The 117,854-nt window shown below is 39.1% G+C and overlaps 2 protein-coding genes and 1 pseudogene across 2 annotated transcripts; 2 read left to right on the forward strand and 1 right to left on the reverse strand.

Annotated features, from left to right (window-relative positions):
• The first annotated feature begins 16,863 nt into the window (after window positions 1-16,863).
• Window positions 16,864-48,859, forward strand: SLAMF1 (signaling lymphocytic activation molecule family member 1). The gene is made up of 7 exons (XM_054563499.1): window positions 16,864-16,939; window positions 22,850-23,188; window positions 25,058-25,342; window positions 34,616-34,714; window positions 39,321-39,394; window positions 47,093-47,197; window positions 48,566-48,859. Exons 1-7 carry the CDS (start codon window positions 16,864-16,866, stop codon window positions 48,614-48,616), a joined length of 1,029 nt encoding a protein of 342 aa, XP_054419474.1. The 3' UTR covers window positions 48,617-48,859.
• A 602-nt stretch (window positions 48,860-49,461) lies between these two features.
• Window positions 49,462-50,557, reverse strand: LOC129062072 (annexin A2-like; annotated as a pseudogene).
• A 16,679-nt stretch (window positions 50,558-67,236) lies between these two features.
• On the forward strand, window positions 67,237-98,701 carry CD84 (CD84 molecule). The gene is made up of 8 exons (XM_054563044.1): window positions 67,237-67,332; window positions 80,216-80,566; window positions 92,956-93,207; window positions 93,542-93,661; window positions 94,304-94,336; window positions 95,633-95,730; window positions 96,662-96,724; window positions 98,262-98,701. The coding sequence occupies exons 1-8, from the start codon at window positions 67,272-67,274 to the stop codon at window positions 98,325-98,327; spliced, it is 1,044 nt and encodes a 347-aa protein (XP_054419019.1). The 5' UTR covers window positions 67,237-67,271; the 3' UTR covers window positions 98,328-98,701.
• Window positions 98,702-117,854: the final 19,153 nt, after the last annotated feature.

Raw genomic sequence — 117,854 nt, forward strand, 5'->3', positions numbered from 1 at the left:
TAAAAAAGCACCTATAGAAAGCTATTGTCACATTTCTAGATAACAAATAGAGAGGCATCTTGAGTGATGGTTCTTGAAAAATAAAACCAACTCTCAAAGAATCAAATAATAATCATTCTTAGCATAATAATTCTGGGATTTTTATTTCTTAAGATTCAGGATCAGATCAATGAGAAAAATAGGTTTTTTCTAATATGACCGAAGCCTGCTTATTTCTTAGAAAAACTAGTTAGAAATTCAGCTGCAAAATTTCAGTAGTAGGGTGCTTCAATTAGAATAAAGTTGGCCCACTTTCTCTTTCACCCTTTAGGCCAGAGTTTAGCTTTCCTGACTCCAAAATCAACTTGGAGTAAAGGAGAATGTCAATAAGCATCAGGCCAGAGCAAGGACATTTGTATTTTCAAAACATGAGAACGTATTGAAAGGCAGAAACTGTCTCCTGTGTCATCTGATTGTATGCAAGATCACCAAAGAAAAAAATGGGGGGTAGAATTTCACTGAAGGGTTTGAAAGTAACTTGAAGAATCAAGAGAAAAGCTGAACATTGGCATCAATGTGGCAAGATTTAATAGGAAAATTGTTAGGGTGCCCACCCCATCAAGATAAGTCATCTCCAGTTGTTCTCAAGACTTGTGACACTCTACTTCATATGCAAATTCCTGGAACCCCTTTTCCTCCTGAAGTTCCCTGGGCTTTTGAGGTCTACTGGACAATGAAGTAAAGAGCTTTATATATATTCAGAGCAGAGTTGGGGGTTCTTTTTCTGAGAAAAACTGAAAGGTAAGAGTTACTCTAAAATGGACCAGTAACCCCTCTCCAGTCCCTTGAGTGGACTCTGGAGACTCCAGTGAGGCAAGAGGAGAATCATCCCAGCCTCTTACAAATTTCCAAGTAAAGTCAAAGATAGCTTTTGGTACCATTGGACAGATCCCTAGGCCAGCACCTACAGAGCCACTGCCCTAATTTCCACCTCCCACCTCCCCCTGCCTTGTACTAGCACCAACGATAGAAAACTGAGTTCAGGAAACCCTAATTTAGGAAAAGAAGAAAAAAATTGCCACTCTTGAGGTTAAGACTGAGAGACCAGTGGTCTGGGAAAGCTAGAGAAAACACAGCAAGAGGCAAGACCACTGATCACAGGGGCCATGTAATTCAGGATTCTGGGAATTTTATCCTAAGGACACTGGCAAGCCATTGATGGACTTTTAGCAAGGAAGGGGCATGGCTAAGTTTGTGTTGTGAAAGATTGTTCTCACTGAGGTATGAAAATTTCCAAGACCATTTCAAGTGGTTCTATGTGAACATTGTGCAGGGGGAGGTGGTGAGTTAGCAAACTGTGAAATTGGAAACACCTCCTTGAATAAGTCCAGGTATTAAGTTAGTTTTACTTAATGAATTTTTTCTCAATTAACTTAATGTGATTAATTTAATTATTCTCAAATTAATTTAATGTGATATCAGGGCTTAAATACAGACCCATGGACCACAGAAATAATCCTGGTAAATGTATATACTTATATAAATGTTTATTATATGTTTATATATGATAATAAGATAAATATTAACATATTTATATATTAAATAATTACATATTTCTATATAAAGGATGGAAAATAGGTTCAAAGTGTTGTGGCTAAAATGGAAAAAAACTAGGGAAGATTTTGAAACAAAACCTTAAGGGCCAGTATTTTCTAAAGGCAACATTTTATTATTGTCTTTCTTTATTGGAATATTACGTATGTACTGAAAAGTGCATGGTAAATTTCTAAAAGTAAATGTACATGTATAATTAGCACGTAGATCAAGAAACTTCTAATTAACTTTTAATAAATGTGAGGGATAAGGTCTATTGTGACACTGTTCTCAGAGACAAGAAGATGAGTACATACAATGGTAGATGTCCTCTTCATTCTCCTTGGTTGTCAAGCATCTGTGCACACAAGAACACACATATTCACCTTCATCCCATGCGTCTGATTGCAAAGATGTCCTTCTTACATGATTAAACCATTCACTGGGTGGCAAAGACTCCTAACTGTTTATTCCATAAATATTTATCTTCCATTTTTCACAGATTAACACACCCTGATATCTAGTTGAACATGTTGCAATTTATTTAAATGCTGCACTTCCCAACTCCTTTACATGTAGCTAAGTGTTAGCCATTGCTAATAAGCAGAAATTGTGTGGGATTTCTGGCAATGAATAGGAAGATATTTTCCATTTCTCCTTTTACCTTGTTGCCTGAGACAAAAAAAAGAAATGGATGTGTGGAGCTTCAATAGTCATTTTGGACCATGGGTACAAAGACCACAAACTAAGCATGATAGAACCACCATGTCCTAAAGGTATCTGAGAAATCACTATACCAAACTCATTGAGACAATAACGAACATGTATCTTGTTTAAGATGCCCTTTTCCAGTTTTCTTAAACTGATTTTATTTCTAATTCTACATGATTTATCATGCTTAACCTCAAATGGACATACTTACTCCTCAACAGGAACCATTTAGAAGTTATAGTCAACTTATGCACATAGAAGTCATGATAACATGGGTACGTACAGTCCTCTGAGTTCATTTGTCCAAATGATGGCTATCCTCATTTTAGTTCCCTATATTATAGGCCAACCTCATTTGCAAATGGAAATTCTAAATAAAATTTTACCAAATTGAATTCATTAATGTAATAAGATATACCATAGGGTTTATCCCAAGAATGCAAAGGTGATTTAACTTTTAAAATTTATGTAATTAATTACATTGGCCATTAAAAGGGGGGAAATCAAAGGATCACTTCAACAAATGAATAAAAATGTAAAAAATGTATGACAATGATTTTAATCAACCTAGTAGATAAGAATTCACTTAACTTGATGATGAGAATTTCACATGTGTGCGCGCGCGCACACACACACACAGAGTAGATGTTAACAAAAACGGCAGGATAAGGACCTCTAAATATTCTCTAATTCATAAAAGCAATGAGAAAACTGTAAAAACAAATAATCAGAATCAACTTTTCCAAAGTTCTAGGAATTAACTAAATTAACTAAAGGTTTACAGCAACTCAGAAAGTGTTTATTTAAGAAAAATGTCTAACACAGATCAGTGGAACAGAATAGAAAACCCAGAAATAAACCCATGTCTCTATGGCCAATTAATATTTGACAAAGGGGGCAGAAGCATAAACTGGAGGAAAAATAGCCTCTTTAACAAATGGTGTTATTTTTAGAGCTGAACAGCTGAACAGCTACATGCAAAAAATTGAAATTTGATCCCCAACTGATACCATACACAAAAATAAACTCAAGATGGATAAAAGACTTAAATATAAGTCGCAACACCATAAAATTCCTAGAGGAGAACATTGGCAAGAAACTCTCAGATATCCTATGCAGCAATATTTTCTATGATATGTCCCCTAAAGCAAGGGACATAAAGGAAAGAATAAACAAGTGGGACCTTATCAAAATAAGAAGCTTCTGTATGGCTAGAGAAAACATCAGAAAAACGAAAAGAAAGCCAACCATATGGGAAAATGTACTTGCCAAAGATATATCATATGGAGGTTTGATCTCCCAAATATATAAAGAACTCACACAACTCCACTCCAAGAAGACAAACGATCCAATCAAAAAATGGGCAAAGGATCCCGGCAGACGCTTTTCCAAGGAGGAGATACAGAGGGCCCAGAGACATTTGAAAGGATGCTCAGCATCACTAGCCATCAGAGAAATGCAAATTAAAACCACAATGAGATACCACTTCACACCGATTAGAATGGCCATCATAAACAGATCAACAAACAACAGGTGCTGGTGAGGCTGTGGAGAAAAGGGAACCCTAGTACACTGTTGGTGGGAATGCAGACTGGTGCAGCCACTGTGGAAAACAGTTTGGAATTGCCTCAAAAAGCTAAAAATGGAACTGCCTTTTGACCCAGAGATTCAACTGCTGGAATTATACCCTAAGAATCCCAAAACACCAATTCAAAAGAACCTATGCACCCCAATGTTCATAGCAGCACAATTTACAATAGCCAAGTGTTGGAAGCAACCTAAATGCCCATCAGTAGATGAGTGTATCAAAAAGCTATGGTACATTTATAATATGGAATACTATGCAGCAGAAAGAAAAAAAGAACTACTACATTTTGCAACAGCATGGATGAAACTAGAGAGCATTATGTTAAGCGAAATAAGCCAGGGGGTAAAAGACAAATACCATATGATCTCATGCATAAGTGGAACCTAACCAACAAAACAAACAAGCAAGGAAAATATAACCAGCAATATTGAAAGAAAAAAGAAACCAACAGTCAAGAGGGAAGGAGGGAGGGGTGAGCAGGGAAAGGGAAGAGAAGGGTCAAGTCAAGGAACATGTATAAAGGACCCATGGACAAAGCCAAAGTGGGAGGGGTTGAGGGAGGAAGGTGGGGGAGGGGAGCAGGGGAAAGTGGTGGCAGGAAGGTGGAGACAAATGCATTTGAACAAAAAATAAAAATTAAAAGAAAAATGTTTAAATTCCAGTAAGAACAGTTAGCTTTGTGGCATTTTATCTCACCCTAGTCCCATCCCACTCTATATCCTCTCTCTTGCCTTTAAAGCAAACAGTCCACAATTGTGCTGAAAAACAACAGCTGTGCAGCCACTGGAGGAACAGAGGATTTGGAGTTTCTTCAAAACCTTATTCTCAGAGAACTGTCATTTTATTTTTATGGCTATTTTTGAAGAATTCCTCTTGCAAGCCTATCTTTATTTGATCTGACTGGAAATCACACAATGTGAAAGCCTTTTCCCTGGGGGTGCTTGTTAAAAACAATTAGATGCAACTAATTACCTTTGCAGCTTTCTGAGGTGGTGGATTACAGTTCTCTTATTATTTCTCTGTTGAATCAATCAAGAAGAGAAGAAAGCTTCCATTAACAACAGATGAGTAGCAGCTATAGATTGTTTGTGGTTCTGCAGGGTTCTGACTTACAAATGTCTTTCCTTTCTAGTTCCCTGGCAACAAGAGCACACCTTTTTTCTGTTGTGACATTCTCTGACAGAGGGTAGAAATACAGAGCAGGAGGCTCTTTTACAAAGACAAACTTGTGATATTTCTATGCATAGAATCTTTCACTGATAGGCTGTTTAGAAACCTAAAGGTTACTACTGATCCCTACATGAACTTTGCTTCTGTGGATTTCTCCACTCTGGCTCCTCCCTTTCAGCAAATCCTGCAACCTTCCTGAATACTCACAGTTCCCCAAACTCACCCAGAGCTTCTGATGAAGATTTTGTGTCTCCTGGAATTTCCCCTCTCCTCCTAGTTTGCCTGACAAACTCCTACTCATTTGTCAAGATTCAAACCAACTGTTGCTTCTCCAGAGCCTCAAAACCACTTTTTAGTGATGAGACTCTCTCCCTCCCCCATACATCACCTCTTTCCATTCCCTATGTGATAGTGATGATCATTACAGGAAAGATTGGGAAATCATCATCAGAGAAGCCCACAAAATTTGCATTTCCTGATACTTTCTTCAGTGTTGGGACACCAAGAGAGGGAAGTGATGTGCTCAAGGCCACATAACAAATTACCAACATAGTTGAGGCTGGAGTCAAGGTTGCGGTCTCCTTCCTTTAGGATCTGCTGGTAATTACTGGGCTTGACTCATTACCCCCTTATGTTCACATGGGTCTCTTGGATTCTCTCAAACTCCAGGCCACTGAATTTTGTAGGGCCTGCTAAGATGGCAATGTTAAAGAGCTTTTTGGCACATAGAGAAAGCACTGGGATGAACATTTTCAGTCTAAAGCCTTACACCTAACAGCTGGAACCACAATAGAAGCCTTTGGAAGGTTTCATGGTGTAAGAGAAAGAGCATAACCTTTGGAGCCAGGCTTGGGTTTGAGTTTCAAATACACCAATTACCAGTTTTAGAACCTCAGGAAAAGTAAACTTTCTAGACTCAGTTTCCTCATATGAAAAAGTGGATGATTTTTCATCAAGATTAAATGACATAGCATCAGTAAATCATCCAGCACAAAGTCTGGCACACATTAAGTGCTCACTAAGACTTAGTTGCCTTCTTCTGTCACATACTGCTCCCTCCTGTCTCCCAGGCTCAGGACTTTAATTCAACTAAATCAAGACAATATCTCTTACTCTAAGCTTCTCCAAATATAAAATAAGAGGGAATTGAATGCATGTTCTGTGTGCCAAAAACAATACTTTCTTTTTATTCTTTTTGCTTTTATTAATCTTCTCATTCAGGTCTATGGACTCAGTACAAAGCCTGCCCTTGGGTGTAACCTGCACCACAGAGGTTTTGTTCTTAGAGGAAGTAAAGAGGGATTGAAAGATACCTGAGGAAATGCAAATTCGGTGGCTAAATAGGACTTGCCTGGGTCTGATGATTTCCAAGATGCTGCTAAGATACAATTTCAGCAATGATGTAATGAGGAGAGAATAGTTGTGCCTCAAAGAATGGTTGTAGTTAGTATGTTCATTCCAGAAACACTTTTAACACCTACTATTTGTCAAGCATTGTTAGATAGGGGAAACATAAATATAAATAGAACAAAATGAAAATCAGTTAGGGGAAGGTACACTAATCTAGACCCAAGAGACTGATTTTTGGTCATGGTTTCACAAAAATTGGTCATGTGGCCTCTGGCAAGTCCCTCAGAAGTGTTCACCTCTAAGTCTCAGCCTCTGTGGGTAAAATGAGGGAATTAAGAGAGATGGCTTTTAATGACTTTCATTGTTATTTTCTCCAGATTATAATTTTCACCTGAAAATCAGCTTATATATTCAAATACACCTTGGAAATCTCCATCTGGACGTACCATTAAATATGTCAACTGAACATGTCCCAAGCCACCAAACTACACTTGTACCCTTGTTCCCAATTTTGTCTCAAAGTTCCACCTCCTATACTTCGTAGCTCAGAGAAGGGAATTGTTGTATGCTTGGAGACTATACCATAAGTCTAAAGGCCATTGTATATAGGTCCCTCTCCTTCATACTCCACATCAAATCAGTCACCAAACCCTACCAAATCCACCTATGAAATAAGCCACAAATGGACTTCTTTCTCTCCCAACTCATTGACATTTTTTTAGTGGAGACCATTATTTCTTCTAATCATCTCACAGCCTCTAGGGCTGTGTGTTTTTTTGTTTTGTTTTGTTTTTGGTGTTTTTTTTTTTTTTTTTTTTTACCTAAGTCTCTCCCACACTGTGGCCAAAATAATCTTTCTAAAGCAGAAATATGATCAGGTCACTTGTCTGCTTAAAACTTTTGGTGGCTTCCATTAAGAGGATGAGTTAAGTTCCAAGGATTGTTTACCTATTTGTGTATGAAAAATTTTGATCAGGTGTGAAGAGGAACATTGCCTCCTGTCAGAAGCCTATGTTCAGTAGGTGAAGTATTCTTAGGAATGCATGAAAAACAAAACAACAAGGAAGAGAAGGGAACTAGCAAATACTGAGTGCCCATGCTATTATTAAATACTGTATTTTATATATACTATGTTGCTTTAATACTCAAAAAATACATGAGATCTCTTAGATCAGGTTCCCACCAGAATAGATTCTGAAATGGGGATGTGAATGCAGGAAGTTTACTGGGAAGCACTTGTGAATTAATGCCCATGGGAAGTGACGGGCATAGGTTGAGCAGAGAGAGAAGTTGAATTCAATATTGTTACAGCAAAGGCTTCAGCTGATTCCACAAGGAGCTCTGGAGCTGGGATACCCCTTAAGAGCTGCTCCAAATCAAGCCAAGAGAACTGGACCTTTATATTCTTTTTTTTTACCAGTTGATCAGTCGTTAGGTGTGGGTGGCTCTCAGGGAAGGGACTGGCTGAAGGCAGATCCTAAAGAAGAACTCAGCTGAGAGTTGTCAGCTACCAATGCTTCCAGCAACTGGGGAGAGATCTCTTTGCTGCTCTGAGATCTGAGCCTCACATCATAGCATCCACTACATAAGGTAACTTGTAGTACACTATTTTATAAATAAAACTAAGTTTTACCAACACTGACTATCCTAGGTCACACAAATAGTGAGTGAAACTTCTGTGATTCTAATTCATATTTTTCTGATTCTATACACCCTCAACTATATATACTTCTGCAATTAGAAAAAAATTTCATTAGCATAAGGTCAAACTTGAACCCTTAGGTACTTTGAGTGGCAGTATAAGCTTAGAAGAAGAATTAGAGCTGAGGAATAGTGGGGCCAAGTGGGGCCCAGGATGGGTCTTGCAGAAGACTAGCAGCTGAAGAAGCCAAGGCAGCAAACTGACTGGGCCCATGGCCAGAAATGGCCTGGGAGTTAGAGAGCTCAACGGGCTGATGAGAGTAGGACAGAGGGATGGGGAAAGAGAGAGAGAGCCTAAGGTCAGTTCCTAAGAAGTGGACAGGAAACACCAAAGAAGTAAAAAATCATAGATACTTAATGATAAATAGGTTAGGATATGAGACACAGAGCCCAGAAAGAATGGATAGAAAAATTGCATTGGGCCATAGCTATTCACTTATTCTGGTTTCTCCATCTTGCCCCTGGATATGAAGCATTCTGATGATGGGTTTGCTGGGACTATGTATCCCAGTTCAGTGTGGCAGGAAGTGGTAGAGCTTATATTCAAGTGCTGCCCTTGCTACTTATTACTGTGTGACCTCAGTCAAGTTATTTAACTCTTTAAGCCTCAGTTTCCTTGTCTGTGAATTGGGGATAACAATAGTAAGGTCCAGGCCTGATTCAAAGCTCATGGGAAAGATAGATGTTTCTGTTGTAGAATTCTCATATTCTTCCACACTCATAACCAGACACACCTGTGTGGACAAACCAAATTTAGAACCCAGGCTCCTAAAGTCAATTCTTACAGTAGATTTCAAAGAGTTTAGTAAGCAACATAAGAAGTCACATGATTGCCTGTCTTCCTCCTATCCCTCCATTTCAGGGTGAAAGGCTCTCCCATGGGGAAGAGTGGATGTTCTGGGTTGCAGGGGAACATTTGCAGAAGCTCCTGCTGGAGGGAAAGCTGAGGACAGCTGAGAGTCCCATCTGAGCACGTGGGATTTAATAACCCAACCATTTTGGGTCCAGATGAGATTAAGGTTCAGCATTTAAATGGCCTTTATCATGGTTCTGCCATCAGAACGGGGAGCTGGGAGCCATCCTTTTTAAGGACAGTGTAGCAGAAACAGAGGCCTCCTCTTATTCATTTCTAGAAACATTTCTTGGGATGGGACCTACTCTGTTATATTAACAAAGCAAACTTAGAAGTACTTCTTTTACCCTATAAAATACTTCCTAAAACTTAGCATTTTAAACTACCTCATGATCTGTGTTTTCTGTTTTCCAAGCAATTAACACAATATTCTTTAAGAAATCTCTTCTCATAATACTAGGTAATGGCATGTAATAATACATTTTTTTATGCATTATGTCAAATTTAAAAAGAGCACTAACGTATGTGAACACCAGTCATTTTAGTTACAAATGTGCTTATGGAATGAGCAACTTGCTGAAGCAAGAACACACTTCTCTTAGGCTACTGCTCAGTGAGGAGTCTTGCTTCCACAGTCTCCCACTGGGCACTAGCATTGGGACTAATTATTATTAGAATTTGCCCCACTATCAGGTGTGTACTTTTTATGATACCCAGAGGAGTTTTCTGACTTAAAATTTTATAATACAGCAAAAGAATAGGTGACCAAACCTACCATACTAAATGAGAATCTTATAAGTATTTTATATAGTTACAGTTAAAATATAAGATAACTGCAATTGCTTTATTGTGTGATTTCTATATTGACTTCAAATCCTTTTCTCATGTGGAGTTTGTGAATCAGGTGTGGCTAAGGGTTTAGTTCATATTTTCATTCTGTTTCACATTTTCTGTTATGATTTATATTTTATTTTATTGTTTCTGTTCTGTTTTATACATAGATCTTTTTCTTTATGAAGTGTGATCGTCTTTGCTGAGAATTTTCAATTCCTTCATAACACAGATTTAGACGACTTATTGCAGAAAATCCATCTGTCTTCAATTGCTCAAAGTTCTTAATGGCCCATAATGTGCTTTGCCTCTAATTTATGCTGCAAAGCTATATTGTTGCCTATTATGGAGAAGCCCAGGAGTTCCTATCTGGGGTTCTTCAAGCATCCTGGTCTCCTAGGATTGCCCTTAATCTTGAGCACAAGATAGTACTTCCTGTGAGTCACCCAAGGTTTGTTTTATTTATTTAAAAATTGACTTTAGAGAGAGAGGAAGGGGCAAGGGAGGGAGGAAGAAAGAGACATTACTGTAAAAGAGAAACATCAATTGGTTGCCTCCTGTATGCACCTGACCAAGGATCAAACCTGCAACCTAGGTATGTGCCCTGATGGTGAATCAAACCGACTTTTTGGTGTATAGAATGATACTCCAACCAACTGAGACACCCAACCAGAGCAACAAAGTTCATTATTTGATCACTCATGCCCACCTTCAGGTAGTCATGAAAATGATAGACACCAAATGAAAATTACCACATGCCAGGCACTATGCTGAACACCTTGTTTGAATTAATGTCATTTAGTTCTCCCCACAAGCCCTATGAGATGGTTCCTCATCTTAACTATGTCACTGCTGAGAAAAGGCTTAGAGAAATTAAATAACTCTCTGGAGGTTGCATGATTTAGAAATTACATACTTGGGACTTGAACCCAGCTCTCTCCAATCACAGAGCCAGAGTTCTGAACTAGTCTACTAGAATGCCTTAAAAACAGATTTGGAGACTTGCAAACTTGAAAATAGTGTGACAAGGTTAGAAAATGTTATACTACATTTGCAATTTTAAAAACAGGGAACAAAACTTTGGTATTTAAAAATCCTATTTCCTAAGTATCCTGCTCTTAACTAGAAATGATTCTGAATAGTCATTCAAGTAGTTGATAATTAAGTGTGTTAGCCCTTGCATGATTACATCATCAAAAGATGTTTAGAGTCATATTTTAACCCAATGGAATGGTTTCCTTATGGTTAGTGCTAAGGTAGGCAAGTGGGTGGAGAAGAGGAAACTATTGGCCTTCCCCCATGTACTTCATTTGGGGCCACTCCTACAATTCATTGCTCTTTCCAGTGATTCCAGGTAGAATTTTTAACTGAAGCCTTCTAGTCTATAGCTTGGTTTTCCAAACTGCTCAAGTATCTTAGCTTTCCATTTTCCATGGACTTACTTCAGGTCAGCCCAACTCATTGGTGGGACTGCACAGGAATCCTGTTCTTGGCCCCACACATGACTCATAAGCATCTTAGAGAATCATTGAGTGACCTCATGAAGCATGCAGCTCCCACTTCCCCAGCTGTCTCTGCATATCAGGAAAGCAACTGTTGGTTAGGGACTGCACCATTCAGAGAGAAGGGAATAAATCTTGATTCTTGCCAGCGTTTGCAGGAAGAGTGCTCAGTAGACTTGCCAAAGAGCCTTCTAGAACTGCTTAAGAGTAGACCTTCAGCAGCTCTACTCTTGAGTTTTGTTTGGAAAGAAGAACAGGCTGACAGTGGTTATCCAGGATTTCTAGGATTATTGAAAATTACTGTCATATTTATCATTCTGTCTAAGAAGTGCTATGGGAGGCAAAGTTTGGTGCACAGAAAAGGTCAGAGGTGGGTGACTCAACAGGCACTGTAACTTGTTTCTTAACCCCATTTCTTCCTAGAAGGAGTGGAATAATGAGGGCATTTCCCTTTCTCTAGCAGCTTGTGTCAGTAGGAAGCTGGCTACCAAACTACGTGGTTGCCACACAGGGTAATTTTAGGAATACCAGGAAGCACTCTTAACCCTACCAAGAGTGCTTCTCAAAGAGCTGTGGAGACTGCAGGGACATAAGAAGTTCAGGACCAGTCTAGAGAAGAACCCAGAAGGGGAGAAGTACCCACACATTGGCTCTGGGGTCTGGAAGAATGGAAGGAGTATCAGTGGAAATGACAAGAGTTTGGAGAGGAAATCCTCAGATTACAGATGCCATGGACACCTCTTCTCAATCTCCAGACTCCAGTGCTCTAAACTTGATCTGAATTCTGGAGGAGACACTTAGGTGGGAAACTTGGTGGAAACCTTGGAGTGGGCAATCTCAGCACCACAGACCAGGCAAAGGCCAGAAGGGACTGCCAGAGGGCATCTGTCTGCATAGGCCACACTGAGCCCTGTCCCCAGCTCTCCAACCTGGGCCTGGGTTACTCATGGTTAGTGCTCAGGAAGGTAACAGGCTGACAAGAACACTCAGGATACAAATATCAAGTAAAACCTGGGCCTAGGTCTGAACTAGAGCCACCTCATAGCCTAGTTTCCTCTCATCTCCTCAACCCCTAAAATCCCAACCCACAACAGGGTTGTCTGGTCAACAGGTTTGCTCAGCCCCCATATCAGATACCTGTCCCTGTGGGCTTCCTCATCTCACCCAACAGGGCTGAACCCAGGGTGTTTTTCCCAGTGCTTTCCCCAGACCAATTTAAGGCTCTGTGAATAAGTCTCCTAAGAGATGTTTCAGATTTTGGGGGAATTTTGTATTTTCATTTTGTTTTTTGGGTTTTTTTCTTTTTTATACACATAAATGTGCTCATCATGGGCTCTAAGTGGCCAAGTGGTCTTGCTTGCCCCTCAGTGACTCTACCCTGTGGGGCTGTCTCATGTTGTAAGAACTTCTGGTCAGAGACTGTGATGGTGATAATTGTCTGGGAAACCAGGGGCAGCCCAGTGCCAGTCACCTTCAGGCAGGTTACTTTGCCAAATCTTGCCATAAAGTGTCAGGGGAGTAGCAAATCTTAAGGGGATGTTACACCTTCCTATTTAAGAGTAGGATGGGGTCTCATTGTGCGGGTAACCTGCTAGTGTTTGGTGAGGGCTGTTTTCCAAAGGTAAGTGATCTTCCTCAATCCCAGGGTGGGGATCCACATAGCCAAAGGGAGGAAGTACTGTTTGTCACAAATGATGATGGTGAGGGGCAGAAAATTGTGCTTATCCAGGATCCTCCTGTTGCCCTTACCTTTGTCTGTACCTGAAGCAATGTTTCATGGGAAATGGGTTATTAGCCAACATGAACCTGAAGTTTGGTTAAAGTTCTTGCCCATTGTAATGGAAGTGGCATAATGAGTGAATAAAGCATAGACTCTGAAGTAAGGTAATGCAGGATTTGAATCCAATGCTTTTATTTTTTTTTGGCTCTGAGCCATTAGAAAGTGATTTGGCAGCTCTGTGCCTCAATCTGTGAGAGAGTGATAATAATACCTGCTTTTTACTGTTACAAAGACTAATGGAATAAATTTTGATTGGCTTAACTGTAGGTTTCTGTAGATATTCACCATGGTAAGGATAGTTGGCAAGAGTTTTTATCATTAACAAATGGTCAGTTTTGTCAAATGCTTTTTATGCATCTGTTAATATGATCATGTGATTCTTCTTTAGTGTGTTGACAGGATAGACTGATTGATTTTCAAATGTTGAACCAGACTTGCCAATGAGATAAATTCCACTTGGCCATAATGTATAATTATTTTATATGATGTTGGATTTGGTTTGCTAATGTTTTGTTGAGAATTTTTTAATCTAGTTTTATGAGAGAAATTGGTCTGTATTTTTCTTTTCTTGTAATATCTTTATCTGGCTCTGATATTACAGTGAGTTAGAATATGGAATAGAAGGAATTAGGAGGAATTCCTTCTTGTATCTTTTGAAAGAAATTGTAGAGAATTGGTGTAATTTCTTCCTTAAATTATTCGTAGAATTCACCAGTAAGCCCATCTGAAACTGGTACTTTCTGACTTGGAATGATACCAGTTATTGATTCAATTCTTTTAATAATTATATGCCTACTCAGATTATGTATTTCATCTTCTGTGAGTTTCAGCAAAGTATGTCTTTCAAGGAATTGGTCTATTTCATCTAGGTTATGTAATTCGTAGGCATAAAGTTGTTCATACTATTTCTTAGTTATCATTTGAATGTCCATGGACTTTGTGATGCTATCTCCTCATTCATTTCTGGTATTAGTAATTTGTATCCTTTTTAAAAAAAAATAATTTAGCCTGGCTAGAGGTTTATCAATTTTGTTGCTCTCTCAAAGATCACTGGTCTTCTATCTTGATTTCATGTTTTCAATTTCATTCCTTTCTGCTCAAATTTTTATTATTTATTTTTTTCTGTTTACTTTGGATTTAATTTGTTCTTATTGTTCTAGTTTCTTAAAGTGGAAACTTATATTATTGATTTTTAGGTCTTTCTTTTCTAATATATATATTCAGTGTTCTAAATTTCCCCCTAAGTACTACTTTTGTTGCATCACACAAATTTCGATAATGTGGTATTTTTTTTTAATTAATTTATTTACTTTTTAAATACATTTGTCTCTGCCTTCCCCCCCCTCTTTCCCTTGCCCCCTCCCACCTTCCCTCCCTCAGCTCTTCCCCTTTGGTTTTGTCCATGAGTCCTTGCTATATGTTCCTTGACTTTCCCCTTCCCTTCCCTTTCCCTGCCCCCCCTTCCCTCTTGTCTCTGTTGATTTCTTTTCCTTTCAGTGTTGCTGGTCATATTTGCCTTTTTTCATTTTGTTTAAAATATTTTAAAATTTCTGTTGAAATTTATTTCTTTGACTCATGTGTTGTTTAATCTCTCTATATTCTGGGGTTTCCAGTTATTTTTCTGATATTGATTTCTAGATCAATTCCATTGTGGTCTGAGGCCAGAAATTGGATGACTTCTATTCTTTTAAACATGTTGAGGCATATTTTATGACCCAGAAGGTGGTCTCTCTTGGTGAATGTTCCTTGTGAGCTTAAGAAAAAAAATGTGCATTCTGCTATTATTAGATGAAGTAGTCTGTAGATGTCCATTATACCCAGTTGATTGGTAGTGTTGTTGAGCTCCACTGTGTCCTTACTGATTTTCTGTCTGTCGGATCTGTCCATTTCTGATAGAGGGATGTTGAAATCTCAAATTATAATAACAGATTTATCTATTTCTCTTATGGTTCTATCAGATTTTGCCTACATATATGAAGTTCTGTTGTTAGGCACATATATATTAAGAATTATGTCTTCTTGGAGAATTGACCACTTTGTTATTGTGTAATGTCCCTTTTTTCCTGATAATTTCCCTTGCTTTGCTGTCTATTCTGTCTGAAACTAAGGTAGCTACTTTGCTTTCTTTTGATTAGTGTTACCATGTTTTTTCTTTCTTCATCCATTTACCTTTTAATATATATGTGTTTTTACACTTAAAGTGGGTTTCTTGTAGACAACATACAGTTGAGTCTTGTTTTTAATCCACTAGGACAATCTCTGTCTTTTAATTTAGACCATTGACATTCAAAGTGATTATTGATATAGTTAATGTTTATATTTGTAACTATTTTCTATTTGTTACTCTTGCTCTTTGTTGCTGTAATTGCCTTCCCTTCTTTTTCTGCCTTATGTGGTTTTAATTGAGAATTTTATATGATTTCTTTTTATTCTCCTTTCTTAATATATCAGTTATACATCTTTTTTTTTAAAGTGGTTGCCCTAGTTTTTACAATATATAGTTGCAACTAATTCAAACACACTTTCAAATAACACTATACTGTTTCATTGGTAGCATATTTTATAATAAAAGAAAATCCTAATTTCTCCTTCTTGTCCCTTGTATCATTGCTGTCATTCATTTACACACAAGCACATATAAGCATACATGTACATAAGATATTTACATAATTGAGTACATTATTGCTGTTATTTTAAACAATGTGTTTTCAGTTAGATCAATTAAGAGTAAGAAAAATAAAAGTTTTTAGTATATCTTCACTTATACCTTTTTTGATGCTTTTCCTTTATTTATGTAGATCTGAATTTCTGACCTATATTATTTTTTTCTCCCTAAAGAGCCTCTTTTAACATTTCTTGCAAGGCAGAACTACAGACAACAAATTCCCTCCATTTTTATTTTTCTAAGAAAGTCTTTTTTTTTCTTATTATCCTGGTCTTCTTAGGAAGGCCCATTGGGGAGTGACTTTGAATTGTTTAAATGGACTTTAAAAAACACTAGCCTGGTCTTTCAAAGTCTCCGTGTGAGCACTGGTAATACGATCTTTCCAGTGTTTCATTCTTACACCATAACAAGTGGAAAAGTAAATGATCTTTCTTCTGTTAATTCTAGTCCCTTCTCCTCAACAAAAATTTAGACACAAGATCAAAAATAAAAATGGTCCTTCCAAAAATACCATAGGGTTCATTAAATCTTACCACATTGTATCCAGCAGGGAGGTTGGATTTCTGACAACTAATCTGCACTTACCCACCCATCTCTCTGTGACTTTGGCACCAGGACCTGACTGCATGTTGAGGTGGTCTGGAATAATGGAACAAATCAGAAATAAGAGTTCCATTAACTCATTAAATTTTAGTCATCTAAATTCCACTTCGAACTAACTAACCCAAATTTGGGAGTAGTCTGATAAAAACTTCCTCTTTTTCTTGTACTCTAAGATGAATTACCATATGAAAATGTCCAGAGAACTTGGTCCCCCACTCCTGGAGACAGCTAACAAGGGGAGCACATTTCTGCCCACAGCCATGGTTGATCAAGGTGACCGCACAAGTCCCTTCCCAGCTCTAGTGGCCTAAGCACCTGACTCGAACTTCTTGGGAACAACAAAGTGATTTAAGGCCTGAAAGGAGATGAGCAATTTATAAGACAAAAAGTCCCGTAAGACAGGAAGCCTGCTAGTTCCTGATGCATAAACTAGACAGCAGAGGCACAGCTGCCTGGTACAGTTTGCCTCTGCTGTTTCTTCAGTGAGAAGCTGCTGGGCTCCACGCGCAAGGCTCCCTTCCTTCTCCTTACCGGCTGATGGATCCCAAGGGGCTTTTCTCCTTCAACTTTCTGCTGTTTTTCTCTCTGGCTTTTGAACTGAGCTGTGGAACCGGTGAGTGTTTATGTGCTTGAGGTTTTAAGTTCTGTGATTACTTGCCATGGAGTCAGCTAGCCCCATGGCCTGAGCAAAGACACAGGGGCTGGGAGCTGTGGCTCAGCTGCCTCTTCCTTAGGGCCTGGCTGAGTTTTGCCTGTCTCTTTCAAAGAGGAAGGAACATTATGAGTTCCTGGGCCTCTGGGTTCTAAGGCACAGCCCCATTAATCCTCATTTTCAAGGAAACCAGGAGCTCTGAGACAAAGGCACAGGTCACATTCTAGACTAGCCTCTCAGAGTGACAGGATCCAGTCAGTTCTGGTTGAGTGGTTGGGTGTGCATGGGTATCCTGCTGGCAAAGACACAGGCTAAGAGACTGAGATGGGGAGATGGAGCTCTGGTATAAGATGACTCCCACGCCCTTTTCCTGGAAGGGGATCAGAAACGTGGTCCAACTACAAGGAAGGACTATAGTGGAAAGAGAGGGTAGAAGTGAAAATTTCAGACATTCAGTTGAGAACAGACAGTGGCTGTGTGGTTGTGCTGGTGGCTACTTTCCTGGAAGAGAAGGCTCCAAGGCAGCAAGAGGGGAAAGGCCAGTATTCCTGGAGCCCAGGACTTACAGTAAGTGGGAAATGCAAATGGGGAACCCCACAGGTCAGGGCAGCTTCAGCTATGGCCAGTCATACAACAGAGTATTTGGAGTTGGGTTCTGCTCCTATTTTTCTTGTCTTCCTCCAAAGGCAATCTGATGGTCTCTCTTTAGGAATATCAGGGCTGTTAGAAAAGCTATATGAGAAAGAAAAAGCCAACCAAGAAGGGAACTTCGGGTTCAATGGATACTGGGGCAAGAATCTCCTTTCAGCTCAAACACCTTGGGACTTTGGTTAGAGTGTGGGAGGCAGCCTAGAGAAGCAGCAGCATTTGGTGGGGGGAATCCTGAGACTCCAGGTGTTTTGCACTTGAGCTTTTCAAGATTGCAAATCCATTATGGACTTTTCCAGAAAAATCTCAGATATGTTAGGGATATCAGAGAGACTGCACATAAGATCTACCTTTTGCCAGACTCCCAAATGAAAAGGTCCTTCCTGACCTCACTATTCCTCAGAATCAGGCAGACCCAGAGCTCTTGGTGCCCGATGTCTAGAAGAGGAATAATTGAGCTCAAGGTTCAGAAAGTCAAACTGAACTATTTTAAGCCATCACAAGCAGAGCCAGGCCTTCCTAGTTGCACCCTATTTGTGACTTCACCATTTTTGGAATACCTCTTAGTGACTATCAGGAGTGTTAGGATCCAACAGTGTGCTGGACATTTTCATCTCTGTGCTTGCTTACCTCCTGGCCCATGGAACCTCAGGTGCTGCTGACTGACTGCTGTTCCGCTGAAGGTTGTGAAGGTTACCAGTTAGTGAATAACAACCCAGCCCCATAGGGCATGTCTATCCAATGGGCAGCAACTCGTTTCCTTGCATAGCATATTCTCTGAAATATGCAGAAAATTTTTATAGTGTTTTTTTTTATTTTTAAACACACACCTTATTGTGAAACCCCAATAAAATCCAGAGAGAAATGCTTTGCAAGTGGGACAGGTCAGCCATGACAGATCTACCCAACCAAGAAGTCTTATCTCATCTGGGGGACAGAGGCTGAGACCTGACAGATGGAAAGAACTAACCAAGCAAATAAAGGGTGGTAATAGGCTTTCAGGCTGGGAAATTCTATACTCTAAGATAGAAAGACCCAGCAGTATCAAGGAATGGGAACAGGAGGACAGCTGGTGGGAGTACAGTTTAAAGCAGCCTTAGACAAGTTATCTTTTCTTTCTGGCCCTAAATTTGCCATAAGAACTGCGAGGCTTTGTAAGTCCTGGCTCTCCTCTACGTGAAAGTAGTGGTGTAGCAAGATCCTACAAGCACATGTGAATGTATGGGGAAGGAGTGATGGGGTGGTGCTGCTGCTCCAATTAGGTAGAATCCCACCTTGTGAAATGGTTGGCTAAATGCTACTGATTTCAGGAAAATATCCATGGCTCATGTGAATCATTCTACTTTCTAAGTAGAATTACCCTCGAAGGAACATAAGTTTGTGCTAACAGCTATAAATGTTCCCTCCAGACCCTTTTAGTACACAGGTGAGACTGAATCACAGACCCACTGGAAAACACTCATCAGGCAGCAGCATGTTTCAGGAGCAGGGGACTCCACTTGAAGTGTTTTATGAACCTCTTTAAAGTTACCACTCATTTTTCCGCTTGTGCTTAAGTGGTGATGATTTCAAGTCCCCCAGCCACTCACATGCACAGAGTTTTTACCTCATCATTTTTATGTGGTTGTGGGGTGTGAGGGTCTCTTCCTAACCAAGTTTTGATTCCACTTCCCGTTACTGAGTGTGCACAAACCACTCCACCTGTTTTCCTCAACTGCCCCCTCTTTACATTTCCTCTTTCCCCTCCGACCTTCTTTCTTTTATTTTATTTTTTTGATATTATTTTGCTACTCCCTCTCTCATTCTGTATCTCCTCTTCTCCCCACTTTCCACCAATTCTGAGTTCTGAATGCAATCATGGTACCGGGGTGTTATGTTAGGTGGGGGTAGCGTACATGGGATGGAGGAGGGTTATGGTGTGAGAGTGGGAATCTTTCCATTTCTTTTCTTTACATATCAAAATTGATCTAAAAACATAGTATGAGAGTGGTTCTTAATCTTGTTTTGAACCTCACACCTTGTTGAGTGATGTCATTTATGGATGTGTTCTCAGAAAAATGTCCATATGCTTATCTGTACAATTTTTTTTGTACAAAATTTCAGGGGATTCATGGCCCACAGAACATTTCTTCTTGCATATATGGTCCTCATTTTCTGTCATCTCTTTATATGGGGCAGTTAAAGTTCAGCATGCAAGAGGTTACTCTCTTGGGTACTGTACATATACCACATTATCTGGATGGTCATGTATTCATTAGTGTGGTTGAAAGAAATCCCAACATGCTTCCCAAATTCTATTTGTAAAAACACCAGCATTTACACCAGCATTCTTCATCTAATTAATTAAGCAACAAGGAAAGCACTCTGTTTTCAGAGTTGCTATTATTAGCGATATTTTTTTTAATGCTTAACTGCTTTTCTCATTTTTCCTTATGAGTCTCAACCACTCTAATCCTGATATTAGCCCAGATAGATTGCTTTTTCTTTTTTTCCAAGCTTTGAAAATTTAGTCTGATATTTAGCCTGGCCCTTTATAGGACAGCCTTAAGGTTTCAGGGTATTTTGGTATCAAGAATATTTTGGGCAGTTTGCCTAATTTTCCAACAACCCATCTTAATCACAAGTTAACTGTGCCTTTTCTAGGTGGCTGCATTACTTAAGTAGTTTTATTTTTCTATTTTGACTTGTTTATCAACTAGAGCAATCTCTGCTCTCTCTGAGTCATGGACTTATTTTATGAACAGTAGCTTATGATTAAGTTCAGTTATTAAGATCAGTTATATATTGGGCAAAAGTAAGAGAGATTTTAGTCAGGTGATTCAGCTTTTGGCATTTGTAAATTGAACAGATGTTTATTAAAAGCCTACTATGTACCAACCACTGTTGTAGGTCCTAGGGACAAAACAATGAACAAAATAAAATTCTTCCACTTGATGAGTTTGCATTCTAGTGGGGAAGACAAAAATAAAATAAACAAATATACAATATAACAGACAGTGAAAAGTACAAGAAGGAGGATGCTATTTTAGACAGAAAGTTTAAAGCAAGTCTCACAGAGAAGATCATTTCTTTTTTTTTTTTTTAGCAAAAGCTAATATAAGGGAATGAACAACCCAGATATGTAAAAGGAGAGAGAGAGAGAGAGAGAGAGAGAGAGAGAGAAAGAGAGAGAGAGAGAGAAATGCAAAAGCTCCAAACTAAAAATGTCCTTGATAAGTAAAGAAACAGCCAGAGTCAGTATGTCCACAGTGCAGACAGCAGAAAGAGGTGGAAGGAGCTGGAGTTGGAGCAGTACCAGGAGCTGGGTTGTTGAGTCTTTGAAGCCAGAACAAGGACTGTGGATTTTTATTCTATGGGTACTAGAAAGTCCTGGGAGTTTAAAAGCAGTAGAAACAAAATCTGACATAGTTTTAAAAGATTACCCTGTCTGTTATATGGATGCAGGAGATTAGGTGGAAGACAATGGTAGTACCCAGGCCCATGATGACGGTGGCAGAAACAAATGAGGTCTGAAGTGCTGGGATGCTAGACATATTTGGAAGGCAGAGCCAACAGGAATTGCTGCTAAACTGAATGTGTAGTATGAAAAAGAAAGAAGCCAAAGATGGTCCCTGTGTTTTCACCTTAGAATTTGGGGAATTGTGATGTTGTTTGCAGAAGGGGCTCTGGAATCAAAAATTCATTTGCTAAGTTAGAAATGCCCTTTAGACCTCCAAATACTGAGAAGTACAGTGAAAAGCTTGGATGAAAGATATATCTCTGTAAGCATTTCATAAATATGTTGAATTATGCAACTTGATGGGTGTGGCTGGTAAAGAGAAGAGGTCTGAGTATGAGTCCTATGATGCTCCAATACTTAGAGTTCTTTAAGAGCAGAAGGTTCCCTTCAAGGAGACTCAAGGGGAGCACCCAATAAAATAGAAAGAAAATCAAGAGAGTGTGATGTTCTAGGAGCCAAATGAAGACAGTGTTTCAAAGAGGGAGTGAGATACTATGTCAAGTACTCCTGAGAAAGCAAGATTAGGATGGAGAATCGACTTGTTATCATGGAATATACAGTGACCTTTACAAGAGTGATTCCAGTGATCAGTAGGAAAGAATGCCTGTTCAGAGTGAGTGTAAGGAGAAATGGGTCAGGAAATGGAGATGGAAAATATAAGCACACATAAAGGGACTTTGCAATAATGAAAAACAGAGAAATGAGGAGATGGCTGGGGGTAGACCTGGAATCAGGAGAGTGTTTTTTAAGATGAGTAAAATTATATGGTGGTTTGTTGTGTGTTGATGGAAATAAGCCTCAACATATCATACCATGATAAAGCTGATGGTGCAAGGGGTGGGGCAAGTATAGGAGCAAAGCCTTGAAGGAGGTGAGTGTTCCATGAAGGAGGAAGCTAGCCTTAAACAGGAGCATAGACAATCCACTCAAGTAGGTAAGTTGATTTGGTGGTGATAATTAATGGAAGTTCTCTTTTTGTTTTTTCTACTTATTCAGTGAAATGAGAAGCAGGGTTATGGTTTGAGGGGAGAGGAAGTGTTAAATAATCAGCAATGGTTTGAAAGATTTTGGTTTTTTTCTTTCAGTTGTTGTTGGCCCAGCCTTTTTGAAAAAGAAAAATGAAATAATTTCTTATCCTCAACACAATTTACTGTTTTACAGATTTTTGGAGGGCTAGGATACCACAGTTTGAATGTTTGGCTCAAAACCTCCCTGACTCCACATTCCTCCAACTTTTCTCTTTCCTCATCATCAGCAATGATGCTCCTATAACCTTGGTCTCCTGGGCTCATGAGCTCAGAATCACTTTTAGTTCCTCTCCATTCTTCATAGTATACAGTGGTGAGAAGTCTGGTTGAGGAATTAACAGACCTGGGTTCTAGTTCAGTTGCTAGTTATGTGACTTTAAGGAAGTCATTTAACATCTCTATGTCTTAGGTACCTTAACTATAAATCTCAGTTGACAGAATTCCCTCCCAGACCAAAGAAACCCAGTGTCTCAGTCTGTACAGCTATATAATAAGTAATTTCAAGATTTCTATTGGAATATTTCAAATACAATAGGACCCTCATGACAGTCCTTATAGACCACTAAGGCTTGGCAAGCCTAGGGATGGTTCAAGAGGAAGGGAGAGAGACTCTAGTCTGTCATTTCTGACCCACAGACAGGATATGATTCTCAAAGACCCCCATAATAAGGGACTATTTTATTCTTTTTCCCACAGTTGAGGGCTTGATGGACTGCCCAACAATCCGTGAGCAGTTGGGAAGCAGCGTGCTGCTGCCCCTGATACCTAAAGGGATAAGTGAGAGTATGAACCAGAGCATCCGCATCATCGTCACAAAGACAGAATCACCAGGAAACAGCGTCAATAAGAAAATTGTGTCTCTTGGTCTGCCGAAAGGGGGCTCTCCACAATACCTGGAAGATGGCTATAAGTTTCATCTGGAAAACCTGAACCTGGGGATCCTGGAAAGCAAGAAGGAGAATGAGGGCTGGTATTTTATGTCCCTGGAGAGAAACATTTCAGTCCAGAACTTTTGCCTGCAGCTGGAGCTCTATGGTAATAATGATGGCTTCTCCACAGTGGCAGGCCAAGATGGTCCCTAGCTTAAGAGCTTAGGCCTCTCAAAAGCAAAGAGCATTCAGAATTGGGAGCAATTTGGTCATCTAGTCTGGGGACATTTAAACTGCTTTAGGAAGAAGTGTTAAAGGATCACAAATCTTTTTTGTCCAAAATGCACACTGTGATAGCTGATTGGCATTAGTCATCCTTACCCCAATTTCCCAAAGGAAAGGAGTCTAGCCTCCTGTGTGCTAGAGGGACCAGAACCCCAAGAACCTCAATTTGCAAATAAGATTTTGTTTAAAAAAAAAGGTGGGTTTTTTTCCCCTGATTTTTAAAAAGTTTAAATACCACTGATCAAGCTCCACCTCTATTTCATAGATGAGGACACTGAAATCCAGAAAAGTAGTTTTCAGATGATTTCACACATTTGTGTGGGTGGTTCACTGCACTAGGAGTCCTAGGAGAAGGAGTGCTGAAACAGCCCCCACACCACTCTCCAAGTCCTGTGCCATGGCATAGCATTGCATCTTCTTGGGGGAAGAGGCATCCTTTTCTTATTTAAACAAAGCCTCTGGTTATGTCACTTAGTTGCAGAATTATACTACAATTTAGGTTCATCTGAATCCTATGCCAGTGCTGTTTTGAGCCCGTTTAATTCCAGCCCCTCTGGAAGGCACTCAGTTAGTGTCTCTTGAGCCCAGAGGTTCCCTTGAATTCCCAGAGATTCTCATCACCATGTAGGGTGTCCTGCTTCTTCACAGTGGCTTTTTTACCTCTGATGTTGGGGACATGGAGCCCTATGCACTCTCCAGCATGTCTTTGAAATCCTAAGGTACCTACAGGAGAGACAGCAATACTCATTGTACCTTATCCTTGCCCCTAGTGGCTCTTTTCCTCCAAAGAGTGTATGGAGAATTTCTACAGCCCTCCAGCAGGTACCAGGGAGTCCTGATCACTCCCACAGTGGTCCTGGCACAGACTGTCATGAGCATGCATTTTCCAGAACAATTCAGTGCCTTTTTGACCTCTTGTCACATTTTTGGATGAAATTCTTATCTTAGAAAATATGGTCTCTGCAACCATGGCATTCTTCTCAAGTCAAAGGAAGAGGCTGGATTTTTGAGTCAGATAGACATAGGTTCCGATCTCAGCTTGACTGCTTATAAGCTGAGTGACATTACATAAGGTACTCAATTCTCTGGAACTCAGTTTCCTCATCTATGAAATGAGTTTATAACTAGGGTTGAAATTATTGAGAAAGTTTTTGAGACTATTAAAGAATGTATAATAGTTACTAAATAAATAAAACATTTTCCTTTCCTCTGCTTATTTCATGGCATTAGAGTGAGATAGGTCAATGATGCCTGTGGTTATCCCTGCTTCAGACATTCTAAAGCGCTGGACACACACACACACACACACACACACACACACACACACACACACACACACAATGAAATTCAACCACTAAAAAGTTGTTCTTTTAGGTCACAGAGATGATACTTTAGCCAATGACAACCAAACCTATGGAGGATTTGTTGACAGCAAACTCCACAGATAGAATACAGGAGAATAGCCTGGGTCAAAGGCATCAGGGAAGGTATGGGGACTCCTAACAGTGTTGGTAGGAGAGAACTAAAAGGCAATATTTTCTTTATTTAACCCCAAAGTGGTCCTGGAAGGGAGTATGTGGAAAGACAAGGATGGTGCAGAGCAGTAGGTCCCTACTAGAAATAAATCACACTTGCAGACCCGCTGTGAGGGAAAATACCACTAGGCTGCATTTTCTTCTAACAAAAAGATCAAGTCAGAATTCCAGGGGGTTCATTTCAGTGATGGCTCCCTTCCTCCCCCTCCTGACAGAGCGAGTCTCCACTCCAGAAATTAAGGTGTTGAACTTGACCCAGGAGAATGGAAACTGCAGCTTGATGCTGGCCTGCAAAGTGGAGATGGGAGATCATGTGACTTACAGCTGGAGCAAGGAGGCAGGCACCGAACCGCTGATTATAGCCAATGGCTCTCACCTCCTATATCTCACCCTCGGCCCTCAGCATGCTGACAGTACCTACATCTGCACTGCAAGCAACCCAATCAGCAACCGTTCTCAGACCGTCATCCCATGGTCCAGTTGCAGGTCATATCCCCCAGGTGAGTAGTGGCTCGTGTGCCATATTAATAATCTGGGCTCAGTCCCTACCTGGACCAATTGCTCTGCTTCCACAGCCATGGCCTTCACCTTGATAACATTTTACCTTCAGTTCACCATTTAGGAAACCAATAAGAAATGATGGAGGCACACCCAGAGCCTGGGTGTCCAAGTTATGATCCTTCTTCTCTTCTCCTGCCTTTCTCCAGTCAGCAGGGGTGGCTGGGTGAGGGATTGTGGGTAGCAGGTAATGGTGGGACAGTTCTATACCATCAGTGAGTTATTTACTGATCACTTACGCTGTAGGAAATTGGAAATAGGTATGACATGAGATCTACTCTCCAGCAACATCTTGTAAAGATAAGACATAAAACATTTGCTCAATAATGAAAAGCAGGAAGTGATGAAGGGTTGCTTTTACAGAACTGGCAGTGGATCCCACAGCAAGTGAGAGAACCCAGGGAGATTTTTCTCTTAAGACCTGGACCGGGAAGTATAGGAATAAAGATAGATGGTATAGCACTTTATTATTGACAAAGCACTTTCAGTTATACAATCTCTTTTGATCCTCACAATAACCTTACCAGCATCATCCTTATTTTATAGAGGAAGCACTTGAAGCTCACAGCATTTAACTGCCTACCTTTCTCAAGTTTCTTCAACTTGTAAATGGTAGAGTCAGCACCTAAACCTGATCTTCTAATTTTCTTTCTCTAGAAAGAAAAGCTCCATTATTTTGTTATCAAAAGGAAGGGAGGGCTGATTAAGTAAGCCCGTATAACCACTTAAAGTTGGAAACAAGATAAACACTGACTCTTTTTACCAACATATTTTGTGTTCATGTCTCAGGGACAGAGGACCAGGGTATTGGTCTTACAAGGCATTACTTATGCCCTAACATTCCCTCTCTGCATCCACTGGGAGTCTCTAAGGAAACTCTTGCCCACAGTAGGCTTGGTGTTTATATGGAGGGATATCCGGATGACCAGAGATGGGGAGACCAGGAAAGCCAGCCAGTTTATGCCCTTCAGCCAAGCACCTCCAGTCAGAGACTCCCTTGAGATATTCCCAGATGAACTGGGGGGTGGGGTGGGGTGAGGAATGCTGCCTGGCCTCCAATCTGCATCCGCATTCCTTAGTGAACTCAACCTGCCATTCGTGTTGCCTCCTCAGACATTTGTGGCAGTGTCAATCATCTGCCTACCTACTAAATGTGTCTGGCTGCTTGTCCACCTTTTATACAAACTACATTGAAACTCTCCCACAGTTCAGACCTCTCTCCCTGCCCAAAGTCGTTCAGAATGTGCTGGTGAGACCAAGAAAGCAGTGTTGCATAGTTTAGAGTTTGCAGAACATGGCCCCAGAGATTCTAGATCCAATCCTGCCCTTTTTAGTTACACAGATAGATCACTTGACCTAAGATTTAGATTCTGTGTCTAAAATAATAGCTGACAGGTCTTCATTGTAGCATCTCAATTCTCACAGCAACAAAGTATAATAGTATTCGTATCCTTATTTTACAGATGAGGAAATAAAAACATAAAAAGATCAGATAGAGCAAGTGACAGAGCTAAGTTGCCTAACTCTGGAATCCTCATAGGTACTACTCTAAGGTGTTGGCAAAGTTGATTACTTCTTAGGGCCCTTAGGGAAGGATCTGTTGCAGACCTCTCTCCTTGGCTTATAGATGGCTATCTTTTTTATGTCTCTTCATGTAGTCTTCCCTCCATAAATATTTCTGTCCTAATTTTCCCTTCTTATAAAGACATCAGTCATCTTGAATTAAGACCCAGCTATAATTAGTTTTCTAGAACTGCTGTAACAAAATATCACACACTGAGGGGCTTAAATAACAGAAATTTATTTTCTCACAATTCTGGAGGCTAGAAGTCCAAGATCAGGGTGCCAGCAAGGTTGCTTTTTTCCTGAGGCTTCTCTCCTTGGCTTCTAGATGGCCGTTTTCTCCCTGTGTCTTCACATGGTCTTTCCTCTGTGCATAAACATCCCTGGTCTCTGTATGTCCGTATTTACTCTTTTTTTAAGAACTCTAGTAAGATTGGATTCAGGCCCACCCAATGGCCTCACTTGAACTTAATAACCTCTTTTAAGACATTATCTATAAATACAGTCACATTCTGAGGTACTGGGGACTAGGGCTTCAACATATGAATTTTGAGGGAAAAAATTTAGCTTGTAATGACCTTATTTTAACCTGATTACTTATGTAAAGACTTCATCTCCAAATAAGGTCACATTCTAAGGACTTTAACCTATGAACTTTGGAGAAACACAATTCAAGCCATAACACAAGTAGAGATCCTTTCCCTTGCCTTTAGGGATGGAGACCAACAGCATGTCAAAAGCAGCCCCCACAGCTAGTCTGTGGCATGCTAGTCCCAATACACCAGTTTGACTAAATACTGAAAAAAGTTTTTTTTATTAATTCATTGACTTGTGTTTACAAATGAATACTACTAATTCTTAAGATACTGTGCTTAGTTCAACAAAAATTTACTGAGGTTCTACTAATGTTTCAGCGTTATATAAGGTGCTGAGTAAGCAGAGACAAAAAAAAAAGAGGCATTTCTTTGCCATTAAGGAAGGAGTCAATTCTGTAAGTAAATAATTATCCTAGACTGTTTAGTGTGATAGGTGTAAAATAGGTATGTGCAACGTAACAAAGAGGAGAGAATGATTAGTGCTGTCTCAGGGAATCAGAAAGAACATCACAGTGGATATGACAAAGTGGGCTTTGAAAAATAAATAGAAATTACCAAAGCAGATAAAAGAAAGACATTTCAGGCAAAGAGAAAAGCAGGTACAGCTGGGCCTTGTTCTGGATCATCCTGTAAGTGATAGGAAGTAATAAAGAGTTTTAGATAGAGAGGAGTAACATGATCAGTTTTTCATTTCAGAGAGAAAATTCAGTGGTGTGGAGAATAGACTGGGTCAGGGAAGAAGAAGGAGGAATTAGTTATGGGAAGGGGCCATTATTGCAATAATCCATCAAAACGTGATGAGGCTTGAGCCAATGCAGTGCCAGTTTATCAAAGACTTCAGACTTCGGATGAAGTGGTGCAATCTGAGGGTTTATTAGAGGTCACTTCACCATCTTTCATGAGTACAGTAATTTTAAGACATTTTTTTACTTTTATTATTGTAAAATTCAAAGTGGTTAATAGTGTAATGAGATCAAATGTGATGTAGTGTCTGCACTGTGTCTTGTCAGGACTCAAACTAAACTGCACAAAACATATTTGTTCCTCATACTCTTTTTTTCTATGAGGTGCTCAGTAGTATAGTCATCCTTATTCCAATTGCCATTTCAGTGTTTTACAGTAAGAAACTCCTTAATGGCTATCATTATGAAGCATCTTTACTTCAAAGTCCAAATCCTGGGGTGCTACAAAGTACTCTCACTAGGTCACACAAAACATGCTGATGTGGATTATCATTGGACAGTGTGACTTGCTGCTGTCCTTCATGACTGTGTTTTGAAATAATTATGTCTATGTCAACATGAAGAAAAAACTCTAAATAATTCAACCAAAAGAAAACCTTGCAAGCTCATCTTGAAAAGAAGACACTTTTTTCTGTAGATTGGCAAAAAGCTGGCTCAGCAAGTCTAGGTTAGCTCAGTGGAAGAAAAAGCTGACACCTGCCAGTGAGCTCCCGGGGCTCTCCCTTTCTACCACTGCCTTTTGTTCAACAGAGAGCTCCCATTGTTACAGAGTGACTTAGATGTTTCCTGCACAGGGGCATGTCCCTCATGTTACTCCCAATCCAGCAACCATGACAACAATGGTGGTAGGGCACCTTGTCACATGTCCACACCTGCTAGAAGGGAAGCTGAGAAGTGTAGCTGGGCAGCCACTTGTCTAAGACAAGTCTTGCCCATGGAAGAATAGGGGAAATGGCAGTGGAGGCACAACTAGTTGCTTCTACAACACAATGCTGGATGGGATGGGCAGGTATAAGGGATCTTTCTGGAAGCTGTGAATTCTGTAAAAACTTTTTTTAAAAATGTTTTTAAAAAATTTTTAAGATGATCTCAGATCTTAAATTGGTGTATGGTTTGTAAGCACCTTTCCCCCAGCCCCAATTCTGGGTGGAAATTGCCACCAACAAGAAGGTATGTCTTGAATATGGTTGACTTCTTTGAGTAGATGTACATCATACAGGCAGCCTTGCTGACAGAACCACATGAAAGGCAGGAAAGAGATCTGGCATTCTCAGACCGTTACATTAGCATCTCAGTATCTTCTGGGGTGAACTACAAGCTGCATTTGTTTCTCAGATTCGTTTTTGTTTTCTTCTTTATCTCCCTTAAAGATTAAGGTTTGGAGACTTGAGGAGAGAGGTGAGCTTTTGTGTTTCTGTGGCAGCAGACCTTTAGAGATTGAAAAAAAGTTTTCTGGCATTTTCTTGGGGGCACCACTACTGGCCAATTTATCATGTTTAAACAACAGCCAAAAGAGTAGAGGATCAAAAGGTGGAGGCTCGTGCACAGTACTCTTCATAAGGACTTCGCAGAGTTCTCAGCCAGCCTGCTTAGCTTTCTCTAAGAGGCTTTCAGGGGAGGATGTGTGCAGGGAATGTACCAAATTTGCTGTTTAAGAATTTCAAATAGGGTTTCTTTGTGAATGAATGAGGCCCATGGACCCTAGAGCAGCCCAACAACCTTGGTCTGATTTTTGAGCATCAACATTCTGAGAGGCCTCACTCCATATCTGAGCAAAAAGAGGGAGAGTTGGAGTTTCTACCACAGGAAATGGTGGTTTGAGAATGGGAACACAGGTGGTACTGACAGTACAGACCCACTTTCTTCCAGGTTCCATGTGTTATTATAAAGCATATCCCAAGTAGGTCATTGCTCGTTCCCTTCTACTCCTGCCCTGGGCCATTCAGAAGGTGATACTACATTCTTCCTGAGACCTCCTTATATTTAGCACTCTGATAATTCTTAATAAAAAGGTTCAAGACAATCTTCTCCCAGCTTCTTTCTGTGGCATCTAGTTTAATTTAGTTCATCACATGTATATTTAGTGTGGGGGATGTAAATAAAGCATAAGGTACAGGGTTTATTTTCCAGTAACTTACCACCTAGGTGGGGTTTCTATACCTTACAAGGTAGAAAAAATATTATTGTATTAAAGAAAATACTACTAGAATTCTTCTTTGGAAGAGAACAGTGTTTGTTTAGGGTAGTACCTTAATAAATGCTAGAGGGCAGAAGTTGAGACCCCTTTTCACCCCTACAAAATATGGAGGTAGGTTTGATGGTTCGGTATGAGAAAGGGGGAAGACGTTGATGATGTAGATATAGGAAGAGAAAGAAATGGTCTGAGCTTAAGCTGCCTGGTTCACAATGGAGTCTGCTCCCTGTGACCTTTCAGATCTACAGTAGAAGACTCAAACTCATAAAATTCTTAGCTTAGATTTTTGGTTTTGGTTTTGGAGTGTGTGTGTGTGTGTGTGTGTGTGTGTGTAAATTGATTAGACTAGAGTATGTGGGGCTGCAGAAGCAAAGGCTAAGAGAACCACAAGGAAGTTATTGCTAGAATCAACAGAAATTTTGAGCAGCCTGATCACAAGCCATAAAAAGAGCACTTTATCTGTCTTCATCCAAATTCCTGAGGGCATAGAGTCCCTGACATTTAGTTTCCACATAAATATCATAATTAGATAGTATCAAATAGATGAGCACAAAGTGAAAATATACTGAGGCCTGCTAGACAGCTCAGGAAACTAAGTGATAAGCAAAATACAGGATTGGGCTGAAGCATCTCTGGACATCAGTAAAGGGACTCCTCTGAACTTGAAATCAAACCTATCTCCTTGTTCTTCCAATCAACCAGCAAGAATTTCCTGAGGACCTATATGTACCAAGTACTAAGAGAGTTGCAAAAGAAGTGAAGAGATGGTCTCTGGCCTCCAAGAATCTAGCAGCTAGTTGGGGAATTGAGGCTAGTGGAAGGAGTTAACATTTATTCACCACATGCTGAGTCCCAGTCATTGCTCTGGGTGATTTCCATACATTATTTCATTGGTTTATCAGAACAAGTCTCTGAACTGAATATTGTTATATGAATTTTGTAAAAGAGGAGACTGAGGTTCCAGAGGGTGTGGGCAGATTATCTGAGGCCATAGAGCTTTAAAGTGGTAGGCCTAAAATTTGAATTCATCTGTGGTTCCAAATGCCTTCACTGAAAATGGTTTCTACAGCAAAGATAATGTCACAGCTCAGGTTCTAAGATGCATGCCATAAACCAAGGTGCTGCAGAGTCCAAGGTAAAGGGAAAAATGGGGGCTAAAATCATCAAGTAAAATGACACAGAGAAAGTAAAATTTGCCTAAAAGTCAAAGCCTGAGCAGGCCTGGAAGATAGCTGAATGTGCAGCAGGGGAAGAGTAGGGGAGTGGAGCATGAGGGACAGGAATGGGCAGGTGTTGGATGGAAAATGGTGAAGAGATGAGCTGACACCTCAGAGAGCTTTTGGTTCATGAGGTCTCCCAGGCATCCCAGCCTGCTACTGCTAAAACACAAACCACAATGTGTGCAGTTCTCATCTTACCCAGCTCTGCCACCAACTTCTTCTGTGACTCTGGGTACACTTGTCTGTGTCTCAGTCTTCTTGACATGAAATTACTGAGTTGGGTGAGATAAGCACTATAGTTCCCTAGGAAAGTCTATGGTCCTATAACTTAAATCCTCCAATAGATTTGTATTACTTTATATCTAAAGACTAGGAGAAAAATTAAGGATTATGAAATCTCTTTCAGGAATATGGCCAGGTTGCCTCTTATATCTGACTGGACTGGCAGACACTGGTCGTTATGTGATAGGACAAGGGTAGCAGATAATTTTCATCCTCCTGAGACCCTGGAAAAGACAGATAGGAGCAGACTGGTTGTTGCCAGAGGAGAGGGATTTGGGGGACTGGGTGAAAGAGGTGAAGGGATTAAGAAGTACAAATTGGCAGTTGCAAAATAGTCATGGGATAAAAAGTATGGGACAGGAAATATTGTCAATAATATTCTAATAACTACATATAGTGCAGGTGGGTACTGTAAATATTGGGGTAACACTTTGTAAAGTATATGATTGTCTAACCACTATGCTATATACCTGCAACTAATAGAAAATAATAGTGAAAGTAAACTGTAATTGAAATTTTTAAAAAACTTAAAAAGCAAAAATAAATGAAGAAAAAGAAAGACAGGGCTGGAGTCATTATGTCCTCTGAGCCTCAATAAATTGCCTTAGACATTGTCCATTTACTTGAGTAAGGGCTTGACAGAGCTGTCAGCAAAGGCCCCAGGGGGCAGGAGAAAGGCTCAGTTGACAGGTGTTACTGATGCAGTTTTTCCATCTGCTATTTTCTGGCTTTAGAGGTACTGCCTTGTTTGTTTTATTTTATTTTTATCTCAAAAAAATTGAGAGAAATATTACCTTTTAAAATGATTTAAATGGTTGGAGTATTTTCTCTTAAATTAACTGTTGTTTTAGAAGGTCCCCAAATACATGTGGGAAAAAGAAATAGGAAATTGTCTCAAAACAAGAAAAGCTACTATAGTAATTTGCTGGCCAGTTCCATGGGCTGAGGAGACATGGTAGTGCCCAGGCTGCTGCCTCTGCTTCTTATCATAGAATTTTGGAAGTTTCTCCACAGGTCCCTGGTGCTGGCAACATAAGCCCTGAATAATCAGTCTCTCACTCATTCTCTCAGACACACACACCTACACAGAGGGTTCTCAGCAACCAGAAGCCATTCAGAGTGGTCATTCATAGGGAAGCTGCTCACAGAGCAACTCCAACCTCAGCAGGGATTCCATGTTCATATTTAATTTGGGGAAAAGGATCTATAATCAAGATGTTTACAAAGCCAGTTCAGTAAGATTCTTTGGGATGACTTGATGTCTGAAAGGCCTAGGAAGAAAAAGAGAGACTCTTTTAAAAACCAAGAGGCAACTTCTGGTTAGCTATGAGGCTGAAGGCCCACTTGGATCTCAGAGGAATGCCTTTTCTCAATTCAGTCTGTAGACATCTGAGTTGTACCTGCAAGCGCTCTGCTCCTTTGTAATCTACCTATTCCTTCCTTTCAGCTTCTTCCCAACATATTCATCACAGGTTCAACAACAGGCTTATTCCACAACTATTCTGCGAAGTTACCCTTACACATTAATGTTAACACCTGGAAGTATACTATTTAGAACATTAATGCTATTATTTTATGTAGAACTCCAGTGTTCAAGTTGGCCCCCAGTGTTCGTTACATTGACATAACTTACCTCAAGCCCAGAACTCTCTTTGACTCTCCAAAAAGTTTATTTTCAGTATGTTTCTACACCTGGATCAAGCTCTAGTGCTTCAGGATCTCCACAGCTGCTTTTTTACCCACAAAATTGTAGTAATGAGAGTACCTACTTCATGGGATTGTTGTGAGGATTAAATATATCAATACAGATGATACACTAAAAAAAAAATGCCTGGCCCATAGTAAATGCTTCAGAATTGTCTGTTATCTTATTGAGCTAAATGTTTTATTTACAATACATTTGTAGGAACAATAGGTCTCAATAAAAAAAAGTGCTCCTTGGTTCAGAATGATTTGGTAACATGGGTAAAGGAGAGAAAGTTATAAAAATTGGCTCTCTGATTTTGAACCTGAATGATTGGTACTCTAGAGAAAATATTGAACAGGGGAATGATTGAGAGTAAAAATACTTGCTTTTCTTTCAGTTCAGGTCTAGTAGGTTCAATACAGTTATTTGCATGGAAGAACAATAATAGCACTACTATGTTTATTTTTAAAAAACCAAAGTAGAACTTCCTCCTAGTGTATCAGGAGAATGATGTGGGAGTATGGGGACAGCACATGAAACCATCATGTTCTTTTTATCAGAATGGATACAGAACATATTAGAGATTTTAAAATAGAAAACTACGTAGAGGGGATGACTGAGGAGAAATAAAGATAAGTTTGATTTTAGACATGTAATGTGGTAGTTGAATTAAAAATAAAGCATTTGAATAGAAAAATCTTGACAGAAACCAGGAGTATGAAATTCAAACTTAGAGAAATGAGGATAAGAAAACAGATATGAAAATCTTCAGCAGTCTAAAACTGATCTCTAAAACTCAGAAAACAAATGTCTCCCTTCAGAGAGGATGTAGAAAGAGAACACAAGACTCATGTTCATCTTCCTCACCTCTTTGTAGGATGTTTTGACACTCACAGTACATTTGAGATTGCCCTTTGACTTTTTTTTCAGTATCAAGACAATGGGGACTGTATGCTGGGCTGTTCTTAGGGGGCATCATTGGTGTCATCATGATTCTTCAAGTGGTAATACTACTGTTGACAAGAAGAGGTAGGTGTCTGCCAATAAAGAGATACTTATCAGACTCTCTGTGGTAAGCAGGGACCTCTCACCACAAGCACAAACTTGGTCTCTTCACTTTAGCTTTCTTCAGGGAGCATTTTTGCAAAAAACGAACAAACATATCTTGTGACCTTGTTCAATTCAGTCTAATTCAAAATGTTTTGATCCCCTATACTAGGCTTTTGGGATAAAAAGAGAGATGAGCCATAGATATCTAACATGAGAGACATTATACGTAGATAATTTAGATTCAATATCACATACTGGTGAAAGGGTCCAAACAAGAGGCTTAACAGTATTCAGTAGGAGCAGAATTCAGAAGATTCATGAAAAGTAATAATTACTGACTAAGGAAAGGACATTATAAAAAGATTTTTTTTATACATCTTTTTTATACATCTAAAGTGTTGTGATCTTTCCATAATTTCTTTATATCCTTACTATATCCCTCTAGGAGAAGTAGGGTAGTTGTTTTTATGTGACTTAGCAGTGGGCTAACAGAGGCACAGAGGCTAAGACTTGTGCAAGGTCACCCAGATGGTTGGTGAGGGAATGAGAACTGTAACTATGTTTCCCAACTACCAGGATGCATTCCATTGGGAAGGCCCACTGTTCATCAGAAGAAAGCAGGGAGAACACTCTTCACTAGGATTTTAGCACAAATTCTTATTTACCCTGGGAAAGTGTGCAATTTCTGAGGTCATTTAAAGCCAAACTAAATAGTATATAGAAAGCCACCCATGGTAGACTGAAACCATTAAAACCTAATTATTTTGGTGCAGTTTAAGTGCCTGAAAGTAGTTTCTTCTGTCCTCTCCTCCAAATTGTCCTATGATTCAGTATCTCAGAGCAGTGTGTTCCCCTCCACCACACTTTTCTCACCCACCCACACTAGAGTAAGAAGACCCTGAACCAAGACCAGCACAGATCCCCGGGTGGCCTTCTCTTGGTGAGGAGAGAACTTGATCTTCGTGCCATCAAACTGATGGCTGATCTCATTCTCAGGAAGATCCATATTGCCCACATGTAACCTTCTCGGAAAAGCCCTTACATCAGCACTGTGAAGTTGGTTTTGCCTATTTAAGAAAATCTAGATCACAGCACAGCCACCTACTTTTGTCTCATTTCCTTCATCTAAGAGTTAGCTGGAGAGGAGGTGAGAAGTGGGGCAATTCAGATAGAAAGTATAGAGGACAGCCTAAGGGAATGGGGCAGGGCAACCACATTTGGCTTAGATAATAAGGGAACAGTGAGATTCCATGGTTGAGAAAGCAAATTAACACACCTATGTTAACCTAGTTAGTGGAAGGTGCTGGGATCCTCACCCACATTCTGTCCTCAACTACAGTCTACTCATAAGGTGGTTGTGCTCTGAAAGGACTAGTAATTTCCATCCCATTACATTTGCCTGCCACCATCCCAACATACATATCCATCCTCATCTCTAGTCACCCTGTATTCCTTGTCAGCCAGGAACACAAAAGCTGTGCGTCAACCTGTGGAAAAACCTACTTTTAAAAAATATATTTTAAAATATATCATCATTATTATATATGTTTTTTTCCATTACCATTTAGTGCCCTTTTACCCTCTCCCCCAGCAATCACCACACTGTTGTCCATGTCCATGAGTCCTTTTTCCTTTTTGTTCAATCTCTCCACCCTCTCACCACCCTGCTACTAGCTGTCATCTGTTCTCCATCTATGAGTCTGTCTCTGAAAAACTTATTCTTAATTGCTGTACCCTCCAAAAGACTCTGCTCAAGAGGTTCTGTTGGCAGTTTCTAATGGTGCCACCTCCAGAATGCAGCTGGACTCTGAATGTTTTCAAATGGACTCTGGCAATTTCATATCCAGAATACACTAATTAAGAACATAGACTTTGCCATTAGACAAACTTATACTCAATGCAGACTTGGCCACTGACAAGTTGTGAGGGCAAACAAATGATTTAACCTCTCTTCTGCAAAATAAGAACGATGTTGTATATTTCATGGTATTGTTTCAGGGATCCATGAGTTTATACACAGAAGTCACAGGATACAGTGGCTTTCATGGATAGATGGTAGATAGGTAGATACATACATACACACACACATATACATAGACAAGCCTCTTAATATTGGTAAGTTAAAAACATCAATGTTTAAGTTTTATGACAAGCAGAAGACAGAATAGGAAGCATATGGGAACAGTACCTAGTTTTAAAGATTTAAAGTATTTGAAATCATGGTAGCTTTATGCTTGAGGTGAGAGCTGAAAAAAGACATTAGACAGTCTACATTTTCACTTTACAGTTATAGTAAAAGAAGAGACCCATTCAGATGACATGTTTTGTCCAGTGCCACACAGCTAATAGAGGCTAGAATGTAGATGCCTTAATTCTACAGCTCTTTTCATTAGACCTGAAAGCCTTTCGGACTTTAAACTGAGTTGAGCTAGCAACTGAAAAACTGTTCTTTCATGGGGAACTGAATATGAGACTAAATGATCTCGATCCAGTGGTCTTTTTGAGAAGCAATATTCAACCTTACTTTTTCCATCTGACCATTTAGGACTGACCCCACAATTCTAAATTTCAGCCTGAGCTGATCTATAAGACTGAAAGCCCTTAAAAACTAAGGGTTTCTCTCTATTTGTTCTCCTATAGCAACTAGGGCAATGCTGGTGGGTCACTCCTAACTTTGCAAACACTTGTGGATTTGAACTGAAAGGATATTTTTCAGAGAACTAATTTGCACCTTTTCTGTTACCTCCTCTGATCACCTCACTTCCTATCTCCCATTCTACATAGATGGACATGCATGCACACACACACACTCCTCAGCCAGTATCAACCCTGACCAAAAAAGTGAAGCTGGAACCATCAGGCACTCCATGCCCACACTCACACGAGAAAATTATACTTTGACATTCTTTGAATTCTTTGAGTTTCCCCAATGGCTACCCATCATTTTCTCCCAAAGAATCACATATTCTTTCCCTTTGAAAGAAAAATATACCTCTCCTAAATGCTGTTCCCTCAGAGGCATGCTCCTTGGTTTTTAAGAGGATAAATTATTGGTACTAAAATGAGTGTACCCTAAAGTTGTTTTGTAATTTCCTCTGTGTCAGGTCTGTATTGCCTCTGCCTGGACTTTGTAATAGTCCCCAAATAGGCCTCCATGTTTTAGTGTGTTACTTTCCCTCCACCCTTCTCATCGCTACATGGTGCATGCAAACAATACCATGAAACATTAGGAGGAATGAGATACATAGAAAATGTCCTCAACACACTGTAAGTGAAAAGGTCAAGTTACAGAGAAGTTTGTATGGAATGACCCATTTGCATAAAAAAAAGTCAGTATCAGTAAAGCAAGTGTACAGGTCCGCACTGTCTCATATGGTAGTCACTAGGCACATGTGGCTTTTTAAATTTAATTTAATTAGAATCAAATCAAATTTAAAATTCAGTCCCTTGGTGCATTAGCCATAGTTCAAGTGCTCAGTAACCACCTGTGGCTTGTGGCTACCATATTAGACTGCAGAAATGTGAAATTTCCATCATTGCAGAAAGTTCTATTGTCAAAAATGAGTGATCTAGAAGGATATACATTTAACTGTCAAAAGTAATTATTTCTGAGAATGAAATTGCATAGGTTAATGGGGAAGAGGGACATACCTTTTACTCTATAGAATTTTAATTTTTGTAACAAGAATAAATTATTTGTATAATTTAAAAATTTAAAAAATTGGTTAAAAATTAAAATATTTTGCAGCTTATTGCTTTCCAGATACCCTGAGCTCTGAGCAAAATTTCCAGTTGATAAGCAATATAATGGCATTATAGCTTTGTTTTCCAAGTAGTCTCAGGTAGATCCTCCTTCTTATACATTTATTTTTTATTTATTTATTTTAGAGGTAGAAAGGAAGGGAAAGAGAAAAAGAGGAACATCAGTTTGTTGTTCCACTTATTTATGCATTCATTGGTTGCTTCTTGTGTGTGCCTTGGCCAGAGATTGAACTGAGAACCTGGCATATCAGGATGAGGTTCTAACCAGCTGAGCCACCTGGACAGAGCTAGATCATCCTTTTCATACGCCCTCCCCCCTGCACATACACACTAAGTCCCACTGAAACAGGGAAGTGAAACATGTGAGTGAGGCCAACAAGTTATGAGCTGAAGAATACAAAAGAGGTATAAATAACTTGCCCTACTCCTAAAGAACTTAGAATCCTATTAAAATGCCAAATACACACATCAGAAAATTAAGACTAAAGTAATTGATTACACTTAACAGGTATTGGAAATTTACCATGTGCCAGGCACTATTCTAAACACTTTACAATTAATGTCTCATTTAATCATCACAACAGCCTTGTGAGGCAGGTTATTTCAACCTATTTCACAGATATGAAAATAGGCCCAGGGAGTTCAAGTAACAATGTCGTATGACAGATATGTCTGAGGGTTGGGACTCAGTGCTTTGTTCCTGTGATATTCTCTGGGAAGGTCTGTATGCAAAGAGGCAGCAGTGGGGGCAAACCAGACAGGTCAGAGCAGAAAGTTCATGCTGGAAAACAGGGAGATAACTACTGTGGTTTCTTTTCCCCAGGTAAAGCAGACCATCACCAGCCAACAGTGGAAGCGAAAAGCCTTACTATCTATGCCCAAGTCCAGAAATCAGGTGTAAGTTCTATACTTTCTTTTTTGGAGGTGTTTCCCATAGATTCCTGTCAATTCACCATGTATTTCTGACATTCACAGTTCTACGTGAGCTCTGAAGCAGGGGAATTTAGGGGAGCAGAAGTCAAGCACAAGAGTTCTCTAAAATGGTATTAAGCTTCAGTGCCAGATGGGACCATTTGTTAATGAAATAACAGACAGGTAATGTTCTGGTTGGCTGTTTCTTCATAAGAAAAAAAATAAGAGCATTAGAAAGACATGACATAAGACTCCTTCCAGCTCTGGCATTGGAAGAGTCTACAGTTCCATATTATGAAATTTTCCCCTTCTCTAGGGAAAAGGATATAGGCTTGAGGAAAGAGGGAAAGATTTAGAAAAACTGTTGTGTGACAGGTTGGTTTGATCCAAGTTAGGAATTTGTAAAGTGCCAAAGAGACAAGGAAGAGGATCTTGAGGATTCTGGCCAGAGAGTGGTTGAAGAGATGGAAGATGATACATAGGCTGGAAATGAAAGAAAACAAAACTGTAATGGTTGCACTGAGACAATACAGAGAGGGATAAAGAAAACTAAAGTCATGATGAAGTTGAGCAGCTATTAGAAGAGGAAGGCTAAAGAAATTTTGATTAGCTATGATGATAGTTTTTTAGACACGAAGACAATTCTAGGTGATAGTCCAAAATCTGGCTGTTCAGGATGTATGGAGAAGCAAATTCTGGAGTAAAAAATGTAAAGGTAAAAACAGCTTTGATAAGCACCTTGGGAAATTGCATCAGATGACAATAAATGGGTTTCTGATAACCAGAGTTGAACTTTTGGACAAAGTTCTTATTTCTGTTGACCTCTAGTGGTCTGGAGGGTTTATTACACAGGCCATGATCACCACTGAGAACAAAGCTTCATTTAAATACGTAGAGTACCAGCAGCAACCTGCACCCTTGCATTTACACATTTTGGTAACCAGCTTCAACTTTATCACGTTGCCATCCCTATCTACCCTATTCCATGCATTAAGCATTCCTCTTTTTACTGTAAAGTATGACATATATGCCAAAGGTGCATAATGTGTCAGCTCAGTGAATTATCTACCTTGATATCTAGTAAAGCAAATCTTCCTACCTTGTTTTTCTTTAAGACTTTTGATGTTTTTTGACCCTTTGTACTTTCATATGTACTTTAGAATCAGCTTCTCAGTTATCACAAAAAGGGAAAAAAATCCTATTAAGATGACATGGTATCTATGGATCTATTTGAGGAGAAATTACATCTTGTAGTACTGAGTCTCCTAATACCATAAAACTATCATTAGATAAAGGAACAGAACATTGCCAGCAGCTCCCAGACCTCCTCGTGCCCCCTCTCAATCACTACCCTCTCACTCCTCCCCTAAGATATCATTATCCTGACTTCTAAAAATAGTTTAGTTTTCTCTTTTTACCTTTATAAAGATGGAATTGTACCATATTTTTTTCTCTTGTGTCTGATTTTTTTGTTCTATATTATCTTTATGATATTCATTTATGTCTTTGAGCTTAAATATACTACATTCATTTTCCTCGTTTTAGGGATGTCTGTGTATGACTGTATGAGAGTTTATTTATCTAGTTGACTTAATGGACATTTGCATTACTTTGAGTTTGAGGCTATTATAATTTTGCACTACAAACATTCATATATATGTCTCTCTTTTGGTAGACACATGCACATATTTTTGGGAGGTACATACCTGGAAGAAAAATTTCTGAATCGTGGAGAATGCATATCTTCAAATTGACTAGATAAGGCCAAACTGTTTTTCAAAGTGGGTGTAGCAATTTACTTTTCTACCAGCTACATATAAGGGATTCTGTTGCTACACATTCTAATCAAAACTTGATATTATTAGTTTTAAATTTTAGTCATTCTGTTGGATGTGGACTTTAATAGTTTTATTTTGCACTCCCCTAATTATTAAAGAAGCTGAGCTACTTGCCATGTTTATTTCCCATATTAATAATATCCGCCTTGTTAAAGTACCTATTAAATCTCTAGCCCATTTTCCTTTGAGTTTTAGGCTTTTTTATGGATTAGCATAAACTCTTAAATATTTTTAACTTTTTGGCAGTTATATGTTAGCAAAAACTTTCACCTATTCTTTGGCTTGCCTTTGCAGTTTCTCAGAGATATCTTTTGATAAAGAAATTCCTTTTTCTTTCTTTCTTTCTTTCTTTCTCTTTCTTTCTTTCTTTCTTTCTTTCTTTCTTTCTTTCTTTCTTTCTTTCTTTCTCTCTCTCTTTCTTTTTAGTGTAGAAGGATTTAGTAATCTTTTCCTTTATAGATAGCACTTTTTATGTTCTATTTAAGAAATTTTTCTCTACTTCCAGGTGATGAAGTTATTATATTCTGTCATCTTCTTAAAAGCATATGGTTTGTCTTTCTCATTTACATTTGTTACATAACTGAAAATAATTTTTGGAGTATGGTGTGAAATGGGTCAACTTTAATTTCTTCATATGGACAGCTTATTGACTATTTGTTGAAAAGACTGTACTTGCCTACTGAAGTGCTACTTTCATCATAAATCGAGGTCCATATATGTGTGGATCTATTTTGATGTTCTTTATTCTGCTTTATTGGTCTATCTATTTATAATTGCACAAGTAGTATAGCATCTTTACAAATCTGGGATTACAGATTTATTATAAGTTTGATATCTAGTAAAATCAGTTTTCTCACTTGCTCTTGTTTTTCTTCAAAAATTATTGGCCACTTTTGGTCTTTGTATTTTCATACATATTTTCAATTCAGTTTGCAAATTTCACCTAAGAATCCTGCTGGAATTTTAATTAGAACTGCATTGATAGTTATAGTGCTAAGTCTTTCAATTAAAAAAAAGATAATAGACTTTACTTAGATCTTTAATTTTTCTAAGTGATGTTTCATAATTTTTTTCACAAGAGGACTTGTACATCCTTCATAATTTATTACTTGGCATTTAAGCATTTGATATTTGGCAATACTATCAGCAAGGTTATCTTTAAAATTTTTCTCTACTGTCTGTTTATTATTGATGTATAAAAATATAATAAATTTTTATATATTAACATTAAATCTGCAACATTGCTAAATTCATTTATAAACTGCAGACATTTATCTATAGATGATTTTGGATTTTCTCTGTACACAATCATATCACTTCTAAAAAAGTTATACTTTTATTTTTTCATTTTCAATTCATATAACCTCTCCTTCCTTTTTTTTTTTTTTTTTTGGCTCTATTTTATTGGCTGAGATGTTCCACACAATGTTAAATGGAAATGGTACTTGTATTCTTGTACAGTTCAAAACTCAGAAGAAAAACTATCAATATCTTACCATTAAATATATTTTTTGCTGAAGGTTTTTTTGTAGCTGCCTTTTTATCTGATTAAGAATATTCTCTCCAAACTATGTAAAAATGATAAAGTAAGTCAAATATTTTTAAGACCAATTTGTGTACATTTGCTTTTTTAAGTATTAGCGATAAAATTTATAAAAAGTTTGCCCATGAGGAAAATATTATTCTTGTGCTTAAACTTAAAATAGATAATTGAATAAGAGGTTTAGGCTTATGTTTACAAGTACGGGAACATGAGAGACAGGAAGAACTAATCACATTGACATTTCAGATTAAAATTCTAAGAGTTAAGTCCTGACTGATGTGGCTCAGTGGGTTGAGCATCATCCAGCAAACTGAAGCATTGTTAGTTTGATTCCCAGTCAGGGTGCACACCTGCCTAACTTGCAGGTCAGCTTCCTGGTTGGGAGCATGTTAGAGGCAACCCATCTGTTTTTCCTCCACTTTCTCCATCCCTTACCCTTTCTCTAAAAATAAATAAATAAAGTCTTTAAAAGATTAAAAATAAAATTCTAAGAGTTAAGTTGTAGACAATTGAAGTACTCTAAAGAGAATGGAGCAGTGAAAATTTCTGAATGCAGTTTAAAGCCTTCAAAGAGTATAATTTCCCCCCAAATAATTGTTAGAATGTGCTTGGATAGAATAAAATTTATAAGCCTGAACTTTATTTCTTAAGGAGGAATTTGGATTTAACTTAAATATACTTTAAAATTAAGTATTAATAATAAATTAATAATCAATGAGTATTCATGTAAAAAATTAATAAAAATTCAAAAGTAAAAAAGAATGTTCCCTGTCAATTCTGGTTTGCAAGACATTAATGAATTGATGTTAAATTTTATCAACACTCTGCATCTAGTGATATAATCTTATGATTTTAAAATATTTATCTTCTTCCCTTATCTACTGAACTACACTGATATGCAAAGATTAAACCAACTCTGTATTCCTGGAATAGAAGCAATTTTGTCTGGTCCTTTATGCCAGATTTTATTTGCTAATATTTTAAGAATCTTTTCTGTTTATGTTTCTAAATGAATCTGGCTTGTAATATTTTTTTCTTGTAATGATCTTGTGAGGTTTTGATATCAAGAACATGCTAACTTCACAAAATAAGTTGGGATGTGTTAATTTCCTAGTGCTAATGTAATGAATTATTACAAACTTGGTGACTTAAAACAAGAAAACTTTATTCTCTAACAGTTCTGAAGGCCTAAAGTCCACAGTGAAGGTGTCACTAGGGCCATGTTCCTGCTGAAACCCTACTGGAGAATCTACCTTTGTATCTTCCAGCTTCTCCTGGCTGCAGGCACTCTCTGGCATTTACTGGGCTCCATAACTCCAATTTCTGCCTCTATCTTTGCATAACTTTCCTCTTTCTGTGCCTTTGTGCCTTCTCCTTTTTTGTGTTTGACAAAGATACTTGTCTATGAATTTAAGACCCATCTTTATGCAGCATGACCTCATTTTGAAATTATTACCACAATTATATCTACAAAGACCCTATTCCAAATAAGGTCACATGTTGAGATTCTAGGTGAATTTATTTTAGGGGGCCACCATTCAACTCACTACAGGATGGACTCCCTTTTTGTTATTCTCTGGGAATGTTTGGAGAGAATTTATGTTACCTTTCCTCTTAAATATTTGGCAGAATTCATGGGTAAAACTCTCTGAGCCAGGGGTTTCTTTGAGGGAAGATTTAAATTACATGTTTATGATTTCATTTTCCTATTTGATTAGTAATTAAACAAATTTTTCTATTCTTTTATTGGCTACCCTAAAGATAAAGAAATACATCCTTGACTTATCAAAGTCTAATATTTATTATCTTCCTGGACAGTACTTTAACTCCACTGTTTTTTAATTTTTAGTTTTTCAATTTTTTTAACTCCACATTTAATTTCATCTCTCATGTGCCTCTTTGGTCATTATTTTAATTTCGTATATATTTTAAAGATACAAGACATAATTATTATTGTTTTCAATATGCATTTAGACTTTTCCACATCCTTACAATGTTTTTTGTTATATTTAGAATGCCTATATGATTTTATATAAAGACTGTGATAAATGGATAATTATTCATATTTATTAATATTTCACTTGTTTTTATTTTTAATGGCTATTTAATACCCTCATAAAGACTATAATAACACTGAAAATTATCTACCGAATATTTGCTGCCTGCTAGGGACTCTTACAGGTTTTATCAGGGGTAGCACCTTGCTCAATTCTAGGGGATAGTATTCATTAAAAATATGGAGTATAATGCTCCTGGAGTTGTACCCTAACTGAAGACACCAAGCTACAAAAAGTTACTAAGTTATTATAACTATGTTCAAAATAATTTCCTCTGCCTAAATAAAAATGCTAAAGAGAAGTCTAACAACATGCTAACCATATTGTATTAAAGTGATAAAACTACATGATTTCCTCTATACTTTTTTATCCTTCCTAAACATTTTAACAAAATGTGAAAAGCGTAACTTATTTGCTTTCTTCCCCATAGTAAATTCCTTCCAGACAAGAAGACAGGTGGGGGTAGCTTCTGTTGATATAGGTCTCAGATAGTTTCATGTTCTCATTCATCTCATTATTGAAAGCAATTCTTCCTTAAATTCAAAATTTCTCAAAAATATAGTATCCATGAGTTGTATGGGATGTTGAAAGTCATCTATCTGAATCAGGCAATTGTGCTTGAATTGCATTCTACAACATTATTTTCAAAGTGTTGGCTAGTTCCTGTTTACTAAAATATAGTCTCTGACTAAGTATTAGCAGCATCGCCTATGACCTTATTAGAAATGCAGAATACCAGGCTCTACCCCAGATTTTCTCAAATAAAACCAGGAGGCCTTCTAACAAAATCCCAAGGTAATTCATAAGCATATTAAAGTATGAGAAACCCTGACCTACCCCAAGCACTTCTAGTAATGAAGGATTCACTGCCTCCTGAGGCAATCCAATCCACATCTGAACACCTTTTATATTAAAAAAAGAACTTTATTATATTGAACAAAAGATGTCCCTTAAATTCCAACCTTGGTTTAAACCTGAAGGACTCTACAGAACAAATCTAATTTCTCTTCTACATAACAATCCATCAAAATACATGAAGAGAAAGATCATGTTCTACCTGGAATCTTTTTTCCTTTAGTAAGCTTTTCTAATTCCTTACCTCTTTCATCATGTGACAAGATTCTAAGTTATCTCCCATTAAAAACCATGTGCTTCAGTTTCAAATCTTACTCTATATCAGGAAAAGTGGAGAGCAGCATCACCTTGCACCAGTGTGCCCAAAATGTGTTGAAAGGATAATTTCCCTGGCATAAATTATGTCATCTCCATCTTACAGGGATGTGGTCTCAATTTACTCCTACACTGATTCATCCTGTTATTGTAGATTTTAATTCATTCACAGTAACATCAACAAACATCAACTGAAAGTGTTTTTTTTTTTTTTATGTGCCTTGCACTTTTTTTGTGGAGAATGCAAAGAAATACGGGCTATTTCCCAGTGAACTGATAGTCTGGGGAAACAATATTTAAATATGAGTGTGTTAAATTCAGCATACAGTTAAGTGCTATAGTGTGTGAATTAGACTTTAAATATCAAGGAATTTAGGTAAAAGAGAGGTCATTACAAATTGAAGCAACCAAAAAGGGAATGGTATGATGGAAAGAGTATACACTTTAAAAGACCTTGGTGGGAGTCCCGGCTTTAATACTTCTTGTATATATCAGGAAAGTCCTGAATCTTTCTAGGCTTCTATCGCTCACTTGTAAAATGTGAATGACAACAGCATTTAACATATATAGAGTGGCTGTGAGACAAATGAAAAGATATTTGAAAGACTTTGTAAACTTTAATAAACATATATGTGGTTATTACTAAGTTCAATATCCGGACAGGAAAGAGAAGTAACAAAAAACCACGTTAGAGTGTGGGGATGGAATACACTCTGCATGTAGTGGGTGATATGAGCCAGACTCAAATGTTATGAAGATGGCCTTCTCTTAGGTGTCCCAGTGAGAGCCTCACCAATTTTGGTTCATTGTGAGGAAGACCTTTCAAAAATCTGGGAATTAGGCCAACACATGAGGTTGTGAATTCCAAGATGTCCCTTGAGGAGTCCAAGAAAAGCCCAGAGCATTGAACTCCAGGGAATTTGGAGGAGAATTCCTGGGAATGAACCTGTACCAAATTTTTCTAAACAGTTTTCTAACTCAAAGCTTTTTGATTCTGTGCTTCCCCATGGGAAAAGTTGGATGGGAAATAATCCTCTGCTCAGCTAATTTCCTGCTTTATTTGCTTCTCTTGTAGTCTGTTCAGAAGGAACCTGATCCTCTGCCAGCTCAGGACACCTGCACTACCATTTATGTTGCTGCCACAGAGCCTGCCCCAGAGCCTGCCCCAGAGCCTGTTCAGGTGAGGCATCTCTCTGTAGAGAGGAGAGATGAGGGTGGTACCTTTGCAGAGCTGAAATAAAAGAGTTCTGAAATGGAAATAGCAGGCCATTGCAAGAAGGTAGCAAGGAGCATCTGTGGCCTTTGTTGCAGGACTTCTGGAAAAGCCCTCATGGCTGCTCACAGAGGGGTCACAGCATGTTCTGCTCACCAGTGTTTCTGTGAGAGTCATCCAAGGACCACATCAGAATCAGCTGGTATATTTGTTAAAAATAAAGATTCTTGGGGCCTTCCACCTAGGATTCTGTTTAATCAGAATGTCTATGACAAGTAGCCAGGCATCTATACATTAAATAACAACATCCCCCAGTTGATCCTGATACATGTTTAAGTTTAGGGATTACATTTTGAGTGCAGGAGTTCTCAAGTCCAGCTGCATAACAGAATCACCAGAAGCTTTGTAAAAATGCTTGTGTCTAGGCTACATCCAACCCTATTTAATAAAAACATATAGGAGTTGAGCTCTGCATAGGTATGAAACCTAGGAGAAAATGTGACATGCAGCCCAGAATGAGCCTCACCTGTTCTATCCATTGCTAAATCAGCATTGGATCAATTTACTTGCAGAAGTTCTTTACCAAATGGACATAGATAAACTCTGGGCTGAAATCTTGGCTCCAGTTTTGTTCTATTAAATAAAGCAGTTTAGGAGACAATTGAGAATTGAAAGACCACAGAAATGCCTACATTTACCCCTCTTCTTCCAAGCTCTGACTTCAAAATCTTTAAAAAATAATGTAGATTTTTAATGAAGTTTTCTTGGGAAAGAACAATAGTATATTCATATTTTATAGAAAAACCTCCTAAATTTTCCCGTTTCTGTCTTTATTTCTCAGACTCTTGAATGCACTCCCCATAAGAGGTCTTTGCCCAGAATCCTCATCTCCTCTCCTTCACTCTCTGCTGCCTGAACCACTTCTTCCTTCTCCCTTTGGGTCTCATTAATCCTTTTTAAAACTCTGTGACTTGGGATTCTCTTCAGTTCTGCAAACTATGTCCCATACCTAAAAGCAAAACCGGTGGTTTTCCTTCTAAGTCAAGGGAAGGGAAGAAAACAAGGAGGTTGTGGGGCACTGAGCTCTGTCCTCAGATCTCTGGGACAGGTCTCCCAGTGTCCTTGATGGCAGATATATGCTTGGAAGGGATCTGTAGCCCATCTTGTGGACCAGATAATCTGGTATAGCCTCCAGCAATGCCTGACTGTGACCAAGTCTCTATGCTACATGATTTCTGAGACCCTTTCCTTTTCCTAAACAGCACTGTTTCTATTTGTTTCTGTGAGGCTAGTGCCCGTCCCTCTACTCACAGACTTTTTCTGTTTTGTCCCCAGGAATCAAGCTCCATCACAATTTATGCCAGTGTGACACTTCCAGAGAGCTGACACCACAGGCCCAGTGAAGGGACTATCCAAAGGAATGCAGAGGAGCCAAAACAAACACTGAACTTGGCTCCAGGTCTCAAATTCCTATGACACTCTACACATTTGTACTCTTTTCAGATCAACTACTTGGTGATGTTGCATCCACATCTACCTATGAAATGGACAAGGAGGTGAAGCTTCACAATCATTTAATCCACTCCGCAGGGCACAGGCCCAGAGCAGAGTTTTCCATCTCTGTGGTGTGGCAAACAAATGGACAATGCAAATCCAGTGAATCCAGACCTTCAGGTGTCTTGCTGTTTGCTGAGATTGCATAATGAAAGCCAAAGGCAGAAAGCCAGAACATCCAGCACCTATCTCAGACAGCTGACCACCAGCCAGAGTCTGGAACAGTTTACATTCTGGCTGTCTGTACATGGTTCTGGGAGCTGATTCCAATCACTGGGGCTTTGTGCCTCAGTTTCTCTCTCTGGATGGGCAATGGAGAATGAATTCCTTATTATATGTAAAAGACTGTCATAAAAGAAGCTGAAGAGTCAATAAACTGAAAACATGACTTTGAGGTCTCTGGGCTTAAAATAACAGATAGAAATCACTAAGATTTTTTTTTGTTATAAAGTAAAAATTCAGTTTATTCATCTGTTTATGACAGAGTACACAGGAGGTAAAGTGTTTCACATCATAGATTTCACTTCCAACTCCTTGGAATGTTCATTTCTTTGGCTGAAAGGAGAGACTAGATGGGAAAGCCAGGCAATGCTTGGGCAACTGAAATAAGGTCAGGGCAGAAGCAATGCTAACATCATCCACACAGTGATGGGCACAGGAGACTATTAATCACAAGCTTATTTTCTAGAATACTTAGCTGGAAGCACAGGAGCACCACTCCTGGACACTCGAGCCGTCTCAGGCCTCAGTCGTCCCCACCCACACAGCACTTTCTGGTAGTCACCCTTGGTGTCTTGCTGGATGTAACAGTACAGGGACTTGCCATACATTTTCTTGAATTCAGACCTGATTTTCAACATATCCACTTCATCATGGGAGATCATGATTTGGATTAAGACTGTGTTACATGCCCCTTGCCTTTCGTGGAGTCCTACAGTCGGTCAGCAAAATACAGGGGTTTGTTTTGGATGCACTGGACCAGATTCAGGAAAGCATTTTCCAGGTCTCCCTTGACTTCCTTCTTGATCCTCTCCAACATGTCATAATGGTGTAGCTCTTATACCTTTCAAATTCTTTCTGGAGGTGACACACACTCTCTGCTCAGTCATAATGCTGATCCACTTGGGAACATCAGTTCCTTTCCTCTTCACTCCAGCATTATAGACATCACAGGCATCTTGGTCAATCAGTTCATAATCAATGGCAGAGCCATCTTCTGCTCTTCTACCCTTGTGGAAGTCACCAGATGTGTCAGAAATAATGTCCTTCCCCAGGTCAGTCTTGTATATTTCCTTGTAGACTTTGTTAATTTCCTGCAGCTCCTCCTTGATCCTTGAGCAGATGATCTCAATGAGAGGGTCCTCTTCAATCCCCAGCCCCTTCAATGGGGGGCTTCAGCTCAGAAGCATCACACTGAGCAGGTGTTTTCAATAGGCCCAAAATCACTGTCTCCAGGTGGCCAGACAGGGCTGGCTTCAGTGTTAATGCAAGTTCCTTTTTGGTCCTTCTCTGGCAGGCAAAGGCAATATCCTGTCTCTGTTTACTGCTGTGATTGGTCAAAATATTGACGATGGTTACCTCAACCACATCCTAGGTCTTGACAGCCATTTCAATGTTCAAAGCATCCTGGTCAGCATCAAAGTTGGTGTAGGCTTTGACTGATCGGTATGCATTTCGGGGTGTAGAGTGACTGTTCTCCAAGCCGAGCTTGCACATAATTTCATGAACAATAGACATTTTGTAAAAAGCTGGACTGGACACTGAGGGCTGTGATTGTCCTTAGATGCACAGCCAGATTCTTAAAATTATACTTTTAAGACTATGAAAATAGTATTCAGATTTAAAGAAAAGTGGCAAGTATTTGGTGATGTTGTTAACAAAGGAACTTGCAATATTCAGAACTTATTCCAGAGTGATTTTTCACTTCCCCAAATTGTTTTCAAATTCTAGTTCTCTGTCTATTCCATTGAACAACAAACCTGGAGCTTCAGCTAAGACTCTTCAACTTGATTCTGAATCTCATTTTACATCCGTGGCCTCACATTGCCAGGGTCTCTAAAAGGCACTTCCTAATCCCTTACACTAAATCTATCCTGAAGTAGAAAATTAACATATTTTAGCCCAACAGTTTCAAGTAATTTAATGTTTAATAAATTTCAGGTTGCAGACAGAAAGAGCCTCTTTTCATAAAGTCCTAATCTTCTTACTCTCTTGCTTTCAGATAAGCCCTCTTCAATTGAAGCTCTTCTTTCTGATAGGTATTTATACGACCTTAGCAAACACTTTAAGAAATTACCAATTATCTTACAACCAAACAACTTACAAGTTGGTTTGAGCACCAACTTTCCTGCTCAAAACTCTGAGGTCCTTATTACTTTGTACCTCCTCTGTTCAGTCAATTCATATTTTAGTTCTGTTGCTTGGTGTAGCCCATTTCCTGGTACCAATTTTGGTAATAGTGTTCTTAGCTGCAATCAACAAAAACTGGTCTGGATTTTTTAGTTTTAGCATATAAAAGGAATCTACTGAAAAGATATTGGTTGGGTCAAATAACTGCTAGGAGGTTTTGTAAAACCATGCTTTGAAAATAAGCAGGTAAAAGAGAGACATAGGTGTTGGCTAGGACCACAGCTCAAATTGCAAAATCAGCCCAGGGATGACGATGCTGAGCACCAGGTGCACTGCTATTGTCCTCCCAGCACTAGATCTGGACCCCACCACTCTCTCTTCCCTCAGCTGCAGTGGAAAACTGCTGTTGTCACTGTTGTCGTACTGCTGTTGTCACTGCACCAAAGTGACTTCTCCAGGGTCCCTTCTTCATCTTTCCATCTCTAGTTTCTAATTTGGAGTCCAGGATTGAGTAGTCAATCATAGGTTTCACATCCATATTCCACTCCAAGGAGGAGGCTGAGAATCACATATCTGGCATTTTCTACTTTCATAGTGGTAAGCAGGATCTGCCTCATGAGTTAGAAAATTCCCCAAACATAAGCAGTAGAATTCAGTGCTGGGAAATTGCGCACGCATGCGCGCGCGCACACACACACACACAAAATCACAATTTGTCCACTACTCACTACATCAGTTTCATTAGCTGTCTGCTATAAGCACTCTCTCCTTTACTGCAACTCACATTGTGTCAGGACCTCAGTCTCAACACTTGGGTTTTTCCTGTGGCTAAATTCAACTTAATGGAAGGGCAGAAACAAAGGGAAAAGCAGAGGCTATCCCCTAAAAATTCCCTCTCTCAGGCTCAAGACCTCCTTGGAGAGGATGCCTGAGTCTTGGAGTCTTCTGTGCCACCCTTCAAATGACTGGGAAAGCAGAGAACCCTTCAGTTTTCTCCAAAGGCACTGTGACTCAGCTGGAGCATTTCTTTTCCTCAGGTTTAAAAAATTAAAACTGATACTTTAGAGTCTGACTTCCCATGTTTCTTCTCTAATGTTTTCATCTGAATGAGCCTCTCTGAATTCTGGAGAACTTGGGAGGAGCAGACTCATTTTTGATCCTAAGGGACTGCTCTGCAGTACAACTGGGCATACCGTCCAGCCTCCTTAGAACACTTATCTCTGGTCAGACACCAGGATATGATTGGTAAAGGGTGCATATCCGGACTGAAAAACCAATGATTACAATGTTACTTCTCTTCCTGAAGTTTTTGTTTCTGCCTCCTGGAAATAAATAAAATACAGATGGTACCCATGGAAATTTCACTCCCGTCTTGTGTTACCTAGAGAGTTCTACTGTAGCAATATGTCAGGACATGTTTCATGGCCTTGTGTCTCTACAGCTATAATTATGAAATATGAAATGTGGCTGATTTGATTTGGTGAGCTCTGAGGTTGTCCCTTTCCTGAGGCAAGGACAAGGGTTAGCTCTGTGCTTTCTTCACCAAAGTTGGGGGCCACCCTCCACACAGAGAAGATAACTGTGTTTAAAGAATTGTTAAATTTTTGTCACTGTCAGAGTAACTGCCTTTCCCTAATGTCTCCAAGTTCCCCCATGGACCATCTAGATGGGGTTTCTCAACTGTAGCACTAGTGATATTTTGATTCAGATAATTGTTTGTCATGACTGTCCCATGCATTGTATGATGTTTAGCAGATGCCAATAGCACATCCCCTATCCCTGCTTATGACAATAAAAAAATGTCTCCAAACAGTACCAAATGTTCCCTTGTGGAAAAAATCTTCCCACTTACTGAGAACCACAAATCTAGAAACATACTGGCTACCTAGTGACCTTCTGTAGGCTAAACAGACTTCTATATATCAAGAAGTAGAGCTATCAAAAATTACATTCTGAGAGAGAATCAAGATGATGGAGGAGTGAGTGGAAGTCACATGGACCTCCTCCCAGGACAAACCTGGAATTACAACTAAACTGTGGAGAAATCACCTGGAACAAACAATTGAAAAATAGAGAGAGAGAAGCCTTGTAACCTCAGAGACAAAAGAATTGGCTTTAGTGCAATCTAACCAGTAAGGACTGCAGTAGAGACCTGAGAAGGTGGGCAGGATGCCCACGGGCAGCAGCACCAGAAGGATATTGAAATGGCCAGTTGGATCCCCCTGAGAAGAGCAGGGTCTAAACCAAAAGCGGGGATCTCTAGCATAGAGCACCAGAGCCCAAAAAGTACACAGAAAAGAGCCAGCTGTGAAAAGCGGTAGGGTTGCTCTGTCCCAGACACAGGCAGCTGGAGATGCAAAGAACTGTTTAAGGGGCCAATGCAAAATTTTTATTTGCAGCCACTTACTCTGGACTCCAGCAAAGGCCAGGGAGACTGGGCTAGAGATGCCTGAGGAGAGACTGGGAAAGGAGGATTTGGGAGAGAACTGAGAGAGTAGCCAGGGGGATCTCGGTGCTGACTCTTCCCCATGCAGCAGCAGCCATCTTGCTCAGGAAGAGACCACTCCCCCTGAGTGGCACCAGCGTCAAAGGACCCAATAGCCCCGCCCCCAAGTGGGATTCCACACCACCCTGTGCTGTCTATGCTGCCTGCTGAGTGCAGAGTGGCAGCCACAGACAGTAGATCCCTGGCTAAAGGGGACGCAAAGAGGTCCAGTGACACTTAAGGAGAGACGTGGAGAGAGAACAGAGAATAGCCGGTGGGATCCCAGTGCAGACTCCTCCCTCATACAGCAGCAGCATGAAAGGACCCAATAACCCCGCCCCCAGGAGGGACTCTTCAGTGCCCTGAGTTGTCTAAGGTGGCCTGCTGAGTGCAGAGTGAATAGAGTAACAGCTGAAGGAGACAGCCACAGACAGAAGATTCCTGGAAGTCTTGAAGAAACTGCCTAAGGTCAGACAGGGTCAACATCTGACATCATCAGAGGCAGATCCAGAAAGTAAAAACAGCGATCTCCTACCATAGAAGTTCCACCACAAAGACAGGAAATCAAGACATATCAACTTAAGAATCAGAAGCAAAAGAGAAGAGTCTCACAATGAATGGGAAGAAAAAAAAAGTACCCCCCACTCAAAGGGAAAGGAGGAATCCCCAGAAAGAGAACTAAATGAAATAGAGGCAAGTAAACTATCAGATATTGAGTCCCAAACAATGGTTCTAAGGAAGCTCAATGAGCTCAGTGAGCTCAGAGAGAATTACCAAAAACTACAGGGAAACTATGAGGAACTTACTGCAAACTATATCAGCATGAAAAAGGACATAGAAATTATCAATAAGAGACAAGGGGAAATGAAGAATACAATTTCTGAATTGAAGAACACAGTAGAAGGAATCCAAAGCAGGCTAGATGAAGCTGAGGACCGAATCAGTGAGCTGGAGGACAAGGTAGAAAAAAGTTCCCAGAAAGAGCAAGAAAATGAAAAAAGACTCAAAAAGAATTAAGAGACATTTATAGGAATGCAGGACAACCTGAAACTCAATCATATCTGTATAATAGGAATACCAGAAGGAGAAGAGGAGGAGCAAGGGACAGAGAACTTGTTTGAAAAAGTAATGATGGAAAACTTCCCTCATGGGAGGACAGAAAAAAATCACACAAGTCCAGGAAGCACAGAGGGTCCCATTCAAGAGGAACCCAATGAGGCCTGCTCCAAGACACATCATCATTAAAATGGCAAATATCAAAGACAAACAGAGAATCCTAAAGGAAGCAAGGGAGAAAGAGGTAGTAACCTATAAGGGAGCCCCGATACAGCTAGCATCTGACTTCTCAAAGAAACACTGCAAGCCAGAAGTATTCCAAGTCATGAAAACCAAAAGTCTGCAACCAAGACTGCTCTACCCAGCAAGGCTCTCATTTAAAATGGAAGACAAAATAAGAAGTTTCCCCAACAAAAGAAGACTGAACGAATACACCTCCACCAAACCAGCACTGGAAAATATGCTAAAGGGACTGCTTTAAGATGAAGAAAAAGTTTCTATGAATACCCAGTTCCTTTCAGAGTTGCCAATATTTGATATTACCAATATTTTTAATACTCATTAATCTGACTGTGACAATGATATTTTAATTGTTCCTTTACTATTTGTTGAAGCTAAACCTGTTTTTGTATATTTCTTGCCTATTTCTATTATTTTTTTTAAAAAAGCTTTAAATGACTTTTTGGTATTCTTTACCCATTTATTGATTAAAGGTTTGTAGAACTTTTTCCCTAAAAAAAAAAAGAAACAAAAAACCTATTAACCATGTTTCAGATGTGTTGCAAATACTTTTCTATTCTATTCTTTGTCCTTTAACCTTTTTATATGTATATTACTATACAATCTTAAATGTTTAATATAGTCATATTGTCAATATTTACTTTATAGCTTCTGGGGTTGAATATTTTACTTCAGGTCATGATAAATAGTTCCATTTTCTTCTGAAAGTCCTTAGATTCTACATATTGATTTTTAACTCACCTGAATATTTCTTGTATAATGTGTGAAATAGGGCTCTATATTTCTTTTATTTCAAGTAATAGTGGTCCATGCACCTTATTTGTGGAATAAGCCTTATTTTACCCATTTATTTGAAATATCAACTTAATCATATATTACATAATTTGTCTAGAGACAAATTACATTTGTCTCTAGAATGTTCATTATATTTCATTGATCTACTTGATTATTTCTGTGCTGATATCATGTTGGTTTAATTGCTGATATTTTATAGTAGTTTCAAATTTTTAAAATATTTTATAATTAACTTTGACATTTAAAAAATAAATAAAATCAATCTATATTTAAGAAAGAAAGAGAGATGGAGCTCCTACTTTTTGCAACAACATGGATGGAACTGGAGAATACTAAGCTAAGTGGAATAAGCCAGTTGATGAAAGACAATTACCATATGATCTCACCTATAAGTGGACTCTATTCAACAAAATAAACTAATGAACTAAATAAACCACAGGCATGGAAACATGGAGCAGACTGAAAGTGAGCAGAGGGGAGGAGGAAAGAGGACTATGGTGGAAAGAAGGGGAAGGGACTAGAACATATATGAATGACCCATGGACATGGACAACAGAGTGGGAATTGACTATGGGAGTGGGGGATGGGGGTGGGATAGGTGGAGGGGGGTAAAGGGGTAAAAATTGAGACAACTGTAACAGAATTAACATGATTTATAAATAAAAAATAATAATAAAAACAATCACATTTTGAAAGTTGTCATCTGGTCACTTAAGCATGACACAAACCTGCCAAAATTCCCAAGGTTATCTAAATATTAGAGCTACAAGGATAGATTTTGAAAATACTGATGCCCAAGCCCTACATCAAACCCAAATGAAATCTGCATTGAGATCTATGGAACCACCAACATATAATAAACACAGTAGTTAGAACCAAAAGGTTTTTTGTGAAGAGTTCCACATCACAACCACAAGAGGGGGATGTGACAATGCTACAGTCCACCTCGCGGCCTGCATCCAGGACACCACTTCCCTTGTATCTAAAAGCTGTGGACTTAAGTCAGACTTGCTGGAAGTGGCTGGATTCTTATTAGTTCACAACACTTACAGTCTGGAGGGAGAGTTGAACCCTCCCCTTAGACATAAGGAAATCCAGTGTGGATTGATGACAGATTCTAATCAAAGTTAACTGAAATAAGTTTATTTCACAAGAGACTCGATGTTCCTACTCAATATTTCACTCATTCAACAGATACTATGTTCCTCCTAAGTGTTAGGGCTCATCATCCAGTGGGAGGTACAAGGAACACAAGCAATTAAAATATTATGTAATACATAGACAGCTACATGATCAATTGGGGCTTGATCTACTTGATAATAAAAGGAGGCGCTATCAATAATTACAAAGGGCAATAGCTGGGCAAACCAGAATGTGTATTCACCCTAGTAACAGGGAGTAAAGGCACTGCAGTAAGAACTTCAGAGGTGCACCAAACTGAGACCCCAGGAGTGAAGAAAGCAAGCTTATTTTAGGTAAAATTAGAAAGTAACAATAGAAATAAAATAGAAAACTTCTAGGAGGTAGCCAAAGATGAGACACTACAGCTCAGAATTAAGCAAACAAACAAACAAAAAACCCAAGATATTTTGTGAAATGAGAGATTAAATAAAGGCCATTAAGTCAAGTGAAGGGTGGCGCTTTTTTAAACTTGTTGCAATTTCTTGTCCCCCAAAACCCTTTAGGGATATAAGTCAAACATTTTTATTCATAGGATTATGGATAGTCAGGGTTGGAAGAGACCTTTAAAGTCAATCAGTCTAGTCCATTGCTTGGCCAAAGTCCCCACTCTCCTCTACTACATCCTGATATTTTAACCCATACTGCACCATTTCCAGTAGTGAGGATACTTTCACTTTCTCAGTAAGGTAGAAGGCATCCCTGGTTGTTAGAAAGTTGTTGAAGTGACACAAATATCCACCTTCCTGTAATAGCCCCTCTCTATTCACCCTCACCTCTACTAGCTCCATTCTTGTATTTGCAGTGAAGTGAAATCTAATTCATTTTTCTGAAAACCCATCAAACATTTAAAGACATTGATTCTTCTCATTTTCTTCTGCTTTCAACCTTTCTCTATTTATCGTGTTCTTTTAATACTAAACAAATTGCCCCTTCTTGCCTTTAGCATATTTTTTGGCCAGGTATTTGTGTGTGAGTCAGAGTGAAAAGGATATGACAACTGCTCCACAATAAGAACCAGAAGGGATCAAGTGACAATTTTTTAAGGCCTAGTGTTCTGTTTGGTGTGCTCTTCTATCTCTGCACAGTATCTACTAAAAGCCTATCTGAGAATTTTGTTTTATGTCTCCTTGAGTGCTCAGTGGGGTCACTAAGATGGATTGGTGTATTATCATAGCAGCTCTTTACTGCCATCCTTGGGGAAGGAGGAATCACAAATGATTTAGTCTTGGAAAGAGATACTCTTAGTCTAGATAGAATTTAAGTCAACTGGGAAAATGAGCAATCAAGAAGATCAGAATAAAGTGCTAAAGGAAGATGGCGAAACTAAGGAAAATGGCAGTAGCCTAAAACTGAGAATATAAAGAAATATAACTTCAAACATTTAAATAAGTGGTATGAATCTTGGATTCTTTTAATCTAACCCCTGACCCAATGTAAGCATCCCTTTCAGTCTAATCACTTCTGCTAGAGAAACATTCCTGGCAGGTCCCCACACCCCATCCCTCACTCACTCTACCTCAGGAGGAAGAATAGTTGAGCTGTTTTGTGAATTGGGGAAGATGAACTGAACAAGCTCAACTCATCAGCTTCTGAGCTCTCTTTCTTGGAACCAGCCTGTCTGTAGGATGCATACATTTTTGTCTATTCACGCCTGCTCCCAAGGGCAGGATACCCACTTGCTGGGAGGCTTGTGATTGCCTGCTCATTGTGGCCTCCTCCTTCTTCCCCTTCTGTTCTTCTCCCCTGCCCCTCTTCATTATCATTATAATGACAATAATATCTGACATTTATTCACAGCTTGCTAAGTGCCAGGCATGGTCCTGAGTGCTAATCACACATTAACTCACCTAAAGCCATATTCACCAATCAGTTTTAGCAGTAAGAGGGCTAACCCATTTCTTTTCCATCTTTATGACTTCTATCTATGTCAAAATTGTTTGCAAATTCAAAAGGAGAAGAGCGGGTATCATTTATTGCCCCATCCCAGAAATCCCAACACTTTCTCTAACTCCCTGATTAATCTCTTCCACAGTAGTTTCATACATTCCTTTGTTAAAAGCCCCATGTGGAAAGTTAATGCACATTAAAACCCTCCTTCCTGAAACTTGTCTATTTTCATCCTGGTTCATCCCTCTGAATGGTCTAATTCTTCTTCCACATGACAATTTTTCAAATATGTGAAAATAACTATCATTTCTATCTGACCTTTGGTTGCAGACAAGTCACTTGACTTCCCAGATTTCATGCTTTCATTAGTTTAAGTGGTAGGAAAGTGAACAAGATAATTTCTAATGTCTCCTTTTCCTAAAATTCTATTGTTTCTAAATCTCCTTTTCTTCAGTCATCTATTATAAAACATTTGCCTCTACCACTGTCCTAACTGCCTTCCTCTGAACACAAACAGATTTTTCAATGTTATTTTTATTTATTTAAGAATAGTTGTTATACAATATTATTTTAGTTTCAAATGTACAGTATAGCAATCTGACATTTATATACCTTACTATGTAATCGCCACACTAAGTCTAGTAAGCATCTGTCACCATGCCAAGTTATCACAATATTATAACTATAGAATAATATAGAATAATTATATTCCTCTTGACCTTTTTCACCCTTCTCACTCTCACCAGCACATAAATATCTGGCAAAAAAAATGGTAAAAGCAAGAAGGAACAATTTGTTTAGTATAAAATAATAGCATAATTAGAGAAAGGCTGAGAGTAGAAGAAAATGGGAAGAGTCAATGTCTTTAAATGTTTGATGAATTTTCAAAAAGATGAACTAGAGTTTACTTCAACCTCCCTGCCACCCCTCCACAGTCTGGCAACCATCAATTGAGAAAGATAAATACCATATGATTTCATTTATATAAGGAATCTAAAAAGAAACAAAACAAAAAACAGACTCAGAAACAGATCCAACTGTCAATGCCTTTTAAAATTTGCTGCTCAAGACTGAAATATGCTTCAGATGTTGAATATACCAATGCAGACAAAAGTAGAAATTATCTTCCATGATATAAGAAATACACAGTCTTTTTTTTTGTTTCATTTTGTTTTTAAGCTGGACTTCAGGTCCACAAAAATAGATAAATACAATAAATAGTATTCCTCAATTCATGGTTTATGACTGTAACTGGTCCATGGTCTCATTTTTATTTAATTCTTTTGTTTTACCCCTTTATACCACATCCCTGTTCTCTTTCTGCTTCCTACATCCATGTCCCTGAATAGACACATTCTCATCTGTCTCACGTGTGCCTCTTTAGTCCATTATCTATACATTTATTTTTTCATGTAGGTGTGGGTGAGGTGTATGTTTAAAATTATGTAAGTTTAAAGGTGTGTATGGATATATAGAATTGTTCTCAGGTTATATATATAGACATTCTGCTTCTCAGTTTTGCTTTGTGATTGTTGCTCAATATTGTATTTTTCAGATCTTTCCAGGTTGTTATGTGTCGCTATAATTCAATCTTTTTGACTACTCTATAGTATTACATTCTGTAAATATGCTACATTTTATTTATCTATTTCCTTGTTGATAGATACTGAAGTTTTTCTAATTCTCTGTCATTATAAATAATGCTAATATCAACCTCATATCAGTCTTTTTTATATCTCTTTTGCTCACATGTAAGAGATTCGCTTAATAATATTCAGGTTGGAATTGCTGGGTCATAAGTTATGCAAATACTCAACTCTTTAATGTATGAATTTGTTATGAAAAATGTATACTCCCACTGACGGTATGTTAGAGTTCCTTTTTCTCCCTCCCTCAACAGCACTTGATATTATCTGATATTTTTTGCCTTTCAAGTATATGTAACATAGCACAGTTGTTTTAATTTTCATTTCTCTTATCTCTAATGAGGGATTTTGCATCTCTCCAAGTGTTTATTTGCTCTTCCAGCTTCCACTTCCATAAATTGCCTATGCATATTATTGACTCAATTTCCCATGAAATAATCTGTTTTGTTCTTGATAATATGCAGTTTTGTCCCTGTATATTTGGAATATTAAGTCTTAGTTGATTAAGTATACCTCTTCTTTAACACTGGGCATAGTGTCCTTTACTAAGAAGAAAATTTAATTTGATGTGGTCAATTCTTCATTTTATTATCAGTGTTCTTTTTATATCTTGGTTTAAAAAGTTTCCACATTCTAAAGATTATAAAGATATTCTTCTATATCATCTGATAATTTTAGTATATTCAACTTATTTTTGATACATTCAAATTCTCTGTTAAATTCTCTGTCTTTTGATTTATTCTGTATATTCTTGCCTCAATTTTCTTCAAAATATTAATCATAGCTAATTTTATTTAATTTTTTATTGTTGATACTGTTACAGATATCCCCCACTTCTCCCCCTCCACACAGACCGTCCCCTCCCCACTTGCCCTCACTGCATTGTTGTCTGTGTCCATGGGCTATACATATATGCATATATGTTCTTTGGATTATCTCTTCCATTCCCCACTCTGAGATCAGTCAGTTTGTTCCATGTGTCCATGACCTTGGTTTCATTTTGTTTGTCAGTTTGTTTTGTTGATTTGATTCCACATATGAGTGAAATCATATGGGATTTGTCTTTGCCTAACTTATTTAGTTTAGCATAATATTCTCCAGTTCTGCCCATGCTGTTGCAAAGGGTAAAAGCTCCTTCTTTTTTTAACACAATACAGCATTCCATTGTATAAATATACCACAATTTTTATATACTCTTCTTCTAATGGACATTTGGGCAGTTTCTAGACTGTGGCTATTGTAAATAACTCTGCTATGAACATAGGGGTGTATATATTCTTTCTGGGATTCTTTTTTTTTGTTAGCAATTTTTTTTATTGTTGACAATGTTACAGATGTCTTCCATTTCCCCCCATTTACTTGCTTCCACTCAGCCCACCCCTCACCCTACCTTTACCACTTCATTGTCTGTTTGGGATTGTTTGTTACTGCAAGAAAAGCTGAGAAATATGTAACCAATGCTTCTGAAAGGCATTTAAGAAGGTATAATAAATGTAACCTTAAATTGACCCTTTTGAATTTGATACTTACAAGCTATTTGGCCAGAAAAGTCACTTGGTAACCCCAAGGGCTGGTTTCTTCCTGACACTTTAATAGGTCTACCTTTTGTCTGCTATGACACTTCTCAGTAGAGCTGACTACCCCAAAACTCTTACACAAGTCTTTGAACGCCTGAGGGTAAAGGATGGGAAATACCTATCAAAGTTCTAACTTAATTATTATAGAATGGAGCCACATTGAACCTTGAAACTAACTCATTTAATTTAAATCCACCTCTCAGAGAGCAAGATGGTGGAGGATTGAATGGAAGTCACACTGACCCCCTCCCAGGACCAATCTGGAATTACAACTAAATTGTGGAGAAATCACATGGAACAAACAAATGAATGATAGGGAGAGAGAAGCCTTATAACCTCGGACAGAGAGAAGAACCAGCTTTAGCACAACCTGACTGGTAAGGAGTGTGGTAGGGACTTGAGAAGATGGGCTGGGTGCCCATGGGTGGCAGTGCTAGAGGGATATTTAAACAGCCAGTTGGATCCCCCTGAGAAGAGTGAGGTCCAAACCATGAGTGGGGATCTCCAGCCTACTGCACCAGAGCCCAAAAAGAACACAGATAACAGCCAGCTGCGAAAAGTGGCAGGGTTGCTCTCTGCTAGCGATGGGCAGCTGGAGACTCAAAGAGCTGTTTAAAGGGCCAATGCATAAAATTTCATTTGCAGCCACTTACCCTGAGCCAGACTGGCAAAGGGTTGGGGCAGAGTGGCTAGAGATGCCTGAGGAGAGACAGGGGAAGGAGGCTTTTGGGAGAGAACTGAGGGAATAGCTGGTGGGATCATGGTGCTGACTCCTCCATCATATGGCAGCAGCCATCTTTCTCAGGCAGAGCACTCCACTGAGCGACAGAAGCATGAGAGGACACAATAACCCTGCCCCAAGAAGGCTCTTCCCTGGCCCTGTGGAGCTTAAGCCTGACTGCTGAGTACAGAGTGGCAGCTCCAGGTAGTAGATACCTGGCTAGAGGGGGCACAGAGTGGACTCTAGACACTTGAGGAGACTGGAGATGGAGGCTTTGTGGAGAGAACTGAGAGAGTAGCCAATGGGACCTTGGTGCTGACTCCTCCCCCATACGGCAGCAGCCATCTTGCTCAATCAGAGCACTCCCCTGATTGGCAGCAGCGTGAGAGGACACAATAGCCCCACCCCGTGGTGTCTAAGCCTGACTGCTGAGTGCAGAGTGACTAGATTCAAAACTGAAGGAGACAGCCACAGACAGTAGGTTCCTGGAAGTCTCAAACAGACTGCCTAAGGTCAGAGAGGGTCAACATCCGACATCATCAGAGGCAGATCCAGAAAGGAAAAACAGTGGTAAATACTAGAGACTACCAAGATGAAATCCACTGTGTTCTTCTCCATGATTAGTGGTATTTTCTTTACTGCATAGCTTTTTAACATTCATTTTGGGTCCATCAAGTTTGTGTATATTAAGTCATTAGATTTTATACTAATATTTTATCTCTCTCCTTTCTTATAATAGTCTTAATCTCTTTACAGCCTTATTAATGCTGGTTCATTTGCTCTTTATAGTGAGGTTATAGGGGGGAGTTATTTTTGCAGATGTGGATTTGTTTCCTGGGCTTTATGGTTTCTGGCAGCACCTGCACAAAAAACATAAGACATGGTGGGCAGAGTGACCCTCAGTCAACAAGATGGAGGGTAGGACCCACCAAAGAATGATGAAACAACAATAAATTACTTCCAGAGAGTCAACATAAATGGCATAAAAGGCATCCAAAGAGCAGCAAGTTCAGGAGATCAAAGAGACTGCACCACTGACTCTCACAGGACTCCTACCATAGAAGGACTCACATCACAAAGTCAGGAAGTCAAGACAAATCAATTTAAGAAGCAAAAGCAAAAAATAAGAGTCTCACAAAGAATGGGAAGACAAAGAAACACCCCCCAATTAAAGGGAAAGAGGGAATCCCCAGTAACAGAACTAAATGAAATAGAGGCAAGTAAGCTATCAGATATTGAGTTAAAAACAATGTTCTAAGGAAGCTCAATGAGGTCAGTGAGCTCAGAAAATATTATATTCAGCAATACATTAAAAAAATCATCCACCAGGATCAAGTCACATTCATCCCAGAGTTGCAAGGATGGTTCAATACTCAAAAATAAATAAATGTAATATACACATAAAAAAAAAGGAAAGACAAAAACCACATGATCACATTGATAGATGCAGAAAAAGTGTTTGATAAGGTACAGCACCCATTTATGATAAAAACACTCAGCAAAATAGGAATAAAGGGGCATACCTCAATGTAATAAAGGCCATATGTGAAAAACCTACAGCCAACATCATACTCAACAGGCAAAACTGTTTTCCCACTAAGATCGGGAAAAAGACAAGGATGTCCCCCTTCATCACTTCTCTTCAACATAGTATTGGAAGTCCTAGCCACAGAGATCAGACAAGAAAAAGAAATAAAAGGCATCCAAATTGGAAAGGAGGAAGTAAAACTATCATTGTTTGCAGATGACATAATAGTGTACATAAAAACCCTATAGAACCCACCAAAAAACTACTCAAGCTAATAAATGAACTTGGGAAAACAGCAGGATACAAAGTCAATATTCAGAAATCAAACACATTTTTGTACACCAACAATTAAATATCAGAAACAGAAATCAGGAAAAAAATCCCATTTCCTTTAACAACAAGAAAAATGAAGTACTTAGGAATAAACTTAACCAAAGAGGTAAAAGACCTATACACAGAAAACTATACAACACTGAAGAAAGAAATTAAGGAAGACACAAATAAATAGAAGCATATACCATGTTCATGGATTGGAAGAATTAACATCATCAAAATGTCCATACAACTCAAAGCAATTTATAGATTCAATGCAATCCCTATTAGGATACCAATGGTGTGTTTCATAGACATAGAACAAATATTTCAAAAATTAATATGGAATCGTAAAGGACCCTGAATAGCTGCAGCAATTTTGAGAAAGAAGAACAAAGCAGGAGGGATCACAGTGCCTGACATCAAACTATATTACATGGCCACTGTGATCAAAACAGCCTGGTACTGGCATAACAACAGACACATAGATCAATGAAACAGAATAAAGAGCCCAGAAATGAACCCATGTCTCTATGGTCAACTAATATTCAACAAAGAGTGCAGAAGCATAAAATGGAGTAAAAATAGCTTCTTCAACAAATGGTGTTGGGAGAGTTGGACAGCTACATGCAAAAAATTGAAATTTGACCACCAATGACACGATACACAAAAATAAACTCAAGATGGATAAAAAATTTAAATCTAAGTTGCAACACCATAAAATTCCTAGAGGAGAACATAGGCAGGAAAATCTCAGATATCCCACACAGTAATATTTTCACCAAAATGTCCCCTAGAGCAAGGATCATAAAGGAAACAAATAAACAAATGGGACTTCATCAAAATAAGAAGTCTCTGCACAGCTAAAAAAAAATCAACAGAATAAAAAAGGAACCAACTGTATGGCAAAATGTATTTTCCAATGATACTTCAGACAGCGGTTTGATCTCCAAAATATATAAAGAACTTGACAGTACTCCAGGAAGACAAACAATCAAACTATAAAATGAGCAAAAGACCTGAATAGACACTTCCCCAAGGAGGACACACAGATGGCCCATAGACATATCAAAAAATGCTCAACATCACTAGCCATCAGAGAGGTACAAATGAAAACCACAGTGAGATATCACCTCACAGCTGTCAGGATGGCCATCATTAATAAATCACACACAACAAGTGTTGGTGAGGATATGAAGAAAAGGAAACCCTAGTGCTCTGTTGGTGGGACTCAGACTGGTGCAGCCACTGTGGAAAACAGTGTGGAATTTCCTCAAAAATGGATCCACCTTTTGACCCAGAAATTCCAGTGCTGGTATTACACCCTAAGAATCCTGAAACACCAATTCAAAAGAACTTTTGCAGCCCTATGTTCAGAGCAGCTCTGTTAACAATAGCTTAGTGCTAAAAGCAGCCTAAGTGCCCATCAGCAGATGAGTGGATTAAAAAACTGTGGTACATTTACACAATGGAATTCTACACAACAGAAATAAAGAATTCCTACCTTTTGCTGCAGCATGGTTGGAACTGGGGACTTACACTAAGTGAAATAAGCCAGTTGGTGAAAGGCAAATACCATATGATCTCACTTATGAGAGGAATCTAATGAACAAAATAAACTAATGAGCAAAATAGAACCAGAGACATGGGAACATGGAACAGACTGACAGTTACTAGAGAGGAGGCAGGAACAGGTATGGTAGGAAGAAGGGGAAGGGATAAGTGAAAGAACATGTTTGAATGGCCCATGGAATGAACAACAGTGTGGTGATTGACTGTGGGACCAGGGTGATGGGCTGCGCAGAGGAGGGCAAAGGGGGGGATAATGAAGGACATCTGTAACAATGTCAAAAATAAAAAAAGTTGCTTGGCTTTTGGGCCCAAATATTTATACTTATTTCCACCTCTAACACTCTACACACATACAAGGCCCCTGTTATCTTCTAACAGGCAGTGGAAGACCTCTACTAGAGAACAGTCCTGTGTTTCATTGATCTCAATCATAATATAATTACATCAATTACATTATATATTATATACATAATTTATATAACATATAGTTAATATAAAATATGTAACAAATAGGATATCATTATTATATAAAATAATCCTATGATATATCTTATTAATCACATTTTATTTATTATATAGCATAATATAACTATAGTTATATAATGTTAGTTGCTACTATTTATTAAGTTCCTGTTATGTCAACATATTCTTTGTACTCTCTATCCCTACCACATTTTCCTAATAATGCTAACCTACTCTTCATATCTCCCTCAGCTTGGTTGTCAGTTCCATCAGAAAGTCTTTCCCACAGTCTCTTAGCCTGGGTTGGATACCCTCCGCATTCTCTGTATTTTCTCTATTGCATTTATTACACTATATTGGAATTCCCTGTTTAATTGTTAATCTTCCCAAAAAAGGGGAGAGATCATTTGTTTTGTAGCTCTTTATATTGTCAGTGATGAAGACAGTCCCTGGCACATAGTAGGCATTCGGTAAATATTTATTAAATAATTAACTAATTAATGCTAGGCACTTTATGTTCCATAATAGGGAAAAATAAGATCATAAAACTATATACCATTGCTTCCTAAATCAGTTATCTCACACTTCCTTTTTAAAACGCAGCTATAAAAAGCAAGAATTTTCAAGTGCAACTGACTGCCTGCTAGAAGAGTGCCATTCTTGGCACAGTCTCTTATGCCCTGGAAGAAGATGGCTCAGCGCTACCTATCGATCATTCTCCTTTGCCTCCAAACCTGTGAGTCTTGACCTTTGCTCGTCCCCTCCCAGTTTTCTATTGTTTTAGAGACTGCCCAAAAGGAAGACATTGAAATGCCCTTTTGATATCTTTTAACACAAACACCCTGGGACTCAAAAAGGATCCAACTTGCTGAGGACAGCCTTAAGATCCAAACCTAAATATTTCTCAGCTTTAGAGTTTGAATTTGTAACGTTTGTCTGTGTCCAGTCTCCAAAGAGCTGAGACAAACCCTTCTGCTCAGGAGAGTCAGCAATTAGTAGACCTGCCCAGAAAGCTGAGAATAAGAATAAATAATCCAAAATCTTGAGTAACTTAAAAGCAATTCTTTTGTATTATAATGTGTTATATAGTTTTTGATAGAGATATGCCTTTCTCAATTTTATTTCATTCCTCTATCAAATTGGAGTGGTGCATGACTATAATTATCATTATAAAAACTTTAGATACTATCTTTATTTTCAAAACACACTCAGAGCTATTATTCTGCTTTTATCTTCCAAAAACTCTCTAAATTAAATGGTAAGAAGTTATTATTTCTATTTTACAAATATGTTACATTAAAAAATGAAGAGCTTAAAATAAAAACTCTGTTCTTTTTACTTATGCTTAACAGTAAACTATAAAGGACGAGTGAGTATTGTTTTTGTACAAAGAAAATGATGTAACACTAACATATTTTGAGGTGGGTTTTGGTACTGCATATATTATTAATTAAATTCAAACAATTGCCTTGTTTATATAAAAAGTGACTCTTCTTGGCATTTTAAATCTACCTATATTATCTCTTACCAGCTCTAAAAGTGCACTATCAAATTCTCGACATGAGTTAGACTACAGAGAATCTAGTGGGCTAGGATTTCCTAAAAAAGGTAGAATAAATGCACTGTGGTGTCTCTGGTGCCCTTGCCCATTTAAGATTGTGGCTTTTTCGATCTGAGCTTCACGGAAATTGCAATCACTAGGCAGGCCAAGTTTTTGGAGCCTCTGCTAGTCATCCTTACATGGCAGGTATAAAATGCAAACAGATTGGAGGAAAAAGTTAGAGAGAAACCAAGCAGAAATCTAGGTGTGTCCCTAATCTCTTAGAAAAGGGTGGCATTGGCTATGCCACTTAATTTGCAACGCATTCCACAGTTCTCATGTAATTCATACTAAAACCATTGAAATAAGATAGATATTATTATGCAAAAAAGTATAAATTAGGATTCAGCTTAAACACTTCACCTGAAGTTTCACAACCTAGAACTGGTAGTGGTGAAAATAGACTTTGGTTCTGCTAATCCCAAGGCTATAGGGATTCTTTCTGCTCCACGCTGTTTCTGACCTCCTCATTCATTAAGTTTTTAAATTTTTGATGCTCTTCAAAGGGCCAGCACATGTTAAGAGGCAGTTGTATGATACACTTGCCTTGTCTCCTGACCTTGTCAAATCAGCTAATAGTGAATCATTCATCCATTAGTTTTGTGACTTTGGGAAAGTTATATAAGCTTGACCTCTTGTTTTGACTTCAAAATAGGGAAATGTTTTTATTCCAGCAGTTGATACTTGTACAGTAGAATTGTTTTGAGAATCAAAATGGTAATTCATGTATAACATTTGCCACTGGACCCAAATATAGTTAAGTGCTTAAAAATGTTAGCTAATGCTGTTGTTTTTCACACTTGTTTTCACATGGTATTAGAAAGAGCCAGGGCTTTATTGCACAGAGACCCTGAGCAAGACGTCTCTATTTGCAATGATCCAAGCATAAACAAGAGAAAAGGTGGTGGCTGTTGTGAGCTCAGGGGTGGTGCTTGGAGTTCTGGAGAAAACAAGGATGAGATATTCATTTTTGTCAGGGACCCATGAAATCAAGGGCTGGGGCTTGTTTTTATAGAAGTAGAACTGGAAGTACTTTTACATACCATTAGCCTTTCCTGAATGGATCTGTTTGCTATTTAAAAGTTATTCCACAAAATGATTATTGACTGATTGATTAGTTTAGTAAAGAACACATCAAAAAAATACTCTTGTTTACTTATAACAGAGGTAATAGCTGACTATGTGCAGGGACTGGTGCAGGGACTGTTATTAAGTAAATGCCATGGAAATAAATATTAGCTGACTTAATTTGGCAAATAGCTAGGACTCAGGGTCCACAAATATTTTTTTTTAATTTTTAAAAATATAAAAATATACATTAAAATAAAAAATAAAAATAAATTATTGTAAAAACTTATTTAAAAGTTATTCCACAAACATTTCCTGAGTGCAAAAATACACCTGAATTCCTCTTGCTCCTGTTCCCGACAAATGTTTAGCATTGGGCTATGAATCAACTGATTTTATGCACTTTCCTGGAACTCAGAGCAGTTGAAGCAGTTTAAGAAATAATGGAAGAGGAAGTTAGAAGTTCCCATTTTCTCTTGATATCACTCAAATAAGGGAAGTCTAAGTATGTAAACTCATGACTCTTCCATGTTGGAAATTTTTTCTCTAAGACCCAAGACTCACAGGCTTGTTTTCTAATCTCAACTTTCTCAATATAACTTGTGAACCCTGTGACTCTGACTGTCTCTCCAAGTATCCTACTAGCCTCCCACCCTTAAGGGAGAAGACAGACAAGTCCATCACTTTTGCTCCATGTCCATTCTCTCTATGTGTTTTCTTTCATGCAATCTTAATTTTTTCTCTACACCTTTGTTGTTTCAGTTTTTAAACCCCTCCCCCATCAATAATACTCCATGTGTGGCATTACTCTAAGTAGTCTACATTTATTATTTTATTTAATTCTCACAATATCCTATTAGATGAGTGCCATTAATATTTCAAGTTTATAGGTGAAAACATTGAGACACAGAATTCTGGTGGTCATTAAATAAAAAAATGGAAGAAGTAGGCTTTGACCTCCAACATCTTTAGACTTAATCACTGAGCTTCACCCACTGCCTTTGCCCACTCTGATGCTGAAGTGGAATAAAATATTGTCCCTACTATTGATTGCTATCACATTTTGGGACTTGTCAGTAAAGAGTGGCAATCTATTCCCAGCAAGACAGGATTATTCAGGAAGAGACTGGGCCTGTTTCTACACCCACCTGTAGAGACGGTGAAGGTTAATATATAGACATTTGCCAATAACAAAAGTTTAGGCAGGCCAGCAAGGCAGAATATCCAAGGAAGTTACCATACTTAGATATGGTTCATGTATCATTCACATCAATATGATTTGGGTTGGCTTGAATTTGCTTCTTAAAACCAAACAAGGGTTCAATATCAAAATGGTCTTGATGTCCTGTTAAATGGAAAGCAGAGTCATGACACATTCCAGGAGAGGTGAGTGGGCCCATCTGGATATCTGTCCATGGATAACTAGGCCTCAACCATCATACAGGGAGGTTAAAGATAATTTTTTGAGCCTGGAGAAGAGTTCTGGAAAAAGCCATTTGCCAGTAGTCCAAAGTCTTTCAAGATAATAATAATGACTCTGTTCTAGGAATAGATTTGACCAGACCACTACCACAAATACTCAGGATGGGCTCAAAGGCAGAAGCACAGTTACAGAAATGGATAAATATATTCCACATGAGGAAAACTAAATATTAGCTAAGTATCAAAAATCCTGTTTCCAAATTGAGACTGGGATCTGCATCCTTGTGATAACACAGTACTCCAGTAGGAGGGAGTAGAGACCCATTGCCTCAGCCTGATGGGCTGAAGCAGCCCTGGAGATGATATGGTGACTGACAAAGCAGCCAGAGGGACTTCACAACAGAAGCACGAAAGTCATCCCTCGCCACTCAGGCTACTCAAGTATTTCCTGAGTCAAACCTCTCATGTCTTGAACCTCAGAGAGGCATGAATCTGCACGTTTGAGCATAACTAGGTTCATCTGTGTGGAATCTGGAAAGGAAAAAGGTATAAGCAATCAGTTGGGTGACTGATGTTGGTAGAGCTTGTATCCATATTTTCTTTGCTATACTCAATTTTTTTTTGTATGGTAAAAGAGGGGAGTGGATAAAACAATGGTTAGCCAAGAACTTATCTCTGTGTGTTTGTATGTTTGTTTAGAAGAAGTGGATTCAAGTCAACCCAAATCTTAATTAAAATGATATAAAGTTTAAAATACAGAAGAATATACTATTGCATGGGAGTGGCAGTTTCATTCTTTAAAACCTCGTAACCAGGGACTTTCCAGCCTCATGGAGAGTGACACAAAACTAGATGCTCAATCTTTTGCTTTCTCTTTTCCTTTACTTCCCTTCACTCTGTGTGGTCCATTATAACCAACTCTCTTTTGGGCACCACAGGGCACAACTATCTCTAAATTGCCCTTCCAGGCCTGAAATGTTTATGGTGGTTCCACCATCATTCATTAATGTAGGAGGCAGTGAATGAGAGAAGAGAAGGGGAAGGTTAGCTACTGCCAAAAAGAGAGAACGAGAAATGCTTACTTGAAGGATCCTTTAAAAAAAGAAGAGAGGTTAACTAACTTTTAAGCAACATTATGCTCTACCTCATTTCAACTCCCATTAACAGCTACATGTTTACCATTTTTAACATCTTCCCAACATAACTCTTCTTTGTCCCTTAAGAGTTGCCTGGGAGTATTATTTTTAATCTCTGTAACAATGCTTTTTTTTTTTTACTTCCTATATATAACAAATACATAAAGTGCCTAGTATATGCCAGACACTCTTCTAGCAGGTTTACAAATATTAACTCATTTAAATTTCATAACACTTCTATGAGATAAGTTCTTCCATTATCTTCATTTTAAATCTGATATACTGAGGCACAGAGAGGTAGCTAACTTTCACAAGGTCTTATTGCTAGTACCTGACAGGTCCAAAATTCAAACACTGAGCAGCCTGGCTCTTTCTTATTAAGTCACAGTGCTTCACATGAGAGTAGACAGAGGGTGCTTCTCATGGCAAGACCCTTTTGGGGGTGTCTAGATTCTTCTCCCTTGGTATACACATTTGAGAGCATGCTCATTTTATTTAATCCTAACTCCTCGAGTGATAGGGCAAGTATTTTTTATTTCATTTACCAACTAGAATTTTGGAACTTAGTACATAAATGACTTATTTGTGTCATTTAGCTAGTTAGCAACAAAGCCTTAACTAAAACATATTTTTTTTATGCCTAGTTCAGGATATTTTTACTCACTACTCTGTGAAGCCACATCCTGTGGATCTTTGCAAAAAAAAAAAAAATTTTTTTTTTTTTTTTTTGCAAACAGCATGAGAATATTGGAGTGGAAAGAAGTTACCGTTAGCCAACTGCTTCTTCTTATTTATCAGTTTATACCCCAAACCTTACACACCAGGACACAGAGACCAGTCAAGAGTTCTCTTTTGCCTTCACTCTTTCTCTTGTTCTGAGTCTTTCTGCTTTGCTTTTTATTGCTGGTAAGGGGGTAATTAGGTCAGTAGCCAAAACTTACTCATTCTTTTAACAAACATTTAATAATCACCCACTAAGTGCTAGGGAAATAATAGTGACCAAAACAGACAAAGACTGCATTCATAATAATTACTTACATTCTAGCAGAAGTGGGGACTGGTGAAGACAATGGATATGCACATACAATACTTTTGTAGTGATAACTGCTATGAAGAAAAATAAAATAAGGCAAGTAGTACAGAATGATTGAAGGGAATAACAGCTTTAAACATGGTGATCAGGAAAGCTCTCTGATGAAATGACTTCAGAGCAGAGTTTCAGAGTGACAGAGTGCTACAAAGAGTGTTGTCAGCAAGTATGAAATCTCTCAGGCCACAGCAAGTGTGCCTGGCCTGTTGTAAAAAGGAGGAAGACAGTATGGTTGGAATGAGGGTGGGAAAGAAAAGTAGGAGCTGAGGTATAAGCGGGAATGGCCAAAACAAATAGGACTTAGGAGATAATGGCCGAGTATGATGTACTGGAGAGTCCTCTGTACCCCCAAGTGTACATTGTCTTTGTTTTTAATAGAATCTAAGAACTATGAAGTGTTAGGTCTCAATGCCCTTTTCACTTTCATAAATATTTTATGGTTGAAAATCTCTTTGGATTCCATCCCACACTTTTTTAGTAAGTTTCTCTTGACCAACTCTAAAGAATTTTCCTCTAGTGAATTAAAGTTCCCTTGCCCCATTAATATTTCTAACACATAATAAGTTTCTGATTTTTTCAAATATCTTTTTTTCTCATAATCTCTATTGTCTTCTGCCAGCCAGTGGTTTTTGACAGTTACTTTATCATGAACTGGACCTTTGCAAAGTCCACCCATACACATGGGTTCATCCAGGGACCTAAAACACAAAAAGGTATACAAGGCTGAAAAAGGTACCCAGAATTCCTTCCAGGAAGGGAAGACTACCCTCAATAAATAACCTATCTGTAGAGTTCTCTGTCCAAGCTGGTGTCATTCTTCCCTTCCAGTTCCCTCTCACCGTAACTACCTAAGCGGCAAAATGAATGTATTTTACCATTTAAGCCTGCACACCAGGGTTCCAGCCTTTTCTTGTCTTTGCTTCTCCTTGAGATGTACTGCCTTTCTCCTATGTTTCTCTTCTGTGGTCTGGCATAGAAGACCACTGGGAATGTCATAAATGTGGGTCACCTCTTCACTGGACTCCCAAGGCTTCTCCACAATCTTTTCATCCCCTTAAAAAATCCTGAGTAGACTCCCCAGGGTGTTCCTTATAGTGACATTTTTTCAAAATTTTTACATCCATTAAAATAATAATAGCAACTAACATTTATATGTGCCAGGCATGCTAAGTGCCTTATCTTCATAACTGCATTTAATAATTATCCACATTTTAGAGGTAAGAAGCCTGAGGACTAGATCATTTCAATATTTTTCTCAGGAAACACAACTAGGTTCATATATATACCAAGATTCAAGCCTGTGCCCCTAATATTTTTACTCCTAGCTTGTCCTATCCTTGGCTCTTCACTCTTAACCAATAGTCTCACCTCCTACATTACTGAAGAGATGGTCATCAAGCATGATTGTCTTCCATTTTACCCACTCTACTCCAAAATGTTTGCTATGTATCAAGCACCTTCTATATGTACTCACAACAATCCATGGGACAGGCATAATTATATCCCGTCTTGTAGTAAAGTAAGATAAGAGACTCAGTAAATGTCAGAGAATGAACCTTGCTCAAAATTGTGTTCCCTTCACCCCACCAAGAGACAGTTCTTCCATCTCCACCCCCAACACCACCTTAAAATACCCCTGTCCTTTCATTGTTCCCTTCCACTTCTGAGGAAGGTATGACCATCCTTTGCTTAAAAACCATATCCATTCTATCTTTTAGGTCCACAACAAGCATTAGTGGCCTTTGTATTAAACATTCACTGTACTGGGATGGGGGATTTGTGGACAAGGTCCCTGCCCTTGAGTTGCTCACAGTACCTGTAAAAAGACACTTGGATTTATGACTGCCACTCATTTTGGCAAGTACTATGAGAGAAAAACACACAGCTGCAGAAAGCCCATGAGTCAGAGCAATTAACCTAGAACAAGTCTCTCTCTCCGGGGAAATCTCTATCTGCTCTCCCTCCCTACCAACACTTCCCCAACAATTTCTTCTATTTTAAAACAAAGTCACACTAAATTCATATTATTTGACTTTCTCACTACTGTCCTATTTTATAACCTTTCTTTATTGTCAAGCTTCTTCACTACTTTATTGTCTATTGTTTCCTCATTCCTTTATATGCTGGCCTTCATTTGAATGATCTTACTTGCACTTTGATCTCAAAGTCCACCAGTAATCTCCTAAGGAACAAATCTAGGGGCCATTTTCAGTCTCTATTCCAATTAAACACTCTGCATCTTTAGAAATTGGTAGCAACCCCCATTTGAAGCTCTTTCTGCTCTTGGGTTCCATGCTACTGCTACTCTCCACTATTGGTGCTTCTCTTGCCACTTGGACTAATTATATATTATATATATAAAATATATAATATATAATATATTAATTATATATATAACATATATATCCTCTTCTATAACTGTGAACACTGTTCACAAGGCTCAGCCTTGAACTTCAGCCATATTCTTCCTGAATGGCCCTCCTCTCCTTCAATCACCTCCTCTCGGTGGAAAATTCCTAAACCATTTGGATTTCAGTTTGATAGCAAGTGACAGACACTCAAAACTAAAAATAGCACAAAGAAGAAAGAAGTTTATTCCTCATTCATGTAAAAAATAACCCCAGATTTGGCAGCTCCATTGGTAAAAGAATACACAAATTCATCAGAAATCCACACTTATTTAATATTCCTGTTCCACCATTCTCAGTACTTGCCTTCCTCCTCTTGATCCAAAATGTCTGTCTGAGGCCCAGCTTTCCTGGCATTCAGTTTTCAAGAAGCAAGACAGAGATGAAGAAAGCAAATTTCCTCATCAAGTCATAGAAGTCATTTACAACACCACCACTTTCATTGTATTGACCTGAAATTAGTCATATGACCAAACTTAGCTAGCGGAAAGCTGGGCATTATAGTTATTGAGTGACTCTATGCTCTTCTACAAATTAGGGATTCTGTTATTACAAACGAAGCTCTGAGAGAACAAATATTGGACAACAGCTAGAAGGGTCTACCACAGCTGCATTACAAACAATACTTTAAGACCATTCTCTCTTTATTTTTCATTCTTTCAACTTCTTACTTAGATGGTCCACCTGAATTCAACATTTCTAACAATAAACTTGTCTTTTACTTTTGGCTTCCTCCCAAAATAAACCAAATTGGTTTTCTACTAACATAAAATAGACACTCAAAAGACATTGTTGAAAAATTGAATTCTATTAGATGTCATTATTCCTTGCCTTTCTTTGTGCTATCTTGCAAATTTAGCCCTTCCTTTCCATTCCCATTATCCTCTGATTAATACTCTGATGGCTCCAATAGTCTCTGAAATGTTCTGTCAAGCCCAGCTTCTCTTTCTTCCTATTTTTTTCTCTACATCATTACTATATTACTATGACTCTAAAACATCATTTTTATCTTCATCCTCAAAAACTGTAATAGCTGCCCTGTGTTTGTGGTATAGACATCAAACTCAAGGCTTTCTTAAATCTAAACCATATCTCTTTATATCTACAGCCTTATCTCTACTGTTATTCCAATCTATATTCATTTAAACTACATAACCCATTCTCCTGCTTCTAAACTTTTATTCTGAATACAAGGACTCAAAACACCTGTTTCCCCCATTTCTATTCAGTAAAATTGTACCTGCTCTTCAAGATCCCCCTCAATTCTACTTTATTCAATAAGTTCTCTCTAACTTCTATAGTTCAAAGTGATGTCTTCCTCCTTTGAATTCCTACTGTGATTACTGTCTCTACTATTCACTCGAATTTATCATTTACTACCTCATATTGCAAAGTAGAGTTATATGAATGTGTGTATGTTATTTTCCTAACCAGATGTGAAATTCCTGAACAAGGCAGGGAAACTGTCTTGGTCATAGACTTGCTAGTGCATTTCATAGTAAGTCCTCAAGACATTTTTGTGCTACAAGTTCTCCCTGAAATTGAGTTTTCCCAAGATCCCTTCCAACACTAATATTATGTTTAATTACTTTCAGCACCTAGAAAAATAAATATTGGGACTGGTTGACGTGGAGATTCTTTTTAAAAAAATACTGACATTTTTAAAGAGAAAAGTAAAGTCCACCAAGTAAAGTGGTACCTAAAACTATCCCCCAAGGATATACTTGAATTAGCCTTAATAATGGCTCTTTAAAAATTCTTCAGTATGGCCCTGGTGTCACCAAGGCCATCATAGGAATAGACTAAGGAAGACTTCAAGGGCATGTAACAATTGTGAAGATGACAATAAAGATGATGATGAGGATAACTCTCATTCTCATTATCATCATTATCAAGCTCAAAAATAACTCACATGAATTTTGCCTTGATGGTTAATGAAACATTTTCACTCATATTATATGATTTTCTGACCATTAATTAGGCAAGGCAAGTTGTATAGCTATTAGTTTCATTCTATAAATGAAGAAATTGGCACTGGGAAAGGTTTTGTGATTTTATTAAGGTTGCCTAGCTCATAAGGAGAAGTACCAGCATCCACGTCTTCAGCCTCCCTATCTTTCCACTTCATGCTATGATATTGCAGCTGCCTCTCTCACATAACAGATGGAATATCTGAAGGTGGAAGGACCTTTATCTTATGTCTGTATGAACCCTGTGCCATTTCTCAGCAAGCTAAGAATTCTCATCAACACCAGCAACACAAATAGCAGCAGGTTTCCCTCAGCTTCTTCTGTCCGCTACCTTCTCTGCCTCATTATTCTTTGACACCCAGCATCACTTCCTGAATGACTTGCTATGGAAGATAAGACATAATTTTAAAAATACCACCACACATCATCAACTATTTTGTGGCTTCACAATGGCACTAATACTAAGAAGGTTTCCACCTTAGCAAACTGCCTACACACTTCCTGGGGTTTGATGATAGAACCCATTAAAGTTATGAGTCTAAGGCATACACACTGTATCCATCTTCTCACACCTGACATTAATACAAAGAGCAGGATGGCAATTAGGTACTAGGGGCCTGACTTAAAAAAAAAAAAAAGGCCTTATGACATAAATGGAGGATCTGGCACCAGGATCAGCTGTATAATTTGCAGAACCCAGTACAACATGGAAATGTGAGGCTTCTTGTTCCAATATTATGAAAAACTTCAAGGTGGTACAGTATCATCAAGTCAAGTTCGGGGTCTTCCAAAGCTCAAGGCTCTGTGCAACCGCAGAATTCACATACCCATATCTGGGACATTCAGGGCTTCAGTCTGGGACACTCAACATGCCCCTCTACCAGACCTTATCAGCCCAGTGGAACAGTGTACCTGGAGAGAATTAATGTTCAAAAGAACAGATTTTGGTAAACTATGACTCCTGCCACTGAAAACCACCTTAGTTTCTCCTCTGTCCCCCAGTTGTGGGTTCCTTGTGCTCTTACAACACATCTCATTGCATTATTTTTCACTTGTGTACATGTTTGTCTTTCCCAGGACTGCAGCTATGTCCAATTAAACCTTGAGTCCCTAATACAGCACCTGGCACATTGTTAGCACTAAATTAATGTTTGTACATAAGGGTCCTTAGTCTCTTTCTCCCCCCAGGGCCCTGTTACATATCTGACCCCAACTAAGTCATCAGGCCTTCCCTGGGATAGCCCTTCTAAGGGAAAATCTTGGTTGATCTGAAAAGAAAGAGGTTTATATTTGCAATTCCTGGGCCCATTCAAGAAGTGGGCTAGAGGGCAAAAGTGGCCTTAGTTAGCACCATCAGATTAAAAAAGTCCCTTTGCTTTTCTGACACTTCAAAATGACCTGTATTCTCAATGACTGACCCTATTCTTGCCTTCTTTATGCCAACCCCTGGATAAATTTTAGAATCAGTCTGAACACACTTACATGAAAAACTCATGTCCTGCTCTTTGGGGTTTACATGCACCTGGTACTCATCAGAATAACCCGGTTATTGTTTATGGCTAATACACTTACTGATGGATCAGTGCTTGTGTCTGTTGGTTATTAAATATTTTGAATATCATCTGGTGGCTCAAAACACTATTTCTCACTAAATAGAGCTCAGTGAGAATAACAAAATAATGAAAGAAGATTAGAAGATAACCTTATAATTATGTTGCCTTTCATTTTATAAATTATATATTATATCAATTTATCTTCATTAGATGATGAAAGGAAAGAAAATAAACCTTTCATTTCTTTTTCTCATTTTAGATTTTTAAATACACTCCTCTTTCATCTTCTACTAGAAAGTGTTCCTGGATTGCCAGAATAAATCAACTCCTCTCACTATTCTCTCTCAGTCACCATAATACTTACATATTTTGTACCTAATCATTTGTGGTTATCTGATCCACATTGTTCTCTTTCATTAACTCTTACGTTCTGTAGAGCATAAACTATATCTGTTTTTATTTACCATGTATCTACAATCTTTTCTATAATGCTTAGAAGATTACATGAGCTATGTAATTTTCCATTAGCAGTTTGTCTCCAGGCCTTGTTTTTGTTTTTTTTTTTCCTAATTCTTAAAAGGGTAGTTTGCTCAACAAACATTCGTATTATAGATTATATTAATAAATACCTACCATAATATCTGGAACAGAGCTGAACTTGAATAAATATATGCATTTATTCATAAATGTATGAATGAATAAATGAACTTTACTTACTTCAGAACTTGTTCCAAGAGATTCTAGGCAACATATAAGTGAAATCTATTTGTTAATTTACCCCAGAAATATTTTATTAACCACCCATTATGTGTCAGGTACTCTTCCAGAGACTAGAGATATAGTAGTGAAAAAAAGACCCCCCAAAATCATCAATTTGGGGAGTATTTACTCCAGAGTTTCTAAAGCACTATATCTTCCAGGAATATAGGCATAAATGTAACTTACTTTTTACAAAGACCATAGTAGCCATCCCACTCTTTTGCCCCAGCTCTTCCACCACTTGGCAATATTATTTTGGGAAAGACAGACATTTAATATCTCAGACCTTGCGGAAGCTTATGGTCCTTATCCCTCAGACACCTTCTAGATCTCAGAGTTTCTAAGTCTAGATTAAACATGTTTTTAATGAAATGGGTCCCTGAAAAGTCACTAGGAGATTTAGTTTTTGATTGAGAATCCTTTAGAAAACTTAGCCATCATAACATATTAAATATATCTAGAGTAGAATGCCAATAAAAGAAAAAAGGCATCCTCAAGAAACTGAATGATCTGCATGCATGAGAGCTCCTAAAAGAGACTCAGGCCTAGGGAGACAGGGAACTCTAAAAGGTACAACAGCTAAATGGCTACAATTTTCTATTTATACCCTCAGGTCTGGAAGCAGCTGAAAGCAACACAGACATTATCACAGTGAATGGGATTCTGGGGGAACCAGTTACTTTCCCTTTATGTATCCAAGAATTACAGCAAGTTATCAGTATTGCTTGGATGAACTCCAAAACTTCTGTTGCTCTTGTAGTAGTACCAGACTCAAGAGCAGCACTCCAAGTTACGGTGACCCACGAAAATTATTATGAACGAATAAATGTCTCACATCAGAACTACAACCTGGAGATCAGCAATCTGAAGATGGAAGATACAGGGATCTACAGGGCTGACATAAATGTAAAGACCTCTAAAATGATGAGCACCATCACCAGGAGCTACAGCCTTCAAGTCTATCGTAAGTTGTGGGAAGATAGAGGGCTTGCTTTTTATTTTTACTTGGCAAATTTGTTATTAAAGAATGCCTGTATTTCTGACTATTGGGTTCCCTAAATTATTTGTACTTATAAATACTTACCTATATTAATACTTTTCAAGAAGGTGTGGCTTTGCTTGCTTTTAACTATGTAATCTTCCATCAGCAGTTTGTCCCATGGCCTTATTTTTCTTTTCTATAAAATGTCAATTATCATACTACTCACTTCCTATAGTTATTGTGAGAATCAAATGAGACAATGTGTGCAAGGGTTTTTTTAAAAAAACTTTTTATTTTGAAATAATTACATGAGCATAGAAAGGTGTAAAGACATGTATAGGGAGGTTCTGTACCCACTGCACTCAAATCTCTCCCAACATCTTACATAACTATAGTACAATTTCAAAACCATGAAATTGGCATCAATAAAACAAATAGAGCTTACTTATATTTCACCAGTTTTACAGGCACTCATTTATGTGTGAGTATATGTGTCTCTCACTCTGTGCAATTTATTCACGTATGTAGCTTCATGTAACTACTACCACAATCAAGATGCTTAATTGTGCCATGGCCAGGAGATCCTCATCCCTTTATAGTCATCCATTACTGCCCCCTTTTGCCTCCCAAACTCCTAGAACACATTAATCCATTGTGCACATCTATAATTATGTTATTTTCCAGGTGTTTACATAGATAGAATCACATAGTTTGCATGTTTTTGACAATAGCTTTTTTCATTCAGTGTAATTTCTGAAAGAGTCATCCTAAATATTTCAAGTATAAGTAGTTTATATTTTTTTTTTATTGCAGGATAGCATGTCATGGTATAGACACACTACTTTGTTTAGCCACTCACCTATTGAGAAATACTTTAATTGTTTCCAATTTGGGGCTATTGCAAATAAGCTGCCATGAATATTTGCATACAAGTTCCTGCCTGAAATAAATTTTTGTTTCTCTGGGATAAATATCCAAGAATGAAATCATATGGTAAAACCATTTTTTTCTTTTAAAAATATATTGTGATAAAATATACCTGGCACAACATTTAATATTTTAACCATTTTTAAGTGTACAATTTAGTGGTATTGAGTATATTCACTTTGTTGCTAATGATCACTGCTATTCATCTCAGAACTTTCCCTCTCCCTTTTAAGTAGATTCTATCTTATAGAGAAGTTTAAGGTTCTTAGAAAAATTAAGCAGAAAGTACAGGGAGTTCCCATATGTACCCTGCCTCCATTCACTCACAGCCTCCTTCATTGTCAATATCCGCACCAGAATCGTACATATGTTACAATTGATAATGTACATTGATGTATCATTATCACCCAAAGTCCATAGTTTACATTGGGTTCATTCTTGGTGGTGGTGTATATTCCCTCAGTTTTGACAAATATATAATGATGTGTATTTGACATTATAGTGTCATACAGTAGAGTTTCACTGCCCTAAAAACCCTTTGTGCTCTGATTATGTCTCCCTCCTTCCCCCAACCACTGGCAACCACTGATCTTTCAATGTCTCCATAGGTTTTACCTTTTCCAGAATGTCATGTAGTTGGAATCATATAAGATGTAGCCCTTTCAAGCTGGTTTCTTCCACTTAGTAATATGCATTTAAGTTACCTCCATGTCTTTTCATGGTTTTATAGCTCTCCCCAGATCTCAGAGCTTATAAGAATCATTTTTAGTTTTAAAAGAATTGCCAAACTATTTTATGCACCCAGCTGCAATGTATGAGTAATCCAGTTTCTCCACATTTGCAACAGCATTCAATGTTATCACTATTTTTCATTTTGGTTACTCTGATGCGTGTGTGGTGATATCTCATTTTGGTTTTAATTTGAATTTCACTAGTGGCTAAGACAAACTGCTTTTAAAAGGGAAAATATTAAAACCATCATCATCATTAAAACTTCTATACTTCACTGGGAGATGTGTGTGGTGTGTCATGCAATGCTCTTCAAAGTGTGGTCTGTGCCCTGGCTGCATCAGCACCACATGGGAACTTGTTGGAAATGTAAATTCTCAGGCACCACCCCTTACCTTTGATGGTGAAGCCCAGAAATCTGTGTATTAACACTCTCTGAACTATGCATAGTTTGAGAAGCACTAATCTAAACCTGCATTGTCTAATATGGTAGGCACTAGCCACATATGACTCTTGAGTATTTGAAATGTGCTGTGTTTAAGTGGAGATGTACTTTAAGTGTAAAATACACACCATATTTTAAAGTCTTAGCACCAAAAAAATTCCATAAAATACCTCATTAGTAATTTTATATTGGCTACAAGTAAAGATAATAACATTTTGGATATATTCAGCTAAACAAAATACATTATTAAAATTAATATCATCTCTACTTTTACTATTTTAATGTGCCTATTAGAAAAAATTTTAAATGATAAAAAAGAAAATTGTTAAATTACATAAGTGACTCATTTTCTTTTAGGAATAACCAATTTTTATTTTTATTTATTTTTTTAATTTTATTTTAATTTATTTTTTCAAATACATTTGTCTCTGCCTACCCCCCACCGCTTTCCCTTGCCCCCTCCCTCCTTCCCTCCCTCAGCTCTTCCCCTTTGGTTTTGTCCATGAGTCCTTGCTGTATGTTCCTTGACTTTCCCCTTCCCTTCCTTTTCCCTGCCCCCCTCCCTCCTTCCCTCTTGTCTCTGTTGAATTCTTTTCCTTTCAGTGTTGCTGGTCTTATTTTCCTTTCATCTTTGTATTGTTGGTTAGGTTCCACTTATAGGTGAGATCATATGGTATTTGTCTTTTGCCCCCTGGCTTTTTTCCCTTAGCATAATGCTCTCCAGTTCCATCCATGCTGTCGCGAATTTTAGTAGTTCTTTCTTTCTTTCTGCTGCGTAGTATTCCATTATGTATATGTACCATCACTTTTTGATCCAATCATCTACGGATGGGCATTTAGGTTGCTTCCAACACTTGGCTATTGTAAATTGTGCTGCTATGAACATTGGGGTGCATAGGTTCTTTTGTATTGGCGTTTGGTGTTCTTAGGGTATAGTCCCAGCAGGGGAATCACTGGATCAAAAGGCAGTTCCATTTTCAGCTTTTTGAGGAAATTCCACACTGCTTTCCACAGTGGCTGCACCAGTCTGCATTCCCACCAACAGTGGACTGCGGTTCCCTTTTCTCCACAGCCTTGCCAGCACCTGTTGTTTGTTGATCTCTTTTTTTTTTAATTTTTTAAAAATTAATTTATTTACTTTTTAAATACATTTGTCTCTGTCTTCCCCCCACCTCTTTCCCTTGTTGATCTCTTTATGATGGCCATTCTGACCGGTGTGAGTTGGTACCTCATGGTGGTTTTGATCTGCATTTCTCTGATGACTAGTGATGCTGAGCATCCTTTCAAATACCTCTGGGCCCTCTGTATCTCCTCCTTGGAAAAGCGTCTGCCCAGGTCCTTTGCCCATTTTTTGATTGGATCGTTTGTCTTCTTGGAGTGGAGTCAAGTGAGTTCTTTATATATCTTGGAGATCAAACCTGTATCTGATGTATTGTTAGCGAATATATTTTCCCATACGGTTGGCTCCCTCTCCATTTTGCTGATGTTTTCTTTTGCCACGCAGAAGCTTCTTATTTTGATGAGGTCCTACTTATTTATTCTTTCCTTTATGTCCCTTGCTTTAGGAGACATATCGGTGAAAAAATGGCTGCGTGGGATATCTGAGAGTTTTCTGCCAATGTTCTCCTCTAGGACTTTGATGGTGTTGCGACTTATATTTAAGTCTTTTATCCATATTGAGTTTATTTTTGTGTGTGGTGTCAACTGATGATCCAATTTCAATTTTTTGCATGTAGCCGTCCAGCTCTCCCAACACCATTTGTTGAAGAGGTATTATTGCTCCATTTTTTACTTCTGCTGCCTTTGTCAAATATTAGTTACCCTCATAGACCTGGGCTTATTTCTGGGCTTTCTATTTGTTCCACTGGTCTATGGGTCTGTTCTTGTGCCAGTGCCACATTGTTTTGAGTATAGTGGCTTTGTAGTAGAGTTTGATGTCTGGTATTGTGATCCCTCCTACTTCGGTTTTCTTTCTCAAAATTGCTGAGGCTATTTGGAGTCATTTATGGTTACATATAAATTTTTGAAATGTCTGTTCTGTTTCTGTGAAATATGTCATTGGTATCTTAATAGGGAATGCGTTGAATCTATAAATTGACTTGGGTAGTATGGACATTTTGATGATATGAATTCTTCCAATCCATGAGCACGGTATATGCTTCCATTGATTTGTGTCTTTATTAATTTCTTTTTTCAATGTTGTATAGTTTTCTGAGTCCAGGTCTTTTAGGTCTTCGGTTAAATTTATGCCTAGGTACTTTATTTTTCTTCGTGCTATAGCGAATGGTATTTTATTTCTGATTTTTTCTTCTTCTATTTCATGCTGGTGTACAAAAATGCCTTTGTTTGCTGAATGTTGACTTTGTATCCTGCTGTTTTGCCAAATTCACTTATTAGGTTGAAGAGTTTTTTGGTAGAGTCTACAGGGTTTTCTATGTACACTATCACATCATCTGCAAACAATGATAGCTTTACTTCCTCCTTTCCTATTTGGATGCCTTTTATCTCTTTCTCTTGTCTGACCTCTGTGGCTAGGACTTCCAATAGGATGTTGAAAAGAAGCAGTGAGAGCAGATGTCCTTGTCGTGTTCCCGATCTTAGTGGGAAAGCTTTCAGTTTTTGCCCATTGAGTATGATATTGGCAGTAGGTTTTTCATATATGGCCTTTATTATGTTGTGTAATGCCCTATTTATTCCCATTTTGCTGAGTGTTTTGATCATAAATGGGTGTTGTACCTTATCGAATGCTTTTTCTGCATCTAACGAAATGATCATGTGGTTTTTGTCTTTTCTTTTATTTATGTGCTGTATCACATTTACTGATTTGCGTACATTGAACCATCCCTGCATGCCAGGGATGAATCCCACTTGATCGTGGTGGATAATCTTTTTAATGTATTGCTGGATGCGGTTTGCCAATATTTTGTTGAGGATTTTAACATCTCTATTCATCAGGGAAGTTGGCCTGTAGTTTTCTTTCTTTGTAGGGTCTTTATCTGGTTTTGGGATCAGGGTGATGCTGGCCTCATAGAAAGAGTCTGGGAGTCTTCCCTCCTCTTGGATTTTTTGGAATAGTCTGAGAAGGACGGGGGTTAGCTCTTCCTTAAATGTTTTGTAAAATTCTCCTGTGAAACCGTCCAGCCCTGGGCTTTTGTGTGCCAGGAGTTTCTTGATGACTGCTTCAATTTCCCCAGCTGTTATCGGTCTGTTCAAGCTTTCTGTTTCTTCCTCCTTCAGTGTTGGAAGATTATACTTTTCTAAAAATTTGTCCATTTCATCAAGATTTTCAAATTTCTTGGCATATAATTGTTTGTAGTAGTTTCTGACGATCATTTGTATTTCTGTGGTATCAGTTGTTATTTCTCCTCTTTCATTTCTGATATTATTAATTTGGGTCCTCTCCCTTTTTTTCCTGATGAGTCTGCTTAAAGGCTTGTCAGTTTTATTTATCTTTTCAAAGAACCAGCTTCTGGATTGGTTGAGCCTCTGAATTGTCCTTTTCGTCTCTGTGTCATTCAGTTCTGCTCTAATCTTGACTATTTCCTTCCTTCTACTTGCTCTGGGATTTATTTGTTGTTGTTTCTCCAGTTCTTGAAGTTGTAGTGTCAGGTCTTTTATTTGAAATGTTTCTATCTTTTTCAGGTAAGCCTGTATTGCTATGAACTTCCCTCTCAGGACCGCCTTTGCTGTGTCCCATAGGTTTTGGACTGTTGTCTGTTCATTTTCATTGGTTTCCAGAAATTTTTTGATTTCTTCTCTTATCTCATTATTGACCCATTCATTGTTTAATAGTCTACTGTTCAGTCTCCATGAGTTTGCAAGTTTTTGAAGTTTCTCTTTGAGGTTGATTTCCAGTTTCAAGCCCTTGTGGTCTGAGAAACAGTTTGGTATTATTTCAATTTTCCTGAATTTGCTGAGGCTTGCTTTGTGTCCTGTCATGTGGTCTATCTTTGAAAACCTTCCATGAGCATTTGAAAAGAATGTGTATTTTTCTTCTTTGGGATGTAAGGTTTTATATATGTCAGTTCAGTCTCTTTGATTCAGTGTGTCATTCAGCGCCACAATATGTTTATTAATGTTTTTTTGGGAAGATCTGTCCATTTTTGACAGTGGGGTGTTGAAATCCCCTACTATCAGTGTGTTGCTGTCTATATCTTTTTTGAAGTCATCGAACAATTTCCTTATACACTTGGGGGCTCCTATATTGGGAGCATATAAGTTTACAATGTTGATGTCTCCTTGATAGATTCTTCCTTTAAGTATTATAAAGTGCCCCTCTGGGTCTCTCTTTATGGCCTTTGTTTTGAAATCTACTTTGTCTGATACAAGTAAGGCAACCCCGGCCTTTTTCTCATGCCCATTTGCTTGGAATATTTTTTTCCATCCCTTTACTTTCAATCTGTGTGGGTCTCTTGCTCTGAGGTGGGTCTCTTGTAGGCAGCATATGTGTGGGTCATGTTTTCTTACCCATTCAGCTACCCTGTGTCTTTTGATTGGGGCATTTAGTCCATTCACATTGAGAGATATTACTGATAGAAACTTACTCATCTTTTCTCTTTGTACCTGTGTTCCTCTCTCTCTCATTCTTTTCCTTCATCTGCTTAAACCAGTCCCCTTAGCATATCTTGGAGTTCTGGTTTGGTAGAGATGTATTCTTTTAGCCTTCTCTTGTCTGGGAAACTCCATATTTCCCCTTCTATTTTAATGGAGAGCCTAGCTGGGTAGAGCAGGTTTGGCTGTAGGTCCTTGGTTTTCATGACTTGGAATATTTGTTGCCATTCCCTTCTGGCTTGTAGTGTTTCTGTTGAGAAGTCATCTCCAGGGCGTATCGGGGCTCCCTTGTATGTTACTTTCTCCTTCTCCCTTGCTGCCTTGAGGACTCTCTCTTTGTCTTTGATAGTTGCCATTTAATGATGATGTGTCTTGGAGTGGACCTCTTTGAGTCCCTCTTGAGTGGGGTCCTCTGTGCCTCCTTGATCCATGAGAGCCTTTCTCTCCTCAAATTAGGGAAATTTTCCATCATTACTGTTTCGAGGAGGTTCTCGATCCCTTTCTCCCTCTTCTCTTTCTGGTATCCCTATTATGTGGATATTATTGTGTTTCAGGTTGTCCTGTATTTCCCTAAATGCCTCTTCATTCTCTTTGAGTCTTTTTTCCATTTCTTGTTCTTTCTGGGAGCTTCTTTCTACCTTATCCTCCATCTCACTGATTCGATCTTCGGCTTCATCCAGCCTGCTTTGGATTCCTTCTACTGTTTTCTTCAATTTGGAAATGGTATTCTTCATATCCTCTTGTGTCTTCTTGATAGTTTCTATGTCCTTTTCCAGGCTGATATAGTTTGCTGTAAGATCCTGATAGTTTCTCTGCAGTTTCTCATAGTTCTCTTTGAGCTGGCTGAGCTCATTGAGCTTCCTTAGAACCATTGTTTTGAATTCAGTATCTGATAGTTCCCTTGCCTCTATTTCATTTAACTCCCTCTGTGGGGAGTCCCCTTTTTCACTCATTTGGGGGGAACTTCTTTTTCTTCCCATTTTTGTGAGAGTCTTTTAAGTATTTTTGTCCTTTACTTTTCTTTCTGGGCCTGCCTCTGATGATGTCAGTTGTTGACACTATATGCCCTTGGGTTGTTTGTTTGAGCCTTCCAGGAGTCTACTCTCTGTGTCTGACTCCTGCTTGGGGTATCTCTGTTACCCCTTCAGTCAGGGCTGGGCTATTTTTTGGGGATCGCTCTGCACCCTCATGCTGGCTCCTTGAGCGTGCTCCCCATGCGGCAGGATCCCCCACCTGCCTGGGCTCGCATGTTCTTGCCCCAGACCATGGGGCTTATTCACGACCTCACGTACTCATCTGGCCCCCCTGGCCTGCTAGCTCCCCAGCACTGGTCCGTTAGGGTCGTGTATTGTGTGTTTCCCCCGCTTTTGGCTCTTTGGGTGTGTTGCTTGCCCTCGCCAAGTGGGCACTACGGAAATTGGAGGAAGTCAGCTCCAGGACTCTCCCTTTAATCCTGTCTCTGGTCTCTTCTCCAGGGACTCTGGGTAGCTCTGTGACCCCTTCTGCCGGGGATCTACTAATTTTGTGGGCCGCTCTGCAATCACGGGCAGGCGAGTCAATTTACGCTTGCCCTTGCCCTTCTGTGCACTTCCTCACAGGCCGTATCGGTGCCAGTCTGTGGGAGGCCTTTCGGGCCAAGGAAGCACCAATTTTTAGCATAGAGATATATTTGAACCATATCTCAAGGATTTTACTATCAATCTGCCTCGCAGCAGAACTTCAGAAATCCAAATGGCAATAGATACAATTTAGGTACATAGTTAATATACTAAAATTCAGATTTCATAAAGGCAGGGCCTTTTATATGAAGTTCATCACTGTATCCCCAACATCAACAGTACCAAGCACATAGTAGGTATTCCAGAAGTATTTGTTGAAAGAAAGAATGAATGAATCATAATAGTCCTGACAATTGTTTAAGTGCTCTATTAATATAGCAGGTTGTATCTGGATGGAAGGCATACTGTAGAAAGAACATTAATGTTGGAATTAGACCTCTTGCCAACTGTGTGACCTTAAGCAAGTTGTTTACCCTCTCTAGGCCTAAATTTTCACATCTGTTGAATGTATATTATAATAGGTAGGGTTAAATAAGATAGTGTTAGTTAAGCTCCTAGTACGGTGCATGCCCTTAAAGTTCATACTCAATAACTAGTAGTCACTATTATTTTTTAATCCTTAGCTCCCTCTTAAATTGTATTTATAAAGGACTTCCTAGATAAAGAAGACTCTGAATTGCGCATGAGTGACACAGTCAAAGCACCTTAGAAAATATTAGACTCATTAAAAAACTTTTGTGGAGAAAATAAAGAGCGTATTCAATTTTAAGAAATTTGTTTTTATCTCTTCATACATTTAGTTTTACTCACTAAATCTTTAGGAAGTGTTGTAATTATCTGTAATTAGGGAAGACCACTATAAAGTCTTAGAGAAAGCTGTATTGTCCATACAACAAAATGTTTACCTTGTGGATAGTTAGCTGAGATGATAAAGAGAAGAAAACTGATATTTATTGAACACTATGTATCTGTCATTCTACCACCTAACTTTTTAAAATATATAAATATTATACATATTTAAGCAGTATATGCACAAACATAAAAATAAAATACAGTGAAATGCACCTCTCCCTTCTCAGAGGTAGTCACTTTTGCCAGTTTATTTTGTCTCTCCCATGGACAATAGATTAGACAGTGAAATGATAGATGATGATGATAGATAGATGATAGATAGATGATAGATAAATATTTAGATGATAAATGAGAGAGAGAGAGAGAGAGAGAGAGAGAGAGAGAGAGAGATTAGAATTGTCTTTATACAAAATAGCTCATCTAATCCTCACAACCCTAGCAGGAGAGATTTGTTATCCTCACATTATAATTGAGGGACCTAAATCTTACTGAAACTACATACCTTCTTCACCATTCCATAATTAGAGTGTAATGGAACCTGGATTCTGAACTAGGTCTCAAGTTGCTTTAATACCCTAGCTTGAGAGAATGAAGGCCTGCCTGCCACAACTCTGACCTTTTCTGCCCAGGAGCTGTGTGCATGTAAGATCTCTGTTCTTGCTATGAATAAAATGAGATGGGATCCTATTCTTCACTTCTATTCTTCACTTTGACACCCACAAAAAAAAGTCTTTCTAAAAATAAGCAAATACCAAGAAGAGACTTAAACATTCTTGTGAATCATGTTTCTAAAGAAATACACAGACACACACACACAAACACACACACACTTTGGTTTATTTTGAAATATACATGCTTGTATCTATAGCTGCTATAGCTAATCAAGGCCTTTATGCCAAACTTGATTAGAATTTTTTTGCCAGGTCATCACTAATTCTAATCTGGAATAGATCCCTCTAAGAGATTTAGAACCAGAATTTTTGGTTAAAATGAAATAAAAAATATTTATGGCTTCTTATTTCTCATGTTCTCCTTCTTCACAATTACAGACAAATAGTTCCTATACATATTTACTCTGCTCAATGTATTGCCTTTATAAACTCCACATTAATTAGAAAGTTACATGCCAGTTCCTTCTGACTCTTCTATTTCCTATCTCACACAGCTATAATGGTAGGAACAAACCCCAAGAAAGGAGCTTTGACAAGAATGAACTAAACTTATTAACTCTGATGAGGTCATTTTTTATCTCCTGGTAAAAGATCTTCCCCTTCCTTCTGCCTGCTTCATATCTAGCTATTACCTCAATTTAAAGATCATTGTTCTATGTAACCCTTTACTAGCCTACGAGTTTTACAATTTTCCTTTTGGTTAATTTAGTGAAAACATTTTTGTAAATAAACTTTTAAACAGGTTTTAACTTTTCACCATGAGCACTTTAAAACAAAGCAGAACAACAAACTTAAAGAAAACACATATACAAAAGAAAACAAAGCCAAAAAAACTTTTAAGATTGTTTCATGCAGTGGTATGCTGATAAATGTTCAACTGGTTCTCAGTGGTGTGTTTATGTGTGTATACATTATATGTGTGTGTGTGTGTGTGTGCATACATAATATATATATATAAAAAATAAATTTGATGCACATAAAGGATATGTGGCACACAATTTCATAAATGATAATAAAATATACAATAGCCTTTATTATAAATTCCATATAGCCATTTGCTCTCACAGAATGCTTTCACTGATTTTTACTAAAAGTTTACATCCCTATTCAACCTATGGTTGCAGTCAGCAAATGAACCAACATGAATATTTGTCGGTATTTTCATTTAAGTTAACTAATAAGAAAAAGAGATTCAATAAAGACACAATAAAGAGATTCAATAAAGATGGGAACTTCACTTGTTTTTCAATGACATAAGCAACTTCTTTGCTAAATTGAATAGTGGTTTTCAAATACTGGAAGAATATTTCCTAGTCTGTTTTTATTTATTTATTTTTGTTTTGTTTTGTTGCCATGTGCAATGTATTGGTTACAGATAGGATGCAATTTTTTAAAAAGATTTTTTATTTAATTTTTTTTAGAGAGGGGAAGAAAGGGAGAAAGGAGGGAGAGAAACATCAATGTGTGGTTGCATGTCATGCTCTTCCTGCTGGGGACCTGGCCTGCAACCCAGGCATGTGCCCTACACTGGGAATGGAACCAGCGACTCTTTGCTTCTCAGGCTGGCGGTCAATCCACTGAGCCATGCCAGCTAGGGACAGACAGGATGCAATTTTAAATTTAATCTTCTTCGGTAACCTTTCCTCCATTGCTTCCTTAAGTCTAGAGAAACAATGAACAAGGCAATAAATCAAGCCCCAGTTTATAGCATTTGCCAATTCCTGTGGTATAAACACTTCCACCATGGCTGATTTTCCAAATTAATTTTATTGAGGTGACATCAGTTAATAACATTATATAAATTCTAGGTGTATATCTTTATAATACAACATCTGTATACAATGTTGGGTGCTCACAATATATCCGTAATATATTTGACCCCTCTCTACTCTCCTATATCCCCCTTCCACTTTGGTAACCTCCATTCAGATGCCTGTGTTCGAGTTTATTTTTGTTCTGTTTTGAAAGCTTGTTTCTTACTTTTTGTTTTATATTCCATATATGAGTGAAGTCATTTGTTTTTTGTCTTTTTCCCTCTGACTTATTAGCATTGTACTTTTCATTTGACTCATTAGCATTATATCTTCAAGATCTATCCATGTTATCACAGATAATTTTTTTAAGATTTTATTTATTTATTTTTAGAGAGGGGAAAGGAGGGAGAAAGAGAGGGAGAGAAACATCAATATGTGGTTGTCTCTTATGCTCCCACTACTGGAGACCTGGCCCACAACCAAGGCATGTGCCCTGACTGGGAATCAAATTTGTGACCATTTGATTTGCAGGCTTGTGCTCAGTCCACTGAGCCACACCAACCAGGGCACAAACAGATGATTTTAAGACATGCAGGGGTGGAGAGACTTTGTAATCATTACAAAAGACAGGTACATAGATAAAAATAACTTCTAGAGCATAGATAATGGTAAATCATCAAAAAATTAGAAAGTGATGAGTTTTGAGTATTTATTAGGCTTGTTTTAAATATGACATTTTATTGTAAGCTTTTATTTTTGCTTTTTCATGATGGTTGTGTTTAATAAAACTTAAAGACTTTTTAAAAAATATAACAGTTGGCTCTCAGAAACTGGTATAGGCCAGCTCCAGCTTACCACTGGATAATGTGTTTTCTTCTCATAGGCAGGCTTGGGAAGCCAAAAATTACTCAGAGTTTAATGATATCTGTGAACAGTACCTGTAATGTCACACTGACATGCTCCGTGGAAAAAGAAGAAAAAAATGTGATATATAGTTGGAGTCCCCTGGGGGAAGAGGGTAGTGTCCTTCAAATCTTCCAGACTCCTGACAACCAAGAGCTGACTTACACATGTACAGCCTGGAACCCTGTGAGCAACAATTCTGACTCCATCTCTGCCCAGCAGCTCTGTGCAGGTAACCAGCTTTGTTCATCTCTTTTGGAGTCTCACAAATCAATCTGAGGATGGGCCTCATTCTCTGAAATAGTATGTCTTCCTTATGGCAAGCCTAGTCCCAAGGGGCATATCCTCCAAGGAGGAAGCCTTAGAAATTACTTCAAAGCCTTTTGAGAGATGTTCCCTGATTCCGTTTATAACCCTGATTTAGCAGAAGGTACAATTTCCATCAAAGCTTTGGTACTCTCTTGGAGGGCACCCAATTTTGACAGTGCCCCTTGAATGCAGACAAGCCTGCCCAGCATCTTGGGCCTATTCTCTGGGAGTTGTCTCATTGCATCTTCCATTTCCAGATATCACAATGGGACTCCAAACTCACCACACTGTGTTGCTGAGTGGGCTGGCTGTCCTCTCTCTGTTTATACTCATTCTACCTCCAGTGCTTTTGTTCCTTTTGTGCAAGAGGAAACAAGGTAAGATTTTCCTAATGTGGCAATGCATCTTCCTTCTTTCTGGGACTGAAGTTATTTATCCAAGGAGTTGTGGAGAGGTCCTTTTCTCCAGGGAGTCATTTCTACAATCCTTACCCTACCCCACCACCTCACTATCTCCCAGACTGAAAGCCCTGGCTGTATGATATCACTCTGAATGATCTTTAGAATATGCGTATGGGAACAATGGAGCTTGAGTCCAAGATTAGCATTGCCATTAATAATCTGTGCTTAATCAAACATGGGTCTTTTCCTCTGTGGTTCATTGTTCTCACATGTGAAATAAGGTTTGGACTAGAGGGTCTCCAGGGTTACTTTCAATTCCATCATATTTTGACTATGACCTCTGGAGAGACATTGAGGAACATGTAATAATTTTGTAATAGTTGTCACTAGATTATTCTAGATCCCTCTGGATCCTCCTGTATTTGTGCCATTCTCAATTCAGAAAACCTGATCTTAGCACCCTAAGAGATCATTAGATCATTACAACCCTTCTATTCCTCCTAACTCCATGACGACCCAAAATCTTCCTTCTCCACAAATTATAATAACAATCCTGGATGTAGAGAGGCTCTCCCTCTGCTTCTATGTCCTTGGCTCTCCTTTGGTCTAACTCCTCAGATCCCTACTTGAAGATCTTCAGTAAGGAACCCGGTAAGTTCTCAGTCACAAGTTTCCATGGATGACTATTGGGGAAGATGAATTCACAGCACAGGGGTTGTGCTTTGCAGACAGTCTGAGGTGAAGGTCCTAGCTTGACCAGTTATCAGTTATTTTATCATTGTAACACTTAGTTTTCTCAATTATAAAATATGTATAATAAAGAGTTGCTATGTATATTCATTAAATGGGTTAAAAGTAATTACACATATAAAATACTTGGCCTGGTGCCTGGTACATAGTAAGTATCAGTAAACGTAGGTTACCATTATTAATTGATAGCCCCGGGATTGACCTCATGATAAGTCACATAGCCTACTCAGGTCACAGGTGATCAATCTTTAGATTTCCTCAAAGAGACATCTGTATTCAATTCCTTACTACCTCTTGGGAATGAAGAAGGGCTACTTTTTTTTATTTACAAGTGAGACAAGAAAGAGCGCTTGGTCTAGCTCACTCACCAAGTCTGAGGCTAGACAGGGCTGAAATCTGAAATGTTGGATCTGCCTGATATTGCTCAGCTCAGACCTATTGTGTGTGGATATGTTAGTGCCATGGAACATGAAGACCCTAAATTCTATGTCTTTTCAACCTGACCCTAAAATATTCCATGTCAGGAGCAAAGAAAAGTGGTATGCTGGGATGAATGCTTCTACCAGCCCATAAATTAAAAGTAGGAACATCTCTCTCCTGTCTTTACTTCTCTGTAGCATTACACAAAGCCTGGCACATAAATAAATTTATTATTAAAAATTAATAAATATTTGACTGTGTGAGTCAACCAAGCAAGCCACAAATGTTTGTGGAGCATCTGCTATGTGCTTAACATTGAGGTGGTAACAGTAATTTATGTACTAGAAGAATCCAACACAGTGTATAACTAGAGATAGTTAATCCAGTTGAAAAACCAAGACCCTCTCATTAAAAAACAACTAGCCATGCAAGGCAGTCAATGTCAAGTGCCAGAAACACTAAGAAGACCCTAGGTAGAAGAGCTATTTTGATGGCCCATACAGAGATTGAGAAGAGTTGCCTTAGCCTAATGTGGACTCAAGAATAGAAAAGAATTCCCACTGAGCTTTGGGTGAGGCTTGAGCTGGGTGCCTCTCATACTACATGCAATCCCTAGAAGAGGGAGAAACAGTCCAAGCACCCAAGCATCCATCTCAAGAGGATGGGAGCCTCTTGGGCTTCATTTCTCCCTTTTAAAAAGAAAACATTAGAATAGACCATCTCTAAAAAGTCACCCACTTTTCACATACTGTGTTTCTATCTTTATTTGTGGTACAGATGCCGCCTCAAAGAACACAACATACACATATTTCATGGTTTCAAGAGATGCCCAACCAGCAGAGTCCAGAATCTATGATGAAATCCCCCCATCCAAGGTGAGCTGACACAACTCAGGGATCCTCACTGGTACCCCCAGGACAGGGAGTCATAGACAGCAGGCCTCTGCTTACTGCTGCCCAGACAGAAGCCATAACCAAGAATCTGGAGTTCCAACCAGGAAATACCATATCAGGGAAATGATGCCATGATTCTCTCTAATTGAATGCAGTCAATTGTCACCCCATGGCAGCCTACAGGTTTAAGGCCCCAAGCTTCCATATAGGAGCCTGGCACAAGGTTAGATGAATCATGATTAGGAGCGAAGCATCCTCTACAGGGTATAAATCACAGGAGAGCCCATTGTGTGAAGTGAGGGCTGTTATGTGGCCAATGACACATAAGCAGACTGATAAGGGAGCTCCAAGGACACAGAACTAAGAGAGGTGCCCTCGAACTGGACTACCTGGTATGGCTGTGGCCTCAGTTTACTTTCCTCAGGCTCAGAGCCACTCTGTCCCACACCCTTTTCTCCCATCTACCTTTTACTTGCCTGCCCCTTCCTCAACCCCACTCTGAATCAGGATTCTACATGGTATCATCTTCTTCTGTGCCTCTGCCAGCCTGCTCCTCTGAAGTCTACAAAGAGCGAGGTGCGGGGGGGGGAACTGAGGTCTGCCTGGTGAATCTAGCACTGTGCTTGGAATGATAGGGCAGCTGCATCCATAAAGCTAAAACTTTGAGCAAAACTGTCTCAACCACACAGATCCCTCCTCTCAAGGTTTTTGCCCAAATGCTACCCTCCCGCTGCATGCTCACCTGACCATGATTCTCTGCAAACCTGGATGGAAGCAGAGCTGAGACCTGGAAAGAAGTCCATCTAGTGAAAATGTGACCAGGGAGGGGTGATGGGTGGGAGTAGAAGTAGGAAGGTAGACTCAACATTGTGCCTGGGTTTTTTTTACTAAGGGGATGGTGGGTGTTTTACAGGTGCTCCCCATCAAGGAGATGCCAGTAAACACGATTTATTCCATAGTGCAGTACTCTGATAAGGTAAATCATTTCTGACTTTTTAACCCTGTTGTCCTATCTGTTCTGACCATTCTACTATACACTACTCATCCAACTAGGGGCCAGCTGGTTTCCTTGGAACGTGTCTCTAGACTTCTCAGGACTGATGGCTGAGGGCTTTGGTGTAAGGTACTGCCACACATGCACAGAGCACTAGTCCCAAGGTCAATGGCTATCCACAGGCTGGCCTGCTTGGGGTGCTGATTCCACCCTTTAAGTGCAGGATCCCCTAAGCTCCTGAACATAGTCTGGAAACTCCAGCCTCTACAGTAGCCAGGGCCACTGTTATATCACAGTGTAAAAATAAGAGAAGAGGTTCCTCTCTGTGGACAGACTGGTGAGAAAAACACAGGATGAACTTCAGTTCCCATTTGTCCCCTCAGCTGACCTTCACAGGATGAAACCTGGACAACCATTTGTAGTGTCCTAGTGACACTTACAGCCCCTGCACTCACATGTCCTTCTCTGTAATATGCTGAAGAACAGTAAACCCTGTCCTTCAACAGGATTTTCAGTTTGGGGAATCTGTTGAGGGGTTGTCACTGTCTGAATGTCCTCATTTCTGCTACAGTCAAAAGGACAGTGTCGGGGCCTCTTAGTGAATGAAGTGTTTTATAAATATTCCTGTTTAATAGCTGAGCTAATATGCAGGAAGCTAATCATGAAAGATAAATTTGAACCTAGGAGTCTAGAGAAATGGGAAACTAATGATAACAGATGAATAGAGGAAGGATATATTGGGAACTTAGAATATAAATAAATCCATAAATAAGAATTAAGAGCTGATTCTATAAGGCATCTATGAGCTAGACAAGTAGGAAGGTAGTAAGGAACTTAATGCATAGGACAGTTTAATTGTAAAGGTAAGCCAAGTGTCCTTGAGAAAGACAGAAGGACCTTTTTTCCCCTCAGTGATCACACAGGGGAAGAGAGGAATGAAGAAAAGGGAAAGGAGAGGAAAGAGGAAAGAGAAGCAAGAAGTGAGGGGTAGGGTGCTTGAATGTTTAAGCCAGATCTGAAAGAGAATGAAACAGAGAAGGAGTCCTGAATTGAGACATTTCCAAGTAAATCCTCTAGACAAATTGAATGCCAATTATTCATTGGTCAGTGTGTAATTTAAAACCAGACTCCTCAAGCCAGTGGGAAGTTTGTCTACAGTGTTCTAAACTAGACCACATGAGATACTAGCCACTTGCCACTGTGTATAGATGAAGGTACAGTTATTTGTTTACAAAAGGAATTAGGGCCCAACTAAGAACAAGGAATATAACCAGATTGAGCCTGGATGTTACTTAAAGCCAGTAATAGAAATCAATGCAAGTACCCCTCATTTGTCCTACTTTTTTCTGAATGAAGTAGTTGATGGCCCAAGGGCTTCCAAATCAGATGACTGAAGCAAAGATGAAGGACTCAAAAAGGGCAAGGCCCTGCTACCCCAGATTTCTCCAGCACTGAAAATCTGGAATTCCCCAGCAGCACCTTTCAGTTAACATGTCCTCCATCTCCCTCTTGAGCACAGATGAAAAAAAACAACGTTCAGGACAGCAAGCCTCCTGGGACTTCAAGCTATGAATTTGTGATCTAAGCTACCAGACAGCATTCTCTCCATGGAAACTAAACTACAACCATAGATAATGACAGATGCTCTGGATCCAGACATTGTTTACCCAGATCTCACATGAAGATTGCATATCACCACATCCCAACATGTAAGCAAAACAGGAAACCCTCTGTTGCTGGAAATAGCTTGTGCCTACATAGGCAGATGGACATGTGCTCTTTCTGAAATGGCTGCCTTCTGGATGAATGATAAGACAAGTCCCCTGGCACAGTGATTCCCAATCTTCTTTACATCACAGCACACGCAGATATATTTTTATGGTACAGTGGGGTAAACAATCACGAATGTTCAGGTCCAGAGATTGCCCGTGGCTACAGGCTTCTCATGACTACAGTTAATGATCCTTTCCAGTAACTCCATGCATGAAGAGGGTCAGTATTTTGCACACTTGTAATATGCTATGGCACACCACCTAGGATACCCTGTGTACCCTCAATATACCCTGGAGCATGGCTTCTACCAGTCCACACAGCACCTTGGGCAAATTAGGGAAAGCCCCCTTACCTGAGACAGATGTAGCCCCTCACACAAGTGCATGGCTTGGTAAATAAAATGTGGGCTGCAGTTCAGCCTCTACTAGACCCTTTGCCCAGGAAACTTTGTTCATGATACAACTGGCTTGATTAGAGCAACCATACATGACTGTATGGCATGGGAAGCCATCAGAGTTGTGGCTTTCAGCAGTGCAAGTACAATCCCCAAATGGTGTGTTGGAAAATGTTCTTTCTGTAGGGACTAGACTGTTGGGGCATCTTGTTTCAGTCTCTACTTCAAAAGTCTCATAACATTTTCTGTCTGGCCAAGCTTTCCTTCCATATCACTCTGTGATGGTTAATCTTATGTGTCAAGTTGATGGGGTGCACAGATACTTGGGTAAACATTACCTGAAGTGCATCTGTGAGGGTGTTTCTGGATGAGATTAACATTTGAATTTGTAGAGAAAGTGAAGTAGATTAATCCTCTTCCTTCTGGGCGGGCATGACCAAACCCATTGAAAGCTCGAAGGGAACAAAAAGGTGGAGTAAGGGAGAATTTATTCTCTCTCTCTCTCTCTCTCTCTCTCCCTGACTGTCTTTGAGCTGGGACATCAGTCTTCTCCTACCTTCAGACTTGACTTGGACTAGAACTTACACCATCAACTCTCCTGGTTCTCAGGCCTTTGGATGCAGACTGGAATTATATACCATCACCTCTCCAGCTTGCTGACTACAGATCTTGGGATTTTCCAATCTCCATAACTACATGAGGCAATTCCTTATTACATCTATTTCCCATTAGTTCTGTTTCTCTGCAGAACCAGAATAATACACAATCCTAGCAGCCACAGAAATAAAAAGGAGCCATACCCAGTATCCCATTCTTCAAAAAGAATTGACAAACTATATTTCTGGCACATTAGGGAAACTAAGTATACCTCACCCATCAATACAAGAGACCTTGAAAGAAGCAAAGTCATTCTCCAGAGGGAACTTGGGAGATGATGTTGCAGATTGCAAAACTGGGTTCACCGCAGTGACCAAGGCTCTGCCCAGAGAGTCATGGAGTTCAAGCTGAGATAAGTGCTCCTCCCCCTTCCCTGCCATGGCTGAGTGGAACATTGAGTAGTTAAAGAATTGCTTCCCTTATGTGTTAACAAACATAACCATCTAAATTCTAAATGCCTACAAACAACCCCAGGCTGAACAGCAGAAATAAACTACATTTAGATAGAATGAAGGTGTTAGTGCTAGTGAATGGGCCCATAGAACCATCTAGCCCTGACTACCTTTAGCACTGTGTTGGGGCTGCAAGGCTCCCAAAGCATGAGATGAGTGTAATGTCTGCCCTGGAGTAGCTGAGTAACCAATCCAGCACAGACACTGCAGTTAAGTCCTCAACCACATACTACAGGAGTGGCACAAGCTAGCACAGTCAGAAAAGACCTTATGGGGCAGGTGGGCTGAAACCGGTTTTTGCAGGATGGATGGAACTCAGCAGAGGATGAAGAAGACAGAGGGTATTCACATGAAGAAAGCATAAACAACAAAAGAGAAAAACAGAGCTTTGGATCTACATGGTGTATTTTTGGGCACCTCCCCAGATACACTATGCATGTTCCCAGGCCCGTGCCTATGTGCGGCATAGCCTCAGTTAGAATGTGTGCCACACCCCTTATTCATTTATATATCTTTTAATGCCAAGTTCAAATGCCACCTCCTCTATGAAGCTTCTCTGGTGTCATTAGTTGAATTAATTATGGCTCTTTTTGTACTCCTTCACCCCCCTTTGGTCCTTTAGTCACCATAACTCATTCCATTCTACCTTACAGTACATAAAATTATTTGTTTCCCTCTACATTTTGCATTACTTAAGGACAAGATCCATGACTTCATGATCATCAAGAGGTGAACATAAAACGTGATAGTTTTATTTACTTTTGTAGCCACTGCCAGGCAACATAGTGCTTTGTACCCTGCTTGTGAGCAACAGATACTGTTGAAGAGAAGTATGTATTGGAATTATTGATAGAGAAAAACCAATAAGTGCAGTAGAATCAAATTATGGCAAACATTAAATTTCAGGGTGCAGACGGCAGAGGCTATTTCCAGTGTAAGGGCATTTTAGAGGGAGAAGACTTTCAGAGTTAGGCCAAAAATAGGTCAACTGGAGCAATGAACCAGGTGTGAGGAGATGAAAGGCAGCCACACTAGGTAGGGACATGAAGGATGAAATAAAGAGATTTGGTAATAAAGGATGGAAAAATTCCAAGGCAGCACTGAACAGGATATTTCTCCTAAAATAAAAGAATTTCTCATCTTCATGAGTTGAGGGATCACTCTTGAATCTCCTCATTCTCTAAACTCTCCTTGGTGTGCTCACTCATTCAAGTTCCTAATGTTCTAATGCCCCAGTGAAAAGTGGGGAGGAGAAAGAGGGATGGAAAGAGGATAGAAGGAAGGAAAGGAAAGGAAAGGAAAGGAAAGGAAAGGAAAGGAAAGGAAAGGAAAGGAAAGGAAAGGAAAGAGGGAGGGAGAGAGGGGAGGGAGGAAGGGAGAAAGGAGAAGAAAGAGAAAGAAAAGGAGAGAAAAGGAGGAAGGAAAGAAGAAGAAAAGAAGAAAGAGAGAGGAAGGGAGGGAGGGAGGAAGGAAAGAAGGAGGGAAGGAAGAGAGAGAGGGAGAGGGAAGGAGGGAAAGAGAGATAAAAAGAAAAAAAGAATCAGAGGCAAGACTTTTGTAGGTCTTCCAGGAAAACAAACAAACAAACAAACAAACAAAAAACCCTGAGGTGGAACCAGTGCACAGGAATTCTGAAAATGGACTTGGGGACTCAGGACTGCCATTGTCTTGTTTCTTACTCTTTCCTTCCTATGAACCTTCTGATTCATGAAGACATAAGCTACTCACTGACTTCCCCAGGATTCAGTTCTTAGATTCTCCTTCTGTAAAATGATGATTCTCCTTCTGCAAATATATGGTGACAGAGAATTGACTTCAGGTGGTAAACACACAATGCAACATATAGATGATGTACTATAGAGTTGTACACTTGAAACTCATATAATTGTATTAGCCAATGTCACCCCAATAAATGTAATAAAATTTAAATAAATAAAATGAGTGTGGTCTTCTTTTATCTTTCACAGCTTTCCAGACAAACTAGATTGTGACCAACACATCTATAAAACCAAAATATTCTTTCAATGGAACAAGATCTTGTATCAGAACAAGGATGTACCAATTTTGTTAAATGTTCTTGAAATCTCAGGGACAGGGTCTTCTAGTGGAAAGCATCAGTAAGCCAGGAGGGTAAAAGCATGGGCTTTACCAGGGACTGAGAAAATGAGAAACATTGCAATTCATATTCCTCAGAAAGAGAAAATGAAGTTGACTTAAAATGTGATTAAAAAAAAATAAAACATCTGTAGAACACTTTAAACTATCCAGTCCACAAGGGAAGAGCTTGGTTGGGCCACCTCTGGAAACTGGACATGGGAAAGAATGAGTTTGACTGGTCCTGGATTTGTCAAAAGAGAACACTCCTTAGATTCTGACTAGAGAAGAGTTGGCTGGACTATATTTACTGCCAAATGCAATGTTTTTCTTCTCTTTGCTTTTCTTCTCAATGCTTTTTCTTCTCTTTTATTCTCAGTTTTCCATGAATTTCCCTTGATTTGTATGATTTTCTCAAGAATAGTTAGTTACATTCTCTATTAGCTGTACAATGAAACTCGAAGAAGGAGACAATAGAAGGAAGTATAAGGAGGGTCACAAATGTGGGCTCTGATGCTAGAGTACCTAGTTTGAATCCTGGTTTCATAGCTATGTGACCTTAGGCAAGTTATTTTAACCTTTCTGTGCCTCAGTTTGCCAACCTAAAAAATAGGTATAATAATAGTTTCTACTTTGTAAGGATTAAATGAGGTGTTATATGCCTGCATGTGGTAAAGCCCTGGATCATTGTACTAGCTGTTCTTATAGGCCTGAAACCTTCATAAGATACCAAATAAAACTTATGAAACAAGGTTCTTGCAACAGAAATGTATTTGATAGTATGCAAAGCTAATGTTGCATATCAAACTTTTAACTCTCAATCACCCTAACTCAATGTCTGTTTCTTCTACTATTTCACTTACCACACTACAATCTAATGACTTGATATGCGTGTCTCTCCAACTAGACTGAAAGAACAGTGGCTATGTCTGAATAATAATAATAATGGAAATGGAGAGTTCCTCAAGGAGAGGGAGCCTACAAATAATTAATTGAGGGCTTACTTTGTATACCAACTCCTACATAAGATGCTTTATATATTATTGTCAATATTCACAACAACCCAGTAAAGTAGAAATTAATTCACCTAGTTTACATTAAGACTGAGGGAACAAATACCTTAGGAAGCTTCAGAAGGTAGGATTTAAATTCAAGATTCTTACCATTTGGATACAGAAAAAGTATTCGATAGGGTAGAGCACCCATTTATGATAAAAACACTCAGCAAAATGGGAATAAAGTGGGCATACCTCAACATAATAAAGGTCATATATGAAAACCTACAGCCAACATCATACTCAATGGGTGAAAACTAAAAGCTTTCCCACTAACATCAGGAACAAAGCAAGGATGTCCGCTTTCACCACTTCTATTCATCATACTATTGGAAGTACTAGCCACAGTGGTCAGACAAGAAAAAGAAATAAAAGGCATCCAAATTGGAAAGGAGGAAGTAAAACTATCTAACTTTGCAGATGACATGATAGTGTACATAGAAAACCCTGTAGACTACACCAAAAACTACTCAATCTAATAACTGAATTTGGCAAAACAGAAGGATACAAAGTCAATATTCAGATATCAAAGGTATTTCTGTACACTAGCAATGAAATAGAAGAATAAGAAGCCAGGAAAAAAATACCTTTTGCTATAGCAACAAGAAAAATAAAGTACCTAGGAATAAATTTAACAAAACAGGTAAAAGACCTGTACACAGAAAACTATACAACACTGAAGAAAGAGATTAAGGAAGACACAAATAAATGGAAGCATATACCGTGTTCATGGACTGGAAGAATTAATGATTAACATGTCCATACTACCCAAAGCAATTTATAGAGTCAACACATCCCTATTAAAATACCAATGATGTATTTCACAGACATGGAATAGACATTTCAAAAATTTATATGGAACCATAAATGACCCCAAATAGCCACAGCAATTTTGAGAAAGAAAAACAATGTAGGAAGGATCACAGTACCAGACATCAAACTATATTACAAGGCCACTATAATAAAACCAACCTAGTACTGGCACAAGAACTGACATACAGATCAGTGGAATGGAATAGAAAGCCCAGAAATAAACCCATGTCTATATGGTCAATTAATATTTGACAAAGGGGCAGAAGCATAAATTGGAGTAAAAATAACCTCTTCAACAAATGGTGTTGGGAAAGCTGCACGGCTACATGCAAAAAATTGAAATCTTATCACCAGCTGACACCATACACAAAAATAAACTTAAGATGAATAAAAGACTTAAATATAAGTCACAACACTGTAAAAGTCCTAGAGGAGAACATTGGCAGGAAACTCTCAGATATCCCACACAGCATTTTTCACCAATATGTCCCCTAAAACAGGGGACATAAAAGGGAGAATAAACAAGTGGAACCTCATCAAAGTAAGAAGCTTCTGCATGGCTAAAGAAAACGTCAGCAAAATGGAGAGGGAGCCAACCATATGGGAAAATGTATTTGCCAATGATAGATCAGATAGAAGTTTGATCTCCAAAATATATAAAGAACTCATACGACTCCACTCCAAGAAGAGAAACAATTCAATTAGAAAATGGGCAAAGGAACTGGGCAGATACTTCTTCAAGGAAGAGATACTGAGGGCCCGGAGACATATGAAAGGATACTCGACATCACTAGCCATCAAAGAAATGCAAATTAAAACCTCAATGAGATACCACTTCACACCAGTCAGAATGTCCATCATAAACAGATCAACAAACAACAGGTGCTGGCGAGGCTGTGGAGAAAAGGGAACACTAGTACACTGTTGGTGGGAATGAGACTGGTGTGACCATTGTGTAAAACAGTTTGAAATTTCCTCAAAAAGCTAAAAATGGAACTGCCTTTTGATCCAGCAATTCCACTATTGGGGCTTTACCCTAAGAATCCCAAAAGGCCAATTCAAAAGAACCTACGCACCCCAGTGTTCATAGTAGCACAATTTACAATAGCCAAGTATTGGAAGCAACCTAAATGCCCATCAGTAGATGAGTGTATCAAAAAGCTATGGTACATTTATAATATGGAATACTATGCAGCAGAAAGAAAAAAAGAACTACTACACTTTGCAACAGCATGAATGAAACTAGAGAGCATTATGTTAAGCGAAATAAGCCAGGGGGTAAAAGACAAATACAATATGATCTCAACTATAAGTGGAATCTAACCTACAAAAAAAAATAAGCAAGGAAAATATAACCAGTAACATTGAAAGAAAAAAGAAACCGACAGAGTCAAGAAGAATGGAGGGCGGGGTGGGCGGGGAAAGGGAAGGGAAGGGTCAAGTCAAGGAACATATATCAACAACTCATGGACAAAGCCAAAGTGGGGAAGGAATGAGGAAGGGAGGTGAGGGAGGGGAGCAGGGGAAAGTGGTGGCGGGAAGGTGGAGACAAATGTATTTGAACAAAAAAATAAAAAAAAAGAATAAAAAAAAGGGAGAGACTTTCAAGATGGTGGAGGAGTAAGCAGAAGTCACACTGACCTCCTCCCAAGACCAACCTGGAATTACAACTAAATTATGAAGAAATCATCTGTAACAAACAACTGAACAAAAGGGAGAGAGGAACCCTGTAACCTTGGAGACAGAAGAATCAGCTTTAGCGCAATCTAACTGGTAAGAAGTGTGGTAGACTCCAGAAGGAGGGCGGGGCGCCCGCAGGCAGCAGCACCAGAAGGATATTGGAAGGGCCAGTTGGTCCCCCTGAGAAGAGCAGGGTCTAAACCAAAAGCAGGGATCTCTAGCCCACAACTCCAGAGCTCAAAAAGAACACAGAAAACAGCCAGCTGCCAAAAGCAGCAGGGTTGCTCTCTGCTAGAGACAGGCAGCTGGAGATGCAAAGAACTGTTTAAAGGACCAACACATAAATTTTTATTTGCAGCCACTTACACTGGTCTCTGGAAAGGTTGGGGGCAGGGTGCACTAGAGACACCTGAGGAGAGACTGAGAAGGAGGCTTTGGGGGTAGAACTGAGAGAGTAGCCGGTGGGATCTCAGTGCTGACTCATCCCCCATGGGGAAGCAACCAACTTGCTCAGACAGAGACCACACCCCTTGAGCAACACCAGTGGCAAAGGACCCCATAGCCCCACCCCCAGGTGGGATTCCACGCCACTCTGTGCTGTCTAAGCTGCCTGCTGAGTGCGGAGTGGTAGCCATGGATGGTAGATCCCTGGCTAAAGGGGGTGCAGAGAGGTTTGGAGACACTTGAGGAGAGACTGGGGATGGAGGCTTTCAGGAGAGAATGGAGAGAGTAGCCAGCGGGATCCCAGTGCAGATTCCTCCCCCAGAAGGCAGCGGTGTAAGTGGACCCAATAACCCCCCCCCCAAGAGGGACTCCGCCCCGCCCTCAGCTGCCTAATGTGGCCTGCTGAATGCAGAGTGAATAGATTAACAGCTGAAGGAGACAGCCACAGACAGAAGATTCCAGGGAGCCTCGAACAGACTGTCTAAGGTCAGACAGAGACGACATCAGACATCACAGAGGCAGATCCAGAAAGTAAAAACAGCGATCTCCAACCATAGAAGTTCACACCACAAAGTCAGGAAATCAAGACAGATCAACTTAAGAATCAGAAGCAAAAGAGAAGAGTCTCATAAATAATGGGAAGACAAAGAAATATGCCCCACTCGAAGGGAAAGGAGCAATCCCCAGAAAGAGAACTAAATGAAATAGAGGCAAGCAAACTATCAGATATTGAGTCCCAAACAATGGTTCTAAGGAAGTTCAATGAGCTCAGTGAGCTCAGAGAGATTTACCAAAAACTACAGGGAAACTATGAGGAACTTACTGCAAACTATATCAACATGAAAAAGGACATTGAAACTATGAAAAAGAGACAAGAGGAAATGAAGAATACAATTTCTGAATTGAAGAACACAGTAGAAGGAATCAAAAGCAGGCTAGATGAAGCTGAGGACCAAATCAGTGAGCTAGAGGACAAGGTAGAAAAAAGCTCCCAGAAAGAGCAAGAAAATGACAAAAGACTCAAAAAGAATGAAGAGGCATTGAGGGAAATGCAGGACAACCTGAAACGTAATAATATCCATATAATAGGGATACCAGAAGGAGAAGAGGATAAGGAAGGAATAGAGAACCTGTTTGAAAAAATAATCATAGAAAACTTCCCTCATTTGAGGAGAGAAAAAGTCACACCAGTCCAGGAAGCACAGAGGGTCCAATTCAAGATGAACCCAATGAGGCCCACTCCAAGACACATCATCATTAAAAGGGCACATAGCAGAGACAAAGAGAGAATCCTAAAGCAAGCAAGGGAGAAACAGGTAGTGACATATAAGGGATCTCCCACATGGCTTGCCGCTGACATGTCAACAGAAACACTGCAAGTCAGAAGGGAATGGCAAGAAATATTTCAAGTAATGAAAAGCAAAGGCCTGCAACCAAGACTGCTCTTCCCAGCAAGGCTCTCAATTAAAGTGGAAAGTGAAATAAGGATTTTTCCAAATAAAAGAAGGCTAAAAGACTACACCTCCACCAAACCAGCACTGCAAAATATGGTAAAGGGGCTGCTTTAAGATGAAGAAAAAATTTCTATGAATACCCAGTCCTTTCACAGTAGCCAATACTTGATATTACCAATATTTTTAATACTGATTAATCTGATTGTGGCAAGAATGTTATTTTAATTGTTCCTTTACTATTTGTTGAAACTAAACTTGTTTGAGTATATTTCTTGCTTGTTTCAATTATTTAAAAAAAGCTTTAAATGACTTTTTGGTATTCTATATCCATTTCTTGATTAAAGGTTTGTAGAACTTTTTTCCCTAAAAAGAAATAAACACATTAACCCTTTTGTAGATGTGCTGTAAATACTTTCCTATTCTATTCCTTGTCCTTTAACTTTTTTATATGTATATTACTATACAGTCTTAAATGTTTAATATAGTCATTTGTCAATATTTACTTTATAGCTTCTGGGGTTGAATATTTTACTTCAGGTCATGAAAAATATTAGTTCCATTTTCTTCTGAAAGTCCTCAGATTCTTCATATTGATTTTTAAGTCACCTGAATATTTCCTGTATAATGTGTGAAATAGGGCTCTATATTTCTTTTATTTCAAGTAATAGTGGTCCACGCACCTTATTTGTGGAATAAGCCTTATTTTCCCCATTGATTTGAAATATCAACCTAATCATATATTATATTGTTAGATATATACATTTGTCTCTGGAATGCTCATTATAATTAATTGATCTAGTTGATTATTTCTGTGCTGATGTCATGTTGCTAACATGTTGATATCATGATGTTAATTGCTGAGATTTTATAATGGTTTCAAATTTTTAAAAATATTTTATAATTAACTCTGACATTTAAAAAAATAAATAAAATCAATCTGCATTGAAGAAAGAAAGAACAAAAGAAAGAAAGAGAGAGATGGAACTCCTACCTTTTGGGACAACATGGATGGAACTGGAGAATATTAAGCTAAGTGAAATAAGCCAGTTGATGAAAGACAAATACCATATGATCTCACCTATAAGTGGACTCTATTCAACAAAATAAGTTAAGAGATTCGAAATATGGTGATGGGGTGAATGGGAATCACGCTGACCTCCTCACAAGACCAAACTGGAATTGCGACTAAATAGTGGAGAAATCACCTGGAAAACAATGGAACTATAGAGGGAGAAGAGCCTTGGAGCTGCAGACATACAGTGGATTCAACTCTCACACATCTGAATGGGTGAGAAGTGCGGTGGAGGCACAAGAGGGTGGGCTGGGCACCCACAGGCACCAGCACCAGAGGGACATTGAAATGGCCAATTGGATCCCCCAGCGAAAAACAGGGTCTGAACCATAAACAGGGACCCCTAGACTACAGCAGCTGAAACTAGGAAAACGCACAGACAAAATGCAACCCCGAAAAGCTTAGGGGTGCTCTCTGCCAGAGACAGGTGGATGGAGATGCAAAAAGACTTTTAAAGGGCCAACGCAAAAATTTGCAGTGGCAGCCACCTTCCTTGATCTCTGGGTAGAGGCAGAAGGACAGTGGGCTGGTGCCTGAGGAAAGATTGGTGAGGAAAACTTTGTGAAGAGAACTGAGACAGTGGCCAGGGGAGCCCTGGTCATAACTCACCTCCCACTCTGCAGCTACCACCTCGCCCAGGCATAAGAGAATAAATTAACCTGCCTTTTGCATGCTCTGCACACAGCTTGTGCGTGTGTGGGCTAGGGGCTGAGTGCAGACTGGCTGGAAGAAATAGAGGGCCAAAGGGGACACACAGCTGCATAGAGACCCTTGAGGAGAAACGGGATGGAGGGGTTTGGGAAAGAACTGGAGGATTATCTGAGATCCTTGGGACAGAGTTCCTCCCCATTCCCTAGTCCCTATTTGCACAGGCAGGCCACGCCCCCAAAGAAGCAGAAGCCTGCGAGGGAGTCACAAGGTGTGGGATTACAACACAGTCTGCAGAAATAGTGAATCCCTAGCCGAAGGGGTGACAGAGCTGCCCAGAGACTGTTGGGGAGAGACTGGAGACAGGATTAACCGGAGAGTCCTGGAGCTAACTTCTTCCCATTTCCGTAGTCTCCATTTTGCGTGGGTAGGCCCTGCCCCCAAAGAGTCAAAAGTGCAGAAAGCACACTATAGAAGACCCTAAGCTGACCAGTGCAGAGGTGCAAGCAGGGTGGCAGGCGAATATATGAGGTCGGGCGAGTACGCCAGCCTCTGGCTAGGGCAAAGGCGCCCGCCCAGCCAGGCCAGAGTGTGGGCACGCTTGGGTTGGCAGGGGATCCTGCCCAGGCCTGGGAGCATGCTCAGTGAGCCAGCCTAAGAGTGCAGAGCGATCCATAGAAATAGTGGATCTCTGGTTAAAGGGGTCACAGAGCTGCCCAAAGCAGGAGTCAGACACAGACAATAGATTCCTATAAAGCTCAAACGACCCAAGGTCAGATAGGGTCAACAACTGACATCATCAGAGGCAGACCAAGAAAAAAAGGTCAGAAATATAAATAAATAAATAAATAAATAAATAAAAGACCCACCTACTACCATAGAAGTTTAATCCACAAAGTCAGGAAATCTAGATGGATCAATTGAAGCAGAAGCAACAATAAATAAATATATAAACAAAAAATAATAGACTCTAACAAAACTGAGCAGAAAAAGAAGTTCCACCCAAATGAGCGGAAAGGAGGAATCCCCACAGAGAGAGCTAAATGAAATAGAGGCAAGGGAACTATCAGATACTGAATTCAAAACAATGGTTCTAAGGAAGCTCAATGAGCTCAGCCAGCTCAAAGAGAACTATGAGAAACTGCAGAGAAACTATCAGGATCTTACAGCAAACTATATCAGCCTGGAAAAGGACATAGAAACTATCAAGAAGACACAAGAGGATATGAAGAATACCATTTCCAAATTGAAGAAAACAGTAGAAGGAATCCAAAGCAGGCTGGATGAAGCCAAAGACCGAATCAGTGAGATGGAGGATAAGGTAGAAAGAAGCTCCCAGAAAGAACAAGAAATGGAAAAAAGACTCAAAGAGAATGAAGAGGCATTTAGGGAAATACAGGACAACCTGAAACACAATAATATCCACATAATAGGGATACCAGAAAGGAGAAGAGGAGAAAGGGATCGAGAACCTCCTCGAAACAGTAATGATGGAAAATTTCCCTAATTTGAGGAGAGAAAGGCTCTCATGGATCAAGGAGGCACAGAGGACCCCACTCAAGAGGGACTCAAAGAGGTCCACTCCAAGACACATCATCATTAAATGGCAACTATCAAAGACAAAGAGAGAGTCCTCAAGGCAGCAAGGGAGAAGGAGAAAGTAACATACAAGGGAGCCCCGATACGCCCTGGAGATGACTTCTCAACAGAAACACTACAAGCCAGAAGGGAATGGCAACAAATATTCCAAGTCATGAAAACCAAGGACCTACAGCCAAACCTGCTCTACCCAGCTAGGCTCTCCATTAAAATAGAAGGGGAAATATGGAGTTTCCCAGACAAGAGAAGGCTAAAAGAATACATCTCTACCAAACCAGAACTCCAAGATATGCTAAGGGGACTGGTTTAAGCAGATGAAGGAAAAGAATGAGAGAGAGAGGAACACAGGTACAAAGAGAAAAGATGAGTAAGTTTCTATCAGTAATATCTCTCAATGTGAATGGACTAAATGCCCCAATCAAAAGACACAGGGTAGCTGAATGGGTAAGAAAACATGACCCACACATATGCTGCCTACAAGAGACCCACCTCAGAGCAAGAGACCCACACAGATTGAAAGTAAAGGGATGGAAAAAAATATTCCAAGCAAATGGGCATGAGAAAAAGGCCGGGGTTGCCTTACTTGTATCAGACAAAGTAGATTTCAAAACAAAGGCCATAAAGAGAGACCCAGAGGGGCACTTTATAATACTTAAAGGAAGAATCTATCAAGGAGACATCAACATTGTAAACTTATATGCTCCCAATATAGGAGCCCCCAAGTGTATAAGGAAATTGTTCGATGACTTCAAAAAAGATATAGACAGCAACACACTGATAGTAGGGGATTTCAACACCCCACTGTCAAAAATGGACAGATCTTCCAAAAAAAACATTAATAAACATATTGTGGCGCTGAATGACACACTGAATCAAAGAGACTGAACTGACATATATAAAACCTTACATCCCAAAGAAGAAAAATACACATTCTTTTCAAATGCTCATGGAAGGTTTTCAAAGATAGACCACATGACAGGACACAAAGCAAGCCTCAGCAAATTCAGGAAAATTGAAATAATACCAAACTGTTTCTCAGACCACAAGGGCTTGAAACTGGAAATCAACCTCAAAGAGAAACTTCAAAAACTTGCAAACTCATGGAGACTGAACAGTAGACTATTAAACAATGAATGGGTCAATAATGAGATAAGAGAAGAAATCAAAAAATTTCTGGAAACCAATGAAAATGAACAGACAACAGTCCAAAACCTATGGGACACAGCAAAGGCGGTCCTGAGAGGGAAGTTCATAGCAATACAGGCTTACCTGAAAAAGATAGAAACATTTCAAATAAAAGACCTGACACTACAACTTCAAGAACTGGAGAAACAACAACAAATAAATCCCAGAGCAAGTAGAAGGAAGGAAATAGTCAAGATTAGAGCAGAACTGAATGACACAGAGACGAAAAGGACAATTCAGAGGCTCAACCAATCCAGAAGCTGGTTCTTTGAAAAGATAAATAAAACTGACAAGCCTTTAAGCAGACTCATCAGGAAAAAAAGGGAGAGGACCCAAATTAATAATATCAGAAATGAAAGAGGAGAAATAACAACTGATACCACAGAAATACAAATGATCGTCAGAAACTACTACAAACAATTATATGCCAAGAAATTTGAAAATCTTGATGAAATGGACAAATTTTTAGAAAAGTATAATCTTCCAACACTGAAGGAGGAAGAAACAGAAAGCTTGAACAGACCGATAACAGCTGGGGAAATTGAAGCAGTCATCAAGAAACTCCTGGCACACAAAAGCCCAGGGCTGGACGGTTTCACAGGAGAATTTTACAAAACATTTAAGGAAGAGCTAACCCCTGTCCTTCTCAGACTATTCCAAAAAATCCAAGAGGAGGGAAGACTCCCAGACTCTTTCTATGAGGCCAGCATCACCCTGATCCCAAAACCAGATAAAGACCCTACAAAGAAAGAAAACTACAGGCCAACTTCCCTGATGAATAGAGATGTTAAAATCCTCAACAAAATATTGGCAAACCGCATCCAGCAATACATTAAAAAGATTATCCACCACGATCAAGTGGGATTCATCCCTGGCATGCAGGGATGGTTCAATGTACGCAAATCAGTAAATGTGATACAGCACATAAATAAAAGAAAAGACAAAAACCACATGATCATTTCGTTAGATGCAGAAAAAGCATTCGATAAGGTACAACACCCATTTATGATCAAAACACTCAGCAAAATGGGAATAAATAGGGCATTCCACAACATAATAAAGGCCATATATGAAAAACCTACTGCCAATATCATACTCAATGGGCAAAAACTGAAAGCTTTCCCACTAAGATCGGGAACACGACAAGGACATCTGCTCTCACTGCTTCTTTTCAACATCCTATTGGAAGTCCTAGCCACAGAGGTCAGACAAGAGAAAGAGATAAAAGGCATCCAAATAGGAAAGGAGGAAGTAAAGCTATCATTGTTTGCAGATGATGTGATAGTGTACATAGAAAACCCTGTAGACTCTACCAAAAAACTCTTCAACCTAATAAGTGAATTTGGCAAAACAGCAGGATACAAAGTCAACATTCAGCAAACAAAGGCATTTTTGTACACCAGCATGAAATAGAAGAAGAAAAAATCAGAAATAAAATACCATTCGCTATAGCACGAAGAAAAATAAAGTACCTAGGCATAAATTTAACCGAAGACCTAAAAGACCTGGACTCAGAAAACTAAACAACATTGAAAAAAGAAATTAATAAAGACACAAATCAATGGAAGCATATACCGTGCTCATGGATTGGAAGAATTCATATCATCAAAATGTCCATACTACCCAAGTCAATTTATAGATTCAACGCATTCCCTATTAAGATACCAATGACATATTTCACAGAAACAGAACAGACATTTCAAAAATTTATATGTAACCATAAATGACTCCAAATAGCCTCAGCAATTTTGAGAAAGAAAACCGAAGTAGGAGGGATCACAATACCAGACATCAAACTCTACTACAAAGCCACTATACTCAAAACAATGTGGCACTGGCACAAGAACAGACCCATAGACCAGTGGAACAAATAGAAAGCCCAGAAATAAGCCCAGGTCTATGAGGGTAACTAATATTTGACAAAGGCAGCAGAAGTAAAAAATGGAGCAATAATACCTCTTCAACAAATGGTGTTGGGAGAGCTGGACGGCTACATGCAAAAAATTGAAATTGGATCATCAGTTGACACCACACACAAAAATAAAATCAAGATGGATAAAAGACTTAAATATAAGTCGCAACACCATCAAAGTCCTAGAGGAGAACATTGGCAGAAAACTCTCAGATATCCCACGCAGCCATTTTTTCACCGATATGTCTCCTAAAGCAAGGGACATCAAGGAAAGAATAAACAAGTGGGACCTCATCAAAATAAGAAGCTTCTGCATGGCAAAAGAAAACATCAGCAAAATGAAAAGGGATCCTACCGTATGGGAGAATATATTCGCTAATGATACATCAGATAGAGGTTTGATCTCCAAGATATATAAAGAACTCACTCAACTCCACTCCAAGACAAACGATCCAATCAAAAAATGGGCAAAGGACCTGGGCAGACGCTTTTCCAAGGAGGAGATACAGAGGACCCAGAGGTATTTGAAAGGATGCTCAGCATCACTAGCCATCAGAGAAATGCAGATCAAAACCACCATGAGGTACCACCTCACACTGGTCAGAATGGCCATCATAAACAGATCCACAAACAACAGGTGCTGGCGAGGCTGTGGAGAAAAGGGAACGCTAGTCCACTGTTGGTGGGAATGCAGACTAGTACAGCCACTGTGGAAGGCAGTGTGGAGTTTCCTCAAAAAGCTGAAAATGGAACTGCCTTTTGATCCAGTGATTCCCCTGCTGGGACTATACCCTAAGAATGCCAATACAAAGATCCTATGCACCCCAATGTTCATAGCAGCACAATTTACAATAGCCAAGTGTTGGAAGCAACCTAAATGCCCATCAGTAGATGATTGGATCAAAAAGTGATGGTACATATACGCAATGGAATACAATGCAGCAGAAAGGAAAAAGAGCTCCTAAACTTCGCGACAGCATGGATGGAACTGGAGAGCATTATGTTAAGCGAAATAAGCCACGGGGCTAAAGACAATTACCATATGATCTCACCTATAAGCGGAACCTAACCAACAATACAAAGGTGCAAGGAAAATAGGACCAGCAACACTGAAATGAAAAGAAATCAACAGAGACAAGAGGGAAGGAGGGAGTGGTGGTCGGGGCAAAAGGAAGGGAAGGGAAAAGTCAAGGAACATATAGCAAAGACTCATGTACAAAACCACAGGGGAAGAGTTGAGGGAGGGAGGGAGAGGACAAGAGAAAGTGGTGGTGGTAGACAGAGACAAATGTATTTGAAAAAATAAATTAATTAATTAAAAAATATACAAATTTCTCTGACAAAAATAAAATTCTGCTCTGTACTTTTGTAAAAAAAAAATCAAAAGAAAAACAATGGAATAGAAAAAATGAAAAATAGGAAAAACAGAAAAGAAGAAAATAAAAAATAAAAGGAAAGAGGCAAAAGAATGAAAAGAAACAGTGTGCTTCTCTGCATAGTTTGGTGCCTGCTGTAATCTTCCTTTGGATATGCTGTTCTTGAAGTTTGTTGGATCTTCTCTGATGTTGTCCGATGCTCGCTACTTGTACTTGGCATGTTGTCTCTGGCCCCTAGGGAAGGACTCTGGCTCAGGCCGATTTCAGACACATTGTCTGTGCCTTCACTTCAGCAGCCTGCTTGAAGCTTTAAGTGATCCACAATATGTGGCTGCCTCTGCTGGACCTGAATACTCTTGGAAAGGACCAACCTGCTCTCCAAGGCTACCTCTTACCAGCACAGGACCAGAGGCAGGCCATCAGACATCCTGAGTAACCCTGGAATCTACTCTCATCTGCCAGATGCCTACCAGGCCTAGTCACTAAAAGAGCCTCTACAGATTGGGGAGGATCGAGCTAATGGGTCTCCAGTGAGGGTTAGGTGCTGCTCAGGTTTCAGTGAAGATAGTAGGTGTGATCCCACTCCAAAGCCATGGAATTTCTTGGATTTTGCCCTGATATCAGTGGGGCAGAGCCCCTAGTATTCAAGTGGATAAGGTCTCAGGAACCCAGAGGAAGGGTCTGCTGGAAGTCAGGAGGGTGTTTCTATTGGATCTTCCGTGAGAGGAAAGCACCAGTCAGGTTCACAGGAGAGTGGGAGGAGTGACTCCTCCACACAGCCAGTAACTAATCCCCTCTGAGTCTGCCCAGACTGCTATGCCCCAGCCTATGCTGCTGGCTGCTCTGGTGGGTCAAGAGGAACTCTTAAAGATTAAGTTAGAGAATTCCTTGGGAGGGGAGGAGTAATTGCCCTCCTCCAATCTGAAGCCATAGGAGGGAACTGCTTCACCCAGGAAAGAATTCTACTGCTGGTATCTGAGACTGACTTAGCACCAGGATCCTGGTGGCTGTACCCCAACTCTCCCCCGAGTTACAAGCCCCAGACTCTCCTCAAGTGACTCTAATCCGCACCACCCTCCCTCTGCTGGAACCCAGGTTGTGTTCCCTTTAATAGTGTGCCTGTGCCTCCAGCAGACTCTGCCTCTCCTTGGCAGACAGAAACTCCTTGCTTTTCACCTCCCAATGCCACGGTGTCTCTTCCTGACTCTGGGGTTCTGGGCTATGAAGCCTGATCTGGGGTTAAAGCCCCATATTTCTCAGGGGAAACCCCTGCAACTGAGATTTCCCTTCAGCACTTCAGCTGCTTGTGGGAGCAGGGCCAGCCCTTTCGCTTCTCTGCCCTTCCTACCAGTATCCACATGGCTTCTTTTGCAGCTCCTTTGTTATAAATTTCCTCTTCAGGCAGTCTTCAGTTGGTCATTCATGGTGATTTTTCCCCTACTTAATTGAATTTTTCATTTGGTTCTGGAAAGTGGTAAACACAAGATCCATCCACCTACTCTGCTGCCATGTTGAAAAACCTAGCTCAAACAATTTTAAATAAGTTGTAGGACTAGACAGTTTTGATAAGGGAGGAAAGGGAGAACAAACAGTTATAGGAATTAACAATTCAGCAAATTTTATTTCCTTCTCAAGTTTGCCCAGCAACAAGTAAGACACAAAAAACAAGAAAATAGGAGGGATTGGGTGACCAAGCTTTCCAATGTCTCATACCTGAGTATTATTATCCCATTAGAGGGGGCAAACACAAGGTCTACTCAGTGCAGTTGAGGTAAGGCAAACAGCTACAATTAGACCAGGTTTAGCTTCCACTGTCCAGTCCTTTAAGGTTTGCTGAAATGGAGTCAGAAATGGCCCCTTCTCACAAGATGAGACACAAACTCGACAAATAACAATTATAATTTTAAGCAAACTTCAAACAAGATTTCTCATTGAGTTTCCCCTAGTAATGAGGTCCAACAAACAAACTAGCAAACTTATTAAGAACTCATCTACCTCTTAGTTCCCACAGAGTTTCCCCAAATTCAGTAGAGAGAGAGACTAGCAAAACAATCTTCAAACTTGGGAGTTGTCACCCTTACTATGTCCCCCAAGTTTCCCCAAGTCCAGGAAAGGATCATTGCCCTGGCATTGATACTTGCAAAACTTAACCAAAAAATGTCTTGGATTTTCTTTTTTTTTTCTTTTCTTTTTTTTTACATTTAAATGTTTTGATTTTTATTTTATTTTTTTCTTTCTTTCTTTCTTTATTTTTAAATACATTTGTTTCTGCCTCCCCCCACCACTTTCCCTTGCCCCCTCCCTCCTTCCCACCCTCAGCTCTTCCCCTTTGGTTTTGTCCATGAGTCCTTGCTGTATGTTCCTTGACTTTCCCCTTCCCTTCCTTTTCCCTGCCCCCCTCCCTCCTTCCCTCTTGTCTTTGTTGATTTCTTTTCCTTTCAGTGTTGCTGGTCTTATTTTCCTTGCATCTTTGTATTGTTGGTTAGGTTCCACTTATAGGTGAG

The sequence above is a fragment of the Pteronotus mesoamericanus genome, unplaced genomic scaffold, assembly GCF_021234165.1.
Source record: "Pteronotus mesoamericanus isolate MK-2021 breed Mesoamerican mustached bat unplaced genomic scaffold, CSHL_Meso_final scaffold_705, whole genome shotgun sequence".
NCBI lineage: Eukaryota > Metazoa > Chordata > Mammalia > Chiroptera > Mormoopidae > Pteronotus > Pteronotus mesoamericanus.

Excerpts from the sequence above, each read along its gene's own strand:
- CD84 (XM_054563044.1), top strand. The coding sequence starts at position 67,272 with ATGCCCTGGAAGAAGATGGCTCAGCGCTACCTATCGATCATTCTCCTT. Across the intron at positions 95,731-96,661 it reads ATGAAATCCCCCCATCCAAG|GTGCTCCCCATCAAGGAGAT; the intron begins GTGAGCTGACAC and ends GGTGTTTTACAG. Across the intron at positions 96,725-98,261 it reads TAGTGCAGTACTCTGATAAG|ATGAAAAAAAACAACGTTCA; the intron begins GTAAATCATTTC and ends TCTTGAGCACAG.
- SLAMF1 (XM_054563499.1), top strand. The coding sequence starts at position 16,864 with ATGGATCCCAAGGGGCTTTTCTCCTTCAACTTTCTGCTGTTTTTCTCT. Across the intron at positions 34,715-39,320 it reads ACTACTGTTGACAAGAAGAG|GTAAAGCAGACCATCACCAG; the intron begins GTAGGTGTCTGC and ends TCTTTTCCCCAG. Across the intron at positions 47,198-48,565 it reads CTGCCCCAGAGCCTGTTCAG|GAATCAAGCTCCATCACAAT; the intron begins GTGAGGCATCTC and ends TTTTGTCCCCAG.